Below are 144,179 nucleotides of genomic sequence, written 5' to 3' on the forward strand. Positions count from 1 at the left end.
GCTACCCTTATAACATTCTCTTACTTTATCCAACCTTCCACTAAACTCATGTTTTGTAATTATGTATGAGTGAGCAGACATATGTGATTATATGGGCACTTTTCCTAATAATGATGACTCAATCAGGCATGTAGCAACTCATAATGTAATAACGGCTCATAATATAATAACGGCTCGCATACACTTCCCCTTCTTGAGATTTTCTGTAGAGTTTCTTGACCTCCGACTTCCCAGTAACTGACAACATTGACGCATCATCACCAGATAATTATTGCACTGTTCCATGGAAGAAAATATTCACTTTCACTTCCTACATTACTAAATGCATGGTCAGGGGACCACGTGCAATACCTTCACGGACCACCAGTGGTCCACCTGTTGAAAACCCCTGGCCTAAAACATCTTAATACTGTAGCTTATATTACCCACATGGCTGGTACCCTGCCTTTTTATCCTTGAGATCTTTCTAAGCAATGGACAAAATTTCAATGTACCTATACTGTACTGTTCACAAACACAGCCAAGGATTTCCTTGTGACGTCACAGTCAACACGGAAGAGATACATACCGTGCACTGCCAACAACAGTCTGTACGTCACTCACATGCCTTTGGGGAACGTACTGTACAGCAATTGTTTTTAGAGCTCTATGACAGCAACAGGTCTGAAAAAGCTACATTTACCGCATTTGTTTCACTCAAACATGGTTCAATACATGACACAGCAAAGACATTAAAACATGGTTCCTATCCAGAGAGAGAGAGAACAAGGTTCCTATCGAGAGAGAGAGAGAGAGAGAGAGAGAGAGAGAGAGAGAGAGAAAAGAAAGAATAGTGACTATGATGAATAGGCCTACATAATGAATTGCATTTTTATAGCGCTTTTCCAAGTGCTCAAAGTGCTTACATAGACAGAGGAGGTGTTGCCACCAAGCCAGTCATGAACCAATACAGCCACCCTGTCACAGATCACAAACTTCAACATCGGCCACAACACAGCAGACACACTGTAGAATAGATCCACATCAGTCTTCTATTCCAAATGAATATTTGGAATTGATGGCTGTTATGTCAAAGGCCAAAACCTCTAGCTTGAACTTCAAAGGAAATAGCAAACTTCACACATAGGATAATTGAAGTGACCAAGAGCCACATTCTGTATAGACGAATCCACAGAGCGCTCCCCTGGTGCAATCATAACTGTGGTGTCAGAATGCACACCGCAGCAGGAGTCTGACACCACAGCGCTCTGTGGATTTGTCTATACTGTTCCGTTACAACTCACTACCTTCAACAGCAGACACAACACAACATACAAACTTTCAATTCCAGAGCCAGAAACTGTCAAAAAAATAAGGTCCCAAAATGACAGCAATAGTACAACAGCTTGAATCCCATTAGAATACACACAGAATACAACACAAGCAGCAGCAAAAAAGAAAAAAAGGTTCCTACCTTGAGCCGTCTTCTTCTTGACTTCATCAGTTGTGTAAGTGATGGCCGGGGTCAAACTTTGGAACCCATGGATAGAGAAATAAAGCCGCCCTCTCTCTAGTTCATCCCCGGATGAGCCCTCCAGCAGCGTCTCCAGTCCAGTCCCCTTGCTAGTACAAGGGTAGAGCCTCTTGTCGGTGGCCGGCCGGGGGAATTTCCGCTATAGGACTGGTACAGTAGCTGGAACACAGGGGTGGACTTCAGGCAACCATTTATGCCCTTAACAACGGAGAGCGTTGTTAAGGGCAGTATCAACCTTTTTGGCATGTGGGCTTCTACACCGTGCTGGGGCACAGCATTTGGCTGCAGTGAAGACCAGGGCTTGCGTGGAGATTCATAGTAACCACTACTTGCTCTTGTACCTTGTGGGTATGGCTCCTAGGGTCCGGACGGAGTAAGTTCGGAGAAGTGTCTGTCTGTCTGTCTGTCTGAATGAAAGAAAGAAAGAAAGAAAGAAAGAAAGATTGTTTACAAATAGGCCTAATCGCAGAGATCCAAGTTGTATCAATCATTAAAATTTCTCAGCATCAAACAAAACTCACTATAGAATAGGCCCCACTCCTTGGGGTGCTTTTTATATATATATATATATATATATATATATATATATTCACATATGTGAAATTTGTCCTCTGCATTACCCATCATACAACAACTATTCATTCTTTTCTAACTTCTTCTGAATTCTCGGCTATATATATATATATATATATATATATATATATATATATATATATATATTCACATATGTGAAATTTGTCCTCTGCATTTACCCATCCTACAACAACTAAGAGCAGTGAGCAGCATTTTATGGCACTCTGGGGTTAAGAGTCTTGCTCCGAGACACACATCGGCACATTGCTGGCCTGGCCTGGCCTGGCCTGGAATCGTACCTGGGACAACCAGGGCTTCTGTCTTCCCATGCAGGCTCACTAACCACTCCAGCTATGGCCGCCCATAAAGCAAAAAGAGCCTGCGGTCAAAAGACTATAATGTTCCCCCCTATCTCATCTTGTCACCCATCAACCATTAAGCACAAGTGGTCATTACTGTCCTGCAGATTACTCAATGACAGCAGGAGGAGTGGATCTCAAAACAAGCAAATTACCAAATAAATATGCATTCCTACTGAGCAATTAGATCAATAGAAAAAGAGAAAGAGTTTACAATCAAGGCATTTACAGTAGCAAATACTTGGGACTGGAGCGAATGGAACCATGCATATTCAGCAGCACCGGGTAATATAGTTCTGTAGTTCAGCAGCGGGCACAGATAGACAATTAATCATTTCCCTATCCTTTGTAATTGTGTACATGAGAGAACATTATGCAATAAAGTAGATAGTAGATAGATACAGTGGCCTACAACATTACAAGTAACGATAAAGTTGACATGACATGAGTACAGCGAGGGGATATCATTAGATGCAGCTGTGCTTAATTGATGAATTAAAGCAACAAGCTCAGATGATTCCAGGAGGACAGGGAAGAGGAGAGAGAGAGAAGGTACCAGAATGCTTTTTTCTCACGTGTGTTGACCCAACCCCCGATAATTGCATCTAAATCTTAACCTGGTACCACCCATCCTACCACAGGTCAGCCCGCGCATCACTTATACGTAGGTATATGACTTGTGCTTCAATTGTCAAGTGACTGGGTTGTAAAATCAAGTTTCTTCCAGCTCAGAAACATTGCTAAAAAAAATGTTGTCATCATTTGCAGACCTTGAAAAAGTCATTCAGAATTTCTTGCGTTCATCAAACAAATAAATAGTATAATAGTACAAGTTTCTCTTCCCTACACAATATTTATTTATTTTGTCCTCACTATCTGGTGGTATTTTTAAACATGCACACATTATAAAAGAGCTACACATAGAAATTATGACTATAGGGTCTGCCTTGAAATACATTTAGATAGAAATCTAGATGTGCTATTCAGGTTGTAACACTTCATGTTCACAATTGTCATTGATAAACAGTTATGATGTTTCATACAAGGATATTTGGTGCTGTGACAACCCAACATAACATTGCGTAGGCCTATTTATTTAGGCAATGCAAGTATAGGACCCATCATGCACACACAGCACCTTCAAGCAACTTAATGCAGTGGTTCCTAAAGTAGGGTCCGGGGACCTCAAGGGGTCCTTGGAGGGGTTCCAGGGGGTCCCCAGCAAAACGTGTTACCTTAGTTATTTAAAAATAGCAGATGTACAAGCTCACAATGCCGCGCTGCGAGCTTGTACATCTGCTATTTTTGAACATTTTTGTTTTCTGGGGGTTCCCTGGCACAAAACATTTTCAGATGGGAGTCTGCAGCCAAATCTATATAATTGTGGGGGTCCTTAACATGAAAAAGTTTGAGAACCACTGCCTTAATGGTCTGTTCATTTCACTTTCAAATCTCAAAGTTATTGAAAGGACTGTATGGCTATATGACTAGGCTTTACTGACTCTCGACAGTGACAGTATAACAGTATGGTTTATCAGGAATGACATAAACAGCACAGAGGTCTTTACTGGAGGCAAACTAAACTAAAATGACACACTAGGACGGTCATATCAAAAAGACAAACTATGAGCGCTGTGGGCGGGCTTCAATATCTATCTGTCCAATAAGGCCCTTCAGCCTGTTAAGGATTGGTATGCTATACAATTAACTGGAAAGTAAAAACACCTGGGTAATCATCATTGACAACACCTTTGTAATCATTGCCACGCGCGCGCACACGCACACACACACACACACACACACACACACACGTCGACTCACCTTGAGAATAAACACAGTTGGACAGAGAACGACCAAGCAGTTGTTTGTCTCAACAACCCTTTCAACTGTCTGTAACAGCTGATGTGACTCAGCAATTTTTACTCCCTGTCAACACCGGTAACTCTACTCAGCTCCCATGAGGTGAAACGTTAGATTAAAAGATGTTTATTTCACTCTTTTTCACTTCCAAACAGAACGCAGCTCATAATGGAGACTCTCTGCCTGATTACAGCAGGTGTGGATGCTGGAGGGAAGGGGGCGGGGCAACCGGGGGGTTTTAAACAGCCCGCGTGCAATCTGCTTAGTGAGTGTAGCAGTAACCTGCGTTCACACAGAGCGTCTACTTTCTAGGGAGGATCTGACAACAACACATGTTTATAAATTATAGGCTATATATTTTTGCCCTTCTATTGGATTTTGCCACCAGATGTTAAGCAAGCACACTTTAGATGAATGAATAACAACTAACAGAAACACTTTAATATTGTTTGAATTGTATAATTGCCAAACAAAGAGAATACAGTCAAATAAGACAAAATAAGAAATCACACTAGTGGCAAGTCAATGGACCAGCAGGTCTACTGTTGAATTTTATGCAATCAAGAGAGACAACTTATGTATGAGCTTCAATTTTATAGTGTTCCAGTTCTAATTTTGTCATATTCTAGCCCAAACAAATGCTCAATAGTCTATAAGTCAGCTGGTTTCCAGCTTTGAAATAGCCTACAGTTGTTTGTCCTATTATATCATTATTGAATGATCTCTCTAAAGATCACAGAAAGCACATAATGTGCCGTCCTTTTTCCTTTAACATACTGCAGCCCATTTCTGTCATACTAATAAGTCATAATGGCATTTACTTCCATGCCAGACATCCTTTTTGGAAGCAGCAGGCCTCTGTCACTTCATTCAAATGGTGGATATCAAGTTTTGGAACAAAAAGAATTATTAAGCGCTTTTATGCTGATGTGATGGAAACAAATGACACTATAATTGTGAATGTGTGCATGTGTAGGGGGAAAAAATAAAGAATGTTGTCCAGATCCAGTAAATGGCCGTGTGTGTGTGTGTGTGTGTGTGTGGGGGGGTGTGTGTGCGTGTCTTACTCATGGGACTTGGTTTGTTTTAGTGTATCTGGTTTATAGGCTATACTCAGACCAGGCAAGTTGGGCACCATAAAGCTATGGCTCTTATTTTATTTGCCTCGGTTTTGTTTTTGCTGTGTTCGCTGCTAAGCGTCTCCCCTTTTTTTTAAAGGATTCAAGTGCATTCAAGTCGCCGACCGCTCCTTTTGTTTGACGTGTCATCGAGCAAAGACTTACCAGCACTCCAGCAGGAGAATGGTGGTGCAGTGTGTGTCCCCACGGCAACCAGACTAACAATGTTGGGTTTGTGTGTGTGAGAGATTGTAACGGTAATGGGAGGGGCGGGTGAAGACATTAAGGGCTCCTGTCAGTGTGGAGTTGTGATCCTCTTTAGGGGGTGGGGGGCTCCCACACAAAAGAATGAGTTGTTGAATTCTCAGAAAACACTCACGAAAAAAGGGGTCCTGTAAATCACGTGTGGAGGGTCTGATTAATGCATCTGCAGGCCCAATGCAGGAGCTGCAGCCAGGAATCAGGATCAATTGTTGTTCGGCTATGAAAAACAGCATGCTCTCCATCTTGTCTCCTGACACAGTGGTTGTCAACCTGTTGGTCGGGACCCACAGGGGGGTCCCCACATGATTTTGGAGGGGGTCCCTAGATGACAGTAAAGTGACAATTTAAGGACTTTTAAGACATTTTTAATACTGTTACTGCATCAAAAGTAAGCAACAAACTATACTATAACAAATGGCCAAACATTGGCCAAATTGTCAAATATAAGAAACAGGCAAAACTAAATTAAATATCCGATATACAAAGCTCACTGTGAGCTTGTAGATCGGCTATTTTCACAGTATTTATCTTTCAAACCGAGTCAAACTAAATGTGATGCCTCAACTCCTACAATTCCAAGTGCTTGTCAGTTAAAATAATTAATTTGGGGGGTCCCCAGTTCAAATATGATTATTTTGGGGAGTCCCCAGTTCAAATATGATTAATTTGGGGGGTCCCCAGTTCAAATATGATTATTTTGGGGGGTCCCCAGTTCAAATATGATTGAGAACCACTGCTGTAAATCACGTGTCGAAGGTCTGATTAATGCATCTGCAGGCTCAATGTAGCTTCAGCCAGGAATCAGGATCACTTGTTGTCCGGCTATAAAAAAAAACAGCATGCTCTCCATCTTGTCTCCTGACACAGACAGCCCTCCTGTGCCAGCCGTTGTTGATCTGCATGTCCACTGCTTGATGTGACAGAGAAGCCAGGCAAAAGAGGCACACCACCAGTGTTGCCAGATTTTGTGAGAGAAATAAGAAGAGACTATAGGCCACATGAGCACTTTAAACCTATAAACTGTATAAATCGGCAAACATTCTAACAACACAAAACTGGTACGGGGCTCCCTGGCACAAAACATTTTCAGATGAGGGATAAGGGACAAATACATATTAATTTGGGCGTCCATGACATGACAAAATTTGAGAACCATGCACTGGTTTAAACAACATTAGGAAACAAGCCCAAATAAGCAACTACACTTATAGGAACAAGCCAAAAAAAAAACGCAACCCTCAACTACCAATACATTTACAAGCAACTTTACAGAAAAACAAGCCCACAGTCGCTTCTAACAAGCGGACATGGCAACCCTGCTGCTTGATGGAACAGAGAAGCCGGGCAAAAGAGGCACAGCACCGACCACGCCAAGGTAATCACTTCAACCGGCCCGCTCCCCATATGTTCAGCTTGGCAGGTGACATGTTAGGCTATACAACATGTGTTCAGCGCTCTGCTGCAGAGGGCCCTTTTTTTGGACAGGATTTATACTGGGATTTGTTTGATCGTTATGAAATCATGGCACACTTTGAGTTCCTTCAGCAGCTTTTGAGCATTATAAGGAGAAAGGAAAAGTCTGCTAAGCTGTCAAATGCTGTTACTCATTTCTGGGTTTAAAATAATACACAGGCCATTATTCTATATCTATCTAATCTAATATATCTATCTATCTATCTATCTATCTATCTATCTATCTATCTATCTATCTATCTATCTATCTCTACATATCTATCTATCTATCTACATATCTCTTTGGGTTCCTTTAGGGGGGTCTAAATTGACCCTTACAAGTCTGTAACTCTACAGACACAAATGGAACCATATGGACTCTAAACGGGTCCATTTGGTTCCATTTGTACACTGTCAGAGTTAATGGGAGACCTTGAATCGTAAAAGTTTGAGAACCATTGATCTGTCTGTCTGTCTGTCTGTCTGTCTGTCTGTCTGTCTACACATTGTGAACTACTGCAGAAGAGCCTCTATATTTCAGAGATATAGAGGATCGAAACATCAAAATATCAAAACAACTTTTCTTTGGTTCAAATTAATAACACTTCCAGTGCAACCCCATACAATGGACAGGCAGTGCAACGCAACACACAACACAACACAACCCATCCACTTGTTAACATAATTCACTGTTCAAGGCGAGAGGGGGAATACCCGATCGGACACAACGTCACCCGGTCTCTGATATGATGATAACATAACACTGTGTCGTACGTTTGTCCCCAAATCAGTCTCTGCTGACACTCATTGTTTTCTCCTATAATCTGCTTCTTCTGGCAATCTGAGCGGGATTGAGATGTGGTGGTGGAGTGGAGATGTCACGGTGTTTTGAGGGGGGGGGCGGGTTAGTAGATGTGGGGGTTTTGACGGGGGGATCGAGGGTTGGGGATTTGGGGGTGGCAGCGGCGGGGGGGTTGTATCGTCTTTCACTCCCCCCCCCCCCCTCCCCAAGGGAAGACCACATGACCCAGCAGAACAGAGCGGAGAAGGGGGGGGGGGCACACGGTCTGAGCTTTCAATGAGAACCACATGTAGGACAGAGGGAGGAGGAGGAGAAGGAGGAGGAGGAGGAATGGAAGGGAAGGGAGGGAGGAGGTGTGTGTGAGGGCAGTGACTAAAACCCCAGTCTCCAGCAGAGTAGAGGAGGGGATAGAGAGAGACAGAGAGAGAGAGAGAGAGAGAGAGAGAGAGAGAGAGAGTCATTTGCGAGCTCTGCTGACATTTTCAACCAGACCAGTTTAGGAGGGAAGTGTGTGTGCATGTGTGTGTGGTGAGAGAGAGAGAGAGAGAGAGAGAGAGAGAGAGAGAGAGAGGCGTGCTGTTTACCTCAGTCAGTGTGTGTATGAGAGAGGAGAGGAGAGGAGCTCTTTAACTTTGTTCCTGAACCCCTCACACTGACTGCCCTTTGAGAGGCTACAGGACCACAGACAGACAGACAGACAGACAGACAGACAGACAGAGAGTCTCTGTAGTAGTAGAGCTACAGAGGAGGAGAAGACGAGTAAGAGGAAGAATTAACGACAGTGTGATATATTTCCATTCCGCTTGAGAGGGAGAGAAGGGGAGAGCTGAGGGAGCCAACATGTCAAAAGCCATCTTGAGACGAAACTCCAGCAAGGCGGGCTTGCAGAACCTCTTGACGTAAGTGGCTTGTCATTGATTGATTGATTGATTGATTGAATACTTTATTTGTCAGAAATTTAAACAGCACGAGGTAGCCTACAGTCAGACATTAAAGCTAAAAGGATAACACTTAAAAACATTGTGGTCCTACTGTATGTATTCAATTCATCAACATTTGACAATTTTTAACAACATTTGACCAACATTTTTTTACACAATAATACATGTCATCAACAAATACAAAACTCTGTATACAAAGGAGAAAAAGGATGCATCAAGTGTGCAGGTATACGAGTGGAGAGAGGTGTGACCGGTTTATCTTTTGTTTCACCACACACACACACACACACACACACACACACGTAGCACTCAGGTACCTGGAAAGCACATTATTTTAACCTTATCTCACTACTAGGTCTCTTTGTTGCGATATTTGGAGGATGATTCATTTTGGCCCAGAAATGATTCATGTGAAATAATCAGTAACATCGACCATGGAGATTTCATAAAGACTGGGGAAAAAATCATAGCTTAAAAAGAATATCTTTATAATGCGGGTGTACTGACGGAAAGTGTGTGTGTATTCATATGTGTGTACATGTACACATACAGTAAGCATGTGTGTGTGTATAGTATGGTAGTAAGTATGTGTAGGTGTGTATGGTAGCATGTACACATTATTAGTATTATCAGTTAGTGGCTCTGAGACGAGAGAGTACAAATGTAACCAAATTGACCCATTTGGTTCCAATTGTAGCCTATACTCTCTCAGAGAGAGTGAAATGGATTGGACTTGTTTATACACAGCTGAATCTGACCTCTGTTCTGTCAACATGTCGGCCTGATTAGGGACAGAGGGGGGATTACTGCGTGTGTGTGTGTGTGTGTGTGTGTGTGTGTGTGTGTGTGTGTGTGTGTGTGTGTGTGTGTGTGTGTGTGTGTGTGTGTGTGTGTGTGTGTGTGTGTGTGAGGGGTTCCCGTTACATTCGGGGGGGTTTCAAAAGAGCAGCGCCGCGGGTCCATCGCCGATGACAGGACCTGGGCACCGGGCGTGAACACATGAGACTGATGTGTCACCTTAACGGGCGTGAAGTGAAGTGAACACAGGACACTAGTGTCACCTGAAGGTGACCCTGGCTTTCACTTCACTCACCTGAAACGGGTTGATTCAGTTTCCACCACTATCTGTGTGTCTTTGGGTCGCTCTGTGTTTTTGGTGTGACCACTGAGACTGTGTGTGTGTGTGTGTGTGTGTGTGTGTGTGTGTGTGTGTGTGTGTGTGTGTGTGTGTGTGTGTGTGCGTGTGCGTGTGTGTGGATTGATAAGAGAGAATGCACTGTCGCTAGCCATTTTGGGTTGTGGAACTGTTTTAATATTCAGTTGTTGTTGTTTACCCCCAAAAATAGTTTTTTCTATTATTTTTCATTTTCATAGTTTTTCATTTTCCAAAACCCTTTATGAACTTGAAAAAAATATAAATAGGGCTTAAGCCAGCGGTTCTCAAAGTGGATTCCAGGGACTCTCGGGGTTCCTTTTGGGGGGTCTAAATGTACCCTTACAAGTCTGTAACTCTGACAGTATACAAATGGAACCAAATGGACCTGTTAGGGTCCATTTGGTTCCATTTGTATACTGTCAGAGCTAAAGGGAGACCTTGACATGTAAAAGTTTGAGAACCATTGGCTTAAGCTATTAATTCATACTGTACTTTTGTAAGTTTTGGATTCCGGGGATACACCAACTGTATCTTTTGGTTCATGGAGCTGAAACAGTCTGGGAACCCCTGGAGGCTATACTGGAGACCTGAGGAGCTGAGAGGTTGGAAAACGAGGAAATGTGGAAAGACAGGGTGGACCCGTCGCCCCACCCACCCAGGAAGAGCATAGCAGTTACTACTAAAGGCATCAGCTAATGGGGGTCCAAACACAACAATAAAACAATAAAACTATAAAGACAGAGGGAGGCCCTACAGTATACGTAGAGATAAGAGACCACAACAAAGAGACAGGCCAGACATACAGGTTAAAAGGAGTGTGTAGTAGACAGGCCCTGAGGCCAGAGAGTCTTTAGTGGCCCAAAGGCTCCTCTGATTGAAACAGAGGGAAATTGAACCAGTGACCTGTGTGACCCGTGTCAGAGGTGACGTGGGTCCCTCCTTTGTTCTCATGGCTGCTTACGGGTGTCGGCATGTTCCTTCAACTAACCCCGCTTTATCCAGGATTTGTGTCTGTGTGCGTGTGTGTGTGTGTGTGTGTGTGTGTGTGTGTGTGTGTGTGTGTGTGTGTGTGTGTTCATGGGAGAGTTGCTCCTCAGATCACTGGAGGTGTGCGGTAAACCGATATTCTCCGCTGTAGAGAAAGATTCCAAGTTGAGAAGTAGGACAAACACAAGGAAAACGCAGGCAGCCAGGCCCGTTACACTAATCATGTTTCATGTTTTATGCAAGCACACACTCTACGGCTGTAGTTCTCAAACCTTTACGTGCCAAGGACCCCCAAATTGATTTGGCCGCGGACCCCCCACCTGAAAATGTTTTGTGCCAGGGACCCCCAGAAGAGAAGATTTATGTAATTTGTTTCCGAAATTATCCATTTTCGATTTCTTTCAAAACAAATAAAAACATTGCAGATGTACAAGCTTGTAGATCTGCTATTTTTGAATAGCCAACATATAAATGGATAAAGTGGTTAAAATGATTGTGGACCCCACTTTGAGAACCAGAATGTACTGTATATACTCACACATTTGTAGCATTCCTGTCTGAGTGTTTTCAGCCACAGGAAACACTTCAGGAATATAACGTGTTCAAATTCAAACAGCTGTTACATATTTTCATTAAAGTTCTCATATCGTTGGAGAGGACATGGCGTTAGAGTGGGGGGAGGGGGCTTATGGTTGATGGGGTACGGTATGGGGGTTGTTTTGAGTCTGGGGGAGTCCTGAGTGTGTCAGGTCAGGGGTCAAGGAGGAGGACCCCCACAAATAGTTTCTGAAGAGACGACCGTGTTGTGTTGAAGAGGCAATAAACCGTAATTGGGAGCAGTTTAATTTGACAGAGTGCAGACTTTATTTTATGACTTTGTTTTAAACTGTGATGACCAGTTTAGTGCGTTCTGCACCTGAATCATAGTGCAGCGGTTCTCAAATTGAGGTTCTGAGGAGGGACCCCTAGGGGTTCTTGAGGGGGTTCCAGGTTCCAGGGGGTCCTCAGCAAAAATGAGTTATAGCATCAAAATCAGTTTATACACTTTAACCCTATATACCTGTACATCGGCTATTTGAAATAGCTCACAACACTATAGTAGCCAAACATTTTAAAGATCTGAAACATGTTAACAACATGATTAGAACACAACACAAATACATAACATTTATTTGGTCCTTGACATGAAAAAAGTTTGCAAACCACTATTGGATATGTGAGCTCTTTCTCTTTTAAAAGGACCCCCTAATAGCGATATCCTCTGGATGCGGTCCCGCCCAAATATGCACTGGCATGCATATTTGTGAAAAACTTTTTTTTTGGTATGTATACAGATTAATTCATTCATTTTTAATGATTTTTCTTTATCCTTTCCTTCCTAATTGGCCCCCCTGCCGTGGCCCCCACTTTGAAAAGCACAGTTTCAGGTGAAGCAGGTGTAGTGAACAGTTGAACAGTGTTGTGTGGAGGGTGTGGTGTATAGTGGTGTCCAGGTGGATCAGCCTCTGAGCCTCTCTCTCTGTCTCTCTCTGTCCTGCCAAATCTCCTCTTTCTCTCACTCAACAGCTAGGTACATCTTTACAACTCAATGCCCTGCATTCATCTCAGGGACCTTCTCTCTCTCTCTCTCTCTCTCTCTCTCTCTCTCTCTCTCTCTCTCTCTCTCTCTCTCTCTCTCTCTCTCTCTCTCTCTCTCTCTCTCTCTCTCTCTCTCTCTCTCTCTCTCTCTCTCTCTCTCTCTCTCTGGACTTGAACCAAATGCAAAATGTTTAGAAGCAGTGTTGTAAAAAACAGCAACTGCAGAGCTGAGTAGAATAGTGTAGAATAGATTTTCAACAAGAACAACAAAAAACAGCAACACTTTTTTACACTGTACCCTTATGACCGTTCTCAGCCAGCTTTGCTCAGTCAGGACCTATACCTTCTCTATAAAGTTACACCGTCCTCTACATAAACTACCAGTTAAAACAATGAAGTGATTATTTTCAGAATGTTTGCTTTAAAGCAGCACTATGTAACTTTTTTTAAATTAATACATTTTAATTTTGTCCAATCTGTACGGTAGTGTATGTTAATATAATATAACTTATACAATCGGGGTGGTTATATTTTGTCTCCCTGCTCTTCTATTGAGACATTTAGATCGTGTCAATGTCTCACCTAGACACAGGATCTGACACAAATTTGGACCTGATGGTCAAGATTCAATTTATCCCCTAAGCAAGCATACAGGCTCTATTAGCTCAATGGTAAATATTTCAGCACTTGTGCGGGAAACCAGGTTCAAATCTGGGGTAGAAGAGGAAAGTTACATAGTGCTGCTTTAAAGTGACAGTGAGAGAGAGAGACACTAAAGCCGGAGGAGAGAGAGGAGGGGAAGACATAAAGCAGGGTCAGATTCGAACCCGCTATAGCTGCGGAAAGAACTTTATCGACTTTACTATTACTATTATTCCGCTCCGTGAACCTTTACCTTCCTGATACCACCTTGATAAGACAGTGCATTCCACATGAACATTATCCTTATTTATGAGGTATGCATGCACTCTTATCCTGAGCTACTGGGGTGCACTCTTATCCTGAGCTACTGCCCCCCACCCAACCCCCCCCCCCCCACCCCCCCCCCCCCCCCCCACTTGCAATGATTCTTTAAAATGTGCTGAACTTGACTCAGCTTATCACATTTGTATGTAAACTTTGTGACATGATGTACGGTAGCTTAGCTAAGCAGTGAGCTTTGAGGATCTGTTAATGCACGTTAGCGCAGATAACCGCCGGTGAAGTGGCGACCCGCGTTAGTGGTATTAAGAGGTACTTTAATCCACTGCACTTACAGCAGATGGCATCGCTCTGGTGGAGTGAAGATGGATGAATGACATCACCTTCCCACAGATCATACTCCTCCTCCATCCCTAAAGTGTTGGATCACTCGCAATACGTCAGCGTCTGTCTAACATTATTTCAGATTTATCATCCTGTGAGTCAGACTAAAGACTCACTGGAGACAGACTAACTTTAGTCATGTTGGCGGATGTTGCAGGAGGAGGAGGAGGAGGAGGAGGCTGATGATGAAAGGCAAACCGTGGTGAAAGCACAGCGCTGATGATACCTGGCTGTTTAACCACTTGAACCTCATATACTTTGTAGTACGTCATGGTGAAAATAGCTGATGTACGTATAAGCTCGTTAACGTGTTGCAACAGGAGGCGTTTATGAGCCTTGATTGTTGCGTAATGTTCAAACATTTGTTGTGGAAAAGTTTTCTGAGAGTTCATTTTTGCTGAATGTTCATGCATTTTTGCCTAATGTTCATACACTTTTGCCCAATGTTCGAGGGATATTTCACTTTAAAAAAAAATTGGGTCATTTAATCATCTACTCTGGCTTTTGTGAACACCCCAGACAGTTTTTAAGTTGCTTGATTTAGTATTTAGATATTTGATATTTATTTTATCAGACGCGCCCCCTTCCTATACAAACTCATTATAACTTCAAACTCCATTTTAACCATGATAGATTCATCAAGAACACCCGTCCTTGGTTCTGGTGATTCATCCTGCCCTCCTAATACGTGAGGGGGCCGTGTTTTTTAAATTACTTTTTTCATTTATTTAAAAAAAAAAAAAAGATTTGGAAAATACAAAATTGAATACAATAACAATTTAAAAAAATTACAAAAGTAATCGAAAAAAACACGGCCCCACTCTCGTGTTAGGAGGACGGTATGAGTCACCAGAACCAAGGACGGGTGTTCTTGATGAATCTATTATGGTTAAAATAGAGTTTGAAGTTACAATGGGGTTGGTATAGGAAGGGGGCGTGTCTGATAAAATAAATATACTGAATCGAGCAACTTAAAAACTGTCTTGGGTGTTCATCTGAGTAGATGATAAAATGACCCACATTTCTTTTTAACGTGAAATAATCCACTTTTGCCTAATGTTCACTCCTATTGTGACATGTCCAGAATATTAGGGATGCTAGGGTTTATGGTAAAAAAAAACTAACTCCTAACAGTGTTGCGTCTCATTGTCTCTATAGCGACAAAAAAAAAAAACTGGATATGTTGTTATAGATAGTATGCATGACAGTTCCTCCAGTGTAAGGAGATATTCCAAAGTGACAAATGGCAAACTCAGGCTCCCAACGGATACATAGCGACACAAAGGCACGGTCGGAGCACAATTACAAACTCTCACCCGAATGTCTGTCTCTCTGGGCAGAATCCAACGTCAGGCTGAGGCCAAAAAACATGTTTTTGATCCGATGCCTCTGCCATTCATGTGAGCGGCTTAAAGCCAGGCAGGCATGCAGAGCTGCTGGCCTGCTTTTAATCAGCCAAGTGAGAGAAAGCTCTTACCCTGCACTGACACCGCCTCTGATCTCAGGATGGTTCTGAAACCGCCTGCGATGGTGATGTCACTCAGGAAGCATCCAGGTAGAGGGAGGTAGAGAGAGAGAGAGTGTGTTGCCAGATTTTGCGAGAGAAACAAGAGACCAGGTCTATGAAAACAAGCCCAAAAGAAGAAGAAGAAGCGACTAGGCCACATGAGCATTAGATATTTGAAAATAGACGATCTACAAGCTCACAACGTGCAACACGTTGAGTAGATCTGATATTTTCCAAATAGACATCTTGAATATTTTTTGGAAACATTTTAACAACACAAATCTGGTACACAAAATACTTTTAGATGGAGGGTCCGTGGACAAATACCTATTAATTTGGGGGGGTCCTTGACATGAAAATCCCTGGTTTAAACAACATTTAGGAAGCAAGCACAAAATAAGCAACTACACTTTAGAAACAAGCCCAACGCGCCACTAACCAAACAAGCGACTTTACAGAAAAACAGGCCCAAAGTCGCTTCTAATAAGCATTACAGTCATTTAGCAGACATTACATTACATTACAGTCATTTAGCAGACATTACATTACATTACATTACATAACATTACATTACAGTCATTTAGCAGACGCTTTTATCCAAAGCGACTCACAATAAGTGCATTCAACGTAGGTAGGCAAGGAAACTACTAATCACCAGAAGTCTTAAGTGCATTCTCTTCTAAATCAAGAGTATACCTATAGCGCTTAGGTAAAAGTGCAATATATCAGCTACCTACTTTCTTAAACAGATGAGACAAATAGGAAAATCAAATGAGCAAGAGCTAAAGCAAATAAGTGTATCGAATAAACAGGATCCAATAAAACAAGAGCTCGTACAACTAATTGACAACAAGTAGGCAAGGCAAAGAGGAAGGGTAGTGTTTCATGAAGAGGTGTTTTTTTAAGCAGACATGGCAACTGAGAGAGTAGTAGTGTGGGAGAGCAGTGCGTTCTCCTCTGCTAAACCTGCATCAGAAACACATTGGCTGTAATAATCCCCCTCCTCTCCTCTCCTGAGCACCCCGACCCCTAAATCCACCATGCCAGAGTGGGTGTACTCTCTGTGTTTATGATACGGGGAGATAAGGTACTCACTCTGGAATGTGGGGGGGGGATCTGGGGGAGTGTGTGTGTGTGTGTGTGTGTGTGTGTGTGTGTGTGTGTGTGTGTGTGTGTGCGTGTGCGTGTGCGTGTGCGTGTGTGTGTGTGTGTGTGTGTGTGTGTGTGTGTGTGTGTTGGGGGGGGGGGGGGGGCTTGACTGTTGAGTGAAGGGGGCACTGAACTCTGCCTTTCTCTCCCTCCCTCCCTTATGGGCTTTAGCGAAGGTTGTCAGGCTTAGGACAGGGGGAAATAAAGTAAACAACACGGGGTTTCCTGTTTCCAGGGGTCATGTCACTCTGATTACAGAGCAGCGGTGGGCAGGGGGGGGGGGAGAGCGAGAGAGAGAGAGAGAGAGAGAGAGAGAGAGTGAGAGAGAGAGAGAGAGAGAGCTGTACTGTCCCTTATCTGTCCCACCTTGGTCAGTAAAGATTAGCAGTAGATTGAGGTGTTTTTTGTCGTCACTCCAGAAATGCTTGGAATTTCAGACCGATCAGCAGGTAGCACAGCTCTGTTCCAATCTAACCCGATAACCTCCCACTTTGTTTAATAACGTTAAAACGTTGCACAGCCGTCAGTCAGTCAGTCCACCAAGATAACCTCCCACTGTTCAATGAGGTTTCAATATTTGCTCTTTCAATGAATGATTTATTGAGTCATTTCGAACCAAAAGTGATTCTTTAATCCTCATTTGGGCCACATTACTGAGACATAGATGCACGTCTGTCGGGACATTCCATCCTCAGTCTCACTGGGTGAAACAAAGTGACATTTCACATAAACCCCCTCTGAGCCAGACCCAGACTTTGCACCATGTGTGCTCAGCATGAGGAGAGGGGATGGGTTTTAGATATTTGCTCTTTCAATTAACGATTTGTTGAGTCATTTTGAACCAATAAATCCTCATTTGGACCACATTACTGACACATTAATCTCTCAAGACAGATTCAGCAGCAGCCAGCAACTGAAATTCAAAAGCAAATTCAAAGGATTTGTTTTGACGATGGGTTCCCAAATTGCTGACACGTAGATACATGGATGTCTGTCATGTCAGGACATTCCACCATCAGTCTCACTGGGTGAGACAAAGTGACATTTCACATAACCCCCTGTGAGTCTGACCCAGACGTGTGGTTCTATAGGAAATGAGCTGTGCACCATTTGTGCTCAACATGAGGAGAGGGGGTGGGGGGGTACAGACTACAGACACCCAGCCATAACCCCAGAACATGGTGATTATTACTGTCTGCCAGCTTTTAGAGAGACAGAGAGGGACCCCCAGCAGAGGGGGACGGACGGACCCCCAGCCTAGCCTAGCACCACTCACTGCTGGTCCCTTTCCTGGCTACTGTGACAGCCCTGTCACTTGGTTAAGCATATAATACTGCTATTTATTATGTCTGGACCGCATGGATGTTGTCACCTCTGGGTCCACTCTGTGTGTCTGCAGTGACAACACAAAAAAAAACACGAAACGCTAAAAGCTGCTTTTTGAACGAAAATGTCAAGAAAGTGACATAATGAATAGCAGTATTATATGCTTATAACCAAGTAAATCCTGGCATCCCTCGCCTGGCATTGCCAAGACTGATCACGGGGTAGAAGTAGAAGTAGGCCTGTGTTAAAAATGTTACTTGAGTAAAAGTACAAAAGTACTGGCATCAAAATATACTTAAAGTACCAAAAGTAAAAGTACTAAAATGTTTGAAAATAGCAGATCTACAAGCTCACAACGCGTCGCGGTGCGACGCGTTGTGAGCTTGTAGATCGGCTATTTTCAAATAGCTTATGTATAAAATAGGGCTGAAGTGGTTAATGTATGTTTTATAATATAATAATGTATATCTGCAACATGTAACTAACTGAAGTTTTCAAATAATTGTAGTGGAGTAAAAGTACAATATTTTCCTCACAGATTTAGTGGAGTAGAAGTAAAAGTATTGAAAATGGGAAATGCTCTGGTAAAGTAAAAGTACCTCAAAATTGTCCTTAAGTACAGTACTTGAGTAAATTTACTTAGTTACTTTACACCACTGGTGAAGAGATTCACCAAAACCAAGTGGTTAATGTACAGTACATTGTGTTGTACTCAGAACATTGCTACAAATAGTACGAGGCCGTAGACTCTCAAAGGAGGCACGTTGCAGTCAAACAAGTCGAACGGGGCAAGATAAATCAGGTTTTAACTTTATAAGCTTGTGTTTAAATTTCAATGACAGTGCAAGCAACTGAATTATAATGCAAAAGGCTCCTCTAAGAGCTTGTTGTTGGGTGACATGTGTGCCTCTTTTTCTGGGAATTCTTCTCTTTATTTTTCTGTACTGTCAACACGCTGTTGTGTCTGAGTGATTCAGTACCCTCTGCTGTTGTAACTTGTTTCAAGACAACAATGACATCATCTCACAAGCGTTTCCCAACCATCTCCTCCTCCTCCTCCTCCTCCTCCTCCTCCTCCTCGGTGTCTTAACCCCCCCAGAACTCTGCAGCCTTTGCAACAAACACAAACACACAAAGAAAAGCGAACATGCTTTGTTTTTTGGTCATTCAACTAGTTTTAACTTTTAACCCATTCAATCCGGGGAACGCATCTGTGTCATCTTTAGATTTGAACTATAACCATTATTTTATACTTTGGCTATATATTCAAAAATAGCAGATCTACAAGCTCATAGCGCTCATATGAGCTTGTAGATCTGCTATTTTGGGGTCCCTGGAACAACATATTTTGCTGGGGATCGGCGGCCAAAAACATATCATTTTGGGGGTCCTTGAGTCCTTGACAAGAAAAGGTTTGAGAACCAATGATATAGCAACAATATTTTTTCAGAAAACTATTAGGATTTAGAAAACATTTGTCAAATGTTTGACTTAATGAACATTTGACAAAATGACAAATGTTCGCTTTAAAAAATGAACTTTTTCACAAATGTTCACGATAAAAAAAAAGGAGATCTACAAAGCTCATAGCACTCTGTGCCACGCGATGAGCTTGTAGATCTGCTATTTTTGAATATCCCAAATAAATCTAAAAGGACACAGACGCGTTCCAGTGTTGAATGGGTTAAGTCCATGCCATAATAACAGCATGTGTTCTTACAGTACATAAAAAGGTGCCATTAAGTGCTTATTGCTTATTTCCCCCCTTTCTTTTCCTGAGAGTGAAGATTCATAGTCTTTTGTTTCGCTCTCTTTCCGGTGACACATTTTGTTGACAAAACAATAAAGAGATATCTTGATGACAAGCTTAGATACAGAGTGTATAGATTACAGACATAGTGATAAGGGAGAGAGAAAGCGGATGTTATTTGCTGAGTGTTACTGTATCTATACACAGTATGTGTGTGTGTTTGGCACTGGTGGAAAGTAACTAAGTACATTTACTTAAGTACTGTACTTAAGTACACTTTTGAGGTATTTGTCAACTCACCTTTCTTTACTTGAGTATTTCCAATTTCCAATACTTTTACTTCTACTCCACTACATCTCGGATCCAAATACTGTACTTTTACTCCACTACATTTATTGGAAACCTTTAGTTTACTTTGTAGATTTTGATTGTTATTACAAACATACATTAACCACTTCACACCCCTATACTTTTCGGCCATTTGAAAGTAGCCGATCTACAAGCTCACGATGCGATGCGACGCATTGTGAGCTTGTAGATCTGCTATTTTCAAAAGATTTGTATACATTTGAAAACTTGAAATGGGACATTCTGCATAATGACTACTTTTACTGTTGGTACTTTAAGTACATTTTGATGCCAATACCTTTGTACTTTTATTCAAGTAAATTTTGAATGCCGGACTTTTATTTGTAACAGAGTGTTTCTACATTGCTGTATTGATACTTTTACTTAAGTAAAAAAAAATAGTATTTTTTCCACCACCGGTGTTTGGTGTGCAGGGTATTTCCTGGCTCACATAACAATGGGCCTTTGGACAATGAACAACAACTAATTAAGGCAGTGTGTCTCTGTGTTAACTTTATTTTCCTGTTATTTTGGACCATTTTGATCAACAACAAAAAATCTATCCTAAATGACACCCCAATTCAAATATTGTTCAAAAACAGAACATCGAAAACCAGCCGATCTTTCAATCCGATCTACAGAATAACAATCTACAAGCTGATCTACAAGCTCACAGAGCTTGTAGATCGGCTTAGGATCAGCATTTTTAACAAAGTGGAGTGGAATGCCATTAGATGGGGCAGTAGGGGCAATCCTAGTGATTGATTTGTTAGGCAAACAACAAATAACAGCTTATCGTCTCTGTCGGGTGGAAATGTCCTGCAGAACTGTTGCTTTTCAGGATTCAAATTCATAATAATAGCAAAAGTATCAAAAATAGCTGTAGTATGATCAAGTAGGGCAGTGGTTTTCAACCTTTTTCATGCCAAGGACCTCTAAATTGATATACATTTGGCCGCGGACCATGTTTTGTGCCAGGGACCCCCAGAAGCAAAGATTTGAGTTAAAAATATATAATATTCAAAGATTTGCACACCTTTTTTTTTTTTTTTTTGAAAATAGCAGATCTACAAGCTCATAGCGCGGCACTCGGTGCCGCGCTATGAGCTTGTATATCTGCTATTTTTGAATAGCCAAAGCTAAGTGGTTTAAAATGGTTGTGACGCTATGTTAACTAATTTAGCTGGGGACCCCGTGGTACCCCCCCCCAAGGACCACTGGTGGTCCCCGGACCACTGGTTGAGAACCACTGAAGTAGGGCGTTAATTTACAAAAAAAACACCAAAGGTTAGAGTATGGAGATAAGAGGTTTCTGACCGACGGCAACGTTATCTTACGTTGGGCCCGGATTCCTCTATGCAGAGGAACAACCCTGGTGTGTCTGTGAGCTTGTGAGTTGGATTCTGGGCAGGTTACAGGAAACCTCTGCCGTGTGGCGGGGCTGGAGGTCATCATGTGTTTTCCTGTCCTGCCATGAACCCTGGCTGGGTGTGCAGTATGCAGTGATGGGAAAAAGTACTCACATTTTTTACTTAAGTAAAAGTATCAATACTACAATGTAGAAACACACTGTTACAAGTAAAAGTCTGGAATTCAAAATTTACATGACTAAATGTACAAAAGTATTGGTATCAAAATGTACTTAAAGTACCAAAAGTAGAAAGTACTCATTATGCAGAATGTTTTTTTTTTTGGTATAAAAATCTTTTGAAAATAGCAGATCTACAAGCTCACAATGCGTCACATCACAACACATTGTGAGCTTTGTAGATCGGCTATTTCCAAATGGCCGAAATGTATATACATGTAGGGTTGAAGTGGTTAATGTATGTTTTATAATGATAATCAGAATCTACAAAGTAACTACTAACTAATAATTGTAGTGGAGTAAAAGTACAATATTTGCCTCTGATATGTAGTGGAGTAGAAGAACAGAACATTGGAAATGCTCCAGTAAAGTAAATATATCTCAAAATTGTACTTAAGTACAGTACTTCAGGACATGTACTTAGTTACTTTAGACCGCTGGTGTGCAGTATGTCTCTGTCTTCACCATCCAGGTGCTTCACATAACAAGGAGGGTCAGTGAGTGCCATGATGGAATACCAAAAATAAATGAGTCATCATTGGTGGAGTAACTAACGTTCAACACTTTGGGACGTTTGGGAGTCGTAACCTAGACCTGGTTTTCCACTGTAAAAGTGTGATGACTGTCGATAATAGCTAGTGATGCATGAGGACCCTTCATGGTGACATTCATTACAAACTGTGTGTTTATTATTGGCAGACCTGTGTCTGGAAGTCTGGATGGAACATTTTTACACACCACATTTCAACAAAACACACAATGATGGGGTAAGGACAGGGTACACTGTCCAAATCCACAGTGTTTTTCTCTTTTTTTTCCAAATATATATTTTTCGTCCTTTTCTGCCTTTATTGATAGATACAGTAAACTGACAGGACATGGTGTGAGAGATGGGGAGTGACACGTAGCAAAGGTCGTCGGGATCGGGATCCGAACCCGCGCCACGGTGCCCGGACCGCTACGCCAGCCGCCCGGGCCCACAGTGTTCATTTAACCCTGAGAGTGTAAAGAATTGATCGGTAAAAGGGTCACACACAGCAGCACAAGCATTCTGATTTCATAGCTCACACAAGGAAGCACTGAATATGACCTTTTCCACCACAATAGCCTCATTGTGGGACGTACACAATATGGATGAAAAGCACACTCACTGAGATACAGTTATATCGTTGCTGTCGGGCAGAAACCTCATATCTTCATTTCTTCTAACTTTTTGTGTTTTTTTTTCGTAAATTACGAAAGATACAAAAATGAGTCGCTTCGCACCGCGTTTTGAGCTTGCAGATCTGCTACTTTTGCTGGTTTTTGAACAGTTTTGGAAATATGAGGTTTCCACCCGACCCCGACAGAGACAACATTGTATCCGTTGCTACCAAACAGATGTCTGGCGCACAGCTGCGGTGTAGAGGTCACGTTATCAGTCTGATGATGAGCCAAAAAAACCTCTGGCAACTTCCTGAAATCACACTCACCTGTGTGACACCTAACACCAAACCCCCTCCGGGGCGCCTGTTTGTCTTTAATAAGCCGTTCAATCCGGGAAACGCATCTCAGTCATTTTTTAGATGTCTTTTTGGCTATTCAAAAAATAGCAGATATACAAGCTCATAACGCGAATACATATCATGTTGTGGGTCCTTGACATGAAAAAAGTTTGAGAACCACTGATATTATAGCAACTTAAAAAAAAAAAACTGTTAGGATTTTGAAGACATTTGTAGAATCGCCAGAAGCAAAGATTTGAGTTTAAAAAAAATTGCGGTAGCACTTGCTATGCATCCTATGTGTATAACGCATCATGAACATACTTATAAGGCATTATAATCTGCTCATAACCCTGCATAATCAGATTTATAAGAGCTCATAAATAATCAGAATGCTTTATAACCATAACCATAACACATTATAAGGCATTTTATAATGACTTATAAGTATCAAGTGTTATAATACTTCATAATTGCTGCCAAATATGCTTTAAAAAACATACAGGCCTATATTCAAAGATTTGCACACATTTGCAAAAAAACACTACAAAAAAAACACTATTGCAGATCTACAAGCTCGTAGCACGGCACTCGGCGCCGCGCTACGAGCTTGTAGATCTGCTCTTTTTGAATAGCCAAAAGTATAAAATAATGGTTATAGCTCAAATCTAAAATGACACAGATGCGTTTCCCGGATTGAATGGGTTAAAAGCTCGCCTCGGAAGCACTCGGCAGAGGAAGGCAGCACGCTCAGACATGCTTCAGCCGTGAAGTTTTACAAGCAGTAAAAAGATAAAGTCAGTCAGTCAAAAAGACAGAACGCATTCCCATTCATAGCGTTCACGATTTGGCACACAATGCAAAAAAGAAAATATCCCCCACCCCTTAAATCCTATATACTTAATTGACCAGTGACCCTCAGGGGTCTATATACTTCTTTACTTGGCCCCCTCCTTTTTCCCACAAAAATAGCCGATCTATCTAGTATCTACAAGCTGACAGCACGTTGCAGTTTGTGAGATGGATCGTACACATAGTGATGTTATTTTCTGTCCTAGTGCAAAAACTATGGTTAAGTATTGTAGTGCAGGGACCTGCAACATGAAAAATGTACACAGGTCGTCCAAATATTCATTTTTCAAGCTCCCGAGACAGAAAAAAAGTAGGCAATTAATCCCAGCAAGAAGCACCGCCAACAAGCTCACTTGACGTCAATTTCCTAGATCAGATTCATCCGCATCATGTGCAGAAGGGCATGACGCTAAAATAATTTTCGCTGAACATTCGTCTATTCGAATAGGAATGCCATAGGGTTTATGTGGTTAATTTTAGGTATTTTCTTCCTGCTGCCTTTGCAGCTTCATCATTGAGATGAAGCTGTTGCATCTCTCTGCCAGGAGAGACAACATCAGTCCAATTCAAACCAGACTCTTGGCACGTCTTATCTCACTACTGTGAAGGACTTGAGCGAGGAAGAGGTTTCTCTCTCTCTCTCTCTCTCTCTCCCCCGCTGTGAGTGTGACCCAAGATGACGAAGAGGAGAGAAAATAATTTTAGTTGATTTGTGTCAGTGAGGCACCAAGGAACCAAATGAGAGAGCAGAAACAAAGACATTATTAATCATTGCACATGTCTCCGTTAGCAGAATAATCGCTTAATCTGGCTACAATTTACAATTTAGGCATTTACTGTAGCAGACACTCTTAATCCAGAGTGACTTACTGTAAGCAAGGTAAACACGAGGTAATAGATCAAAGTGATGACCTCATGCAACATGCATAGAGATAGTAATCTAGGATCATAGGTAAACCAAGAACCAATCATTAGTCTAACGCTAAACAGTAGGCTAAAATATCAAAAAATAAATAATCTGTACATTGAAACTGAAAACGAAAAATGAACCTGGCATCTGTCTACATAACATGCTGTCTAAATGACATTTTAACCTTTGCATAAGACTGCAAGGTCGTCAAGGCTAGGGCAAATGGTACGGCAGGTGCTATGGTCTAAAGTGGAGTCTGAAGAGGAGAGTCTTCAGACTACGTCAGAAGATTGGGAGTGATTCTGCAGTTGTAACTGCAATGGGGAGCTAATTTCACAGTTTGGGAGCCAGAAGGGAGAAGAGTCTGGGACGCATGGAGCGCTTGTCCCGGATGTTTTATCGAAGGTTCCGACAGCTTCCCTGTGTCAGCCGGTCTGAGCGAGTGGGAAGGGTTGGATCAGGCTTTGAAGATATTAGAATTGTGCCAAACATGAGATAATCCCACAATGTTGATTATAGGGTAAAAACATAATGAGCAGGCACATACTGTAGGTCTGGTTAAATAGCCTTGGTCTTTTTTTAAGATCCCCTCCCCTTTATAAATCAGGATGGTTGTCCCAGTCAGTCGCCCGGCTGGTTACAGTATGTCCCAACATGATGTGTCAAAATGCCAAAACAAACTAGTAAACTGGATACAGCTGCAAACTGAAATCGACGTAGAATTAATATATTTACAGCGTGGCGCCTATGAGGCGATCCGTCTAGAACATTGGTTCTCAAATGTTCAAGGACTCTCCTTGACTCTGACAGTATACGAATGGAACCAAATGGACCCGTTACGGTTCCATTCGTATACTGTCAGAGTTACAGACTTGTAAGGGTCAATTTAGAACCCCCTCGAGGAACACTGAGTTTCCCTGGACCGCACTTTGAGAACCAGAAGAGCGTTCGCCATACATTTACCCCAACAGCTATAATCTCGTCAAATCTCGTCAAATCTCCTAAATCGGCGCCACATTTCTTGTGCATGCTGCCAGTAGGCCAAGAAAGTTAATCCATGAATATTTTCACATTTTCTGAACTTTTTTTTCTGAATATCTTTCACATTTCATGAATTCATAAATAATCTCAGATCCACCGTCACACCATCTCTCCATATTTGGGCAAGACTGGTGTCATCTTATCTCTATGATGTCAGAGATCCACAGGGATACAATAGTGCTAAATTGACTTTCGTTTGAGGATTATGGCTTTTATGCCTGTATTTGGTACAGTAGAGAGACAGGAAACACGGAGAGGAGTAGGGGAGTAACATGCAGCAAATGGTCTGGTCAGCCCTCTAAAACTTGACTTTCAAATACTTCTCTGCAGCTGACTAACTTTTCTGCAGTGGTGGAAGAAGCACTTAAATGTTTTACTTAAAGGAGCACTTCACCCCTGGAAGAAGTTCCAGGGGTGACCACAGGGGGGACCACAGGGGGACCACAGCGTATCACTGCCTATAACTTCAACTCCCAGAATGCTTTGGTGCCTTGTGGCAGGGGAGGTTCCATGTGGGTGTGATCTCCAACAATAACATACAAACAGCATGCCAGTGTCGCCATGTCTGCTTATTATAAGCGGCTTCTTTCTAAAATGTAGTTGATATTTGGGCTTGTTTCCAAATGTTTTGATTGCTGTTTAAACCAGTGGTTCTCAAACATGTTCATGTATTTTTCCACAGACCCCCATCTGAAATTATAATTTGTGTCAGGGAGCCCCTAACAAATATGTGTCAAAAATATTCCACATTTTGAAAAGCAAATAAAAATATTTTGCAAAAAAAAAAAAAAAATCCACATTTTGGACTTTTTCCCCCTCAAGATTTTTTTGTAAATAGCAGATCTACAAGCTCACAATGGGTTGCGAAGCGTTGTGAGCTTGTAGATCAGCAATTTTCAAATATATAATATCCCATGTCTAGGTAAAGTGCTCTTGGCATAGTTATTTTTCTTTTGGGCTTGTTTTCATAGACCTGGCTGCTTATTTCTCTCACAATATCTGGCAACACTGGCTGTCCTCGCAAACGTTCAGCTAGTTACATATATGTCCAAGGATTCGTTAGTGATGTCATATCACTGGGACATCCTCAGTATCTTCATGCAGTTTCACTTCCGTGTCGCATAGTATTGACATCACTGTCACATCCTTGGTATTATGATCCTAGCCTTTCGTGACGGTGTTTGTTTACCAGCGCTGCTACTCCACGCTGTATTTTTTTTTTCAAGCTTGCGCTTATGAAACACTACACAGGATTATTATTTCATGTCAACATTCAAGTACAACTATCAGAAGATAACTCAGGTAAAGTAATGCCTCACTCTGCAAGGGCCGCTGGCCGCAGCTAATGGGAGTGGCCGAGTGGCGAAAGAAGGTTGAACAAAGTGTTACGGACACCCCATTGGGGCTGTCTTTTGAGATGGTCTGACTGAGACACGCCGAGACATGTAGTGCGGAAAGGAATGAGACCAATCTCTCATGATGCAAATAACGTCACGAATATTGCGAACATTACTAGATATCTAAAAACACAGATTATTAAAAAAAAAAACCCAGGATCTTGTTTCTTCACTCCTAAACTTCATTAAAAGACCGAAAACTTCTTCCAGGGGTGAAGTGCTCCTTTAAGTAGTATCAATACTGCAATATAGAAATGCTCTGTTACAAGTAAAAGTCAGGAATTCAAAATGTACTTGAGTAAAAGTACAAAAGTATTGGCATCAAAATGTACTTAAAGTACCAAAAGTAAAAGTACTCATTATACAGACCGTCCCATTTCAAGTTTTCAATTGTATTGTAACAATCTTTTGAAAATAGCAGATCTATAAGCTCACAATGCGTCGCATCGCGACGCATTGTGAGCTTGTAGATCGACTATTTTCAAATGGCTGAAATGTATATAAGGCTGAAGTTAATGTATGTTTTGTAATAATAATCCAAATCTACAAAGTAACCAGTAACTAAAATGTCAAAATAATTATAGTGGAGTAAAAGTACAATACTTGCCTCTGAGATGTGGTAGAAGTAAAAGTATTGGAAATTGGAAATACTCAAGTGAAGTACAAATACCTCAAAATTTTACAATTGTACTGTACAAACAGTACTTAAGTAAATGTACTTACAGTAGTTACTTTCCACCACTGCTTTTCTGGCGATCATTGTGTGTACTGTAGCAACAACCTCTCCTACTCTGCCAAGAAGTTTAAAACAAACCCCTACAAATGATCTTTGAGTGTGATCCATGTTCTGCACCGACCTTTGACCCTCCGTGATGCCACAGAATCATGAGGTCACACAAACCTATTGTCCAGAGAGAACCCATGAGTAACGTGCGGTACTACACACCGATGATGACCTCCACCCAGCTGCACCGTGACCTCTGTACCTCTGTCCTTTCCCTTATTTCCTCTTCTCTCTCTCTAACTGCTCACACCGTGACGGCAAACTGACGACGTAACTGCAACGAGAACACAGGAAACACTCTATGAAAGGGTTGCAACCACTGGTGGAAAAAAGTACTCACATGTTTTACTTAAGTAAAAGTATCAATACTGCAATGTAGAAATACTCAAGTTTTCCCAGCAGGGGGGTACGTGATCCATGCCTCTGCTTTTGATATGTTTCATCCCTGCTTCTGGCCAGACTGATTTCAATGCCTGCATATGATATGTTTGATATTTATGTTGTGATAATATCACAGCTTAACAATTTAATTAACAATGGATGTTAGCCAGGTTTAATGTAGTTCACATACATTTTTAATTAGTGTGGTTGTTAAATTTATGTTATCATAGGAGAGAGCTCACAATTATATGTCATAGAAAGTTCAAAACGCATTGCACCACCACACGTTATGAGCTCATAGAGTGGCTATTTTCGCTATTTGTCAAGTATATAGGGTGGTTAAGTGGTTAAGAAAATGTCCCCCCCCTATGATTTTCTTTCTTTCCTTTTAATCAAACCTTGTGTAGAGGTGTAGGGCAGATAGGGGAGGAGAAGTTGCAACTTTGTAACGGAATATAAGGTTGTTGTCGCTGACGTTCAGGGTGAGAGGTTATGGGCCGTCCATCCCACCTACGTTGATTCCTTTTAAACTATGCTGTAAAAAAAAAAGGGGGGAAAAAAGGGGGGCAGTGTTTGCAACAGATGGAGTCTCAGGTGGTACCGCTTGGCCTGGGCTCCATTAGGGATCTATTAGTGACCTGGGCTGCTTTAATTGGCCCAGAAGCCAAATGTGAGTGTAGCAACCCGACACCACGTACATACGAGCTACCCAGCTGGAACCTATTGACCAGTTAATCCTCTTGTGCCTCTCTCTCTCTCTCTCTCTCCAAGTCTAAAATGCTACTTTATATTAGCATGAGAGTAATCGAATTGTTACATTTATTTATCTTGGCATTTAGACAACACCACACATAGTTGTCACAGAATATTATTCTGCAACACTGCTATAGGCTACTACACCTGCTATTACTACACTCTTTTTTTGGCTGAAATGTGTTTTGATATCAGTGGTGTAAAGTGACTAAGTACATGTGCTCAAGTACTATACTTAAGTACAATTTTGAGTATTTCCAATTGTCTATACTTTTACTTCTACTCCACTATTCTACACTACTCCAAATAATTGTAGTGGAGTAAAAGTACAATATTTGCATCTGAGATATTATCTCAGAGGCAAATATTGTACTTTTACTCCACTACAACTATTTGAAAACTTTAGTTACTAGTTACTTTGCAGATATGAATTATTATTTTATAAGACATACATTAACCACTTTAGCCCCATTTTATACCTAGGCTATTTGAAAATAGCAGATCTACAAGCTCGATGCAACGCGTTGTGAGCTTGTAGATCTGCTATTTTCAAAAAAAATTGTACTTTTACTTTTGGTACTTTAAGTACATTTTGATACCAATACTTGTACTTTTACTCAAGTAAATTTTGAATTCCTGACTTTTACTTATAACGGAGTACTTCTACATTGCAGTATTGACACTTTTACTTAAGAGTACTTTTCCCACCACTGTTTGATATATTGAATTTGTGAATGACTATATTAAATTTGTGAATTTGTGAATATGCTCGTTCAATTCATGAATTAACAATGTCTGAAAAGTTGAATTTGTCAAAACCAGTGAAAGAGCCACGTAGCAGTCAAAACGTCCCTCCAAAGTTCAGACGGCTCTATCAGTAGAGATGTTTTTAATGCTGTTAGATAATGCAAACAATCACGCGGTGTGACTACATATTATGTGTGTTACGTACAGTATATGCTTATGGTAGACATAAACAACATAAGGGAGGATGCTGCAGTCAGTGTCTGCAGATGTTCTCCTGGGATGTCACATGGCTCATCCCGCGGTGAGCATCGTTTTCCCAAAGCCAGATGTTCCATTGGCCCACCACTGTCTCTCAGCATCTTCAGGAATTAACGGCGCCCATTGTTTAGAAAGATCTTCTTGGGAGGGAGAGCAGCCAAAGAAGAGGCCGGTGTGTTATTGGACGATGACTCAGGAGAATATCCGTGTCATCCTTTGAAAGATGGTTCTTGTTCAAAAACAAGTTTCTCATCTTTTTTTTTGTTGGGGCGAGGGTTGGTGGTTTTAACCCATTCAATCCGGGCACACATACTGTGTCATTTTAGATTTCTTTGGCTATTCAAAAACAGCAGATCCACAAGCTCATAGCGCGCTATGAGCTTGTAGATCTGCTATTTTTTAGGGAAAAAGTCGTGAAAATGTGTCCAAATCTTTGAATATATACAGTATACTGTTAACTCTAATCTTTGCTTCTGGCGGTCCTTGGAACAAAATATTTTGAGATGGGGGTCCTTGGCTAAATACATATCATTTTGGGTGGTCCTTGACATGAAAAAGTCTGAGAACCACCGATATATATAGCAACATACGTTTTTACTGTAAACGTATGTTCCAAATCAGTTTTTAAACTGATTTGGAAGATATTTGTAGAATCCTCAGAAGCAAAGATTTGAGTTATAAATGTTCGCTTTAAAAAAATATTGAAAGATTAAAGATTACAAAAAAAAAAAAATGCTGATCTACAAGCTCGTAGCCGCGCTACAAGCTTGTATATCTTGTATATCTGCTTGTATATCTGCTATCTAAAACAACAGTTAAAGTGGTTACACAGACGCGTTCCCGGTTCTAATGGGTTAAACAATGTCTTGTCTCTCCTCCCGGTTTCCCCCTTTGTAGGGTCACGGCCCAGAGGAGCATCGAGGATGCAGAGGAGGTGGAGAGGGAGCGCAGACGGAGGGCCCGAGAGTCCTTCCGCCGGACCAGCTCAGGAGGCCACGGAGGAGAGTGTTCGCTGGACAACGGCACCCCGGCCGAGGAAGAAGACCACGACAGCACGTAGGTTAAATCCCATCGTTTACAGCAGTGGAAAAAAAGACCATTATTGCATCAAAAGTAATCAACAAACTACACTATAAAAACAAATTGTCAAATAATATAAGAAATAGGCAAACATTTTGAAAATAGCTGATCTACAAGCTCACAACGCCTCGCTTTTGTGAGCTTGTAGATCTGCTATTTTCACAATATCTATCTGTGGAACCGAAAATGTATCGCCTCCACTCCTACAATTCCAAGTGCTTATCAGGGTGGGAGGGGGGGGGTCCCCAGTTCAAATCTGATTATTTTGGGGGGTCGTCGTGGCCTGAAAAGGTTGAGAACCACTGCGTTACAGCTCGACATAATGGGATCGAAGGGATTGAACTCGGTCGGGACCGATTATTCATACTGTCTCGTGTCCATCATTGGTTGAGCCCCCCCCAATAACTTTATTACAGGATGTTTTGTCTTGTGATAATGCTGTTTCTTGTCACGGTTCCCAAGCTGTGGATGTCAAATCAAGCACTGAGCCTGTGCGCTGCGGTCGTGCACTATGCTGTGATATATTCTCCCTGATCATTCGCTTAATGATTTGTTAATCCCTTAGCTCATGGACGCACAGTTACATAAAATAGAAGTAAATGTTTCCATTGGGAACTAACCCCCTTATACCACCCCCCCTCCCCACACACACGTGCACGCACGCACGCACACGCACACGCACACACACACACACACACACACACACACACACACACACACACACACACACACACACACACACACACACACACACGCACACACACACCATCCCCCCTATCCTATCTCCATCTGACGTGAAGAAGAAGAAGGCCGCTCCGCACAGCTGCCTTCTCATTACACAATCTCTGAAGAATGTTTACTACAAAGTGTCTTGGGAAAACCACCGCTATGTCATCTCCCCCCGGGTTCGGCTGCCACTTTTAATCTCAGATGCCTAATTATGGACTGCCTCTCTCTTTCTCTCTCCAACACCTTCTCCTTGGTGTTGTATAGGGGGGCGTACGATAAGTAGCACATCATATAGCAGAGACCCTGTGTTTCCCAATCTGTATAGTATACGCTTGACGTGACGCAGTCATCACTATACTGTAGTCTGTAATTGTGGTATGAACATGAAAGAGAGGCTTGGGGAAGAAATCCACCAAAAACCTCTTTGGAACGTTCACACTGTTTCCCCCCGGGGAGTGAATGCTACAGTCGATTAGGAGTTTTGGGGGATGCAAAAAGTCAACCGGTTGTCATCGCCCAGATCGGTGGCATGTTTGCTGACATCCACGCTCTGTCGACAACGTCTCAACGGGTCAAAATCAAACCCCGGCCGCAAAACAGCTTCTCTGTGTTGTTTAGAACCGCAATAGACTCAAAGCATTCCACTCTACCAGGTGCAGTGATAGAGGCAGTACAAAAAATGTTTACTTAAGTAAAAGTATCAATATCATAATGTAAAGATACTATAAAAAAAAAAAAAAAGGTAAAAGTTCGTTATTCAAAATTGACTTGAGTAAAAGTACAAAAGTATCGGTATCTTAAGTGTACTTAAAGTACTAAAAGTAAAAGTACTCATTGTGCAGAAGGTCTCATTTCAGGTTTTCTAAATGTATAAAAGTATTTTTAAAATAGCAGATCTACAAGCTCACAACGGGTCGCACCGTTGTATGGCATACATGAGGTTGAAGTGGTTACTTTATGTTTTGTAATAATAATCAAAAGTAACTAGTAACTAAAGTTTTCAAATCATTGTAGTGGAGTAAGAAGTACAATATTTTCCTCTGATATGTAGTGGTAAGTAGAAGTAAAGGTAGAAGTATTGAAAATAAGAAATACTCCACTAAATAAAAAAACTCAAAAAACTCAAAATTGAACTAAAGTGCAGTACTTGAGTACATGTACTTAGTTACTTTACACCACTGCACTGCGACCAGGTGTGATTTTGTTCCTGCCAGAAAGCAGCAGCAGCCGCAGTGTGTAAACATCATGTTTCATGACATAACATCTCAAACACGAAACACTTGCCGGAATCACTGTTCATTATCGCTAATTAGCCATTGAGAGATTAGAACGCCTGCAGCCCCTGCAGCCATCTGGAGGAAGACGTACAGTTTATTCTAGACGACTAGCCCAATCTGCTTAATCATCTTTGGAATGCCTGGCTTGAATTCCTTCCAGGCAGCTCCTGGGAAGAACTTTTATTATTATGACTTCACTTTTTAATGAATGGGGGGCAAATGTGAGGTGCACTGCTAATGATTAAAAAAAGAACGTTGCATTATCCCGGTTTGATGGAGCTGCATGTAGCATATAGCCCTGATGGTATCCTATCCCAGCCTGTAGGTGCAGATGTTTAGGCTCTAAAGTCTCATTATTTACACCTTGTCATATGACGGCGTTGTTAGTCTAAAAGAACATATGGTCAACGTTGAAAATCAGTTTTTTATGGCCAAACATAAATGAGTCCTAAGCACTTAAGCCCTGTTTTATACTTCAGCCTGGGTTGCCAGAGAAAACCTTGGCACGATGTGTCTGTAAATCCAGTGGTGGACAAAGTACTAAAGCAGGGGTCTTCAACGTTTTTCCAGTCCAAGGACCCCCTAGCTGAGAGAGAGATGAAGCAGGGACCCACACTACATAGGCTATTGGTATACAATTGTGTAAGTCTAAGTACAGAGCCAACGGTCAGCATTAACATGAATTAATAGAGAAGCTAATGTGTAAGAAATAAACAAAAGACATTAATTTAAACAACATTGATGATGTCAAACAAGTCTATGAAGCTATCTATGGAATCTATGAAAAAGTTTAATCTGCAACACAATTTTATACAATATGTAGTGGGGGGTCCCTGCTTCATCTCTCTCTCAGCTATAAGGGGTCCTTAACCTGAAAATGTTGAAGACCCCTGGTTTCAACGCTGTCTCAAAAAAGTCATATTTTGACTTTTTGGGGCAATTTGACTAAACGTCAACGTGTCACATGGCGGGACAAGAAAGTCACAATATGACTTTTGGGGAATAGATGATTCACAATTCTGTGCCTATCGTGACATAACACGGATGGCGCTGAGTCCGCTCAAAGCGGACTTCACAACGCTCGGCACGGCGACTCGCTCGCTTTAGCTCGCTCGGCGGTGCCTCCCGTGGCTCAAGTCGGCTTGAGACGGAGCGCCTCCGACTTTTTAAGCGTTTTTTTTGGTCGGATCGTCAAAAACGCTGAGAACTGAGCTGTAAATGCAGTCCCGAAAAGTCAACATGTGCCTTCTTTGCCCCCCCCTTCACGTCACATGTTGATGTTTGGTCACAAAGTCACAATATGCCTTTTGGGGAGTGAGACAGAGTTGCTGGTGTACACTGTGAGGATAAAGAAGAGGGCAGTCAGGTCAGGGATGTGAGCACTGTAGCCTACTGGAGAACTGGTGAAGGAGGGGTGACGACCTAAATGCTTTAACTATGATCGATGGTCCTTCCACATGGTTCTCTGTGTGGAACGTAGCAGGGTCAATATTGACTGACCCGAATTAAAAACAGCTCTCTCTCTCACTGGCACTTTCAGACATTTACCATGCAATACTGTGTAAAAGTTTCCTACTTTATGTCAACGGAGAAAAAAAACATTATTGGGTGATGATATACAAGCTCAACGCGTCGCATAGCTCTTATATGGGCTATTTCCGGTGTGTGATACCATCGTATAAGTATATATACCGGTCTTACGGCTCCAGAGAGTTTTGCTATCGCTGTGTAATGCTATATACAGTAGGTTTCTGGAAACCTGTGTATTATTATGCTGTACTTTGCCCTGTTTAAAATATCACTTGTAATGATTGTGTTGACTTGGTGCCAGCTGATTGCAGACGGCGCAAAAGCAAACACATTTTAAACCCAGCAGTGTGTATGTGTAAAACATTCCTGGCCAAACTCCAAATAATGATGTTATGTTTTTCCAGCCACTTCCACTTTCTATTTTGTCTGCTAGCTGTGACCACATCCATATATATATATATACCAGCAGTAACTCATTTGTCAGCCGTGCCCTGCATGCTGCTAATAGCATTCTGATTGCACACTGTAATCAAGAGAGAGACCGATTGCCTTTGCTGTTTACTCGGCGGAAGCTTTTTCCCTACTTTTCCCCACTCGTGACATGTTTGGATTCCACTAAAATGTCCCCCCTGTGTGTGTGTGTCACGGCCGCTGGCTTAACCCATTTAGACCGGGAAAGTATCTGTGGTATTTTTTAGATTTCTTTGGGCTATTCAAAAATAGCAGATCTACAAGTTCATAGCGCGGCACCGAGTGCCGCACTATGAACTTGTAGATCTGCTATTTTTGAAAAATGATTTTTGTAAGCGGACATTTGTAACTCAAATCTTTGCTTCTGGGGTGGGGTCCCTGGAACAACATATTTTTAGATGGGGGGGGGGGAGGGGTCCGCATCTGTGTCTCAAGGTCCCCCAAAATGTTATGTTTTTGGCCGCCGGCCCCCATCTCAAAAGGTTTTGTTCCAGGGACCCCCCAGAAGCAAAGATTTGAGTTAAAAATGTTCGCTTAAAAATATATTGACATATTAGCAAAAAATTCAATATATTCAAAGTTCAAGATTTTTCAAAAATAGCAGATCTACAAGCTCATTGCGCAGCACTCGGTGCCGCGCGATGAGCTTGTATATCTGCTATTTTTTAATAGCCAAAGTATAAAATCATTGATAAAGTGGTTACACGGTCTTAATGTCTTAAAACAGGACATGCAGGATAAGACCTGCCTCGTCCTGGGTTCACTAGACCAGTGGGCACCTCTCTGCTGTTAGTCTCTAAGCCCTGGGCTTACCGTGCTCAGGGCACTAAGGGCCGCGTTAATGCAAAGATCACTTAATACCAGTTTGACAGAAACAGGACGTTCTCCCAGGTGCTGGTGGATCTTTTGTCCAGCTGTGAGGTCCCCATAGACGGGACGGGGCCTGTTGTTTGTCCAAACTGCACGTCTGTCTGTCTGTCTGTCGTCCAGGGAAGCCAGTAAGATTATGGCTAAAAAGGGATTTAGTAAACACTCTCCCCCCTGCTCACATACACTCAAATGCACGCACACATGCAGGTGTCCATTCTGACACACGCCCAGCTGCAGTGCACCCCCCCCCCCCCACACACACATAGAGGCCACATAGATGCACTTGTGTGCACGCACGTACGCACGCACGCGTGCACACACACACACACTCACACACTCACACACACACAGAGGCCACATAAACGCACGCGCACGCGCACGCGCACGCACACACACACACACACACACACACACACACACACACACACACACACACACACACACACAGGCCACATAGATACACTTGTGTGTGCGAGCGCGCACACACACACACACACACACACACACACACACACACACACACACACACACACACACAGAGGCCACATAGATACACTTGTGTGTGCGCACACACACACAGGCCACATAAACGCGTGCACGCACGCACGCGCACGCACGCGTGCGCACACACACACACACACACACACACACACACACACACACACACACACACACACACACACACACACACACACACACACACACACACACACACACACACACACACACCTGCACAGACCAAACCTCCGCCACAGCCACCCACACTGTGTGCTACGTGCAGCAGATGTCAGCTCTGCATTCCAATTTTCACACCTTCTCCTCCGCTCCATGTGTGAGGTTCACTAGCCTCTGCTCCGCTCTGCCCAGCAGCTACAGAGGAAATGCTTTAACAACAACAACAACACACACACCAGCTGTTTCCTCATAGTGTGTTTGTAGTGTAGGTGCCCCTGGGTGCTGACCAGTGGTGTAAAGTAACTAAGTACATTTACTCAAGTACTGTACTTAAGTATAGTTTTGAGGTATTTGCACTTTACTTGAGTATTTCCAATTTCCAATACTTTTACTTCTACTCCACTGCATCTCAGAGGCAAATTTTGTACTTTTACTCCACTACAATTATTTGAAAACTTTAGTTACTAGTTACTAGTTACTTTATAGATTTTGATTATTATTACAAAACGTACATTAACCACTTCAGCCCTATATACATTTCGGCCATTTGAAAATAGACGATCTACAAGCTCACAATGCGTCACGATGCGACGCATTGTGAGCTTGTAGATCTGCTATTTTCAAATTTTTTAAACTTGAAATGGGACATTCTGCATAGTGAGTACTTCTACTTTTACATTTTGCTTCTACTTTTACAGTACATTTTGATACCAATACTTTTGTACTTACTCAGTAAATTTTGAACACCACCAGACTTTTACTTGTAACGGAGTACTTCTACATTGCTGTATTGATACTTTTACTTAAGTAAAACATTTGAGTACTTTTTCCACCACTGCCCTGGGTGCTGACAGACAGATGAGCACAGGTCCAGTATTATTCTAGCAGCGCTCATCCTGTTATCCTCCTCCACTCCCACCACAGAGCCGCCAATTGGAGATTAAAAATAGACTCAACTATTTATCACAGCCTTGCGATACAATAACGCGTGGTGCTTACTTGGGATGCACTCTCGGCCCCTGTTATCAGATAATGGATTTCCCGGTGAAAATACCATCTTCAATCCTAATAAATCACAACGTAAACAAAGGCAGCGGAGGTCCAACCAGTGACTCAGCAGCACCGGTATCTGTACATAATCTCATAACTATACTTATTCACTCATAAGCTGTGTAAGCATATAGATAACTATACACTTGATCGCTCTTAAGCATGTGTAATCATGTGTTTCTGAAGCCATGTGCTCTGAATACAGGATGTCACTGTAGAAGGACAGTATAACTGTCCTCTGCTTGTTAGAACGGCATGTTTTCTAACTACCGTATTCCTGTTCATATCCTGTCTTCCATATCAGTCATGATGACTCACATATCTTCCAGTCACTTAATCTGGCTTGTGCAAGTGTATACATATACATGTATATCGCTGCTGTCGGGCAGAAACCTCTTATCTCCATATTCTAACTTTTTGTGTTTTATTCGTAACTCCCTACTTGATCATCGTCACAAAAAAGCATCAAAAGTAGCAGATATGGGCCCGGACACCTGACATAGGCTGCATGCTGGTTCGAGTCCCGTTCCCGACGACAGAAAAGGCCAAAAAAATATTGTAAAAAAAAAGAAAGTTGCAGATATTCAAGCTCGAAACGTGGCTCGAAACGTGGCTCGAAACGTGGCTCGAAACGTTTTGAGCTTGTATAGATCTGCTAGTTTTGCTGTTTTCGATTTTTTGACATTTTTTTTGTTTCCACCCGGCGGAGACAATATGCCATGCGTGTGTTTAATAAACTTCAGAAACATGCCGTGTGACACTAGCTGCCTTATGATGTCATCTTGTTACTCAGTGCTCTGCTGCTTGTTTACGGATCACTGATTCAAATGAATGAAGTCACCGCGTTTTAACAGAGAAGATCTCTGAGGATCACAACAAGAGGATTTGTACATCACAGCGCAAAACCGTGGTGTTGTTAAACTAGTGTGTGTGGGCTGACTGTCTGTTGCTGTGCTCACGAAGAATAGAGACTATAGAGGCTTACTGTAATGTTTATCACACAGGAACATCCCTGCCAAAAACCAAACTCCCTCAGTGGGTTTTCGAGGGCTTTGTTTTTTCCAAGCCTAGGGTTCAAGAGGATCACACAAGTAATCCCGTCACTGATGACTTGTATTATATACATGTGATCAAAGCTTTCCGCACGGATTGCACAATTATTGAATACTTTTTTTTTGTTAAGGTCATCAGAAGTGTCTTTGTGCACCTGCAATAGAGCTCTTCTGGCACGGGATGTTTGTATAGTTCCGTCTTCCAACATGGCTGCCCGTAGCAACCGTTGTTTTGTATACGGCAAAGGAAGGAACAGTTGCTATGTGTTTATCAAAAAACAATAATTTCGTGCCTTGTCACCATAAGCACCCCAAGGTACTGTATACAGTAACATGGCTGAAAGACTGGACCTGTCAGCCTCACCTCAATTGGAAGTAAATGCTTTGAGAGGTTGGTGAGAGACATATTTTTGTCCATTGGCTGATTCCCATACTAGACCCATGGTCATTTGCATATCGTCAAACCAGATCTGATGATTACAATTTACAATTTAGGCATTTTAGCAGACGCTGTCAATCCAGAGCGATTTACAGTAAGCAAGGTTAACACGAGGTAATACATCAAATGCATAGAAATAGTCATCTAGGATCATAGGTAAACCAAAGAGCCTGTCATCAGTCTAAACGGTATATCAGAAAATAAATAATGCAATAATGCAATTGCTATGGCTCTTCACACCGCCTTCTCAACCTGAGGAGGAGTAGCTGTTGTGTGTGAATGCTGCCTGTGGCCTAACGGTATAGCACAGCTCACCATTCAACACAATAGTTCCTGCCAAGATCCGACACAAAGCTCAGGGATCTGCTGGGCTTGCATCCGACCATGTGCAGCTGGACACCGTACTTCCTGTCAGGCCGTCGCCAGGTGCTGGGAATGGGCAGCACACACACACACACACACATTAACCTTACACAGGAGCCCCTCAGGGCTTCGTGTTGAGCCCTCTCCTCTACTCCCTGTACACACACACACACACACACACACACACACACACACACACACACACACACACACACACACACACACACACACACACACACACACACGCACACTTTAACACAGGAGCCCCTCAGGGCTTCGTGTTGAGCCCTCTCCTCTACTCCCTGTACACACACACACACACACACACACACACACACACACACACACACACAACTGTGGCCAGCCACCCACAGCTCCAACGTTGTCATCACATGTTTTGATGACATGACGACGAGTCAGCCCACAGGCATGAGGTTAGATCACTGACACAGTGGAGTCATGAGAACAGCGTCGAGAAGGAGCTTATCATGGGCTACAGGAAGCAGCGGAGGGAGCGTGACCTGCGTGGGTGAACAATTGGAACCAAAATGGAACCCCATTGTTTTATATTTATTTGTACTCTATGATAAAACCCCAAAAGAGACAAAAGTCACCCAACTCAAAATCAATCTCAAAGTGAAGAGGAAAAGGCTTTGGTAATAAATTAACTGTAGCAGCCACTATGCATATATGTCAGCTCCACATCCTTCGTCAGCAACTATCTATAAAAGTACGAAACCTCTGCATACGTGCGTGGGTGTGTGCGTGTGAGAGTGTGTGTATCTCGAGAACCGCACGACCGAACAACTTCAAACTCGCCATTCGTGTCACCGAGCCGAGGACCTGGGGGAATGCGGTGCCCGGCGAAGTCGGTCAGATAGGCAGTTGTCCAGAACTGCCAATCCGACCGATATGCCCATACTGTATATGGTTGCACTGATGAAATCAGCGATCGCCGAGCATAAAAGGGACAAGGACAGAGAGATACGGAGACCTCCATATATGGGCATAAAAGGACACAGGCAGACAGACCGATTGCATCGTTCGTTCCCAACTTGCATCGTTGTGAAATTGCATCGCTCATTCCCAACTTGCATCGTTCCCAACTTGCTTCATCGTTCCCAACTTGCATCCTTCCCAACTTGCATCCTTCCCAACTTGCATCGTTCCCAGCTTGTATCGTTCCCAACTTGCATTGTTCCCAACTTGTATCGTTCCCAACTTGCATCGTTCCCAACTTGCATCGTTCCCAACTTGCATCCTTCCCAACTTGTATCGTTCCCAACTTGCATCCTTCCCAACTTGCATCCTTCCCAACTTGCATCGTTCCCAACTTGCATCCTTCCCAACTTGCATCGTTCCCAACTTGTATCGTTCCCAACTTGTATCGTTCCCAACTTGCATCCTTCCCAACTTGCATCCTTCCCAACTTGCATCCTTCCCAACTTGCATCGTTCCCAACTTGCATCGTTCCCAACTTGCATCGTTCCCAACTTGCATCGTTCCCAACTTGCATCGTTCCCAACTTGTATCGTTCCCAACTTGCATCCTTCCCAACTTGCATCCTTCCCAACTTGCATCCTTCCCAACTTGCATCGTTCCCAACTTGCATCGTTCCCAACTTGCATCGTTCCCAACTTGCATCGTTCCCAACTTGCATCGTTCCCAACTTGCATCCTTCCCAACTTGCATCGTTCCCAACTTGCATCGTTCCCAACTTGCATCGTTCCCAACTTGCATCGTTCCCAACTTGCATCCTTCCCAACTTGCATCGTTCCCAACTTGTATCGTTCCCAACTTGCATCGTTCCCAACTTGCATCCTTCCCAACTTGCATCCTTCCCAACTTGCATCCTTCCCAACTTGCATCCTTCCCAACTTGCATCGTTCCCAACTTGCATCGTTCCCAACTTGCATCCTTCCCAACTTGCATCGTTCCCAACTTGCATCGTTCCCAACTTGCATCGTTCCCAACTTGCATCGTTCCCAACTTGCATCGTTCCCAACTTGCATCGTTCCCAAATTGCATCGTTCCCAACTTGCATCGTTCCCAACTTGCATCGTTCCCAACTTGTATTGTTCCCAACTTGCATCCTTCCCAACTTGCATCCTTCCCAACTTGCATTGTTCCCAACTTGCATTGGTTCCCCAGTAGGCCAGTGCCGGCCCAGAATGTCCAATGATAATGTAACATCTCCTTGTGTTCCCTCTACAGGTACGACGGCAGCCTGAAGCCCAGCAGCTCCCCGTCTCTGGAGGAGGACGAGGGCTTCAGCGACTGGACCCAGCGCAGGGAGAAACGCCGGCAGCAGCGCATGCAGGAGCTCAGCCAGGAGCCAGAGGAGGAGAAACGCAGGCAGCAGCGCATGCAGGAGCTCAGCCAGGAGCCAGAGGAGGAGAAACGCAGGCAGCAGCGCATGCAGGAGCTCAGCCAGGAGCCAGAGGAGGAGAAACGCAGGCAGCAGCGCATGCAGGAGCTCAGCCAGGAGCCAGGGGAGGACGAGGAGAAGGCGCTGCCCAACGGAGAGCAAACAACAAGCTCCACGAGAGGAGGAGGAGGTCTCCAGGACCTTAAGACCCCGACGGCCACGCTGACCACGTCCTCGTCCAAGCGTTTACACAGACAGCACAGAGAGCAGGAGGAAGAGGAGAAGACGAGGACGTCGAGCTCCAGGAGGAAGGAGCTCCAGGAGGAGGAGGAGGCGGCGTTCAGAGCGGATCAGGCCAGGAGGGAGAAGAAGGAGAGAGAGGCAGGAGAGCAGAGAACGAGGGAGGAACAGAGAAGCGCGGCCAAAAAGATGGAGGAGCTTCAGAAGTCACAAGCAGAGGTAATGGTCTCTCTGAACAAAAGCATGTCTGTGAGACCCAGAGTGTTTCTTTCAACCTGGTGTCTCTATTTACGGTATAGGTCATGTCATTATTGTCAATTTTTTTGTTCTTAAAGAAAAATAAAGCCTATATCTACAACTTCTCAACGCACCACATCGTGATGCATTTTGAGCTTGTAGATCTGCTATTTTTTAGTGGTTAACTATGAGAATGCACAAACATTTGTACATACAGTACTTAGACTTTAATGAACACTGAGTACTGTGTAGACTGTGTACTTCAATTCCAAACATCCTACAATTGTAGACCTTCGAAAGTACTAGTGTTTTTTTTGCCGTACTCATTTTGATTAACTTTGTCAGATGCCAGTTTCCAAAACACGTTTTGACGCTTTGTGTGGTCCCGTTAATTAAGCACTAACTTGTCAGTATATTTTAAAAGGTTTTATGATTATGAGATGATGAGGAGAGGCTGTGTTGACTTTAATTTGACAGTTATTATGAAGAGGTATAGGTTTCATTTAACATTCTGTATCTCTGCTGTCGGGCAGAAACCAATTATCTCCAAAATATAAACTTTTCACTTTTTTAAACAACACAATACTACCCCATCAAAGTTGGTATAGTGACTTTATACATCGTCAGATACTTGAATGTGTCCTTATATTATCATCACTTTACCCAAATACAGCTTAAGTGGCTTTAGGAGGTTTTTGACCATTAATGTGGAGATAGTTGATTAGAATGACAAAGTCAGATGGGAAAAAAAGTTGGAGTTAGGGGGTTTGACTGACAGTTTGAGGATCCAATGGAGTTAGGAGGTTTAGTCAGAAGTGCTATTTAATACTTTAAATCAGTTAAATATTTGTTAAACCCCCACAAAACTTAAAGGGTTTTCAATAGCACTGATTTATAAAAAAAAAAATGTAAGCTATGAAACACAGGTTTTAAGTTTCATATACAGTACAATGCATTATGGTTTGTCAGACAGGTTTTATGGGGGTAATTAACATACTGCCCTAAAGGGCCCCTGCGTTCTAATGACATACACACACACACACACACACACACACACACACACACACACACACACACACACACACACACACACACACACACACAGGACAACAGGTTTCTGTGGTATCTGATGATTCAGTCACTTTACGATGACAGTGACGCGACTCATGAATGATCCAGTGATCCAGTCAGTGTGAGTTGTTTCACTGGCCTTATTGCCTTGTTGAAACTGGTGATGCACACCGAAAACACACACTGAATACATGTACACTCACATGCACTAACATGGACTCCGACACACATAGAGTTACTCTGGGAGGAGCTCAAAACTTTTAGGGTATACTATGTGGTATGAAAGTCTCTTTAATTGAATTTCTGACATAGTAATTCCCTGGTACAAGACTATATAGTTGTACTGCACAGAAGATTTCTCAGTAAATATTTCATTGAAGAATCAGTATTGTGTTTTACCTTTTCCAAATTAACTAATCCACTGAATCCACTTTTTGGTAAGACAAAATGATTTTACAGAAGGCATTATTTTTCCTCTAAAGGCACAATTTATTGTGTTTTTTTGACACTCTGAGGGCACGGTCACACCAAAATATGGTCGCCCGCTGATAAACTCAGGTTGTGTGCGGCCGACAGATTTTTGCAGCCAGTATGGCATGTACCAGCAGGCTTATAGAGCGCATAAACGCAAGGTGTGTGCGACGCGCATCTTTCCGCTGTAGAGGGAAAATAATGCCTTCTGTGAAATCATGTTGTCTTACCAAAAAAGTGATTTCAGTGGATTAGTTAATTGGAATCACGCTATTTCACATTTTCTTATGGTTTATTTTTCATACCCACAGTGTGTAAAAGGCCTTCAGAGTAAAATTAACACCCAGGATTTTACTGTGAAAAAAGTAAAATTACCGGTATTGAATGTGAAATAGATTAGTGCTTTTGAAGCTAATCTAACATTTCCACAACTGTCATCACTATGCAGGTTGAAAAGAGGAAAGAGGTGAAAGTCTCGTACACATCCAAGGTCTTCCTTCACCAGGAAGCAAAGCCCAGCAGCATCGCCGGCCACAGAGACACAGCCAGGGAGGACGTGACATCATCCTGCAATAACAATAAATCCAAAAGACCTTCCGGGTAGGTGGTATCCGTGACCGTGACGGCTAATGAGGTCAACTCCACTACAGTGCGATATCATGACTATAGTCTTGTGTAGCAGCCAGGCAATAGGGCGACATACTAAAGCCGATTGTGCTAAAACCACGGCCCGCTTCTGTGACCAACGCAGAAGTGCCTCTCACCTAGAACAATTGCGGGCTATTTTTGGGGGCCGATAAAATATAGTTTTGGACCACCGAGCGAGCTAAAGCGAGCGAGTTGCCGTGCCAAACGTTGCGAAGTTCGCGGTCCAAAACTATATTGTTATGTACCGATAGGCACAGAATCATAAATCATGTTTTGGCGAGAGCTGCCACTCAAAGTGGCTACTGGCCAATCACAGCGCGTCCTTGCACAAGCGGTATAGGTTTTGGGATCACGCGGCAATATAGAATCTATGCACAGTAGCCATATTGGAAAGAAATTGGGCCTCTTCCTTACTTCCTTCACATGTGTTGCCAATTATACTAATTAAGGCTCTGTTCCATTTAGTGTAGCACAGTGGTTCTCAAACTTTTTAATTTCAAGGACCCCCATAACTAAATGGTGGGGGGGGCTTCCAGGGGGTCCCCAGCAAAAGTAGTTAATATAGCATCACAATCATGTGTGATGTATCACAAATGTTTAAAAAATTGATTCAAAATTAGATTTGTTTTAAACATAAATCTTATCTTCTGGAGGTCCCTGGCACAAAACCTTTTCGGATGGAGGTCCTGCGGCTAAAAACACCTAAATTTGGGGGTCCTTGACATGAAAACAGTTTGAGAAACACTGGTCTATAGCATGTTTTGATTCCTGAGAAGTCATCTGTATGTTCTCGGTTGTTGTCTTAGTAACAGAGTGGTGGTTGTTGTCTTAGTAACGGAGTGGTGGTTGTTGTCATAGTAACAGAGCGGTGGTTGTCGTCATAGTAACAGAGTGGCGGTTCAGGCGGCGGTGCCGGACCATCCGGAGGTGGTGGTCCCGGAGACGGAGCAGCGTCTGGAGAAGATCCGCCGGAGCCACCAGGAGAAGGAGAGCCAGGAGCTGGAGCAGCTCAGACACAGGCAGGTGGAGGCGGAGCAGGAGCTGGAGGAGCTGAAGAAGAGGAGAGGGGAGAGACGCAGGGTCCGGGAGGACGAGGAGCGCCGGAGAGAGGAGGATGACCAGCACCGCTTGGCCAAAGAGGAGGTGACAGATGATGACTCACTGGTTCACTAGCATGACGCTCGTCTGTCACAAGCGTCATGGAACCACTTGTTCCTGGTTTGCGTTTTTTTTACATTTTACCCGTGCGCCTCAACTTGTTACATCCGTGGCTTGGGGGTCAGCACTTTATATTTGAAATCTGAACGTTTATGTAGATGTAGAAGTTGTAAATGTAAAAAAATCGCAAACCAGGAACAAGTGGTTCCATTTCTCTGGGCTAGCCCACACCCCAGGTCGGACTGGGCTTAACATTGCGGAAAGAATCTTGGGATGGTCATTCAGGTCAAATTCCAGGCCACGTCCATATACAATAATATTAATAATACATACAATTCATATAGCGCTTTTCTAAGTACCCAAAGTCGCTTTACAGAAAGTAAAAACAACTTACAGTAATTAGGAAAAACAATAGTTAAAAGGCTAAACACTATAAATGAAAGGTAGAAAAGGGGGGTTGGGATTAGGTAGGGAATGCGAGTCTAAGGGAATGCGAGTCTAAAAAGCCACGGCACCCTAAAACGCAATGTGTGCCCCCCCACCCCAAATAGTATGCCAAGCCCATGCCCAAACCCAGGCCATGCTCCCTAAAACACCATGTCATGTCACGCCATGTCAGGACAGCCCAAACAGCAGCGTGCCATGAATGACTTTTCTATGAACATCCCTATATATATATACACCAAGCATCACTATTCTACAGCAATCATTAGGCTACATTTTTCAACCCATAGAAATATTCTACCCATAGTCTGTCCTCAACCTCCAGCCACCCTGTGTCAGTGATGGTCAGCTGTGTTTTGGTGTTTCTTTGAGACACAGATACAGGTATTTGCGGATTGTATACACACAAGACAAGACATCCAAATATTAGTTTTTGAAGCTCCTGAGCCATAAACAGGAGCCAAATCCATGCAAGAACCACCTTTGTTTCCCTCTCCAACACACTCACGTGACATCAATTCCTCTCCCCTATCCGGACGTACTAGTCTAGGATGTGACGTAACCGTAGCTAAAGAGAATGGTAACAATCTGCTCTCTCCAGATGGCCAAACCACCAGCCTTTTCTACCCAGAAGCTTTAAGTAAATAACTTCATTTTGGTATTTCTTTGGTAACATCTGTAAGCCAGTAAGTCTTGCGTCTTCACTTTACCCACAATGCAAACTGCTTCCTTCACATACATACATGTGGTTGCCAGCCGCGACAGCGTGGCTCGTATTGTTTTCACCTTGTGAGTCTGTGTGTGGTGTTTATGTGCAGTGGTGGAAAGTAGGCTAACTGTACTTAAGTAAAGTGTCTAGGTACTTTACTTGAGTATTTCCAATTCCAAAACTTTTACTTCTACTCCACTACATCTCGGATCCAAATATTGTACTTTTACAACACTATATTTATTTGAAAACTTTAGTTACTAGTTACTTTGTAGATTTTGATTATTATTACAAAACATACATTAACCACTATATACATTTCGGCCATTTGAAAATAGCAGATCTACAAGCTCACAATGCGACGCATTGTGAGCTTGTAGATCTGCTATTTTCAAAAGATTTTTATACATTTTATACATTTGAAAACTTGTAAAATGGGACATTCTGCATAATGAGTGCTTCCTACTTTTGATAATTTAAGTACATTTGACAACGATACTTTTGTACTTTTACTCAAGTACATTTTTAATTCCGGACTTTTACTTGTAACAGAATATTTCTATATCGCAGTATTGATACTTTAACTTAAGTAAGAAATGTGAGTACTTTTTCCACCACTGTTGACACCTGTTGGTGTGTGTGTGTGTGTGTGTGTGTGTGTGTGTGTGTGTGTGTGTGTGTGTGTGTGTGTGTGTGTGTGTGTGTGTGTGTGTGTGTAGGAGGAAAAGAGGAGGATGAAGGGGGACATGGAGAAGAGACGGCACGAGGCTGCAGAGAGGATGAAGGTCTTCAGCAGCACCAGTGTGGACGGAGATGAGATGATGCTCAGTCCTTTCAGTCCAAAGAGTCCCATCCTCAAGGTAAGGCTTCTAAACCACACCCTTCTGAACCGTTTTAGTTCATTTGCACCATTAAAAACAAATATAGTTAAAGGTAGGGTAAGCTCTTTATTAAGCAGAAAATGCATTTTCAGTGCCCTCTCCTGATTGGCTTAAATTTTGTCACCTACCTGAAAATGTACTATATTCTGTTTACTAAAGAGCTGGAGAGACCCCTGTGACCGAACAAACGCTCTGTAGCAATGATTACTATCAGAATATAGTACTTTAACCTTTTAACAAATAAAAAAATAAAAAATAAAAGAATATCACTACCCTACCTTTAAGTAAATTCTTAATTTATGTAATAATTATTCAATATAAATCTAATAATAATAATTAGAGCATCCATGCAGCTTAAATACAATCATCTCACCTCAAAACAAAAGAATTGAAGAAAGGAATGATGAAGACAAATCAAGATGACCACAAACTCTTACTCTGTAAAATTACAGGCTCTACCCAGCAATGTTAACAATATTAAAAACAACAATATTAAAAAATGTAGAATGATAACATAATTTTATATTATCTTTACAGCCAATGTGTTCAGTTTCAACTTGTAAGTCGCATGTGTGTGTGTATTTGTGTGTGTGTGTGTCTCAGAGTGTGTCTCCACCACAGTGAGTGCATGTTAGTGTGATCAAGGAACGCATAATGGATGGATTTATTGTGTTGTGTTTGTTCAGCACAGTCTGCTGTGTGAGACCTGCCTAAAGACAATGGTTTGCTTTGGGTTCACCCAGTGTGTTCATCACTCATTTCAATGCAACCTCACCGCCTTGAGACATTTGAGTGGTTTTAAGCATGCCTGTACAGTGTGTACCGTTTAAAAAGTTCCACTCCACTGGAGAGCAAAGGTTTGTAAAGTTAACCACATGAACCCTAGCGGCCCTATTTTTTTGTTATGTCATACTAGGTGAACAACAGCAGATCTATATAAGCTCACAACGCACCGTAAACACAACACGTTGCGAGCTTGTAGATCGGCCATTTTGGGTGGAGAGATTTTGCTGTCGAGGGGGAAAAAGGAGGCGATCAAGTATAGACCGGTCAACAAAGTAAATAGGATTTTAATTGGTTGAAATGTTCCACTCATTGGAGAGTGTAAAGATAAATGACTGCAAAACAAACATTTTGTGCTGTATTATCCAAAACAGTAGTTCCCAAACGTTATTGAAAATAGCCGATCTACAAGCTCACAATGCGTCACGATGTGACGCATTGTGAGCTTGTAGATCTGATATTTTCACTACACCTTGAAAACGTTCTTTGTTCTGAACAATCTCTTTTATTTTGGTAGAAAACGAAAGGACAAAAAAAGGATATTTACTTACGACCCATATGGGTCTATGCAGTGGCGGAAAAAGTACTCAGATATTTTACTTAAGTAAAAGTATCAATACTGCAATGTAGAAGTACTCTGTTAAAAGTAAAAGTCCGGAATAAAAAATTCACTGAGTAAAAGTACAAAAGTATTGGTATCAAAATGTACTTAAAGAACCAAAAGTAAAAGTACTAAATGTTTGAAAATAGCAGATCTACAAGCTCACAACGCGTCGCATCGCGACGCGTTGTGAGCTTGTAGATCGGCTATTTTCAAATAGCCTAGGTATAAAATAAGGCTAAAGTGGTTAATGTATGTTTTATAATGTTATCATTTATATCTGCAAAGTAACTAGTAACTAAGTTTTCAAATAATTGTAGTGGCGTAAAAGTACAATATTTGCCTCTGAGATGTAGTAGAAGTAAAAGTATTGGAAATTGGAAATACTCAAGTAAAGTACAAATACCTCAAAATTGTACTTAAAGGTAGTGTAAGTGATTTGCAAAGTTTCAAATAATTGCAAAATGGGTCTATGTTCTGATAGTGCTCGTTACTATAGAGTGTCCTGTCCATATAAAGAGTCTCCATGTCTCTCCAGCTCTTTATAAAACAGAAAATGTATTTTGTAGTTTTTTGTTTTTTTTTTGTAGTTTCATTTCCAATTTTATCCAACCAGGACAGAGAACTCAATCAGGATACAGATTAAACAAGTGAAATTGGAAGTGATGACACTAAGAAATGAGCATGCAAAATTGGAACTGAAAACTATACAAATTAAGCTTAAAAATGGGTACTTTCTCCTGATTGGCTGAGATTTTGACACCTACCGAAAAATGTATTTTCTGTTTATTAAAGAGCTGGAGAGACGGGGAGACTCCTGTTACTGAACAAACACTCTATAGCAATGATTACGATCAGAATATAGTATTTTAACCTTTAAAAAAAATACTTTTTGTTTTAACCAAAAAATATCACTTACCCTACCTTTAAGTACAGTACTTAAGTAAATGTACTTAGTTACTTTCGACCACTGGGTCTATGACCCAAAAACGGGTCCCTGAACTGAGACATGTCCAAGTTTTGTGTTGTTGTTTGACCTAGTAATGAAGCAGTGAGACAGTGACACAGCTTGACTCTGGCACAGCACTGCATGTCCCACACAGCACCCATTGTGCATTACATTCTATTCAAAATAGAACAGCTTTTTACAAGGTAACCACCACATCTAATCTAAACGGATTAATACTCCCCATTTGTGCAAAAATAATCTCATAAAAAGAAAGGCTTTATTTGTCCCCAATGGAATTCCAAACCAAATAAACGCAGAGGTGGACAGATTAATGAATCACTGCTCACAAGTACTCACTTCATACAATTAAGTAAAAAAAAGTCAAAAGTAGCAGATCTACAAGCTCGAAACGCGTCGCGAAAGCGACACAGTTTTGAACATATGAGGTTTCCACCCGACAGAGACGATGTACTGTTATCCCTCTGTAACCGGAACACGCTCTTTGACCAGAGGCTAATTCCATGCTTCAATCATAACGTAACTGAATCCACTCAAACTATAAGACCATTGCAAAGCCGGTCTACTTCTTTATCTGAGCAAACTGACGATATCAATTCCTGCCTCTATTAAAACATTCTTCTCTTTATGAAAGCTATAGTTCAAACTGATGATGGGGGGGGGGTGTTGTGGTGTTTTTTGTGTGTTTTTTGTGTGTTTTGAAGGCTATGTCCTTGGTGCTGTCATGAGCCTGTCCTTCTGCTTGTGTCTGTAATTTCAGAAAGGGAATGAAGACGTTCTGACAGCAGAAAGCACTTGCTCGGTGAGTGTGTGTGTGTGTGTGTGTGTGTGTGTGTGTGTGTGTGTGTGGGGTTCGGGTTTGAGCCACGGCATAAGGGATTCTTTTGTGTGGGCGAAATCAGAACCTGAGAACCTTGATGTTTTACCACTTTCAACTGGCAATTCGTAATTAGGCAACATTTTCAAAACAATTTAAGAAACAAAACATCAAGAACAATTAAAATGTTTTCAAAGTTTTCAAAATAGCACTTCGTGTCACATCACATTGTGATGGTACGTGCTTGGCAAATCTGCTATTTTCACTATTTGTCGTATGACCAAGTAGATACAGTATACATAGGGCCTAGGTGGTTAACCGATATGGAAATGTGAATGTGAAAGTGTCAAATTAAGACTAGTTTATTTATTTAAAAAAAATAAGCTGCACTATGTAACTTTCCTGTTCTACCCTGGATTTGAACCCGGGTCTCCTTTTTTTTTTACCTAATAGAGCCTGCTTGCTTGCTGTAGGGAGAAATAGAATTCTGACCTTCAGGTCAAACTTTTTGTCAAACCAGAAACAGGATGGTGTCAAAGGTCATGTCCAACCTAGACACAGGATCTCAATGTCTCAATAGAAGAGCAGGGAGACCAAATACAACCACCCCAATTGTATAAGTTATATTGTATTAACATACTCTACCATACAGATTGGACAAAATATCATTTTATTCACACAAAAAAAAAAAATCATATCCCCCATCATACAAAGGTCACCTAGAGTTTTGCATTACAAGTGTTCGTTTCACACATATAAGTGTGACATTAAGACTTTTTTTGTTTGACTGCGGGACAGCAATCATGACCATCTTGTCCACCTTCTAAGTGGGCTCCGGGAACCCCCAAGGATCCTTTATTTTGGTTTTAATTATTATTATTTTTTTTTTTTAATGCCTTTATTTTAGAGAGGGAAAGTAGGCTGACAGGAAATGGGGAGAGAGATGGGGGGGGGGGGGGGTAACACGCAGCAAAGGTCGTCGGGAATGGGAGTCGAACCCCCGCGACATGCTTTCAGGCTGGCATTGCAGCCTAGGGTGCCTGGACCGTCATGCTACGGCCCAGGCCACCCCTAGGGATCCTTGAGGGGGTTCCAGGGGTCCCCAACTAAATTGATAATAGTTATGAACCAAATGGATCCCTTACAGGTCTGTAACTCAGAGAGTGTACAAATGGAACTAATTTGGTTCCATTTGTACACGCTCTGCGATATGGGAGGTCCGTGGACTAATGCATATACCAAACCTTGAAATTAAACTGTAGTTTTGCTCTCCTGATATTGGGAAGTCACGGTAATCATGCGTAAATAGCCTTGCACTGTACAGGGGCTGCTTGAACACACTGAAGTCATATGAGAGCAGACAGTTGCAGTCAAAGGGAGCTCGTTTGATGGAGACCAGTAGAGGCTAGCTTTGTTTGAATTGGAAGGAAAATCTCGAAATCTGGAGCCAAATGCAGAAGTGTAATTAACAACACTATCTCGATCGGCGACTGAATCTATGCAGAAATGTGGAAGTCATCTATCTTCCAGTCCAAGAAATAACGTCAGACGTTGTTTTCTCTTTCAGATCACAGAGAGAACACAATCCCTCAACCGATCGCTGAAGAAAAGGTGAGTTCCCACATTTCAAACATTTTGCAGCAAACAGCATCCGTCCAACATGTTATTTGTCACATACAGACAGACTCTGGCCAGACTGTGCTATGTGCCATGTTGCACTAATACATGGAGTCTTGGAGCTCAGCTCCCAGGGTCAGCATTTAAAAAGACAGAAAATACAGACAGACAGAAAGAACACACATCCTACAAAACTTCATATATCCTACAATACTCTTTAAAAAGACACATTTTTAAACATTTGTTGTATGACAGTGCCATGCAAAATGAATGGAAGTAGCCTATCTACAAGCTCACAGCGCGTTGTGAGCCTGGATCTTGTGACTAAATAATAAGTACATTGCATCCATTGGGAAAAATGCTTCCCCCCCCCCAAAATGTACAGTTTTGGACATAATAGGCTCTTAAGGCTACAAGGTTTTCACCCAACAGCGACGATACAACGAAACATAATAAGTAGTAGGTACACTAATGTAGGTAATAAAATAAATAAAAAGTTATAAACAACGAGCAAGGAACCAGTACTTCCCGTACCAGTGCCAGTTGTGATAACATAGGCCTAATCAGTGGTGGAAAGAGTACTCAAATTCTTTACTTAAGTAAAAGTATCAATACTGCAATGTAGAAGTACTCTGTTAGAAGTAAAAGTTCGGAATAAAACATTTACTAGAGTAAAAGTACAAAAGTATTGGCATCAAAATATACTTGAAGTACAGTACCAAAAATGAAAGTACTCATTATGCAGAATGTCCTATTTCAAGTTTTCAAATGTATACAAATCTTTTGAAAATAGCAGATCTACAAGCTTACAATGCGTACTTACTTACTTTCCACCACTGGGCCTAATACAGTATTCTAAGGAAGTAATAAAGTGTAAAAAAAAAAAAAGCCTCCAAATCCAAATCCCTGGCTCTGATTGGGTGAGAGCCCCCTGAAGGCCTATAGTCTTTAGACAGCACAACCCCTTGAAGGCACTCAAGGCAGTTATGCTGGTTAAACGGCCGGTGGTGTCTGAAAGTAAACACAGACACAAGAGGGTTAGAGGCGACCTCTCCACCTCTCTCCGTGCATCACCTTTTGTCAGCCGTTGATTTATGGCTGTGGTTAACTCCAACCAGATGCAGGGGGAGGGGGTGGGGGCTGGGCTGGGCTGGGTTTTCTCTGGTGGCCCACCGGGCCGGTGAAGTATGGCTGTGAACGAACCACATGGCTCCAGGCAGTCTACTGGTAGTAAGTTATCAAGTGTTAAAAAGCCCAGATCTGTGTTGCCAGATTTTTTTTGCGAGATCACGTCTTAGGAAAACAAGCCCAAAAGAAGCGACTATAGGCCACATGAGCACTTTAAACCTTTATACCTGAATATCGGCTATTTGAAAATATCAGATCTACAAACTAACACAAATATTGTATGCACAAAATATTTTCAGATAGGATTCTGCGGACAAATACATAATAATTTGGGGGTCCTTGACATGAAAAATGTCCGACAACCATTGGTTTAAAGATGAATATTTTTTTTCATTTAGAGTAGCCAATTTTTTTTGCCCCCTTTTTCTCCCGAATTTAGTCGTTATTCCAATTAATTCCTCCCCAAACACACATTTCTGTGTTGTCAGTCCTGTTGCATCCTACTGACTTCCCTGCCAGTGAGGAGCCCCCACCGGGAGGACGTAGGGCCTTCGTCCTACTCCTCCTCCTCCTCATTCGAAACAATGGTGGTTTAAACAATTGTTGAACATTTCTTGAATAAGCAACTACACTTTAAAAACAAGCCCAAAAACCCGCAAGCTCATAACACGCCGCATGTGAGCTCATAGCTCCGCTAGTTTCCGTCTGTCTGTTGAACGACGGAGGATAAATTAGGCCTAAAGAAGCTCCCAGTAGCTTCATGCTGAAGTAGTGAGTTCTTGATCCCAGAGTGAGAACAGTGAATAGCCTAATAGCACATCATTCCATCCAGATGAACCCTTTTTTTGACGTCCCAATTAATCATGACATCATTAGACGTAAATGTCCTTTGATGTGTGAGTTTTTTCCTCCAGTTGTGGCCGTGGGTGTTTGGAAGGAATTGAGCAATTCTTAACCCTTTAAGACCGGGAACGCATCAGTGCCATTTTAAGATTTATTTTATTCAAAAATAGCAGATCTACAAGCTCATAGAACTTGTAGATCTGCTATTTTTGAAAAATCATGAAAATGTCTGCAAATATTTGAATATATATATTTCTGAAAGCGAACATTTTTAACCCAAATCTTTGCAACTTCTGGGGGTCCCTGGAACAAAATATTTTGAGATGGAGGGTCCACGGCCAAATACATATCATTTTGGGCGTCCTTGACATGAAAAAGTTTGAGAACCACTGATATAGAAACATGTAGTGATTTAGAAGACATTTGTAGAATCCCCTAGAAGCAAAGATTTGAGTTACTAATGTTCGCTTAAAAATATATATATATATTCAAAGATTTGCACAAAATGTCCACGATTTTTCCAAAAAATTGCAGATCTACAAGCTCATAGCGTGGCTATGAGCTTGTAGATCTGCTATTTTTGAATAGCCCCAAAAAATCTAAAAATTACACAGATGCGTTCGAATGGGTTAAATGCCAAGTGAAGGATGCATTTTGTCCTACGTTAAAAACGTCCTGCCTTCGTGCAGAAACCATGACGTCATTCAGCTGGCTCTCAGTATCTCTACAGCAGTAGAACAATGAATCCAGACATGGCAAATAAAGCAGCCATGTTAATCTGCCAGGACTTTAATTCTAATGATTCAGGCATGCAAGCCTGGCTTTCTCCACAAAAAAACACTCCAACTAATGTACAAAGTGAGCCGCAGTGTCATAATAACACAAGATTTCGGGGTCAGTCTGTCTGTCTAACCAGACAGGATGTGGTTTGTCTTTGTGTTTAAAGTAAAAAGGCAAGAGATTAGCCGAGATTAGGCTGCTATGGGTTTGGTTTGGACATCAGGAGGTGGGTCGGTCTGAGACCTTAATTGGCTCATTCTGAGGCCAGTATAAGATTACAGATATTACTGTAAGACTGAAGGTATTTTTGCACTGTATGCCAAAATTCACACTGAACCATGCCAAGAATCCTATCCGTGTTGCCATGTCTGCTTATTATAAGCGACTGTGGGCTTGTTTTTCTGTAAAGGTGCATGTGGGCTTGTTTCTGAAGTGTAGTTGCTTATTTGGGCCTTGCTTCCAATGTTTTTATTATGGTTGAAACCAGCGGTTCTCATACATTTTCATGTCAAGGATTAATATGTATTTGTCCGTGGACCCCCCGTCTGAAAATAATTTGTTCCAGGGACCCCCGTGCAGATTTGTGTTTTTTTTCTTCACATTTTGCACTTTTTTCACGATTTAAGACCCCTGTTCTACACAAATGTCATGACAAATATGACTCTATTAGCACGTCTACTGGGCCAGGGGGACACGTTTGTCCTTGACAATGAATGACAGGGGACACATTTGTCCTGAGGGACGATAAGTCTTATAACATATGAACTTGCTGTGACTCCCTGGAGCTGTGACCTGACGCAGCACCACTGAGCCAGACTTAAATGATTACTCACATCTTATAAATGGGACCCAGTGTGTGAAATGGATATTTCCCATTGGTGCAGGTCTGACCTCTTATCCCACATGTGCTGCTTCTTGCCTAAATTGAAAAGCATTCTCTCTCTCTCTCTCTCTCTCTCCCTCTCTTTTCTACTCTCTCTTCTCTTTGAATGTGATGATGCGTTTAATTTTCACTGACAATGAATGTCTTTATGTTTTTGGGGGATAAAGCAACAGTTTCAAGAAGACCCATCCCCCCGTCCTGCTGACGAAGATCGATGACAAGCGAGAGCAGTACACACACGCTGTGGAGGTGAGCTCAGCCACCTGGTCTGAGTGTGTGTGCGTGTGCGTGTGCGTGTGCGTGTGTGTGTGTGTGTGTGTGTGTGTGTGTGTGTGTGTGTGTGTCATTGACACACACAGGGCCCCGTTGATGAGACGATGATCAACGCCTTCATCACGGTGGTTATACAATATTCTGCCTGACTTCACCAGTCCCCTCCTCCTCCTCCCCACCACCAATACTGCACACTGGAACCAAAACTGGTTCTTCAGAGTGATTGATGCCATAGAAGAACCATTTTTGGTTCCAGAAAGAACCCTTCAGACCATTTATTTGAATGGCTCTATAAAGAACCCAAACCCCTTAAACCGTATAAACTTCATTTACCGGCTGAACTGTGTTTCTCGAAAAATAGCAGATCTACAAGCTCACAACACGTTGCAACCGCGACACGATGTGAGATTGTAGATCTGCTATTTTCGATGAATGTCTGCCTATTAAGACATGGTTTAAGAGTTCAAAGGTTCCTCAAAGAACTATGACAAAAAAAGGTTCTCTAGAACTAGATGAGGAACATGAAGAACCATCCACTAGATCAAATGGTTCTTTGGTAGGTAGTTGTTGGTTCTTTGTGGAATCATATAGCCTTTTAAAGAACCATTATTTCTCTGTGTGTGTAGCCTACAGCAGGTGACACAATGTGTTACTCTGTGTTGCCCATGCTCCATATGACAGACTGAAGTATATAAATCAGGCTGATACGTCTCACTTGTTATGTAGAAGGTGTCTCATGTCTCATCACAGCTCTCTGACTCACATCAAAGTCTAACCACCTGGCCCTTATAAGTCAGCCCCATCCAAACACCTGCCTGCTCTGTCATTTAGAGAGAGGATTTACAGCCCGTCTGAGGCAGAGCCAAGCCTGCTTTCTCATCCCTGTGTCGTACCTGAGTCATACCTGCCATTAAAACATGATGAGGGAGCCGGCCGGGGGGCCCCCGAGGCCCCATGGTTGTTGCAAAACTCTCCCCCAGTGCCAACAGTATGTTGTCATCATCACAGCATGGTTGGTTTGAATACGTACTGTGTTGTTCAGAAGAAACAGTGTATAGTTCCTGCAATTACATGACGCTGCTGGACTCATTCTATTCACTTTCCATTCACTTTGGTTCTTGTTGGGATTAGTAAATCCTAAAAGTGGGATTTATAATTCCACAAATCTGTGGAAAACATGATGTTTTAACAAGCAGAGGACAATTACACTTCTATAGTGACATCCTATATACTTGGGCATGCAGTATTGTTGGTTGATAAAGGAGAGCACATGGTGTCAGAAACACATGATTACATTATTTCTGGGCAAAGGTCAAAGTAGGCGAACATTCTGAGAAAATGGCAAATCTACAAGCTCGCAAAGTGTCACAACACGACACATTATGAGCTTGTAGATAAATGGAGGGGGCCTAGTATCAAGCCCTGGGGGACCCTGATCGATTAAGTATTATGTATAGGGGTTAAGAGTGATTAAGTATATAGTTAAAACATAATGTACACATACTGTAATGTACATCAAGACTTGTGCATATTACAACAGTTTTTGATTAATGATACATCTTCGGTCATGTAGAACAATGTTTATATGACTAAAAGAGGATTTATGGAATGTAAAAAAACAAAACAAAAGAAAAACACAAAAAAAAAACATGTTCCTGATCGGAATTTATGATCATGCTGTTTCATCTTTGTGATGAATGTTGTGTTTTTCTCGTAAAAACCACAAATATATTCAGCCTCTGCACTTATGCAACGATAAAATATCTTCAAAAGTGAACATTAAAACCGTCAAGTGTCAAAGTTCACCTGGCAGTGTGTTTGCTCTTGCAACAGGGGGTTTGCAAGCAGGGGTCTCTTTGTTTTGTTGAAGGTCCCAACGAGCCAAAAAGGCTTGAGAACCTCTCCTGTACTGTAACTCAGTGTTTCTTAAAGGGATAGTTCACCCACAAATTTACTTTTTTTCTATCAATTAGTCACCCCATGGAGACTTGAATTCATGGATATTTTTTTTGTTTGTGTCGCATTCCTAAGCCAATAATTTGATGACCAGCGGACCGGTAGGCAACGGTTCCGGTAGGAGACACAAAGGAGACTCTTTGTGTCTCCTACAGGAACCACTGCCGGTCATCAAATTATTGGCTTAGGAATGCGACAAATACAAAACAATATCTATGAATTCAAGTCTCCATGGGGTGACTAATCGAAAGAAAAAAAGTCATTTTGGGGGTTAACTATCCCTTTAACACTGGGTAAATACTATTTTTTTTCTCTGTTTCCAATTTGTTTTTAAATTATTTAAAAAATGTTCAGAAATAAAAACAAATTCAATTATTTTTCAAAGTAACAATTACTATAACTACTATTATTATTAAATACTTTAATCAAAGGAATTCCATAAATACATTTTTAGTAGTGAAAATAGCACAACACGTCGCAATGCGACGTGTTGTGTGCTTGTAGATCTGCTATTTTCACTATAGTTTGGGTCTCAGGGAGACATATATCATTTCTCTTTTTTGGGTCGCGAGGCTAAAAGGTTTGGGAACCACTGCCTGTAACTAACACACAGGGTTTATGTTCAACCAGAACTCCCAGGAGGCCAAGGCAGTCAAACAAGGTGTGATGGACATCAACAGTCCTCCTGAAGCCGTCTCCGCCAAGAAGAACCTCTTTGAGGGAGGGGAGGTATGGATCCAGAGTCCTACCAAGGGGACATCATGCAAGGTAAATACTGAAACACAGCCATGGTTATGTTATATAGTACATTGATCCTCAAAAAAAAAAAAAAAAAAAAAAAGGTAACCCTATGTAGAGTGGGCAATGGCTGATTTATGCAGTCAGATCTAGAGTTCTCAAATTCTGCCCGAACTCAGCTTCTAGATCAGGGGTATTCAACTAGATTAGACAGGGGGCCAAAATTGTTAAATGAATTGAGGTCGGGGGCCACAAGCCTATGTAAACAAAAATGTTCCAGGTTAACCGTTTAACCGGTAACGGTTAAGAAATTTGTAACCAGTTAATACCAACGGTTAAAATAGATTGTCTGTTTCTTCTGGCGTGTGACACCAGCAACAACGCACAAAGTATAAATCAGTCCTAAATTAGGCTCTGTTGTTCTCAACACACACAAAGAGAAAAAACATGGCATGGGAAAAAAAACGCCATGGAAATATTTTTAAAATAACCAGATCATTTTGTTGATGTTGTGTTAATAAAACACAAAACAGGCCCTGGTGCTCCAATGGAAGAATGTATTTGTCCATCCAGACATTGTGCTCTTTGCTATGACCTCACAGCCCTACTGTGTAAAATCCTCCAGGCCTTGGCAGAGTATAGAGACCCCTCACTCCCCTTCCACCCCCAATGTTTAATTACTTAAATGTATTTTATTGTGTGCAGCAGCCTTTCTTTGAGGTACCCAAAAAGGTATGAGGCTGACTGGGGCACAAGCAGCGTTGCCAGATTCTGCGAGAGAAATAAGCAACCCAGGTCTATGAAAACAAGCCCAAAAGAAGTATGTAACTGGGCCACATGAGCACTTTAAACCTATGTATAGGCTACTTTGGCTATTTGAGAATAGCCGATCTACAAGCTCACAACGCGTTGCGATGCGACGCGTTGTGAGCTTGTAGATCGGCTATTTTCAAAAACATCTTAACGATGTGGACAAATACATTTTTATTTGAGGGGTCCTTGACATGAAAATGAACAATAATCAATCAATACATTTGGAAGCAAGCCCAAATAAGCAACTACACTTGACTTGAAACAAAACCCCCCCCAAAAAATACCAATATTTACAAGCGACTTTACAGGAAAAACAAGCCCAAAGTCACTTATAATAAGCAGACATGGCAACACCGGGGCACAAGCCGTAATAATGAGACCACGAGCCGCACTGCTGAAGAGATCTGAGGCTCTTTCCTGGCTCCGTTTATTTTCATATGCTCCCACAAAATGTGTGGTTTTCCCCTCTGCAGAGTCTCAGATGAATCCCTGGTGTGTCCGCACGCTAACCTGTCCTCCAAAAAACCAAGATTCACACTTCCAGGCTGAAGTGCAAAATGTCTGGAATGATGAGGCGGCCATATGAGAGCCCTCAGTCAAATAGAGGAGGAATTTGTGTCAAATAATTAAAGCAGCACTACGCACAATGTAACTTTCCTCTTCTACCCCGGATTTGAACCTGTTTTTTTTACTGCTTAATTCATTTAGACCGGGAAAGCATCTGTGTCATTTTAAGATGTCTTTGGCTATTCAAAAAATAGTAGATCTACAAGCTGGGCTTGTATATCTGCTATTTTTTGGGGAAAAAATCGTGAAAATCTGTGCAAATTTTGAATATATATATTTTAACTCAAATCTTTGCTTCTGGGGGTCCCTGGAACTAAGCATTCACAAGAGTTCACAGCACCAACTGTAAAAGAAATACATTGGTGAACGATATAGTTATCGTTATAGTTATGGTGCTCAGTGTGTGAACGGCCCTCAAGTGCAGACATGCTGACCATTGAGCTAATAGAGCCGGCCTGCTTGCTCAGGGGATAAATTGAATCTTGACCATGTAGGTCAACATTCGTGTCGGATCCCGTGTCTATAGGTGAGACATGACCTTTGACACGATCTAAATGTCTCAATAGAAGAGCAGGGAGACAAAATACAACCGCCCCAATTTTATAAGTTATATTGTGTTTACATACTCTGTCTACCATATAGATTGGACAAAATTATGTTATTCACTTAAAAATAAGTTACATGGTGAGGCTACAATCAGGGACTTATTTTAATTAATTAAATGATATTTGTTAGCCTACGTTAACACACAATACAACTAGTATATCGTCTCTGTCGGGTGGAAACCTCACATGTCCAAAACTTACGGAGTTGTTGGCGCACTGAGAGAAAACTATGCGCAAAAAGGCTGCGCTTCTTTCCTATTGGTTGACACCCAGTCAAATTTCACCAATGTTGAACTCCAAGCTTCAAACACGTTGGACTTCACACGGTTCAATGCCGCCGACACACTACAACGGACGCACCACCCATAAAATGGAAGTGAGCGTGCAGAAGCAGACGCTTCTGACACGTCTGAAGTGCATGAGTGGCCGTGTCTGTAGACCGGTTGTACTGGGCGGCGAAAGTAGAAACAAAAAACGACCACACTCAGTCTGTATAATGCTATTTGCCGGGTGCACGGCTCACGAAGATTCACAATAAGAAAATAACAGCCAGCACTCCGAAGTCCTTCTGGTACTTTTCATTCATAAGAGGCACGGACAGCGTACACGGGCGCGTTTCGGCATCAAGCCTTCCTCAGCGTGTACTTCGGAGTGCTGGCTATTATTTTCTTATTGTCCTGGGCGGCTCTCAGGCTCAAGAAAGCCTTTGTCTAGGACTAGGTGGTATAAACACTTATTAAAAGTGTTGTGCTGTCTTTCATCTCAGGACACTGAGGACCTGAAAGTGGGCGTGGCAGACCTGATCACTCAGTGGGTGAAGGGGAACCCAGACGGCTCCGGCAAACAGTCGCCGTCCAGGCCAGCTGTAAGTCCAACGTCCTGTAGAACCCATGAAATCCAGTCCACATGGTTTTAAGTTCTCAGTTGCCACGACTGATTTCAGTCATTTGGATTCAATAGAAGTCAGCATGTCTTCTATGAAAGCATGCCATGCACCGAAAATAGACGTTTTGTTTTAAAAATACAAAATAACTATTGTCCGGGCTGGTATGGATGACTTAAGCATCAATTTGCAATCTCTTCTATTCTCTATTCTGTTGTTTATGAAACACAGTGCTAGTGTGTGTGTGGGCTCCTTTCACACTGTTTCAGAAATCGCATATTAGGCCTAAAAACTGTCGTGAGATTTTTAGGCCTGTAGTGGTGAAGGCAGCTGATTCCTTGGGTATATCTACACAGGAAATATCCTAACCACTTAAACTCTCTATACTTAGTAAACTTGACCTGAGTTGGGCTCTGTCCTTGGTCTGGTCTCCCCCCCCCCCCTATATACACCAGCTTTGACGAAAATAGCTGATCTACAAGCTCACAACGCGTCGACGAGCTTGTGGATCGGCTATTTTCGGCAAATTTCCCCCCCAGAACAGTGATACTATATAGGGTTCAAGTGGTTAAATTAACAACAAGTACACTATTCTTTTACATGAGTGATTTTGCTTTCAGCTAAAGCATACGTCAACGGTACTCCACAGAGAAAGAAAGAAACGAGACTTTCTTTTTTTTTTTACTTGAGTCGAGGGGCCATAATTTAAACCTGTTGTTTTTATCATTCTCTGGCCGTTGCATGTCAGCTGTATTTCTGTCAACCCTTTCTAAAGCACTTCTTTATTTATTCCTCCCCGGGGTCACATTCATCACAGATTCTAATGTACAAATTGTAGGCTGCTTATGGCTGAGATATACATGCCTAAGTGCCGTATGAACAAAACATATGTTGCTGTCAAAACTAAAGGGATGTACAGATTGTCTTTATTACATCAAAAGCTATTCATATTTAAGTTTACCTAAAACCTTTTTTTTCAATCTATAGGATTATATCATATGAAATAACTCATGGAGTTGCAACAGATATAGACAGTGATCTTGATATTGTCAATGCATTGTGCCTCTTATCTGAGATCGCCCCCTTGTGGTCGTTGTACAGTACGACTATTGAAACAATACAGTTTACTGTAGATTAAAACTTCGGCAGAAATCATGTTTTTTGCAAAGTTTCCACATACTCAGTGATTGTTATTCCTTTTCCAGGATGTTAAACCAGGTGATGTAATGAACAAAAAGAACATGTGGGAGATAATTTCAGATACATCTGGAAGAACAGGGCAAAAGACTAGTGTGAGTATCCACACACACACACACACACACACACACACACACACACACACACACACACACACACACACACACACACACACACACACACACACACACACACACACACACACACACACACACACACACACACACACACACACACACACACACATAGTAATACACACAGTAGGTGAGTATTTAACATGTCTTTAATCTCTGTTTTAGGGTACACCCACTGGTAAAAAGTACAAATTTGTGGTAACCGGTCACGGAAAATATGAGAAGAAACCTGACGACAATGGAGAGGAATACCCTAACGGAAAATCTGGTAAGTATAGTGTGATGTGTTGTTGTTATTCATTAAACATCTGTTTATTGTTGACAGATGTATGAAAACGTGAATTTTTGAATGTGTGGGACTTAATTCTATTGCGTATGGTTTTATGCTCAACTTATCCACAAGAAATCATTATAAAACAGTTCATGTTTATTAGTGGCGCACTCCAATAAATTCTCACTAAGTCATTTCATATGGGCAAGTGCTGATTTCTATCCGGTTGTTGTATTAACATAAGTATGACTAAGACTTTTTTTTCTCGGAATTACCATTGAATGGCATTTAAATTAAATGCCCAGATTTATTATTTTCCATCAATTTGGCAACGATCAAAGACTTCTCCAATTCATTGTTTTGTACAACGCTGAAAAATTATTTGAGTAAAATTACCAGTCCTCTATTATAGTCTTAGTTTATATAAAAAATAGAAAATATGCTTAGTTCGTTTATTGCAGCATTTAACTAGACAAAAGCATTTTAAAGACAAAAACCTGGAAAACATGCAAGAAATGTTAAAGCACAAGGAGAAGTGAACAGTCCTGAAATGCTAAAAGCAGTGGTGGAAGAAGTACTCAGATATTTTACTAAAACAGTAGCAATACCACAATATAAAAATACTCTGTTACAAGTAAAAGGCCTGTTTTCAAAATGTTACTTGAGTAAAAGTACAAAAGTATTGGCATCAAAATATACCAAAAGGCACCAAAAGTAAAAGTACTAATGTTTGAAAATAGCCGATCTACAAGCTTGTAGATTGGCTATTTTCAAATAGCCGATGTATAAAATAGGGCTAAAGTGGTTAATGTATGTTTTATAATATAGTCATTTATGTCTGCAAAGTAACTAGTAACAGTAAAAGTAAAAGTTTTCAAATAATTGTAGTGGAGTAAAAGTACAATATTTGCCTCTGAGATGTAGTGGAGTAAAAGTAAAAGCAAATTGGAAATACTCTAGTAAAGTAAAAAGTAACTCAAAATTGTACTTAAGTACAGCACTTAAGTAAATGTACTTAGTTACTTTCCACCACTGGAAATGCTACAAGTATAGTATACCAAAATGTCCAAGACCGCTGTCAGTGTTTGAACCGTTTGAGTCCCTTAGTGCGATGTTTTTTTATTTATTTCAAGGACCCCCATAATAACTCTCAGAGTTACACACCCGTAAGGGGCCATTCATTTGGAACTCCCTCAAGGAAAAAAGCGGGGCTCGCAACTCACTTGTTGAATGCTCCAAAGGTTTTTTATTTGTGACAAACAGCAGACACGACGTTTCGACCCTTTCGGTCTTTTTCAAAGGAACCATGAGGGTACCTGGACCACACTTTGAGACCCCCACTGCCTTTAGTGGACAGCTGCCTGTTTGCAATAAGCTGCTTCACATGGTACAAAGCTCAACCTCAAGAACGTTATTAATCAACACCTATCATTTGACAGCCTGAAGTCCGTTCCGCGTAGCTACATGTAGCTCTTACTTCAAGGGTTCCCAAAATAATCATAATTGAACTGGGGAGCCAGGTCATTACATTTAGTTTGACTCGGTTCCACAGATGAATATTGTGAAAATAGCCGAACTACAAGCTCACAACGCCTCACACTGTGAGTGTGGGAACCACTGTCTTACTTTACCCTTGAGTAAACGACACATATCTGAAACTTCCTTTCCGTCCTACAACTCCAATGTCCTTCACTTGCTTCTTTCACTACTAGCGCCACTATACAACCTACTCATCTATGACATGTCATGTATTGTTACACCCCTTCATGAGCTTTTATCCCCAAAAAATCATTGCCAAAACCCTTAAGCTGCTCAAACATTTCAAGACAACCAGACGCAACAAAGTAACCTGCCAGCGCGTCGCAGTTTAGAGTCCCGACGGCCTTTTCTGCATGTCATTCTCCATCTCTCTCCCCATTTCCTGTCAAACTACTATCCTATCAATAAAAGCATTAAAAGCCCATAAATAAATCTAAAAAAAAAGAAAACCTGTCACTATACCTACAGTATGGATTGAATGTATTGCATCAAAAAGTAGCACCATCGTGAATATGGGAAATGTTGTTAAATGTATTGAAATAAAATCAAAACAGAGAAGAAAGATACTGTATATATATATTCAATTTTAGGTTTAAAACATCTATAGTATCTATAGTATTTATTTAAGCATTTCTGCATACCCCAAGCCAATTATAAAGCATTTACTGCATGTACTGATCTTACAGAATAACACATAATCTTTACTTTGAGCTTTGTTGCAGCGAGTATATCTGAATATAATCTATGTATCACAAAGGTTGAGTGCCATATAGTACAACACAGGAGTGCCAATGTTGTGCTATATAGTAGAACCTTGAATATATTATTGAAGAAAATTACATTTTGGTAATTGTTTTTTGCAAACAGCTGGCCTTTTGTTAGACTGCAGGTTAGGTTTTGTAAATAAAGTGGATGCATTCGGAGTGCTGATATCAGGGGATATTGGCACACATGAGAATGCCTCTCAGCCAGTCACAATGCAAGGTCATAGCTAGCTGTGGTATCAAATCAATGATCATCAAGAACACATAGCATAATGGCCTGGATTCATAATTGTCAGTATACCTATAATCATTATGACCAAAAATGTTCCACACTTGACAAAAGAGAAGCTCTGAAATTACTTAAAACATACGCTTTAATCTCATATACGGTGCCTAAATGACTTTAAGACAAATGTATCTTTCTATGAAGGTAATCCATAGAAACAAATTTGTGACAGCCAGACAACCAATCAATCATACAATCAGCACCCCAAATGCAACACAATGCATTTGTCAAGTATATAAATGTAATACCCAACTCCCTCTACGATACTGCCACAAATGTCATCCCTTTACACCAGACAAAAACACCAGACCTGTACATTGTGTTTTCACTATAGTATTTCTACACCTGTACATAAAACATTTAACTGAGTAAGCAATTTTCAATATTTTCAGCTCGTATACAAATGTCACATTTGACCTGGTTTAAGAAACGGTGAACCCTCTTGCTGTTTTGTTAAAGTCCTTAGGTTCCTCCTCCTTGTTTTTACGCCCAATCATACTCATCTCAAACACTGTGCTCATTTTCGTGAGTGGTCTCGACGATGCCTCTCTCAGCCTCTTGGCATCGAACCTCGGACTGAAAAGGAGCACGGGCAGACGATGAGCAAATGTCGGGATTTCTGTGTCTTTTGCCTCGTCTGGTTTCTCGGCTGGTTTCTCCTCCTTTGCATCTTTAGTTAATTCAATCTGGTGCATGATCTTTTCTTTGCTGGAAAACATCCCGAAGAGGACAGCCTCCCACATCTGTGGTGCCTTAGCGCCATCTGTGCTCAGTGTCTGATCCTTATCGGCAGATTTCTCACTTGGCTTCTGTTCATCCTTTTGACCTTTGCTCTGAACCGATTGGGCAGGCCCAGTCGGTTCTTTCGGAGGCTCTGCTTCTGGAAACATGGGTTCCTCTTGCTCCACAACCATGTGTTTCTTGAGGCGACCCCAGCCACTGAGTTTAGATTTAGCTCCCTTTGGCTTTAGAAGTGCTTTAAGAAGAGGCGCAGCTGCCAGGGGCGAGTCGTCCCCTTCCTTCTTTGCTGGTGCAGGCACGGCTGCCGGGGCTGAAGCATCTTTTTCATCTTTGACTATGTCTTTGTTGACTGTTGACTTGGCAAGTGCTTTAACAGGAGTTGAACCCTGAGCTGGTAGGGTTGGCGTTATTGGCTTTGAGTCTTCTGCCTTAGCACTGGTTACAAACGTAGGTTTTACTGACTCTTTTTGTTGAGAGGCACTAGTTTGTGTCTCTGTTTTAGCTACAGATTCTGCAGTCAGGGCTGTATCTTTGATTACAGGTTTTGATTTTACCATCAGAGGCACTTTGATGTCACTTTTGCTTACTGGAGCGGGCACAGGTTGCTTTGCTTCAGGTGTGGTCATCTTTGGTTTTAGGACTTGCTGAGTTGGTGTTGTAATCCTCTCTTCCTCAGGAGGTTTGATGTCCGGTTTCTCTGCTGTGGGAGATTTAACGCTTGGCATTTCTTGTAACATAGCTTGTTTTTCGGGTGTTTTTGCAACATGACTTGTTACTGGTCCTGCGGTTTTGGGGATATCTGAAGCTTGTGAAACAACAATGGTTGGAATCACCCCTGGGGTATCATCTACAGCTATTTCTTCGATTGTAAATACCTCAACCAAAGAATGTGCTTTCACAGGTTCTTTCTCGGTTTCATCCTCTTCTTGAGTTGGTGTCTTAGCCCTGGATATACCAAATGCTGGCGTAAAACTTTGGATTCCACCAAAAGCAACATATTCAGCTGGTGTCAAACCACGATATGCTGATTTTGAGGTTGGCGTTTTAGGTCTTTGAAAAGCTACAGGCGATGCCCCAGAGGGTAATGTTCCATAATATGGCGTCCTTGGTCTGTATCCTGTTGGTACCGCCATTGCAGGTTTTGGTGTGACATTTGTTGGAGTCTTAGGTCTTTGATATCCTGTTGGTACCACCACTGCAGGTTTTGGTGTTGGTACCACCACTGCAGGTTTTGGTGTGGCATTTGTTGGAGTCTTAGGTCTTTGATAAGCAGCCTGCAAGGGTGGGGTCTTTTCTTTTGTGAAATCGGTCACTTGAGCTTGCTGTTGAGCCGATTCTGGCTTGGAAATACTTCCTTGAGTTGATTCAACTGCAGACGGCGTGTCTGGTGCTATGTCTAAATGAATATCACCATTTACAGTAATTTTAGAATTTAATGTTGTTTTTGACTCTGTGCTTTTCACACTTTGGGAAGTTGATAAACCGGCGTGAGTGTAAACAGGCGTTGATGCTGTAGGTTGCTCTTTTTCTACCGTCACTGGTGACACTGCGAATAAAAGAGGGTTGGGTCTTGACACTTCAAAGACCGGTGTTGGAGCTCGGCTCCCAAAGGAAGGTGTCTTAGGCCGCCCGACTGGAGTTCTTGCTCTACCGTAGTCGTACGTAGGTGTTGTAGCCCTCTTCACATCAGATGTCACGGTCAAGGCTCTTTTGACTTCTGATGTAGGTGTTCTATTCCTGGGATCTGTGGCTGAGCTAGCAGTTTGACCTGTCAGCATCACACCTCTTTGGACGTCTGACGTCGTGATCACAATTTTTACTTCAGCTGTCGGAGTTATGGCTCTTATTACTTCCGATGTAGGCGTCTTACTTTGAGGTAAGGTACTTCCAATAGAGGTTAATCCAGTCATATCGTACACCTGTGGGGTGCCAGATGGCTCGTAATATGATGTGTTTGCAGTGTATATCCTAATCTGAGGAACGTCAAACATCGGTCTGGGCGATCTTGAAGTTTCAGTTGCTATAAACGTTGGACGAGGACTTTTAGGTTTCACAAGTGGCACTAACACCGTAAGAGGTTTCAGAAAAGTCTCACTGCCTGATGCAATGAAAGGACGGGGAAGTGGGCTTTTAGGTGCCATTTGTGAGGCAGGAGCCGGGGCTACTATTGTCACCTTAACAGCTGGCCTCGGTGCCGCCTCAAGCACAGATGTTGTGCTTGTAGCTGACCCTGGAAACGATGGGACTCCAATCACGTATGATTGCTGTACATGAGAGGACAGCGGGGTTACATGCTGGGGGAAAGCGGACGCCGGAGCAGGCACCGGCACCGGCGAGAACCTGGCGAATCCGGCACGTTGTGGATACGGTGATTGCACGTGTTGATACAGGGGCCTGACGGTGAAGCGTGGGGCCTGAGGATGTGTCCCTCCATAATATGGCGTCTCAGGAGTTCTGGGCGGGGTGGAGTGGTCACTGTGTTCCAGGTCAGGGCTTGCTTCGTTTACAGGGGAGAGACTTATGCGGAACGGGGCGGGAACGTGCGTTATCTGAGGGGCGGCTTTTTTCTTGGCGGATTTCTTGAGGAGTTTCTGAAGCCGGACATTGTCCTTGCCAGGCTTGGGCAGCAGAGGCGGAGGACGATACTGAGGGTATAGCAGGCTGGGCAGGGTGATGCTACTATAACTGACAGCCATGACCACTTCAGCCCCCCTGGAAGAGAAAAAAAAGCAAAATAAAAAACTGTAAGCCAGATGTTAGAAGATCTTACATTATATATCTTATGTTGTTCAGTTATTTCTGACCCAAGCTATCCGTCTAAAACGTTATAACTGTCACAGTAAACAGAAAAGCTGAATATTGACCTGACCATTAGTTAGATTAGATAACAGGTACTTTTTCATTTCAAGGGCCCTCAGTTTGATATGCATATGGACCGCCATTTTTATCAAATGTTTATCTCTGCAAAGTCACTCCTACAATTACAGATCATCACGGGTCAATTTGGTTCCTAAATATCAATCATTTTGCTTTGGGACCCCATGGAACCCAGTCAAGAGCACCTGGGGGTCCGCGGACGCCACGTTGAGAACCATTGAGTTAGAATCAGATCATAACAGTAAAGTGGTCATAACAGTAAATCTTTTAACATTTTTCTTTTTCTTTCCCTTTCAGACCTTTGCGAAGACGATTATTGAAGAGTTGCCTTCACGTCAGATGGTTTGAAGATGTGGCCCACCACCCAAATAAACCACATTTAGCCTATCATGACGTCTACAGTACCAGAAGCACCTCTTATGAAATGTTACATGGCTAAATCATTATTTCTGACACTTTCAGTGCAATGCTTAAAAAAAGAAGTTTTTTTTAGTTCTCTATAAACACACATCATTTTAAATAAACCATTTTCCAATTTCTTCAACAGTTTTCCAAACATATTTTGCTCCAAATGGTTTGTGCTGTGTGTGTGTGTATATATATATGACTGTGACTGTGACTGTGCTTCTTTTTTCACGGATTTTAAGTTGTTGTTTGTTTTTTGTTGTTGTGTGTGTTTTTTTTTACACCATTAACTGAAATGTCTGTTCATGCTGGTGTGTTACAAAGTGTCAAAAAGCAAAACAATCATTCTTTTACCAGTTGCCAATCGTGGAGGATTCATTCGTTGCTGTCGGGCAGAAACCTCTTATCTCCATATTTTATCTCCATTTGTATTTTTCGTAAATTAACGTATTAACTTGATCATACTACAGCGTCACACAAAAGTGGCAAAAGCAGCAGATCCACAAGCTGGAAAGGCGGCGCGAAGCGACGCGTTTTGAGCTTGTAGATCTGCTACTTTTGACATACGGTAGCAGATACTACTTCTGATCTTTGACATCTGCTAGATTTGGACATATGAGGTTTCCACCCTGACAGAGACAAAGTACCTTAAGTGCCATGTTCAAATATCATGCAAATGCCACTATTTTTTTCCCGCCTGTACAAATACATTCTGCCATTACTGCAGTTATGAGTGTTAAATTGATCTATCTTTTTTTACTATTTGTATTCATGCAACACAGACCTTCAAAACAATTATGGGTATTAGCAACAAAAGCCTAAGTAGAGAATATTACTTAGATTTCTGTTATTCTGCATAATCAATACACAAGCATGTAAACTTAATCTACACACACTGTATTTTGACTATCAAGTGTTGTTGTTTTCAGTGATGTGATCTGGTGCCTTCCAGCTATATTTATGCTACTAATACCTTAAATACCCAATTATTATTTCTGCTTTTATGTGTTTATAACTCCCCTTTCTTAAATAAATTAAAAGCATTTTCTACTTTCTGCATTGCTGTGTCATCTATGATGTTGTGCTTTGTTGATTTGTTTGTGTTTGCTCCTTAAAGGGCAAGAACACTTTAGTAGAGGTTTGTAGTTACCTTGCCATGATGTAACTCCAAAGACAAGTAATAACCAATAATTGCTTCATTGATTAGAAATTGATCATTCAAAATATGCTCCTCAATGACTTACATTGTACGGCAAAACAGCTCTCAAAGTCACTCTTTTAGCACATAAACGAACGCAAACAAAGCTGATTCAGACAATATAGTTTGTCTTTTAAATCAAAATGTCATCTTCCTGTTGATTTTACTATTTGAATATCCGGATCCGTAGATCCAGTCTGATGGAAGTTGACATTTTCATGTATATATATATATACATACACATTTGATGTTCTATATTGTCTGAATCAGCTGTTTGCGTTCGTTTACATGCTAAAAGAGTGACTTTGAGAGCTGTTTCACCGGCGTACATTTAAGTCAATGAGGAGCATATTTTGAATGATCAATTTCTAATCAATGGAGCAATTATGTTTGATTTCTTGCCCACCCCAGTTACATCATGGCAAAGGTAACTACACAACCCAAACCTCTACCAAAGTGCTCCTGCCCTTTAACTGAAAATTGGCACGCACGTATTACAACAAACAAAACTGCAAACAAAGCGGAAATATATACGTGCGCACACACACACACACACACACACACAGTGACCTAGCTGACCCTGGGTTCCTTGGCCCTAATTATAGGCTGATAGCCTGGAGATAAGGCTTGCCAGCCAGCCAGCCAATCACTTTGCTTGGTTTTTATTGAGGCCGCTTCATTACAAGCTGCAACACTTTTTCACGCAACAATAAATCAATTGCCCTACGATGTACAGTACGTCATAAATACTCCTTGGATAACAAATATTACATTTTTAGAGCTTTGCAGCTGTTTTACTGGTATCAGTTGGTAACTGGACCACCCGGCGGGTCAAGTTTCAGGGTTAAGCCTGATTTACACTTTGTCCGTACAACAGGGTTGCTTGCTGGAAATAGACGATCTGCAAGCTCACGACGCGTCACGGATGTGACGCGTCGTGAGCTTGCAGATCGGCTATTTCTGGCATTGCGACTCCGATGTACGACAACGTATAAATCGGGCATTACAGTTTAAATCATAGCGTGACAAGATCTATAGCCAGGCCTCCCTGACTGCTGAAGACCTGATCTAGAATGGACAGAACATGTGACCTTGTGGCAGTGGTGGAAGAAGTACTTATATTTTTCACTTGAGTAAAAGTATCAATACTGCAATGTAGAAATTACGAAGTAAAAGTCTGGAATTCAAAATGTACTTGAGTAAAAGTACAAAAGTATTGGCATCAAAATGTACTTAAAAGTACCAAAAGTAAAAGTACTCATTATGCAGAATGTCCCATTTCAAGTTTTCAAATGTATACTAATCTTTTGAAAATAGCCGATCTACAAGCTCACAACGCATTGTGAGCTTGTAGATCTGCTGTTTTCAAATGGCCGAAATGTAAATAGGGCTGAAGTGATTAATGTATGTTATGTAATAATAATCAAAATCTACAAAGTAACTAGTAACTAAAGTTTTCAAATAAATGCATTGGAGTAAAAGTACAATATTTGGATCCGAGATGTAGTGGAGTAGAAGTAAAAGCATTGGAAGTTGGAATCACTCAAGTAAAGTACAAATACCTCAAAAAGTAGAGTACTTAAGTAAAAGTACTAGTTACTTTCCACCACTGCCTTGTGGTATCACATCATTCTTTTAAAATAATCTGCTGTATCACAGGAAGGATAAGGATAAGGATAAACCATAATAGAAGAACCATAATAGTATAATATTAGCCATAATAGTATAATATTAGCAGTAATATGATATATAGCGCAATATTTTTTCTGAGGTCCATGTTCTGAGTTTAATATCTGTGTCACAGAAATATAGGCCAGCGTAGGGTCGTGTTTTAAAGGGCCCTTCACTTCCACATAGTAAGAAGACTGAAGGCTGAAGTGAACTCGCAGCCTGTGACACATGAGAAGAGCTCCTCCATTTAAGGCCGCGGTGGTAGGTTAGGTATTTGGAGCACCTCCAAGATGTGCAAGTTCAAAAGAGGAAAGGGTAATAATAGCCCCGGTAATAAGATGACTCAGGGCAACAATGGCCTCGGGTGTCACACCTTTGAGCAAATGGAATCCTCCACACAAAAAAAAAAAACATTCACATGCCGTGGATGCTGTAAGAAAGACAACATCCCTCCCTGATGACCTTCCATTCAATATCACAGGACTTACCAGGTAAAGCTTATTGCAGGATGGTACAAAACACTCCGGAGAGGGAGGGTCCCCTTGAGGCGGCAGGAGAGAAAACGTATTGAAAATAAAACACTTAAAATCAAATAAAAATATAAATATCAAGTCTTGTCTGTGGTATTTTTTGCTCTAATTTCTTTTCATTGTCTCTGGTATTTTTTGCTCTAATTTCTTTTCATTATTGTAAAATAATATCTAATAATAAGCAAACCAAACACAATGGATTCTTAATCAAGTCATAATTTATGTGCAGTTTTATTCAAACGTGTTTTTTTAATCAACGGCAACAGAACGTAACGTGGAATGTAAAGCTCATAAAGTGATGGTTTTATGTTGCACTGAATCTCTCCTATATAGCTTTCCAAAGACATGACAAATAGCTATAGAGGTTCAATGGGGCGGGCTGCATGCGGGGCTCTGCCGTTCCACACCTGTCGCTTCCCTGCCAATCGCATAAACACACGACCTCACACGGCTAATATACATAAAGACAAAACAGTGAATTTGTGCTGTGTTTACCTGTGTGATTTGCTGCTTTGTGGGGGGGTCGGCTGGCCGGCTGCTTGCCTGCTAGTCCCAGCCCGGAGTGTGTCAGAGCGGGAGGCTCATGTTGAGCTCCAACTATACTGTACCCCCTTCCTGCAAATGGAAGGAACGGTCTCCATGGCAAGGTCCAAAAATAAAGTCTGAGCCCTTTGCTCAGAATTGCTCCCGTCGTGTGACAGCAGCACAGCGACCCCTCGGTTCGAGGCAGGGGGTGGCCACCACCACCATGACACCCTCAGATATCATCAGCTCACCCTGGGGTGGGTGGGTGGCCTGTGTCTCGCTGGCGCCCCCTGGAGACAAGTATGAGCCCGTTCAAGATTCTTTGAGACTGTCAGGAGCAGTCGTGGAAGAAGTACTCCGATATTTTTACTCAAGTAAAAGTAGCAATACCACAATGTAGAAATACGCTGTTTGTGTAAAAGGCCTGTGTTCAAAATGTTACTTGAGTAAAAGTACAAAAGTATTCATATCAAAATATGCTTAAAAGTACCAAAAGTAAAAGTACTAAAATGTTTGAAAATAGCAGATCTACAAGCTCGTTGTGAGCTTGTAGATCGGCTATTTTCAAATAGCCTATGAATAAAATAGGGCTAAAGTGGTTAATGTATGTTTTATAGTATAATAATTCATATCTGCAAAGTAACTACTGTAGTAACTAAAGTTTTCAAATAATTGTACTGTAGTGTAGGCAAAAGATATTTGCCTCTGAGATGTAGTGGAGTAGAAGTAAAAGTACTGAAAATTGGAAATACACCACTAAAGTAAAAAAAAATACCTCACAGTACTTGAGTACATGTACTTAGTTGCTTTCCACCACTGGTCAGGAGGACCCCAAGCGTTGGTTCACCGCAGCTGCAGAACGTATGAACAGAGCCTGTGGATAAATTGGTCCCACCCAACCCCCTCTCTCTGGAAACTGTCCCATGTAAATTAGTAACGCCGGAGCAGACTTAGAATACCACTGCAAGAAGCAAGAAGAGAGAGACATTGGTAACACAGAAGAGCCTCTAGTCTAGTAGCACAGAGGTTTTTTGATTGATTGAATACTTTACTAGTCAGAAATGTAAACAGCGCGTGGCAGAGAAGACATTATAAGGCTAAAAGAATAAGTCCTGGGGACTTGTTTCCAGTGGTGGAAAAAGTACTCAAATGTTTTATTTTAAGTAAAAGTATCAATACTACAATGTAGAAATACTCTGTTACAAGTGGCCTAAAAGTCAGGAATTCAAAATGTACTCGAGTAAAAGTACAAAATTATTGGTATCAAAATGTACCTAAAGTACCAAAAGTGGAAAGTACTCATTATGCAGAGGGTCCCATTTCCCAAGTTTTCAAATGTATAAAATGTATAAATAGCAGATCTACAAGCTCACAATGCGTCGCATTGTGATGCATTGTGAGCTTGTAGATCGTCTATTTTCAAATGGCCGAAGTGTATAGGGCCGAAGTGGGTAATGTATGTTTTGTAATAATAATGAAAATCTACAAAGTAACTAGTAACTAAAGTTGTCAAATAATTGTAGTGGCGTACAAGTATAATATTTGCCTCTGAGATGTAGTGGAGTAGAAGTAAAATAAATAAAATAGGAAATACTGCAGTAAAGTAAAAAACTTGAGTACTTGAGTAAATGTACTTAATTACTTTACACCACTGGTTGTTTCGATTGTGGTCCTATGTATTCAATTCTTCAACATATCATAATAACACAATAATACATGTCAACACTGTACAAAATAGATGGGAAAATTACATTGACCTCCCCTTGCGGTTCTCCTGATGATGTTTTTTTCCAGGCCCATTTGGAAAGAAACCAGTGTTACGCATCCTTTAATGCAGTGGTTCTCAAACTTTTTCATGTCAAGGACCCCCAAATTGACACTTCTTAGCCCGCAGACCCCCATTTGAAAAGATGTGCCATGCAGGGACCCCCATAAGAGAAGATTTTTTACGGCTCTAGCAGTGATTCTCAACCATTCTAATTTCAAGGACCCCCAGTTTGACATGCATTAGGCTGCGGACCCCCATTTAATGCCATTTCTATCTCTGGGACCCCAATTTATATTGTGAAATCAATGTTAATGTAACTCTGAGAGTGTACAAATGGAATTGGTTTCTAACCATCCACCATTTAGCTGAGGACCCCCTGGAACTCCCTCAAGGACCCCTGGGGTCCCCGGACCCCACTTTGAGAACCAATGCTTTAATGGATTGGTGTCAAGGCATTCCACACTTTGGTGGCAGAGCAGTAGAATGAGAATTGCACCATGTTTGTTCTAAATTTGGGTGGTGCCAGATCATGGTTGTTGCTCCCTCTAGTGTTGTGGCTGTGGGTGTCACTCACTAAATGGAGAAGTAGTCCGTAGGTTATTAGAGGCAAAGAGATGTTCTGATCCCAAAAGTTCTTTGAATGAAAACATAAAGCATAGTCTTTTATTTACAAACGTGCAAAAAGTCACATGGTGAAAATAAAGTGACACAGAGAGTGGACGTTTCGGTCCTCGGACCATCATCAACACAGTTGTCAGTGTGTGAGCCTGTTTTGTTGTTTATGGTCTTTCATGCTGGCCTCTCACACCTGTCTTCAGCCCTTTAGTAAGCCTTGAGTTTATTTATAGAGTGCAAGCTTTTCTATCTTTTTGACCAATTATATTAAAAACATGCACCGTAATTTAAAACTGCTCAGACCAATGTTGCATACTGTGTAAACACGCACATGCACACGCACACTCTCACACACACACACACAGACACACAGACACACACACACACACACACAGACAGACACACAGACAGACAGACAGACAGGCAGACACAAACAGTTTAAACGATGACTCCTGTGAAAACACAAGATGACTCATCAGTACACAAACATTTGGGGCAAAGATACAACTCAGGTTCCTGTCCTGCTTTGACCGTGGCATACATTATGTTTCTGCATCTCCTACACCTCTATGACGTTGCAAAGATAACAACTCAGGTTTCTGTCCTCCTATGACCGTCACCATACATTATGTTTATGAATCTCCTACACCTTCTATGATGGCTTCCCTGATGTTTGTGTCTCGCAGCTCTAAGACCCTTGGGAAAATTTTGCTGGCCTAATGCAGTGGCAAAAATAGCAAAGGCTCCCAACTTGAGCCTCCGACCATACCACAGGGTCTATCCATCTCCTTATTGAGCTGCCAAGGGCTAAGACGCTAGACGTCCCCCCCTACAGGCCACGCCTCCCAGCAGCTCCTTGGCCAATAGGGAGCCTGGCTGGATTGGGTTTCAGTATAACAGATAGGACATAATCAGAGCGGTAAGTTTACAGAACCCAACAGTCCTCAGACCTCAGTCTCGGCCATCAGGGAGCTCACGTCTTTTCACCCTTTTTCTGAGGTAAGAGTAATTGAGAGAGAGTGCGACTGAGAATGAATGAGTGAGAGAGAATGGCTAAGGCAAAACAACTAAGCTCAAGTACAATGTTAAGAGCCCCTGCCCGGCCCAGCAGCTGAATTCCACGTGTGTAAAAAAAACATTGCCACGGCCTTGGATCATTCTGCTTAAAAGCAGAAGCTGCTCCACTATTGTTTTAAGGTGAAGGGGTATGATGGACCCAGCATGGGAACACGGTTGTTGAATTATCGAAAGGAACAGCCTTGTTGCAGTCAAATCGTGCTCATTGATAAGGACTTTTGGTTGAATATGAGCGTGTGTGTGTGTGTGTGTGTGTGTGTGTGTGTGTGTGTGTGTGTGTGTGTGTGTGTGTGTGTGTGTGTGTGTGTGTGCGGTTTTGTGCTGGTTATGACACCTTTGACATTGCTGTCAAAAAAGATGAAAGTGATCTTGTTTTGTACTTTGATAAATTGGACGTGGCATCAGATTTCAATCACCCCGCTGTGTGTCATAAGTGTGGGATTTACAGATAAGTGAGGTTTACAGCTATGCAGCGGAGACAAGATGTTGTTTAATTTAATTATGTGACAGCTAAGAACAGTAGTAGTGCTACAGCATGCATTTGGATATTGCGTTTTCCTTTCAATTTGTTTCCTGGTTAATTGGTTAATTGATAATTGGCTGTATGGTTATTAAATTAACCTGAGGATGGGTGTGGCATGGTTGGCATGCCGTTGGGATAAACAAATATACACATAGGCTCAGCATCTGATATACAGTCAACACACTGTAGCCTCTTATTCACAGCCACCATTCATAGCCACATGATACAATGAGGACATTTGACTGATATTTGAAAGATTTTGAAAAACAATTTAAAGGAGCACGATTTCAAAAAGAAAAAAAAACTTTTATTTTCTAAATAATTCTTTAAATTACTGCTTTTCATTGTTTTGTTTACATTTGGTTTTTTTTTACCTTGAAAGGAAGTCAATAGTATCATATTAGTATCATCATACCATCATGGGGGTCTGAAAAAGAACATGATTGAAAGGCCCAAGTGAGAGAGAGATGCCCAGATAAGGACAGCCAGGACACTTGGAATTATGGAAACTATTCCAAGAGAAAGAACCTGATCTGCATCATCTGTGCATCTATTGAAACTGGATCCTGGGCCCCGTCCTGGAGACATCTGCAGCTGTCATGTTTGGAAATAGTTCTGATGTGAGAAGTCTTCGTCAGGCTCTCACACTAATGAGGCTAATGGGTTACCCATGCAAGCCTCTCACCCTTTATAAATATACATTCTGGTGATGAACATTTCAATAGCAATTACATTTTTAAATTCGAATGATTTTAAACACTATACCATTCATTTTCAAAGACATCCAAATTAAAAAATAAATAAAACATCTAAAATGTAATGCAACCGGGGACCTGCTATAGAAGAAAGCAGGTAAATGCTGTTAAAGAACCTATACTAGAGAACGCCATGTCCTCAAAGCTAAACCTCTTTAACACCCTTCATTAACAAATGGAAACATGGGGTGGGTTGGGAGCACGACCTTTCCAATGACCCCTGCTTTTTTATGTACAGCTAAATGAATCTCACGCCCTGGTGGCAGAGAGAGAGAGAGAGGCCTTTGGCACAAAACTATGTTTGGTCGTCTTCTCACTTAACAGCTGACAAGCGGATTCGGGTTCAGGGTTCAAATTTCTGTCGAATACTTGAATCTAATTCTAATTATAAAGTCAGATGTTTCTTTCATCTCTTTAATGCGTGAGCATCATCATTGCCGATGACAGCAACACTTCAAATTAAAACTCTCTGAACTTAAATATATGTACTTTAAAAAATGGTTTAGACCACCGGGTGGGGTTAAGGGGGCACTTGGGGAGTGTGGGGGGCATTTTAGATGTTTGCAACTTAATCCTGTGCTATAAATAGTGTGACTTAAAGTGTCTCCTCTCTTTTGCCCTCTCTTGTGTGCAGGTTTAAATCGTTGTCATCATGTCTGACGCAGAAGATGTGTAAGTATATAATATATACATGTATTTTTAATCCAAAAAGAATGCTGAAATGTGTCCTTTCACAATTCATTATTGGCGAGTAGTTTTGACTGTTTTCTAAATATCTCTTTCTTTCTTTCTTTCTTTCTTTTTGTCTTACAGTGGGGGTAAGTACATTATTTGATATTATTACTGACCTTCAAAGAGGTAGTGCAGATACATTCTCAATGTACCAAAAACAAAACAAAAAAAAGAGTTGTGACATCAAAATGTTAACCAAAATGTTGCCTTAACTGATTTCCCGATCCCCCGTATAGAATTAAGTGGCACTGGATAAATAATTGTTCCAGGTTTGGCTTGACTCCCCTGAGATTCAAGACGTGCCAAATACTGCACTGTTGCTGCAGCACATATCCAATACACGCTGGATGTGAGACAGCCTTCACACTCTATTTGCATGGATGCAGGCACCGACATTGACAACAGCACGGTGGCATTTTGCCGCCTGAGGCAAAAACATCACAAGTGACAGCTGGTCAGGCATAAATTAAGATGCGCTGGTCTGTTGGCAACACGGTCCTGCTTATCTGTGGCACTGCAACTGCACAGGTCTCCTTAGCTGAACTTTTATATGAGAAGGAATTGCACTAAAGCTATCCTACGATACTTTAGTCAATTCACAATTATACTACTTACAGAAATACTTACAGAAATGTGAACTCAGTGAATCAGTTGAGGAGGACTGTATTATGAATGCTTAGCATGGATGCCAGCTGCACCCACATTTTTGCAGTATTATTCTGCATCAAAATTGGGTACAGATGAGATCTTTTGATCATTGCTGTTTTGCTCCTTTCTCTTTCTGACCAAAATGAAGAGTTCGATGGTAAGAAACAACATGCAAACTTCAGATGATAACGCTCATGTCGTCTATAATAACTAATTTTTTCGGTCATTATCCTTCATCGTGATTGTTAGATACGTAGTCGTCTTTGTGGCATGCCGGTCAACACTAACTCAAGAAAATAAGAATTAAGGAAAGAAGAAAAAACTACAGACTATAGGCCTACTGTATGTCTCTCTATTTCCTTTATGTGTTGATGTGCCACTGCGTATGGCCAGTTGATGTAGCAGTCCTGCCATCTTTAAAGACAAATCTGGAGTTTTCCTCATTGTCATACCAACCCTCAGCATAGCCATTTCAGTCAAAACAGTCCATCATAAATGTCCATCACTCATTTGACCTTTTCCTCCCTTTTTAACCTGCTTGCTCTCTCATTCGCTTTAGCGCCGCCTGGTGGCCATTTCTGTGAAACAACTTGCTCTCTTAGCAACAAAAAAAACACCACCTCATCTCTTCTTAAAAAACACCACCTCATCTCTTCTTCCTTATCAGTTCTTCCAACTTACCACCCCTTCCTTCCTCCCCCACTATCCTCTCCCACCTCTTCTTCTTCACTTCATCTTCTTTATCCCCATGCTTCCATTAACCCTTTCATCGCCCTTCCTCTCCCTGGTTACTCGCTGCATGTCGCGGTGCAGCCGTGGAGGAGGTAGTAGAGGAAGTTGAGGTGGCCCCTGAGGCGGCCCCAGAGCCTGAGCCTGAGGCAGCCCCAGAGCCTGAGCCTGAGCCAGAGGCTGAGCCTGAGCCTGAGCCTGAGCCAGAGCCTGCGCCAGCGCCCGCCCCAGTGGTAGTGGCAGCGCCAGAGCCAGAGGCAGAAGAAGGTATGTGGCATGATGGGGGTATTCTCTCATCTCATCACCCTCCAGCAGCAGCAGCACCATTTAAACGTTGGCTATTCAGAAATAGCAGATATACAAGTTCGCGACCACATCTGCTAGGAGCCATTTGTAGAATCGGCCTCAGGTGGGTCTTACCTGAGGCCGATTCTACAAATGCCTTCTAAATCAGTAGAATCACTTTCAAGATGTTTCAAATGTGTTCCAAAATAGCAGATGTACAAGCGAGTGTGAGCTTGTATATCTGCTATTTTTGAATAGCCAACAATCTAAAACACAGACACAGATGCTTTCCTGGTTTTAATGGGTTAACCAACCACACCTCCACTCTTCTGTACCCACATCTACAACTAAGCTGTACCTTCCCTTCACTGCTGGCCAGATTAAAGATGGCTGACGATAGTGTTTCTCTCTCGACAACAAAAACAACAAAGCGCCAATTTGCCTCACTTTAGTTTTGCACGTCTTTTTTTTTTTCTATCTTCAGATGCACTGCTAACCTGAAAGTTTGTGTCTCTTAAGTTTGTGACTTAAGAGACACAAATCGTGATGAATGTATATATCGAGTTCCCAATCTGACATTTTGAGTAGCAAATGCAGTTGTTTAATGCAATTTCTAGCATTTCAGAACTGAACTCAAAATGCATGTCTGCCAACATTTGCCAAAAATACAAAAATAAGTAACTCATTTGCTGTTAAAGTTTGTGTGCAGCTGTCACACACTGTAACTAAAGAAAATTGTGATTGGGCTTCCATTTTATTGGGCCAAAATTAAAGATGCTAACAAAAGTGATGCTAAAGGCACTCGTTGGATGCACATTTAATTTCTCACTTTTGATATCTGATGTTAGTCATTCAGTGTTAATGATGATATGTCAGCGTATCAAAGGCTTGCTAATGTTATCATTTCATGTCTCCTTAAAGGAGACATGAAAACTGCTATGCTCCAAGGATCATTTTGTTAGCAAAGAAATTAAGCTTTTGGAATGTGATCTTTTGTTTGTTTCTTCTCAATGGGCATAACTGTTCCATAATAGAAGAATGATACTTTGATGAGCCATTGAATATTTTAAGTATATTACAGTCTCAAAATTTAAATATCCTATTATCTACTCATTACTATTTAATAATTACATTTTCTCTATTATTACTTTACAATCCTTATTTCATCAAAGTATCATTGATCAAACACTGAAGAGGGACTAGCACTAAAGCCATAGTGTGCGCTAGAGAAGAAACCATAGCGAACATGCAGCTCTCGCTGCCATGCTAATGCTGTTCATTCTGCTCTTATTTTCGATGCTTGCTGCATGCAGAGGCCATTGAAGAGGAAGGTATGTTGATTGAAACTTTGATGAATTTGGTGTGTTCATTCTGGTTTGGACAGACTCTGTTGTGTCTGTTGTTTCTGGTCTGTACTGTGGTGAGGAGAGAATATCTGCTCTGCTGGGCACAAAATGTCTGTCCAAGATTATATACTGTCTGTTATTTGGCTACACTTTGAGGTCAAATTACCACAATAGGATATCAATACATTTATTTATTTATTTAGTAGTTTCCAATGGAAGTTAGTTTGACAAAAGCGGAGAAGAAGGGTGAAAGAATAATGCTAACAATTCCTGCGTCTCGCGCCTATGCCGTAGTAGCGCTGCCGCGCCAATAACCACAAGAAAGCTCTCCCTCTCATGACTTATTGCTTAACTATAAAACTTTTGCATGGCATGGTGTCACCAAAACATTTTCCAAAAATAGAAATATGTTACCTTGCCTGTGAAGCAGGCTTTGGGGTCAAGCCAAAAACATGATACATTTTTTCTTCTTTTTTTTTTACCCATTTTTTTGTTTTACGTTTTAACCACTTTCAACACACAAACATTTTCAAACCTTTTCTAAATTATTTCAAAAAAATTGCCGCGATGATGAAGCGCATTGTGAGCTTTTAGATCTTAGATCTAGTATTTTTGGGAAAAGTTTGGAAAATCTTTGAAAATGTGCACCTATAATGACATGCTCCAAATACTGCCCCCAGTTACAATAGCGGCCAAGACACCACAGTTTTAATTTACTGTGTCAGCAAGATGTTTTTCTAAATGTCATATTTGTTTGTGTTTAACTGTGAAGTTTTGATCATGTTTGATTATTTTTCTGACCCTAAACTTTCAATTGAAAGCCAGGCAACAATTTGTATTATCTAATTTTAACATCTCGTGTTTAACTTATAGTAGTAACAGAAATCTGGATTTTAATTCACATCATGCCTGAGACATATTTGCCTAGAAATTAAGTGATTTTCTTCAAACAATCGAGTGTGCATCTCTAACCCAGTAACGTGTACTTGTTCCCCTTCTTCATTTCTTAATGAACAGACGAGAAGCCCAAGTTCAAGTAAGTTACCTTCTCATGTAACCACGAATTGAAATGATTTCCCCCACACATTTCAATCTGATGTCATTTTCCATTACCGCTGCTTTCGTCAATGTATTCATGGTGAAACATCGATATATTTCATTTCCCATAGGGCCCCTAAGCTTCCCGAAGGTGACGCAGTGAACTTTGATGTGAGTAGACCTCAGAGGGCTATTCACCTTATTCTTGGCCCTTCTCCAGGGCAGTGCCAGGACAGTTTTTCTCTGTGTGCTATTCAATATCTGTTCACGTCCTCCCTAGTAGGCTACTGTAGGCATAATGATGGTAATACGCAGTGTTGCCAGATTTTGCAAGACTTTGTAGATCTGCTATTTTCAAAACAATATTGTAAAAAAAAAGTTAAATATGAATTGAATATGTTTTAAACATTTTAACAACACAAATCTTTAGAAGAACAAGAGACCAAAGTCGCTTATAATAAACAGATATGGCAACAGTGGTAAACACAAAACCACTTTGATATGAGGCTCCGCACCCCCCCCCTACTCCCCTATGTTAGAGCGGAAACGGTGGGCATGGCCAGGAATAAGGTGAATATTAGTGAAACCTGTGTTTTGCAACTGGATTGTCTGGGATCTCCCGGGCCTTGGTGATGGTGGTGATGGTGTGTGTGTGTCTTTGTGGTTAAAATGCTCCTCTGCCTCTGGTCTGTGGCCCTACAGGACATCCAGAAGAAGCGCATGGGAAAGGACCTGCAGGAGCTGCAGGGCCTGATCGATGCTCACTTTGAGTGCAGGAAGAAGGAGGAGGAGGAGCTGATCGCTCTCAAGGACAGAATCGTGAGTTTCAGTTTGTTGTGTCACTCTGGGAGTGTGGATTAAAGGAGTCAAATTCAAAAAATAGAAAAAGAAGCTCTTTCGAGCTTGTACATCTGCTACTTTTGAGGCTTTTGTGTGACGCTGTAGTATGATCAAGTAGGGCGTTAGTTTATAGAAAAACAATTAAAGAATTCAGATTTGTTTATGGTTGGTTGACTATTTTCTGCGAATGTTTTCGCAGATAAAAAGATTACGGATACTAGGGTTTAAGTGGTTAACAAACTATTCTGCAACACTTTTCTCTGTCTGTCTGCAGGAGAAGCGTAGGGCAGAGAGAGCCGAGCAGCAGAGAATCCGCTCCGAGAAGGACAAGGAGCGCCAGGCCAGACGTGAGGTTCGTATCGTTCTGTGCGGCTGTGTGCTTCTTGAATACAGGAGTGTACAGAATACAGGAGGTGTACTTGTTCTTCAGACTGATGTTGTGCTGACCAAGTTATGTTCCTGTTGTGCTTCCTGAATACAGGACGAGAGGCGCGCGAGGGAGGAGGCTGATTCCCAGAAGAAGGCTAATGAGGATGCCAAGAAGAAGTCCGCCCTGACCAGCATGGGCAGTGCCAGCAGCCATCTCCAGAGGGTCAGTATCTATCTATCTGTGCAGCCATGCTGGAGACATGCTGGAGACATGCTGGAGACATGCTGGAGACATGTTGACACTCCGAGGCTCCTACCGGAGCCGCCGCCGGTCATCAAATTATTGTCTTAGGAATGCGACAAAAACAAAGAAAATCTCCACAAATTCAAGTCTCCACAGGGTGTGTAATCGATAGGGAAAAGAAGTCATTTGAATTATCCCTTTAAGTTTAATTATGACACCACATAAAAAAAAAATTGTGTGAAATATTTTCTTTCACATCAGGATATAATGATCATTAGAGCAACAACCCCACCTATCTCCCAAACTCCCTCCCCCAGAGTTAGGAGTTAGAAAGAATGTAGAATTACGTGCAGGATGTAATCTGTATATAGATGTGAGGGGGACTTAATTTAACTGACTAAACTGTATTTGAATATTTACATTTTAAAATAAAATAAAACTCTCTCTCACACTTATGTCAGTGTGAAAGGTTGCCTATACCCCTGCCGTAAAGACTCTAAAGTGTAGAGGCGTTCCATGCAATAGAACGTTGCTTTAACATAATCACCCCTCTTTCCACAGGCCGACCAGAAGAGAGGTGGAAAGAAAGAGACTGAGAGAGAGAAGAAGAAGAAGATCTTGGCAGCCAGACGCAAGGCGGTCAACATTGACCATCTCAATGAGGATAAGCTGAAGTAAGTGTGGTGTGAATATTGGTCACTTATACCAATAATTACTGCTGGTTCACATTATGGTTATGTTATTTATATTAGTTTTTTAGCATGAGTTCAAATGCTAATAATGTTATTTAGATAGCACGCTGTTTAGACGGATGCTATAGGTTTGAAGTTTACCCGATATTCTAGTTACTTTAAGCATATATTTGCATTGAGACATTTTTAACTTACATGATGGCATTTCCTCCTCCAGGGAGAAGATCAAGGAGCTGCATGACTGGATGGTCACCCTGGAATCTGAGAAGTTCGACCACATGGAGAGGCAGAAGAGGCAGAAGTATGAGGTGGGTGTTCCATCCAAGGTGCTGCACAGAAGATAAAACATAGTATTATATATATATGTTATATGATATCCATGATCACATTCTGTGCCCTTTGTATAATCTTACTGTGTTTTTTTTTTCAATTTCATGAGCCGAGCCAATATGGCTGCATGGCTCTGTAAAACCATCCTCCTATTCATAGAAGTTTGAGGTGTTTCCTGAGGTTTTTTTCCAAGTGGACTTTGACCAGCAGGTGGCGATGATGAGGATGGTAATGGGTTGCCATAGTGACAGGATGGGACAATGGAGGACCTCCACCCAGATCTAAATGCTAAACGTTCCACCAGAGATTGATAGACTATACATTTCTTTCTTTCTTTGTTTCTTTCTTTCTTTCTTTCTGAGTCTTTTTTCTCTTATCGTGGGGGAAAGCTTTCGCTGAAAATAGCCGATCGACAAGCTCACAACGCTTCACAGCTTGACGTGTTGTGAGCTTGTCAATCGACTATTTTCCGCAAATGTTTTCCCCAGAATACGGATGCTCGGGTTTAAATGGAAAACAAACCATTACACATTTTTTTTAAATAACATTCACATTCACCCGTATAGATGAACGTATAGATATGAACATAGACATAATGCTTTTACAATGTCCTTCAGGTGACAACCCTGCGTAAGAGAGTGGAGGAGCTCAGTAAATAGTAAGTAAAAGATGGAGCAAATGTGGTTCAAAACAGCACAGCTCCGTCCGGAACGTCTCGCTCTCTCTCTCTCTCTCTCGCTGCAGTGCATGATGCTCTGCCGCCCCGTAGCATGACCAAGAATGGAGCAAAAAAAAAAACACAGAAGACCCAGGAAGGAGCAAAGCTCTGCTGCATCTAAACTGTTCTTGCACCCTTTCCACTGGCACTCTGGGAAATCAAGTTTGGCCACATAACTAAGACAATATAGAATGACCTCAACATTGGGCAGGCAGTCCACCAAATTTCAGTAGGTTTTCACCCATTAAAACCGGGAACGCAACGACTTGAACCATTATTTTATACTTTTGGCCATTCAAAAATAGCAGATATACAAGCTCATAGCGCGGCACCGAGTGCCACGCTATGAGCTTGTAGATCTGCTACTTTTGAGAAATCATGAACATTTGTGCAAATCTTTGAATATATATATATTTTAAAGCAAACATTTTTAACTTAAATCTTTGCTTCTGGGGGTCCCTGGAACAAAACATTTTCAGATGGGGGTCGACGGGCAAATACATATATTGTTGGAGGTCCCTGACATGAAAGGATTTGAGAACCACTGATATTAAAGCAACATAAGTGTTTCAGAAAACTGTTAGGATTTAGAAGACATTTGACAGGACCTAATTCAGGAAATCTCTATATTACTGTATATTATGTCCACACTTGGTTTCCCATGATGCCTTTTTAGCTAATAGCCACCGCTAGCACAAGGAGCTGCTTCCACCCCCAGAAAGGAGAGCCGGGCTCCTGCAACAAGGTAAAGCTTCAGCTTGGCGCTGTGTTTAAAAACGCTGCTGTGTTGTTTCCAGGTCATCACAACGAGGAAACGCATCGATGAGATGGCGAAGCAGTAAGTATTGTATAGCCTCTAAAGCTGTCAGGTATCTATCATACTAGGGCTGGACAATATGGACAATATCAAATATCACAATATTTTTTTCATCAAATGCTGTAGGCCTATACCTCGATGTTGATATTGTGACGACTATATCGTATTGTGATGTGTTGTGATTGTGATTTTATTTGTTTAATCTTTCAAATATTCTCAAAAATACTGGAAATGGAGCATCTACAAGCAGCTTGGAGATCAGCTGTTTTCAGTATTGTTTGAAAGTATAAATAAGGTTTTGAGTGATTAAAATCATGAAAAGACAACACTTATTTCATATTATGATAAGAAAATCATCAATATCAATATATGGATATGATATTGATATATTGCCCAGTCCTTGTATCACCCCCCCCCCATTCGCCCACACAGATAGCAGCATGGAAATGCAGTTGTATTTAATGTCATTACCTTGCAGTTAGTTAAAGCACCTTTAACTACTACATGTCTAATGATCATTACAGTATATCCCACATCCATAACCAGGCAACCAGCCAGGACATAACTGTCAAAGTCACTCAGGACAGTTCATGTCAGTTTATATCAGTTTCATGTCCGTTTTATGGCATGAAATGACATAACACTCCCCTATAGGTGTTGACTCATTCTGACAGGCTGCACACTCAAGCAATCTGGAGGAATGAGTCAAAAGTGTAATTTAAGACCCAACAAAGCACACAAACAGCATTTGTAATGAACCACCGTCATGTACTGTAGGCCCACTGTAGTCCACATAGCAAAGGGTTTACTCACAGCGTCAAAGCCATAACATCCACTTTAGACCATATAGACTATAACTTTCCCATACATACACTAACACCACCACCAGAAGGGATTTATAGGCCTATATAGTCTGACTCAAGATGGATGAGACTTTGGAATATCTGGATGACAACAAAGAGGTACAGTACTTCAACTGTCCTCGGTCCTGTCCTTTTCGCATCACAATCGTGATCGGTGATGTGAACGAGACCTAGTCTACATAATGTATGTTGTATTGTGTTGTGTGTCATCTGTTCATGAGCAAAGTAAACACATGAAAAGAGCTTGATCTTAATTTGCAATGCAGTCATTGCTGTATCAATATCACACCCTGTCATGTGTTTCTTTGCTCTCTATATGTCGCTTTTTCCTAATATCTCTGTTGTTTGTGTGTCATGATGACGTGTCACAAAAGAAGAATTGGGTTTTCTCCACTATCTGAGCAAATATTACATGAATCTTTCAAATTAATGTTGATAATGAACAATTTGACTATGCATTCCACTGGGAATTGCTTATACAGACTCATGTATATTGTTATAATCATGAAAAATATTATTATTGAATATGAAACCATTATTTGGCCCAGCATCAATAGCATAGTGCTAGTAGGCCTACACCGTCCCCTTCTTTACACCTGTGGACTGCAGGAAGGAGAAGGGCTAATATTAGACTGGTATTAGATCCATTTCAGGCCAAATACCAGCTAACACTAGAAGGCTCTGAACTCTGAACCATGCAGGGTTCATAATGGGCGATATGATTCATGGAATAAATGGTCTCCTCTTATCCCTTCATGGTTACTCTGTTTCCATCTTAAAAGGTAAGTCAGGTAAGTGATGCATGTCGAACGCAGAAGTTCATCTGCCTCCATAATCTCTTTTTTTGAGTGGTTTTGTGTGATTTGATTGGTTGACATATTCTAAACTGTGGCGACAACAACTCTGACAACGATCTCTTCAGATATTCATTCATAAATAATACAACGATGAAGTCTGTCTGCAACAGATCTCACCCGTTTCTTCTTCTTTTCTCCTCTTTTTTAACGCATTGTAGCTCCAAGAAGGGAGCTGCCACCCGCCGCAGGAAGTAAACGCCGGTCCCGTCGTAACTGCTTGGAAGCCCCACATTACCATCGTAACTGTTACCCCGGACACACGACGCCTAAAAAGATGCAACGCACGCTTTATGGCAAAGGTGTTGGATCAGACATTAGTACCACTGAGCCGAGCCTTTTGTATCACTCATTGTTTGTGTTACATCCCCTAAGGAGCCATTAAGCATGCTGTTGTAGGAATTTCCGCCCTTCCCCCGCTTCGCCTTGGGCTGTTGTTGGTTCTCAAATATTTTTGTAAATAAACAAAGTGTGACACTTCAAGCCACTGTCTGTAGATCTGTTATTATTATTACAACCCTTAATAAAGATCGATATTTCTGGCCATGTAATTTTAAAGTCCTTTTGTTCAACACTTGTTTGCAATTTTTAAAGGTGGTTGTAAGTTATAATGTTTTGGTTAAGAAAAAAGGTTAAAAGTAGCCATTTATAAGCTTCAAAATAGTGGAGATAGTGGAAAAGTGGAAAAGTGGAAATAGTGGAAATAGTGGAAATAGTGGAAATAGTGGAAAAGTGGAAATAGTGGAAATAATGGAAATAGTGGAAAAGTGGAACATTTGGAAATAATGAGATAAGTGGAAATAGTGGAAAAGTGGAGATAGTGGAAAAATGGAAATAGTTTTCCACTTTCAATTTTGTCTACTCATTTCTTTTTGTCATCACAATTTCACTTGTTTATCCTGTATTCTGTATGAGTTCTGTCTCCTTTTAAAACCGATGGATTAATAATGGCTAAATAAAATCTCATGACTGAAAATGTTTGTATGACCAAGTCCTAATGTGCGATTTGTGAAACATTATGAAAGGAGCCTCCCACACACACTTGCACTGATTACTAAACAATTAACACAAAATACAACATTATGACGTTTCAGTGATATTGTTCCTGCTGTTCTACAAACTGCCAACCAGGTGAAGAAATCAAAGATTAAAATGAGGTTTTAACCTTTGCTTTTATATGAAATAATATTAAGATTTTATGGAAGATGCTTCTGAACATATTGCGATTTTGACCATCAATTCAAATGCTCTAATCTTAAAATAATAACCAAAAATAATCCAAATGACTGAAATCAGTCGTGGCGACTGAGCACTTTATTCCATGTGAATATGGTCTCAAGCGCGCGTACGCACGCACGCACGCACACACACACACACACACACACACGTACTCACGCCACATCGATCTTGCCATCGGGCCTCTTGGTGGCTCCCATGACCTTTGTGCCGAGCTTGAACTTCATGCCCTGCTTCTGGAGGATGCGCTGGAAGTTCTTGGAGATCTCCATGTCGATGCCCATGCCGCCATGCACGTGGCCCAGGAACTCCACGGCCGTCACTGTGGCGCCCAGACGCTGCCACACTGATATAGATGTTTAAACAGGGTTCAAATCTGGGGTTGAAGAGGAAAGTTACATAGTGCAGCTTTAAAGCCTGTTGTTCATCAGTGGTACTTTGGGTTGAGGTGCTACTAGCACATAATTAACCTGTTAAAGCCCCTTGGTTCTCTAGAAGTTCTCTACATGGTTCCTTCTCAGCTTAGTTTAAGCACTTCTAATTGTTCTAAATAGCACCAACAAAGCTGACATAATAGCAGTGGTGGGAAAAGTACTCAAATGTTTTACTTAAGTAAAAGTATCAATACTGCAATGTAGAAGTACTCTGTTATAAGTAAAAGTCCGGAATTCAAAATTTACTTGAGTAAAAGTACAAAAGTATTGGTATCAAAATTAACTTAAAGTACCAAAAGTAAAAGTACAAAAAATGTTTGAAAATAGCAGGTCTACAAGCTCACAACGCGTCGCGATGTGACGCGTTGTGAGCTTGCAGATCTGCTATTTTCAAATAGCCTATACATAAAACAGGGCTAAAGTGGTTAATGTATGTTTTATAATATATTAGTTTATATCTGCAAAGTAACTAGTAACTAAAGTTTTCAAGTAATTGTAGCGGAGTAAAAGTACAATATTTGCCTCTGAGATGTGGTGGAGTAGAGATAAAAGTATTGAACATTGGAAATACTCCAGTAAAGTAAAAGTACCTCAAAATTGTACTTAAGTACAGTACTTGAGCATATGTACTTAGTTACTTTACACCACTGGCTGTCATAATAGGAGCACCAAAGGTTCAAGGTTCAAGCTACATGTTCACCAAAAGAGGCTCCTACAAGCTAAAGAACAACTTTTAGAGCTATTTAGTACCATTTTTATTTAATTAGATAAATGCCTCAATCCTATTATTATATATTTTTTAATCTAGTCAAGTCATGAAAAATGAACGACAAGAAATAAACCTATAAGCATATATTCGCAATAGGCTCTATGCACAGCAGCTAGGCCTATATTGGACAGAAATTAATTGGGCCTCTTCCTTACTTCCTTCACAGGTCTTACCAATGATAGCCTACTAATGAAGGCTCTGTTCCATTTAGTGTAGCACAGCGGTTCTAAAACCTTTTAATTTCAAGGACCCCCATAACTCTGAGAGGGTACAAATTGACCCATAAGGGTCCATATGGTTCCATTTGTACACTCTGCGTTACAGGCAAGGACACTTTTTGACACCCACTGGTGTATCAGAGTGTTTCCAGTGAGACAACATGCACAACATCAGCACCCTGACTTTGTTTGACCAGAATGGAACAGATTGATTGATTGATTGAATACTGAACAGTTTGCAATAGAAGGCATGGTGGCACAGTTGTATACACAAGAATGCTAAAAGGATAACCCAAATAAGCCCTCAGGGCCTTCATTAGTATAATTATTGAGGACATGTAAAGGAAGTCCAATTTCTTTCCAATATGACTGCTGTGCAAGTGTGCATATGAATTATGAGCCTATTCAAATGTTCGACAGTCATGTTTCAGGGCTAGGCCTTCGTGTGCCTGTACAGACCTATAACTTATCTACAGAGCTGTTGTTGGCATGTCCAGACATAGCCTTGATCAAGATTATCATAGGTTATTTGATCGATTTTGACACCGTCTAAGATAGTCTTGGTCTTTACCCCCCAATTGTCATTGGACATCCGCCCGTAAAGTCCGTATTTCTTCGAACACGTACAAATGCAAAATATAGGAGCTTACCCGATAGCCAGGGACGTTAACTCAACATTCGGAATCTTTGTTCAGTGTATTAGTCCGTATTTTACAATAAATATGTGTTTTAATCCCGTCTACGGCCGGACGCAATTTTTCCTCCTCCTTAACGTCCTGTTTACATTGAGTGTAATACCGGCTTTCACCTGATGCGCCCCGTCACTACTGCCCATTGAGGAATACAGGGAACTTCCGACAGACTGCGACACAGAACGGGATTAAAACTTAACACATGTATTGAAATAGACACGAAAGTAAAAGTCAGACTCGATCAAATACATCTATCATTCATAGTCTTGATCCAAGGCTAGTCCGGAGTCCGGACTAGCCTTGGATCAAGACTATGAATGATGTACTATGAATGATGAAGGCCTACTATAATGTTTCCCACACAAATTATATAAAGAGACTAGAGTCTAGACGTCACCTAAACACAACACCACTTTATGTGTTTAACCCATAGAGTTAAAGGTTTAACCACTGTATGTATGGTGACTTATATCTTACCTCTCAATAAGGCACTAAAGACAGGAATGTTTCCGTCAGTCCTGTGAAGGTGTGTAAACAAATACTCCATGTGACACCCTGGAGTAGCCATACCTGTAATCTCTGAAGAACAGATTCTGCTAGTCAGCAGAGGGCGCTGTTTTTCCTTTTCATTTGGCGCTGGGTTCCCAGATTGCCATACCAGTGGTTCTCAAAGAGGGGGTTCCGGCTTAGGGTGGGGGGGGGTCGTTTTAAATGTACAAGTTTGTTTGAGAACCAGCTAAAAATGGGCTAAACCAGTGGTTTTCAACCAGTGGTCCGGGGACCACCAGTGGTCCTTGAGGGGGTTCCAGGGGGTCCCCAGACAAATTAATAGTTAGTAACCAAATTGAGCCTTGTGGCTCTGTAACTCTGAGAGTGTACAAATGGACCCTAACGGGTCCATTTGGTTCCATTTGAACACTCTCAGAGTTACATGAACACTGATTATGATACCATACTGCTGTGTAGATTGGGACCCCCAAGGAATAAAAAATGGTTGATTCCTTGGCATATCTTTTCAAATGGGGGGTCCCTGGGCTAATATGTGTCAATTTGGGGGTCCTGGATGCGAAAAAGTTGAAAACCACTGGGCTAAACGATTTGGTCTTGGGCCTAGCTAGTGAACTGTTATTTACATTTAGACCACTGGATGGCGCCACTCCCTCGATTCTGTCTTCATACTAGATGACCCTAAAGGTCATATACTACATGTGTTGCTGTTACTTTAGAAAATTGAAATAATCTTTCCTTTTGCACCTTAGAATGATTATCACTCAGACTCTGGACTTTTCAACAAGCGGGGAAATTATCTTCAAACTAAAATGTATATGCCGATATCTCATTTGGCTGAGCAGCTGAATTACTTTTAATACCCATTTTCAGTGATTCCCCCCCGTAATTACTGCACTTTGACTTGGCCGGGCAGTATGGGTTTCTTAAGTTTGATATTATTATTATTATTATTATTATAGATTATTTGTAACATGGTCGCTAACTTGTATGTTTATTACAGTGTTTTACTGTTTAATTTATCGCTGTATTCTATTCTATTGATGGTGCTAGCTTTCTTACTATATCTATCTACCTATAACACTTCACTGTTGTGTTGTTTTACCTATCGCACCTTGTAAACCTTGTTTTTGAAATACACTAAAATAAAGTGCATTACTTTATTAATTTAATATTACCCTATATTATTATTAGGCCTATTATTATTATTAAAATGTTTTTAGAGCATTTAAGACATTATACACAGAACAAGTGTCTTGTTGCGCAAATACAATATGCAACAAGGTAAGAAGATTAAAGTATAATGTGACTAATTAACTTGAACATCAGCAGGTGAAGCCCTGTGAGCTCAAAACACGATTTGTAGATAGTGTGACGCTGTAGTATGATCATTAGGGCATTCATTTACGAAAAAACACACAAAGTTAAAATATGGAGATAAGAGGTTTCAGCCCGACAGCAGCAATATAATATAATACAATACAATACAAGATAATATAATATATAAAACATAATTGTACAATTTAATTCTGTTTTTATTCCCCTTCTGTAACTAACGCAGACATCTGCCCATGAGAATATTAGCCTATAACTCAGTGGTTCTCAAAGCTTTTCATGTCAATGAGCCGCAATTGGCCCAAAATGATATGTATTTGGCAGCGGACCCCCATCGTAAGATATTTTGTGCCAAGGACCTCCAGAAGCAAAGATTTGACTTAAAAATGTTTTTTTTATAAAGGTATATATAAAATATCCCCCCCCTTCCTCCTCGGGGGGGAGGGGGGGGGGATATTTTATACTTTGAGAACCAATGCTATAACTATTTGTCCAGCATTTTGAATGATGCCTCAATAATAGGCCTATAATATGACAGTATTCCGCCATATGTGATGATCACCGTTGTTCAGAAATGATTATGACAGCCTGGTTATGTTTTTAACATAGAACGAACAGAGGCTATATAGCCTATAATTTATAACATTTTCACATGCAAAGACAATAATAAAACTAATATTGCAGCATGCAATAATTAATTAATAATGTTTCAAAATATGATATGATCAAGGCCATATTGTTGTATCAACATTGCAGGTTATTAGGCCTATATGATTTAAGAATTAAAAGCGCTGGCTATAACTAACAATGCAATGACATGCAATTATAGTTGCTCATGATAGAATTTTGGGGTTGGAAAATGTTGACAATACGTTGTTTACTGTAAAGTCAACGTGTTCGTTAATTAACCCAAAGGCCCTAAATTCACTAATTTTCACCAATTATTATATTCAAAACAAATCTATTGACTGTACTTTCATGAAAAACATCATGAATACAAAATATATAGCCTATAGAAAAAATATATACAATTTAGATGGTTCTATAAAATCTCAGCTGCTACAAAAACAGCCTTATATACAATATGATAATAATAATAATAATAATAATAATAATAATAATAATAATAATAATAATACAAAATGAGGCATGTATTTGTATAAATAGCCAAGTTCATTTATTTTTTTATAATAACATCGACTTTCACTCATTTTCAGATGTATAAATATAAAGTTTACCATTTCTCACAACAAACACACAGTATAGACAAGGGAAACATTAAATACAAATATTAATACTTTCATCGTTGCGCGTCGTAACAAATCAGCTCTTATTTACAACATGTACAAAAACAATAAATGGTCCTTATTATATGAAAAATGAGAATGAAATAGTAGTAATGATAACTCGTTTTTACACTACAGAAATCAAACAAAGTGGTCTTTTTTTCTCTACGTTTACATAGCATGTCTATTTGGAGAATTAAAACAAAAAGAACGTGACTTCTTCGTTCGTATGACATAATTATGTAGCTATAGGCCTCGTAGCAGTGGTGGGAAAAGTACTCAAATGTTTTACTTAAGTAAAAGTATCAATACTGCATTGCAGAAATACTCTGTTACAAGTACAAGTCCAGAATTCTAAATTGACTTGAGGCAAAGTACAAAAGTATTATTGGTATCAAAATGTACTTAAAGTACCAAAAGTAGAAAGTACTCATTATGCAGAATGTCCCATTTCACAAGTTTTCAAATGTATAAAATGTATCAAAAATCTTAGCAGATCTAGGCTGTTTTCAAGGCCGAAATGTATATAGGGCTGAAGTGGTTACTGTATGTTTTGTAATAATAATCAAAATCTACAAAGTAACAAGTAACTAAAGATGTCAAATAATTGTAGCGGAGTAAAAAGTACAATATTTGCCTCTGAGATGTAGTGGAGTAGAAGTAAAAGTACTGAAAATTGGAAATACTCCAGTAAAGTAAAAAAAACACCTCAAAAGTGTACTTAAGTACAGTACTTGAGTACATGTACTTAGTTACTTTACACCCACTGCCTCGTAGTTGTTGGAGGAATGTGGCGATTTCATTTGGCCAAAATTAACCCTCCTTTTCTCAGTAAAAAAAAACATGCCGTGAACCTCGATCCGTTTCGGGCAACGTTTCTTTCGATCGACTGGATCACTGGATCCTCTGCAGAAGAATAGTAGAAAAATAATAGTTGTCCATTTTTAATAAGTGTCCTTTCAGTTCAGCTCAGAGAACTAGCCATGCATCATACGACGGTCCGTCATGGATGAACTTCAGCCTGGTGTTTGCCTTTTCTACATTTATATAAAGGGCTTATGTCATGGCTACGGATGTTAAAATTATGTACGGGATCTCAGAAGTACCCGTATCCTCCGTATTGTTCAATAAAAAGCATTTTAATCCGATTGGTGGCCATTTTCTCCTAGAGTAATAATGTATCAGAGTGCAGTATACCTCCCAACCAATAGGGTCGCGTAGTTGAAAGCAGTTTGAGGAAATACGGAAACAATGGCCACCAATCGGATTAAAATGGTTTGTATTGAACAATACGGAATATACAGGTAGCTTTGAGGAACCGGACATAATTCTAACATCCGTGGTCATAAGGCAAGCACTTTATATTTGAAATCTGAACGTTTATGTAGATGTACCGACCGTAAATAAAGAAAGTGCAAACACCAGGTTGAAGTTCATCCATGACTGTCGTGATATGACAGTCATGTTTCAGGGCTATCAGAGCACTTGGTAGATGAGGTTCGGGTCGCGGAGCGCCGCGGCCGCCTGGGGACAGTTGGTCGTCGAGGGCACGGAGGGCCCGCTGTCTCCCAGGACGGAGCCTTCCTGCGGAGAGCAGGGGTCACTGCCGGTCCCCTCCGACCCACCGGACCCACTGGACCCCGCGGACCCCTCCTGGGGGGCCTTCAGCAGCGTGTCCGTGGAAATCCTCTCCACGATGCTCGATAGACAGTCCAGACTGGAGATCACAGAGCTCTTGTTGTCGCTTTTGGCACCTGCTGTTAAAACACAAGAGAGTGTTAGAGAAAAGCACCCTTTTTAAAGGATCTTATGGTGTTGAAGAAGCCATCAGTGGTGGAAAGTACATTAATCAAGTACTGTACTTAAGTACAATTTTGAGGTATATTTTACTTCACTTGGATATTTGCAATTTTCAGTAGGCCTACTTTTACTTCTACTCCACAACATCTCAGAGGCAAATATTATATTTTTACTCCCCACTATTTGAAAACTTGCAAGGTGTTGTGAGATTGTAGATCTGCTATTTTCAAAAGATTTTAATACATTTTATACAAATGATAGCTTGTTAAACGCGACATTCTGCATGATAGTAGCCTAGTTTTACATATATATATATATATATATATATTTGTTGATGCCAATACTTTTGTACTTTTACTCAAGTACATTTTGATTACCGGACTTTTACTTGTAACCGAGTATAGTATTTCTACTTTGCGGTATTGATACTTTTTTTGTTTTTTGTTTTTCCACCACTGAAAATGAATGGAGGAATGGAGTGAGAGTCTTTCTTACCATTTGTCGTCTCAGAGAAATATGAGCTGTCATAACTGCTTCTTCTGGCTGACGTGCATGTTGGGCCATTAAAATCCATCTGGAGAGAGAGAGAGAAATATGATTAACTTTAGATACATTTTTTTTGTTTGTGCATTTAACCCGACATTCTGAATCCATATTGATAAATAGGCCTGATGCAATTAGACCCAGTAGGTCTGTGTAAAGAGTGTCAAGTAGTAGCCTAATGTGAATTAAAAAAACAACGACTAGACATCTGCTGCTATAGCATAACTTGGGTTGGTTAACTTGGTTCCAATTAGTAAAAATGAATGAACAGATGCTTAATAAATTATAAAAAATGAATGAACAAATGCTTAATAAATTATAAAAAATGAATGAACAAATGCTTAATACATTGCAAAAATGAATGAACAAATGCTTAATACATTCATATTCATAAAATGAATGAACTGAATAAATTGCTGAATAAATTGTTTATAAAAAAAAAACAATGAATGAACGCATGCCTTAATAAATTGTAGCCCCTATAATAAAGAGCAAGTTCATAATAGCAACAACAACTCACCATTCCATCCGAGCAGTTGGACCGGGGGCTGGACGCGTCCGAGTCCCCGCTGTAGTGCTCCAGCACCGGGTAGATGTAGCTGTCGTCCCCGCCCTGCCCCCCGCGCAGCAGGCTCTGCAGGGACTCGATGTAGCTGATGGCGTTCCGCAGGATCTCCACCTTGGGCAGCCTCTGGTTGGGGTTGGTGCTGGTGCACCGCTTCAGGGTCTCGAACGCGTCGTTGACCTTGCTCAGGCGGCGCCTCTCCCGCATGGTGGCCGCCTTCCTGCGGTCGGCGTTGGTGGTCTTGCGCTTGCACGCCTTGCAGGCCCACAGCAGGCACCGGCCGGCCTGGTGGTGGCCGCTGGGCGCGCGGACGTGCTCGTCCTCGGTGTGGTGGTGGTGGTGGTGACCACCGTGGTGGTGGCTGCTGTGGGTGTGGATGTCACCGGTGTCACCGCCACCGCCACCCCCGCCGCCGCCCCCAGCCTTCAGGAGGCCCACATGCACCAGCCTGGGGTCCAGGTCCTCGAAGAAGTGCATGTCGCTGGTGTTGAAGCACGGGTCATCGTAGAGGTCATCGGCCGAGGTGATGGGGAAGGAAATATCCGACAACTCCATGTTTTCACTGATTAAAACAAAAAAAATCCCCCACTTGCAACTTTTTTTTTTGCAACAAAGTAGCCTAATAAGTTGTCAAATGGAAACAACTTTTCCCAGGAAAAAAAGAAAGAAAGCTTTGGGGGCTAAAAAATATATTATATTAAGATCCTTTGGGCAGCTAAAACTACTCACACAAACTACAATAATGATGGGTAGTTTGTTAGTAAGAGGAATGTAGTTGTTTTTTAGTGCTGCTGCTGCACCCCTGTCACTATAGGTACCTGTTGCTGCTGATGAGACCCAGCCATGGCTTATATGAATGGGCTGAGAAGCAGGGGGCGTTGCCCTGGGTTCTGACAGCTCTTAGCTCTGGCCAATGGGCTGCGTGGTGGGCGCACAGGGAGGGGCTTTTACAACTTCACGGTAATTAGTGTACAATTACCCTGTAACTGTCTGTGGGCAATAATATAATGTAAAGAGAGAGGGCTGCCTCGAATTAGAACAACACAACATAAATAGAACAATGTTGTGAGTCATGATTCACTATGCACATATCTACTGCATTAGAATTATAGCCTCTAAAAGGAGAAATAAATGGTATATTCTACAAATTCAATCATAGCTTGTGTGGCGTGGGAAGATATAGGTCTAGACGAGGTTAGTTTGTCTTGAAATAATTGTTAAGGTAGGAGTGTTTGTTTGTTTTCTTGTTTGTTTTTTAACAATAGCAGCTGTATGACAGAAGCCTGCTGGTAGGTGTGGGCCTGTTGTCCATCTACAGTGTGAAAACAGGGGCCTGCAGCTGAAAATACAGGAATTAAACAATGATGGTTTTGGATTATTATTTGTGCACAGATCTTACATCATTTATTTTCGCTTACTTTGAAACACTTACACTTTTGTCTGTTTTATCTAATCTTCAGCTCTAGACAGCTGTTGTTTGTAGTAGTCTTGAAGTTCTGATGTCGCTAGATGGCGGTAGTGAGTTGATCTTTAGGACCTAGAAGCTTGGTGCAGTTTTGTGGAACAGAATCTAGTCAACTTCACCTTAAGGCTACATAAAGTAATTAAATGATCAGATAAAAAAATATATATCTAATGATAAAAAGTTTGTTTTCAAAAAGTGGTCCAAAGTAAAGAAAGCAGAAGACTTGGTGCAATAATGATCAAAACTTTAATTCATAAGTAGACACACAACATGTCACGATACAAAACAAAAGGGAAAATGAATGGTAACACATTCAAATATATTACTTGATTTAAAACACAAAGAAAGCAAATCCATTTACCATTATTTTGGAAAAACAAAAAGCCCATCACATCAAGCAATAAAAACAAAAACAAAAACATATTTCAAGAGGAGGACATTTTGAAAAAGGTTTATGTTGTAATAAGATAAATGACAAGTACGTTTATGATAAATAAATAAGGTTATGATAAATAGATGGAGTGTGTTTTTCAATCAGTAGGTTGAGACACCAAAGTGTCGCAGCATGATGTTCTGCCTGGGCCAAAGACGGTAAGAACATAACACATTTGAAAACAGAATATACCGTATTATCAAATAGATTAGATAGCTTTATAAGTAAGTACCATGTGTGGCCCATAGGGCAGGAGCCTATCTCCTGTTACTGTAGCCTTGATGTACAAGTCCACCCCGTGGACATGACGCTAGTATGTCACAGGGATGATCACTGATCATGGCTTTATAGTCAACACAACATGTGAGTCCAAGAGAGAGACACCAACTGAGAAGCACTGATCTAAGTAGAGTGGCAGTAAAATATATTTGTAGGTTATCAAAAGACAGATATTATATGACAGACAGATGACAGTCTGCCATAAAATATAAATGTGCACAGTAAAATGTGTAAAGATAGATGCAAATGAACCCGTAGTAAGGGTCCAAGTTAAATTAACACAGAGGACTTTACTGCATGTAACTGATCCTTATAATATCATACCAGAAACAACACCGATTTTATGAGGATAATGTCGTAAGAATATGAGATGCATCATCATAGAGCTAATCTTTGCCCTTTCGAAGGACCTTAGTGCAATTATACTTTGGTATACGCTGTTTCAAAGGTGCACGGTGCTTTGATTTGAAAGAAACCCCAACACAAAGACCTTTATAATGTACCTATTAATTATGCCATATACAGCCAAAACTCAAGACAAACTTCCAAACATATCAAACTGCAAGAACTGCAAGGAGAAAATGGATTTGTTCTATATATTTCCACTTTTTAAAAAACTTGTATGTACTGTAAAACTCTGTGGGAGATACAGGTGCTGTTTGTGTGTGAGGTCCAAATGCTACCGTAACCACGTCACAGATGCCTTGTACAAACACAAACCGTAAAAGGCCTGGTGTGAATCTAAATCACAACTAACTAGCAACAACCACGACATTCAATCTCTTAAAGCGATCAAAGTATTCCAAATGTATCACCTTGTCCAAAATGGACAGCAACATTGAAGACATTCCTCCTCAGTCTATTGGCACATTTTTCATCACCAATGCAGAATTTTTTTTCCTGTCATCTATCAGAGACAAGTAAATGTAATGAATGAGATTTTAATCGCTTGATGGTAATATCATTCTAAATCTCTATGGATCACCATTGTCTTTTAACACTTCAAAATATGCAAGTGATCTACTCACAGAACTACATTATTGCATTGGTTCTCAAAGTGGGGTCCGGGGACCCCCAGAGATCCTTGGGGGGGTTCCAGGGGGTCCCCAGCAAAAGTAGTTAATATAGCACCACAATCATTTTAATCACTTTATCCATTTATATGTTGGCTATTCAAAAATAGAAGATTTCAGTCAACCTTGCTGATGCTACATTAGTGCTATTCAATCAGTGGGTCGTGACTCAGAAGTGGGTTCCAAGTGTTCTTCTGACACAGTTGCAGCTGAAGAACAACTTTGATAAAATAAAAATATCTTAGCCGGGGCAGCCAGAGGCCCCGGTTGTTGGAGGGTCGATTCCAGGCCAGTAATGTGTCGATGTGTGTCACTGAGCAAGACTCTTAACACCTTTACCGCCGGGCCCGTAGTTCTACGGGCCGTTAAATCCAACGGTTAAGCGCCGAGCCCGTAGTCCTACGGGCTGCGGTCTTTTCGCGCATGCGCGGTCCGGGTGCACTTTCGGATTTTTTTTGATCCACTTCCGTTTCCGGTTTGATGACAGGAAATAGAATTATTTGGGATCCGGTTTCGACGATCACGCCCGCTCCCATTCTACAGACGAAACTGAAACTCAATTCTCTTCCTGTAGTTTTTTCTCCTCGCATTTCACTGTTTAACGTAATCCGCTCTAACTCAAACATGGATGCCCCGTTTGACACGCGATCTTCACTGGGAGATACAGGGAGATCTCGCGGATGTAAACAGACCGTTCACGGCTCAATCTTAAGGATTTTAACAAGATCTATGGCGACATGAAAAAAACAAAAAAACAACAAAAACACCTTGGCACTGGTGAGTACATTATGAGATTAACCTCTGGCGGTGGATGTGTTAACCCCTTATTGCTCCCTGAGTGCTGTAGAATGGCTGCTCACTGCTCCTAGTAGTTATATACATAGGACAATCTGGGAACCCATCGTCAAATAAAAAGGAAAAACAGCACCCCCAGCGTTTTTCACCTTTGCATTTGACTCTGGGGGGGGGGGTGATTAAATAGACCGACGATGACTGGAAACCGGCGTTTTGGTCTGCCCTCAGCCCTCCACTTCCGGTGGTGCGCCTATGTTTTCATTCCCACTAACAATATTTCTCCACGGAACACTAACACCATTTCTCCAAAAGAACATGGATCGTTTTGGTCATAAGCCCACTTGTTTCTATGATGAAAGAACAAGTTAAAATGTCACCAACTTTCCGTGGTTTTGTCGGCTCCGAGGACGCTATTGTTAAATGAGTTTGGGTTTGTTTCCAGTGGGAAGCGAACGCACAGATATAAATCCCGCCCACTACATTTGATTGGGTAAAGCGCAGCCTGCTTCCTGATCTGAAGGCACGCCCACTTGTAGGCCAACGCTCACAAGTTCTGAACGGGGCTCCCGACAGATTCAGTAGCGCAGCTCTGAATCTGTTCTTGAGAGATTATATATAGGATGGCCAGATAGACAAATTTCACGCATGTGCAAATATACAGTGACAAAAAAACACCCCAAGGAGCGGGGACTAAATTATTATTATTATAGTCTCATACACTGGTAAGCTCTTCCTGAAGTTCATTGACGAGGTACTCCCCAAAGCCCCCCGAGCGGTCGCTGGCACAGCCCACCCTGCGGGCGTTGGTGACGAGGTCGCCCGCCAGCTTGACGCGGGAGACCAGCGGCGCCAAGAAGCGGTTCTTGACCACGCTGGCCGTGTGCGGGTCGCCGTGGTCGCGGGCCAGCCGGCTCACCGCCTCCAGGACGGCCATCTCCTCCTTCCACTGGGCCAGGGTCAGCTCCAGAGCCGGCAGCACCGCGCACACCGTCTCACTGCCTGGCCTCTGTGACAGACAGACAGACAGACAGACAGACAGACAGACAGACAGACAGACAGACAGACAGACAGACAGACAGACAGACAGACAGACAGACAGACAGACAGAGACAGGCAAATACTCGTGAAATTAATTATTGTTGTGTCATGAGCAACAGTCACACAGGAAGTTTATATATAATGCACAAAGGCATCAACCCTGTATGAATGAGTCATAGTTATGATGCTAAACATTCACCGGTGACTGTTTTGCATTTATGTATATTTGTCATGGCCGCTGTGTGTAAAGGCATTAACCACTTAAAATGTACAAGGTCTCAAGACGTCACAACTCTTTGCGACTGCGTTGTGAGCTTGTAGATCTGCTATTTTCACCAAAAGTTCGGGCTATTAACACAGATTGATTGTCTATTATGACATGCCCAGGATAGGGGTGCAGGGGTTCATGTGGTTAAGAAAGGCACATACAGCAGCCATGCACACATAGTGACCAAACCCCACACACACGCACACGCTCAGTCGCACACACACACACACACACACACACACACACACACACACACACACACACACACACACACACACACACACACACACACACACACACACACACACACACACACACACACACACACACACACACACACACACACACACACACACACACACAGAAACATGGACTCCCCTAAAAACACACAGAAAGTGGCGATGTTGTCACAAGATGGACGCCGCGTTCGCCCCCCACTATAAGATCATTCGGGATAACAAGGTGTCCCAAATCGCCGATGATGGAGCCTTAGTGGTCTCACTCAGGACCGATTTTGCATGAGTCATAAAACCTGAGGAGACAGAAAGAGGACACGCATCCGAGTGGCAACACCACCCTTCTCCCTCCCCCCCACCCCCCCCCCCCCACACACACACACACACACGTACATCTGGAAACACAATTAATACACGTCCCTCTGCCTTCACATTAATCTCGCCGATTTTCCGGAACTCAGGGGAAATGTACACCCCTGGCAGGCGCATTAGAACCGGGCCAAGGGTAAAACCCCGGGGGGTACAGCCCTCTACCCCTCTCACCAGCCAGCTTGTATCTCAAACACCATCTCATTTTTAAGCCCAACCCCAACACCAACCCCCCACCCGTTGAGTACTGCCTTTCTGCACTGCAATGCCCTGTGCTATGTCTACACAGTGTATGCTCCTACTAACTATCGCTACACTGTGTGACTTTACAATACTTTATTATTCCATTCACTGTACTGACCGAGAAGCAACATTGTGTTCATTTAACTGGTCTAATAGGATTTAAACAACTAGCATCCCTATCTCACATGTGTGTGTGTGTGTGTGACTTACAGGAGAGCAACGGGTAACATCGTTGTTGTCGGGCAGAAACCTCTTATCTCCATATTCTAACTTTTTGTGTTTTTTTGTAAATTAATGTCCTACTTGATCATACTACAGCGTCACTCATAAGTATCAAAAGTAGCAGATCTACAAGCTTGTAATGCGGCGCGAAGCGACGCGTTTGGAGCTTGCCGATCTAATTTTGCTACTTTTTAATTTGAATCCTGAAAAGAAACAGTTTTGGACATGAGGTTTCCACCCGACAGAGACGACATACAGTATTGCACTTACTGTATATGTTGTGGTGTGTATACATAGCCTAAGCCCTATATATTACGGATATACCAGTAGATCACGTTGGCCCAGATCATAATGCAGACGCCATGCGTTTCACGCGTGTATTTTGAGAGAGTTATGCAGCGTATTTAAATACAGGAAGTACAGTATATTTTGGCTTTGGGATGATGGTGCCAGCTGAAATATTTAGAGCAGACTCTCAAGTGCCAACGTTTATCTCATGCCAACGTTGGAATGGGGACTTTCCACACTGGCATGGGCGATGCATGTGTGGTGACTTCGCAGAACCTCGACTGACGCAAGATTTTTGGGTCTTATACCGATTTTGGAGAATCCTACACTCTAATCGATCCACACTTCTAATCGATTTATAAAACTCAAAGCAAGATGTGCAGCTGAGAGCTTGTAGTTCTGCTATTTTGGGAAAATTCTCAAAAACCTTTGAAAAAGTCCCCTATAATGACATGCCCAAAATCGGGACGACCAGGTTGCAAGTAGTTAAAATCAGACCACATCTGCCAATGTATGGATTTATGGGTCTGGCACTATAGTGACTTGTTGTGCTTCATACAACCAGATTTTTACATCATCATACAACGCAGCCTAAATTTTGAGTATAGGATTCAGACGGGTAACAGGAAAGGAAGACACCAAAACATTCTGGGCACTAGGGAAAACTGGGCACCTTGGAAGAGTGGGCACTTTGGGGGGGAGAAGAGTGGGTACCAGGAAGAGTGGGCATTTTGGGGGGAGAAGAGTGGGTACCAGGAAGAGTGGGCACTTCGGGGGGAGAAGAGTGGGCAGTTGCTGAAGTGTATTGGGCAGAAGTACCGGTATGTCTTTGTTGCAGTACTGTCCTCCCCGCTCTGCCAGGTAGTCCAGCATGGCAGCAGCCTGAGTCTGCTCTTCCACAGACTGCTGACGGAAGAATGCAGCAACTCTTGGCAACGCTATGTCGTCCTGCTCAAATGTACTTGCCTGTAGTAAACATATGAAAACATAAGCAAACATTTGGCTATTGACTTACATTTAGAGCCCCTCCCCCCATCAGAAATGTCACAAAATTCAAGTTTGACCGTTTCTCTCTCATGCTGATGCTGAACCATATGCATATTAATGCATGGTTTTATTTCTAGCAGGCTAGGTTGATGTGTTTTGTTTATCAATCGACCGATCGATTAAAAACAAGATATATGCTACTGGGTCAAACAAACGTGCATGGTGGTAACATTGTTTAATGATTAAAACAAATGAATCCGTACAAATGTTGAGGTTTTATTCACATGTTTCAGAAGAGACACACACAACATCATTTGATTGATTGATTGATTGATTGATTGATTAATTGATTGAATACTTTATTAGTCAGAAATGTCTGTACCCCCCCTCCTCACACTCAGAGATCTTACCATCTCCTCCAGTCTGCACGCCCCGCCCCCTCATAGAGATCTTACCAGAGCCTCCAGTCTGCACGCCCCGCCCCCTCATAGAGATCTTACCAGAGCCTCCAGTCTGCACGCCCCGCCCCCTCATAGAGATCTTACCAGAGCCTCCAGTCTGCAAGCCCCGCCCCCCATATAGATCCTACCATCTCCTCCAGTCTGTATCCCCCCCTCATAGATCTTACCATCTCCTCAAGTCTGTACCCCCCCCTCATAGATCTTACCAGAGCCTCCAGTCTGCACGCCCCCCATATAGATCTTCATCTTACCATCTCCTCCAGTCTGTACTCCCCTCACAGTAGATCTTACCATCTCCTCCAGTCTGTAACCCCCCCCCCATAGTAGATCTTACCATCTCCTCCAGTCTGTACCCCCCTCACAGTAGATCTTACCATCTCCTCCAGTCTGTAACCCCCCCCCATAGTAGATCTTACCATCTCCTCCAGTCTGTAACCCCCCCCCCCCCCCCCCATAGTAGATCTCACCATGTCCTCCAGTCTGTACTCCTCCTCCATGAACAACGTGGTCAGGGCGCACAGCGTCTCTTCCACCACAGCGGGGAGGTTCTGTTTGACTCTGCTGCCCAGAACCGCCGCTCCGTGACATTTAGATTTACACATCGGTGGTACGTTGCTTTTAAATCTCTTGCCACTTGGTTCAGCTTCTTCAGCCATTCTGTTGTTGCGCAGCCAGTCGTTAACCTACAGCTTATTGCAGCCTTTCAACCAACAGGTGTCTGATTCTGAACTGTAAAAAAGTAATACAGAGCTTTGAGGATTGAATGGTAAAAATGAACAATGTGAGCGTCGGTTACAATCTTTTGCTTTTGCCAGAGAGCTGTGTGGTCAGAAATAGGACGGTCAGTCCCAGCAGGGATTACATGACGCGGAACAACATGTTTCCCGTTGAGCCGGTTCAGCTTCCCAAGTTCATCCGGTGTGCGTCATGATCCGTGGTAGCCCTGATACATGACTGTCATATCATGACAGTCCTGGATGAACTTCAACCTGGTGTTTGCACTTTCACCATTTACGGCCCGCACATCTACATAAACGTTCAGATTTGTAATATAAAGTGCTTACCTCATGGCCACGGATGTTACAATTGTGTACGGCTTCTCAGAAGGACCTGCATCTTCCGTATTGTTAAATTAAAAGCATTTTAATCTGATCGGTGGCCATTTCCTCCGTATTTTCTCCGTATGCTTTAAACTACGTCACCCTATCGGTTGGGAGGTGTATTGCACTCTGATACAGTATAGCTCTATGAGGAAATGACCACTAATCGGATTAAAATGCTCTATATTAAACAATACGGAAGATACGGGCATTTCTAAGCACCCGTACATAATTTTAACATCCGTGGCCATGAGGTCAGTACTTTATATTTGACATTTGAACGTTTATGTAGATGTACGGGCCGTAAATGGAGAAAGTGCAAACACCAGGTTGAAGTTCATCCGTGACGGTCGTGACAGACCACCGTCTTGTGATCCATGGCTCCGTCAACAGAAAGCCTTCAGTTCACGGTTCAGACGCGTGTCTACAGTTAGTTATGGGTGCGTTCGGAAATACAGCACTGAGCGCACTGGCCAATACAAACTAATAGGCGAGTGCGCTCCGGTGTGCAATATCCGAACGCACCCTAAGTTGAGTTGAGTTAACTGATTTCACAAATATGACAATATGATAATAGCTAATTCAAGCTGTCTGAATGTTGTAGATAGTTTTAGCCTCATTAATAATAATAATAATAATAATAATAATAATAATAAAAATAATAATAATTATGATATAATAGGTTGGTAACACTTCCTCATAAGGGGCAAATAATAATCATCATCATCATCATAATCATTGTTTATTTTGTATTAATTTAAGATTCATGTTGGCTGCCTGCCAGCCCATAGGAACACGTTACACTGAAGACCTATGACATTAACAGGCGTGTCTTCTCATCCTCATACCCTGGACACTAGCCAGAGAGTGTCAGCATACAAACCACATAGCTACTTAACTATTTTACATGATACATGTATGTAAATGTGTTTCATGTAGGCTGCATTCACATGTCCATGCTAAATAGATGTAATGTTACCCCCCCTCCATGTCCTTCTCCTATTCTCCTGAGGGTTCCTCTCATGTTTCCCCACCAGTGGCCCGTGCCACCACCAGCAACCAGTGGTGGAAAAAGTAATCACATTTTTTACTTAAGTAAAGGTATCAATACTGCAATGTAGAAATACTCTGTTACAAGTCAAAGTCGGGAAATCAAAATTGACTTGAGTAAAAGTACAAAAGTATTGGTATCAAAATGTACTTAAAGTAAAAAAGTAAAAAAGTACTCATTATGCAGAATGTCCCGTTTCACAAGTTTTCAAATGTATAAAATGTATAACATTATTTTGAAAATAGCCAAAGTTTAAATAAGGGTAACTATGTTTTGTAATAATAATCAAAATCTACAAATCTAGTAACTAAAGTTTTCAAATAAATATAGTGGAGTAAAAGCACAATATTTGGATCCAAGATGTAGTGGAGTAGAAGTAAAAGTACTGCAATTTGGAAACACTCCAGTAAAGTAAAAGTACCTCAAAATTGTACTTAAGTACAGTACTTGAGTAAATGTACTTTACACCACTGCCGCCACCAACCCCTCGGGTGCAGATGAGTGACGCGTGGGGCTGGGCGCACCTCGGGGGTCCGCTCCATGCTCGGCCAGTATAGGGCCTCTCCTCTCTCTCAGCCCCCTTCATTCAGCCCCCTCAGCCCTGCAGGGCCGGCCAGGGGTCAACGGGGACCTGCACCCTTGACATGACCCCCTGTGACCCGCAGACACCTACACAATCACCCCGGCTGGACTTAAGTGTAACAAATGATGTCATGTCCACCACCACGCTTCTTCCCTGGAAGCCTGAGCAGAGAGAGAGAGGTTCCACCAAATATAATGTTCAGTCAGTCAGAGAGACGGAGACTGATGCTGCTGTACTGAAAGAAAACGCAAACACGAGTCCAGTGTGTGTGTGTGTGTGTGTTCTGCATTATTTATTAACAACTTTCTTGCTACATTAAAAAAAAAAAAAATCACCCCACCCCCCCAAAACTTCTAAAACTATTTCAAACAATTAAAAAAAAAATTTCGAACATGGCAAAAATAGCACATCTACAAGCTTGCGAGAGTGGCTATTTTAGCTATGCTTTTAAAATGGGGATGAAGTGGTTAATCCATGCGTTGCAGACTATAGCACAACTATTGTTACAAACCCCTCAAAGCTCCACAGGATCTCCTTCCAAGGTACCCCCCCCCTCAATAAGGTATACCCCTACCCCCCCAATCCATCCATCCATCCTCAGTGTCTGCTGGTCTGCACTGTGTCTTGGTGTCTTGGTCGGCCCAGCTGTCGACAGACACTCAAAGCCACTAGTTGGACACTTGTGTCGCTGGTGTCCAGCTGCTTATGCAAAGCGGGGTGTCAGACTTTAACAGATCAACACCCCCCCCTCTCTGTACTCTACCTAATGGATGTAGTTAGTGACCGGTGGAGTGGAAAAACTATTTGTTTTCACTCCTTTAATGCTATTCACTGACTTTATCAGTCTTTTGTTTGTTTGTTTGTCTTTTAAACGAGAGGGGACGATCCACTTCCGCCTTCCGAGTCATTTCTCAGGGAGCCAGCAAGGAAATATTGAGAATGACCGCCGCCATGCATGGGCTTGACTTGTAAAAAAAAAAATTAAGAAAAAAGACACTTTTTCTTTTTTAATAAAAAAAATTCACAAATCAGGGACACCAGGGTTTATGTGGTTTGCATAAATATTTAATTACATTTTTAAATTGTGATATTATCAAACAATAATATCAATATCAAACATATCAGACAGTCTACATGTCCCAAACGGAAATGCATCTATTTAATTATTTTAGACCAGAAGCAGGTATCGTAAAACCTATCCCCACCTCTGATTTAAAAAAAAAAGAAATAAAAAGAATGAACAGAGGGGGGTGGGGATATCAAAAGCAGAGGTATGGATGCCCCCCCCCCCCCCAGGAAATGGAACCCCTTTCACCACCAGTCCAGTAGCATCACAAACATGCGTGCCTGCACGCTTATACAAAATACTTAATAATGCCTGCATGGGCGGGTGTTTGGCTTTGACTGACAGGTTAAGGTGCCATTGCTCACACCTGCTGCCTGCTGTAAAGACCACGGGCGCCCCCCCCCCGCCCCCTAATGACCCATCAAACCTACAAGAGCACCATTGTACTAGGGGGTTGCCCTGGAACGAAGATTACTTTACACACACACACACACACACACACACACACACACACACACACACACACACACACACACACACACACACACACACACACACACACACACACACACACACACACACACACACACATTACAGTGGTGGAAAGTAACTAAGTAGGCTACATTTACTCAAGTACTGTACCTAAGTACAATTTTGAGGTATTTGTATTTTACTTGAGTATTTCCAATTTCCAATATTTTTTACTTCTACTCCACTACATCTCAGAGGCAAATATTGTCCTTCCTTGTCACTAGTTACTTTGAAAATATGGTTATTATTACAAAACATATGTTATCCACTTCAGCCCTATATATATTTTTAGCATTTTGAAAATAGCTGATGTACAAGCTCACAATGCGCCGCGATGCGACGCATTGTGAGCTTGTAGATCTGCTATTTTCAAAAGATATTTATACCTTTTGAAAACTTGAAATGGGACATTCTGCATAATGAGTACTTTTACTTTTGGTATATTTTGATGCCAATACTTTTGTACTTTTACTCAAGTTCATTTAGAATCCCGGACTTTTACTAGTCACACAGTATTTCTATATTGCAGTACTTTTACTTAAGTAAAAAATTTGAGTACTTTTTCCACCACTGATTACAGTTCAGACAACCACCCCCCTCAGCCCGCCACCCCACCCCCAGTGTTCGTAACCCTGGGGGCTACAGGCAGGAGTGTAGTGGACATGAGGGGTCCTTGTCTGTTGGGGCAGCACAGGGATTACCCCGTAAAGCCCCTAGATTTATGGCTGTGCCCCCATCCTCATCCAGGAGCTAGTTCTAGGTAGTGTTTGTATTGTCTGACTCTAACCCCCCCCCTTGTCCATGTCTCTGGTACTGGAGACGGTCCAGGAGGATCTTGTACGGGACCCATGGGACCTGCAGGATTGATAGCGATGGGGAAGGCTTAGTGGCTCTTCAATCCCTCCTCATTAAGTTATCCAAACAGCCCCGATGCTGGACTGCCTGGTCACTGGCAGGGTTCGATTTGCTGGGGGGCGGGGGGGGGGGGGCTATCTTTGAGGGATCCATGCATCTGCTTTTTATTGGCTAATTTATTGGGGATTGGGGATATGTTTTATCCCTGCTTCTGGTCAGCCTGAATTTAGATGCATTTATTTTAGTAAATGTACAAATTATCCAAATTAATATGACATATCTTCCAAACTGCCATGTAACATGAGTCTGTCGTTAGTGTCAACGGTCTGCATGCATTGGTAGGGGTCCGAGGATTAGTGTGGATCTGTGTATAAAGACTGGATCCAATGGGAGGCATGGGGGTCTTCATCGTGTCATCATCTTCAGTGGTGGAAAAAGTAAAGTAAGTAAAAGTAAAAGTATCAATACTGCAATGTAGAAACACTGTTACAAGTAAAAGTCCGGAATCAAAAATGTATCCATGCATCTGCTTTTTATTGGCTAATTTATTGGGGATTGGGGATATGTTTTATCCCTGCTTCTGGTCAGCCTGAATTTAGATGCATTTATTTTAGTAAATGTAGATTGTAATTGTCTGATGTGTTTCATATTCATGTTTGATGATTCAATTTAACAATTTAATAAAAACATTAATTAAAAAAAAGCTAACCCCATTAACCATGGCATTCCTATTTTGGGGGAAAATTCGGAAGTTGAACTTGCGTGGTTTCCTCTGCCAACGGTGTGTGTGAATGTAAAGCACTTTGGATAGACAGACAGACCTTTATTCATCCCATGGAGGTACCATAGTTAGAAACACAGGACAGATACAGAAAAGGTGGATAAAAGTGTGCTATATAAATGTACCATTTATAATTTACTCTGAGGATTTTTGGACATTATTTGTCAGCAAACTAGAAAGATACTTGAAATGGATGACAAGAGGATGACATGTGGCGTATAGGCCTGGAGACAGAATAGACCATATTCACACGGCGGCCATGTTTCTATGAATTCAATGAAAGTAGCCACCCCGGGTGGCGGCACTTTCAATGTTAAATTCCAATAAGGCCGCCGTGTGAATATGGTCTATTGAACCCTGTGACATTGCCAATAGGATGCATGATGGTACTCTGAGCCATTTTGGGGGACCCTCCAAAATAATCGTATTTGAACTGGGGACCCCCATCCCTGACAAGCACTTGGAATTGTAAGAGGTGAGGCATTACATTTAGTTTGACTCGGTTTCACAGATAAATATTGTGAAAATAGCCGATCTACAAGCTCACAATGCCCTGCAACGTGAGGCGTTGTGCGCTTGTAGATCGGCTGTTGTCAAAATTCTTGCCTCTTTCTCATATTATTTGACAATGTGGCCAATGTTTGACCAGTTTTTATAGTATAGTGTATTGATTACTTTTGTTGCAGTAATGGTCTTTTTTCTTTTCTTTTCTTTTTCTTTTATCTTTAGGTATTAAAAAGGCCTTAAAAGTCCTTATGTCCTTACAAGGGGGCACGGTGGCGCAGTCGGTAGCGCTGTCGCCTCACAGCTGGAAGGTCCTGGGTTTGTCCTCTCCTCTGTGTCATCAGTGCCCATACCCTAGGTGGGCTTGGCGAAAGGGCCTTTCTGTGTGGAGTTTGCATGTTCTCCTAGGGTAGGTACCGTCACAGGCTGGGAGAGTAGCTGGGAGAGTAGCGCCCAGGATTACAATCTTAGGCCATTGGCACTGGGTGAAAAAAGGGTTACAAAATTGTGGGATAAAAATTATAATAAGAAAAAAAAAAGTTACTGTCATTTCAGTCAGACAACTCTTGGATTGGATTAGAATATATATTTATTGAGCAAGCTTGAGCATGGATATAGAAAGCATAAGGAAGCATAGTTTGGCGTCAGGCCTCTGAATCCATTCACTCCCTGTAAGAATAACATTTTAATAAATGTTACATGCCAAATAGCATTTACAGGGAATGAATAAAGACCCCCACGGGGATCTAGAAACAGAACCTACAGGTGGATGCCGGGGAGGCGGTGGGATGAGACTATTCATGGTCAGCAGCATACGTAGGCAAGCAAGGGCAGCAGATCCGGCAGGATCTCGGCAGCAGAGCAGCAGCAGCGTCGCACGTCAGAGCAGCAGAAGAGCGCAACCAGACTGAACAGGTAGGCAGAGCATTACTTATAACCCACCGACCAGGAGAAGAGTGCATGTGACTTAGTCACCTGATCGGTTAGCCCAATCCCTTGAGTTGCCTGGCCTGAACTAGCTCCGTAAACTGCGCCTCATTTGGGGACCCCCCAAAATCGCGTGGGGACCCCCTTGGGCGACCCGAACCACATGTTGAGAACGACATGAACTCATATGCATAGAATGAATAGAGAGAACTCATACAAGATACAGGATAAACAAGTGACATCGGAAGTGATGACACACTAAAGAGCTGGAGAGACAGGGAGACCCCTGTTACTGAACAAACACTCAGCAGCGGTTCCCAAATGTTTTAGCCCAGTGACCCAAAAGAGAAATTAGAAGTTTGTCCGGGACCCAAACTCTGGTGAAAATAGACAAGCTCCCGTCACGTCGCGTTGTGAGCTTGTAGATTGGCTATTCTCACTACCTCTTAAACTTAAAAAAGAAAAAAAAAAATCTGGAAATTATTAGATTTTTTTCATTTTATTTATGAAATGCTTTTGAAAAATGTTGGAATTGTTTTTAATTGATGAAAAGTTGTGATTTATTTTGTTTAAACTCTAACTTAAATCTTAAAAATAGGTTCGCGACCCAAAAGAGAGGTCCCGACCCACTGTTTGGGAGACAGTGGCCCACAGGCGTGTTGTTGACTCAGACTTAACACCGTGAATTGAGGCTACGGGTGTTGGGTGTTGGGTGTTGGGGGGTGGTGGGGGGCTCCCCAGGACCTCAGGTTAAAGGGTTAAGAGACCACACAGGGAGCCCACTCACTTTGTGTGACCACACACTAAAATACACACACACGTATACAAATTAATATGACATATCTTCCAAACTGCCATGTAACATGAGTCTCTCGTTAGTGTCAACGGTCTGCATGCATTGGTAGGGGTCCGAGGATTAGTGTGGATCTGTGTATAAAGACTGGATCCAATGGGAGGCATGGGGGTCTTCATCGTGTCATCATCTCCAGTGGTGGAAAAAGTACTCACATTTTTTACTTAAGTAAAAGTATCAATACTGCAATGTAGAAACACTTACAAGTAAAAGTCCGGAATCAAAAATGTACTTGAGTAAAAGTACCAAAGTATTGGTATCAAAATGCACTTAAAGTACCAAAAGTAGAAAGTACTCATTATGCAGAATGTCCCAGTTCACAGGTTTTCAAATGTAGGAAAATATTTTGAAAATAGCAGATCTACAAGCTCACAATGCTTTTAGATTGGCTATTTTTTTTTAAATTTTTAAACATGAAAAATCTTGAAAAAACTTTGAGGGAAATTGTGAACAATGTTAAACAAAATGTGTGAAATTTTTTGAAAAATGGCACCTATAATGACATGCCCCAAGTAAGGACTCATTATGGCTGACTGGGTATAGAGGCCCGCCTGGGAAGCAGAAGGTCCCAGGTTCAATTCCCAGCCCTGGCAATGTGTCGAGGTGTCCCTGAGCAAGACACGACGCCCCCCCACCGCATGCTCCTCTGTGGGCATCAGCACTCTGGTGGGTAAAGCTGGGTAAAGCTGAAAACTGAATTTCCCCCACGGTATGTCTGGTCAAAGTGTGGACAGTTTATTAAATGGAATAATGTGTGTGTGTACATTGTACACAAACACACACACACACACACACACGCACGCACGCACGCGCGCGTGCACGCACACAGTGAGTAAGACGGTGAGTAAGAAGTCATGACAGGGCCATGTATATCTGGGTGGGCCCCTGGTCGTGGCCCCCTACAGAAGGTGTGCTCTCTCTCGTAACATCTTGTTTTTAAAGAGCTCCTCTTCAAAGAAGGTGTTTACAGGGAGGACGGCACGAGACACCCCAGGCAGGGCCTCACACACACACACACTCACACACACACACACACACACACACACACACACACACACACACACACACACACACACACACACACACACACACACACACACACACACACACACACGCACAAGCACACACACACGTGCACTCATGCTGGGGGTCCCCGTGCAGCGTCCAGTGGGACAGCCGGTCCGCTGTGCTGCTGAGAGAGGGGCTCTTTACGCAGGCTTTGGTTTCAGCGTGGTTATCTCATAGAGTTACATTGCCCTTTAAATGGATGGATGCTTCATCTCCTGACACCCACCATGCACCCAACACAACACCCCTTGTATCCCCAACAGAGTGCACTGTAAAGCAGAGGTTCTCAAACCTTTTCATACCAAGTAGGACCCCCAAATTGATATATATATATTTGGCCGCGGACCCCCCCCCCCCCCCCCCCCCCATCTGAAAAGGGGTTTGTGCCAGGGACCCCCAAAAGAGAAGATTTGTGTTAAAAAAAATCTAAAATGATCAGAAATAGCAGATGTAACAAGCTCGTAGTAAGGCACGAAGTGACGCGCTGTCAGCTTGTATATCTGCTATTTTTGGATAGCCAATGTGATAAAGTGTTTAAAATGACTGTGGTGCTGTATTAACTAACAAATAAAGACATCACACGTTTAGCACTCACAATAGCAAATGACACCGATCGTCACCTATAGCCTACATCGTCACTTTAACCTCATACCATCTATGATACGGAACTATACACTACTACAAGGGTTCCCAATGTTCAGGCCACCAAATAAAACACATTTTAACTGGGGACCCCCCACCCTGACAAGCACATGGAATTGTAGGCATTACATTTAGTTTGACTCGGTTTTGTGAGATTGTAGTTCGGCTATTCTCACAATGTTTGCCTCTTTCTTACGTAATATTTGACAATTTGGTATCGAAAAGGTCTTAAAAGTCATTAAATTGTCACTGTAGACACTTATACTGTATGTAGGTTTGTACCCCACCCCAAAATCATTTGGGGACACCCCTGGGGGTCCTGACCCACAGGTTGAGAACCACTGCACTACTGGACATGTAAAGATTTTGTCCATAAATCACAAGACATTTATGGTGGTGCAGTATTGGTGTTTATTTGTCAAGCAGAGAATCACACTTATTGCCGAGACACCATGGTCCATGTGTGCATAAGCTTATTCCCTACCTCCCTCCCTCCCCTCCCCCACCCACAACATTAATATATATCAAAAATCTAAATGAAGTGTATTTGGTGCATTTGTAGTGTTTCTTTCTCCACAGTGTTTTACAATACACACACACACACACACACACACACACACACACACACACACACACACACACACACACACACACACACACACACACACACACACACACACACACACACACACACACACACACACACACACAATTCTGTTTAAATATATGTGTACTATATATATATATATATATATATATATATATATATACATGCATGCATGCATACATACATACATACATACATACACATACATACATACATACATACATACATACATACATACATACATACATACATACATACATACATACATACATACATACATACATACATACATACATGTAACTACATGGCCTCCATAAAGTACCTGCTGAGACAAAGTCCTGATCACTATGATATATTACATCACTGAAATAGATTTAACACACTTGTTGATATATTATCTTTTCCAGGCAGCTATAAATATTTTCGTGTAAGACTACCTTGATTAATGGCTGATGTCATGAAAGGGCAGAGAGTGATACATTTGGAACGGCAGAACATTATTTCATATGATATGACTCCAGTCCTGGGTTCATCATCACTATTCCTAGAGTGTGTGTGTTGGAAAGATAAAACGTCAAACTGTAGACTGCTGTATGGATTACCACGGCTATCGAGTTCATTTTTGTTTCTTAAATCATCCACTTAAATCCGGGGGGCGTATTGTTTTATGCACCATGACCACCGTATACACCAGAGAATATGATACACAGTATAAATAATCTCACACAAACATTTATTTCCACAGTTATATTACAGATATTCACAAAGATACACTATACGGGGCAGATCCGTAGCTAATTAGATGTCTCCATTCTTAGATACATTTCTGATTGATTGATTGATTGATTGATTGATTGATTGATTGATTGATTGAAAAAATGCCTATACTGTACATAGTCATATTTGTACATATCTGGCAGAAGGACAAAAAAAATTAAACCACACAATAAAGCTTGAGAACTTCCAGTGTGGTCCTCTGAGTGAAAATGTGTGTGTGTGTGTGTGTGTGTGTGTGTGTGTGTGTGTGTGTGTGTGTGTGTGTGTGTGTGTGTGTGTGTGTGTGTAAACTGAGAGCCACGTGTTGGCACTCAAGAGTTGTTGTTGTTTTTTGCTGTGGTGGAAAAAGTACTCAAATGTTTTACTTATGTTTTCTAATGTAATAATTTATATCTGCAAAGTAACTAGTAACTAGTAAAATAATTGTAGTGGAGTAAAAGTAATAGTACCTCAACATTGTATTTAAGTACAGTACTTGAGTAAATGTACTTGTTACTTTAAACCACTGTTGTTTTGTCTTTTTTTATTTTGAGAGAGAGAGGGAGAAAGAGAGAAGAGAGAGAGAGAGAGAGAGAGAATTATTTAAAAATATATATATAATACATTCATACAATTTCCAAATTAAAAGACTAGATTAAAATATAAAAATATGGACACTGTAAATGAAACCTGCTACAACTGAACTACAGTAAGTTATTAATTGTAATTATGTCCAGGTGCTGCTATTCAGCCAGCTCTTTATAGAGGACTTAAAGTTAACCATAAAGCTAATGGACTTATTAAGGCGTGTATAGGTAACCCTTTCCACATAATAACTGTTACACTGGTGAACTTTAAAATTTTACTCTGTTACAAGTTCCAATCCATTATTTTAATTCAGATTATAGTGCAGAAAAGGAAATACAGCTTTGTTTTAAAGTCAGGTGATATAATCAAGATAAAAAGGTACACCTGTAACTTTCAACACTTCAGGGTTTGATTTATTAAAAAGGAGGGGAAAAAACAACGGAGGATGGGACATTTTCTTAACTACTTAAGCCATACATTATATCCCTTACATTGTGTTAGGGTAATTTTTTACCCGTTTTCAAGTTTAAATAGGTAAAAAGTACCCTTTACGTTTCTTTACTGGAACAAATATGACCCGGCAGAGAAGTGTGGCTCAATTCCCCCCAATTTGTCAATATTCAACGTTTAAATGTTTGAGAGTGAGAGAAACTTGTCCTCAATTTGCATTTGCTATTAGGAGTAAAATAAAGTTTGGGTTTATGAAAAAAAAAATGCTTTTACCTTCTATGGTATATGGGTACATTTTGACCCTTAACACCACAGATGTCACTATTTTTAATAATATTTAAAAAAAAATTAAGTAAAAAAACTAAAACAAGTACTTTATTTTTGGAAGTGTGTTCTAATATTAGTCTATTATAGCGAGATAACATCATTATCCATTGTCTTCATTATAGGAAATGTAATGAGTGGTTTTTTACATTTTTATAATTGAAAACGAGCTATATTGAAAGATGAAACCCTAACCCTAACCCAAAATAATACAATGTTTACATGGATATGAATGCATAACAAGTCAGCTTTGAGGTGGGGGGAAATCACAGGTCAAATTTGACCCGCTAACACCAAAAGTGTCAGGAGGTTTCTAACACAATGCAAGGGATATACGAACTTCTTCTATATAACAAATAGCGAAAATAGCCAAACTGTGAGCTTGCACATCGGCTATTTTAGCTTGTTTTTTTATATCCGAGACATGGATCCCCCCATCCCCCCCAGCAAATTGAACCATACGTATTCCCATAAATCACACAACAAACTGAACTAGGACCTTTCCTTAACCAAGAGCTACCATGGTGGTCTTTCCTAGGAAGCATCAACAGTGAGAGTGAGAGTTTTCACGCTTTGCTCTCACTGGGATCCCTCCCTGGCTCTATAGCGGTCTTCCTTCCCCAGTCCTGCCCCACCCACCCACCCACCCACCCCCTGTGTAAATCACCATCATCATTCATCATTGTTTAATTTTTGTCACATAATGCAAGAGGCATCCATTACACCCCGACCAAGATTTTTGACTGGACCACGCCGGGCTATATTTGTCTCTTTAATGAGGAGAGGGGCATTCCAGGGGCTTTCTGGGTAATCACGGTGTCTGGCACAAAGGCATCCGGGACCCGGGGTCTCAGTGGCCCTCAACACCAGCGCCGGATCTACTTACCCCCACAGCGGGCAACAACATTTTTCAAAAGATCTGAGTGCTATAGGGATTGGCTGACATGTTTTTTTTTTTTTTTAACAACTCAGCCAAAGTACAAGTGCAAAAAAAAAACTCATGAAAGTTAGAGAAGTACCCTCTCCGATGAAGTTACCAGCGCAAAAGTAACAAGGCCCTGTTTCGGGGCAGACACTGGTGTATCGGGTACCGGCCAATGAAACAGGGCACCGACCGAAGGCTCCGATGTCTGGACGTTATGATCATTAATTGTATTTACCTTGTCTCTGTCTCCCCTCCATTAAGGTTTGTAATTAGCAGAGTTGTGAGCTGAGGAGTGGGCCCGCCTGATGATGACGATCTCAAAGTATTCTTAATAGACAGCTGTTGGCTCCGGGTTAAAGAGAAGGCCTTTAGTGATCTCTTTCACAGCTGTGGACCGACCGGTGGAGTCAAAGTGCACTAAAAAAACTAGTACAGACCTTTCTGCGGTCTATACAGAACACAGAACATGATATGGCTCCCTAACACTTATTATAAACCAGCTGAAAGGGAAGAAAAATAATAATAATTGAGCTCCACAGGAAAATTATGAAGAGGAAAGAATGAATTCACGTTTGTTACAATGTGAGAGGTGTTCTGTAACAGAATGTTCAATCTTAAAACCTTATCTATGCCTGAGATACATACAATTGTATTTTGTATTCTTTGATTGCTTGACTAAATCACCTCTAAGGCTGTAGACTGACTATAGTGTAATTCCACTGTCCTGCAACAAGGCTGTGTGCAAAGGTATAGTTCACCCAAAAATGTATTTTCTTCCTATTGATTAGTCACCCCATGGAGACTTGAATTCATGGATATGTTTTTGTTTTTGTCACATTCCTAAGACAATAATTTAATGACCAGCGGACCGGTAGGCAGTGGTTCTGGTAGGAGACACAAAGGAGACTCTTTGTGTCTCCTACCGGAACCCCGGCCAGTCATCAAATTATTGGCTTAAACAAAAAAATATGCATGAATTCAAGTCTCCATGGGGTAACTAATCAATAGAAAAAAGTCATTTTGGGGGTGAACTATCCTGCGTACCAGGGTCGCACATCAAAAATAGCTGATCTACAAGCTCACAATGCTATTTCTGGTGGTGCGTGACACGATGCACAACCAAGTATATATCAGGCAGAATAGTTTGAATGAATAGTTTATTTCGGTGCTTTACCATAACATGAATAGATAATACAGTTTGGTTTACAAATACAGAGGTGGCACTGAAAAGGTGTAGGGGGAAGCCTATGGCTACCCTGTTGAAGTTGAAGTTCAGTGTTTGTGCTGTCATTATTTTTATTTGTAATGCTTGGTACAGTATAGCATATGACTGTGTGCAATAGATGAGGAAAAGTGAAAGCAAATCAAGAGATAATACATTCCAGAGAAAAAGAAGAGCCAATTTACACATTTGCACTGTTTGTGTTTATCCTTTTGACAGATTATGTACACATATATGTTCATGTACAGTACATACATTTTTGTCAATGAAAAACTCCAAACACCAAGGAGATAACATAGCATACTAGTTGAGAGAGCTGTTGTATACAGTAAAATGTGCATATGTGCAAAGTCATGTACAATTAATAAAAATGCAGTGATGATCTGTACAGATGTGTGATACGTATGAAATGTACACGTGCAAATACTGTACAAGTACTTACTAATGTACTACATGACACATTAACCGTACAACATGATAATGAAATATACAAAAATAACATCAAAGAGAGAGAGAAGGGGGACAAATGCAGGAGTTGTCCTCAGCTCTTTATAAGTGGCGCACATTTCAGAGATGCACAATTTATCCATGACGTGGGTCTGGTCTGTTTTCCTCCTCTACCAACCAGCTGTTGCATTGCATGCCAGTGATGTGAAGTAACTGAGTACATTTACTGAAGTATTGTACTTAAGTCCAATTTTGAGGTATTTTTTTTACTTTACTGGAGCATTTCCAATTTGCAATACTTTTACTTCTACTCCACTACATCTCAGAGGCAAATATTGTACTTTTACTCCACTACAATTATTTGAAAACGTTTAGTTACTAGTTACTTTGTAGATTTTGATTATTATTACAAAACATACATTAACCACTTCAGCCCTATATACATTTCTTCCATTTGAAAATAGCCGATCTACAAGCGCACAATGCGTCGCATTGTGAGCTTGTAGATCTGCTATTTTCAAAAGATTTTTTTGCATTTGAAAACTTGAGGTGAAACGTGAAATGGGACATTCTGCATAATGAGTACTTTTACTTCTGTACTTTAAGTACATTTTTATACCAATACTTTTGTACTTTTACCCAAGCAAATTTTGAATTCCGGACTATTACTTGTAACAGAGTATTTCTACATGGCAGTAGTGATACTTTTACTTAAGTAAAACATTGGAGTACTTTTTCCACCACTGTTGCATGCTGGACTTTGTCTGAGGCGTGAGGAAGTCTGGTACATGACGCATGGACATCGAGGTATTTACATTTTTAGTCATGTGATGAGAGATTGGAATTCAAATTGAAAGGCAGCAGTGGGGTCTAGCGTGTGCTATTAGGCCCGCATTCTCCATGCAACTTAGATCAACAACTTCTAAAATAACTGCCCCGCTGACGAGGCAGCTCTATAGGAACTAATGAGTCCTCCAGGGACAGTCCAGTACAGTAAACATACGTGGTGGAGTCTAAAGCTGGCTCTGGTGCCCCGTGTGTACAGTAATACATGTCAGTAATACATGTGGTACAGCACATTTATAAGTGATTTGATCTAAAGCTATAATAACTTCACTCTTCATTTCATTGCTAATACATTGTGGTCAACTTATTTATTCAGATAGTAGACTAGTCATTGCTATTAGAGAGCACTGTTTCCCAAACAAATGGGTCGGGACTCATTTGTGGGTTGCGGACCCATTTTCATGGGTCACAAGTAAATATCCCTATATTTTTTTGTTTCCTACATTTTGCTTTTAGTTATTGTCGACCATGAAGAGTATGGCGGCTGCTGGAGAGACAGCCGACAACTTCAAAGACAGTAACCAGGGCAGCGAGGGCCAGCAACTCAAACTGCAGCTACCGTGAGGGAGCACCCACAAACAAGCTACGGAAAACCCTACTGAGTGAGGTCTGTACATGTGGCAAAGTCTGCAAGAACCAGCATGGCCTGAAGATCCACCAGGCCAAATGAAATGTTTGACGGGGAAGCAGGTGGTGCAACGCACAGGTCCAGTACCTGCATGGTGAGACGCAGGAGGAGCCTGGCCCGGAGTCACCCCACAGTGCCCAGACCCTCCATGCTCCACAAGCCCCACCCTATGTCAGGCATTCAGAACATCACCGGATCATGTGGCCTACTGCCAACAAGAAGAGACTGCACAATCACCGACGCTGCAAAGGCGTCAAGATGGCTGTGCATCCGTGGACCACACAAGCTACTTAGACACAAGCCGGGGCCTGATCAACCCCGTCTGGGTCGCCTGGGCGAGGGTGTCTGATGTTGCGGGACCCGAAACACCCAGTGAAACCAGGATACATCACTGATGAAGTGTCTAAGTTGCACCAAAACTGTTTATTAGAACTATTGTTATTACAAAAGATTTTCAAAACATTTCCCAAAAGATTTATTAAAAACTAATTCAAACATTTTTCAAAAGAATTGCATACATTAAAAAAAAAATCAAAGAGAGTCCATTTTAAAAAAAAGAAGTACTTTGGTTCCTAGAGAGACATCGAATTTCTCTTTTGGGTCTCAAGCTAAAAGGTTTGGGAGCCACTGACCTATGACCTGCAGCCTGGCGCCCCCCACCACCCCCCCACACCCTTGGGCCTGTGGCCTTCAGTCTGACTGTCCCTCCCCAGCCCTGCAGTCTGGCTGTGGCCCTCGTCAGGCGGCGGGGGGCCAAGCAGTCCCACAACAAGTTAAGATCACAGCAAGACAATATTTACCTTTCGCACTGGTCTCTTGCCCTGCGTCACCTCTTATAGTCCCCAGCAGAGCTTCCACTCCAGGACAGAAGAACCACACACATAGGGGAGAGCCTGACTAATGTGTGGAGAGACTATACGGTTGTTCCCCCACCCCACCAGTGTGGTGCCAGAGTCTCCACAAGGCCCTGACAACCAGTGGTGGTAAAAGTACTAAAAATTTGTACTTAAATTAAAGTATCAATACTGCAATGTACAAATACTCTGTTACAAGTAAAAGTCAGGAAAAAAAAGAATCTTGAGTAAAAATATAAAATGATTTGCATAAAAATGTACTTAAAGTAATAAAAGTAAAAGTATACTCATTATGCAGAATGTCCTGTTTCACAAGTTATCATAATGTCTAAAATGTATATAAAAATCCTTTGAAAAAAGCAGATCTACAAGCTCACAACGCGTTGCATTGCGACGCGTTTTGAGCTTGTAGATCAGCTATTTTCAAATAACCAAAGTTTAAATAGGGCTGAAGTAGTTAATATGTTTTGTAATAATAATCCAAATCAATATCTACAAAGTAACTACAACTAAAGTTTTCAAATAATTGTAGTTGAGTAAAAAGTGCGATATTTGTCTCTGAGATGCACTGCAGCGGAGTAGAAGTAAAAGTATAGAAAATTGGAAAAACTCCAGTAAAGTAAAAGTACCTAAAATGTTTTACTTTAAGTACAGTACTTGAGTACATGTACTTAGTTACTTTCCACCACTGGTCCACCACCAGTGTGGTGCGGGAGTCTCCATAAGGCCTCTGACAACCCCCTCCAGCAGGTGAGAACAATATACTCAAGAGGTGAAACCAATGCAAAAACAAAACATTGAGCCACATTTAGCCTCCTCTGACACACAAAAGCTGTGGTTTAGCATCTCCTAACGACGTCTTGTAGTTCTAAAGGTGGCCGAGGTAGCACATCAATTCTGGCTCCTGCGTTTGCTTTTCCTCCAGTTCCTTCCTGGTGGTCCCCGGGCCACTTTGCTACATTTTAGTTGTTTGTCCAAATGGTGGAGCATATAACCATTAGGGTCCTGAAAATATCCACACCTGTACATGATGGCTGGCTCCCATTTGATGCAAACTGTAAGCGTTGTGTTTGGGTAAACGTTCCTGCCATTTGGTCACCATGACACATCGTTCAATTCAGTGTCGCCTGGTGTCAATGGGTGTTTTAATCCAGTAAGACCGGGAACGCATACGGTGTCATTTTAAGATTTCTTTGGCTATTCAAAAATAGCAGATATACAAGCTCATGAGCTTGCAGATCTGCTATTTTTGAAAAATCGTGAAAATGTGTGCACATCTTTGAATATATATATATTTTTAAAGCGAACATTTAACTAAAATCTTTGCTTCTGAGGGGTCCCTGGAACAAATTTTGGGGGTCCTTGACATGAAAAAGTTTGAGAACCACTGATATTATAGCAACCACTGATATAAGTGTTTCAGAAACCTGTTAGGATTTAGAAGACATTTGTAGATGTGTTCCCTGATTGAATGGGTTAATCCATCTGCTCCGAGTTACCTTCTATATATTGCTGTTATCTGCTCTTATCTCCATATTCTTAACTTTTTGCGTTTTTTTCATAAATTAATGCCCTACTTGATCATACTATAGCGTCAAACTAAAGCATCAAAAGTAGCAGATCTACAAGCTCCCAGCGTGGTGCGAAATGAGGCGTTTTGAGATGGTCGATCAGCCACTTTTGCTGTTTTTGAATTTGAATCCTGAAAAGTGACAGCTTTGGACAATGCTGGTGTACACAGAATTGAGTAGTTTTTTTGTCTATGTTGCAGTACAGTATATTTTAGTTAAAACGGTACAAATGAATCATCATTAAACCTTAAAGCCGAGGAACTAAACCCGCTTAAGCCCATACACTTAATCGACTGGGGTCCCCCAGCTGGTCTATAGGCTACTTGGTCCCTCCCCTTTTTTCCCCTCTACACACCAAATCTCTTTGCCAAAAATAGCCGATCTACAAGCTCACACAACACAGATCAGCTGTTTTTGACAAATGTTCACCTACTGTATAAAACGCCCAGAATAGGGACACTAGGGTTCACGTGGTTAATTTAACACGTGTCACTTGCCATTAGAACTCTCATGTGGTGACAAATCGGTCAACATATTTTCCGTTCACAATAAATGCTATGTCTGGTCAATCATTTTTATTTTCATTCAGAATGGATGGAAAATATGTTCAGAGAAGTTGGAGAAATGAGGAGAATCGTGACAGTGTTGCTGAAGTCTGAGGAAGAGCCTCAAACATTCATTACTAAGTAAACTTGCATTTGGGAGCAGCAATACTGGTGTGCCGATCTTTTTCTTACATAGTGTTGCTAAAGTCGTCACAGTTCATTAGAGGCCATGTTGGGGGATGATTGCTTATTTTTGTCCTTACTCTGATATTTCAAATATTACACTGTGAACTGTAGGTTTACTAAACGAATCGCAACTAAACTACATACTGTGCAGTGCAGTACTGTATATAAATTGCAACTGGGGAACTATGGGTACAAATCTGCAATTTGCAACTGGTCCTAGATAAGACTTCTAAGCTTGATCCCCCCCACACCCACACCCACCCACCCACCCACCCACCCACACACACACACACACACACACACACACACACACACACACACACACACACACACACACACACACACACACACACACACACACACACACACACACACACACACACACACACACACACACACACACAGTTTTCTGTACATATACTTTTATTGCTCCTAGTAGTGCTGATGCTTTCTTGTTTGTTATCGTATGTCTTTAAATGTCGTGATGAATTGAATACACAGGACCACAATGTAAACAAGCCCTCAGGGCATTTTGTGTTATCCTTTGAGCATCATTGTATAATCGTATCCACAGTACTTTTTGCAAACCGTTAATAAAGTATTCAATCAATCAATGTCTCCATCTAAATGTGTGTTATTTCGTTGTCATACACAGTCAGTCATCAACACCATACCTGCCCAGTTTGGACTAAACGTAGACGGGGAGTATTTGGGGTATTAGGAGATTACCAGAACATTGGCAGTGACAGGAAACACTCATTCATGTGCAATATTATTAGGTTACATAATTGGATACACATTTGTTATTCACATCACATGAACTGGAAGTCAGTCTCGACAGGAGTGTTCACGGTATTTTACGTGCAGAAAAAAAAGAATGCACACGCGCAGTCATGGAAACCCAAACCCCATAAGTCCAGTCAGTCCACCTCGACATTCCTCGACATCTTCCTGCTTTTGCCATCTTTTTTGGGCAAATATGGAAAAGCGTGGCTGTGACAAAAGCAAAGGAATGCACTTGCTTGTCGACTACCTTGGCGTAAAGCAGTGTAATTGTAGTGTGCTCTCTATAAACACTCAGCAGTGAGGGAGGCCCCATGGTGACTATATGGAGGATTGGGTTACCTGCATGGGCACGACGAATTCTACATCCTGTGCACCATGGCGAGGGCAGAGGGCCGCGCCGTCATTAACACGGGCTAAAAGCAGTCCAACAGAGGTGTGGAAAAAATGTATATAGCGCTTTTACCCAAAGTATCCAAAGGCGCTTTACATGAGGGGGGGGGGGGGGGGGAGAAAACAACAAAAGAAAAATCTATTTTATTAGGGAAAAGGCTAATACTATGGAAGGTGTGTGCAGTTAGCTGGGGAAAGCCATATTGAAGAGGTGCCATATTGAAGAGGTGTGTTTGGAGGGTGGGGGCTTCTCTGATAGTAATAATGGGGGGTGCATTTCACAGGGTTGGGGCAGCAAAAGCCCCATCGCCCGAGGTACGGTACTTGGTCCTGGGGACCTCAAGGAGGTTGGCATCACCAGACATGACGTTGGAGGAGGTTGAAGAGGTATAGGCAGAGTCATATTGTTCAGTGCCTTTTAAGTGATTAGTAATATTTTTAAGTGGACTCTTTCTTTGACTGGTTGTATTCATTTTCAGAGCATGTCACGCCAACATTTCACTGCACATTGTACCAAAAGCAGCCACCCAAAAGCAGACAAGCAGGAATGTTCAAAACAAAGTCCCCAAAAAGCAGGTAAACAGAAGCAGGTGGGAAGTATGTAACAAGGACTAACACACATGACATACGTCTATGGACTGACAACGATGACACAACGCAAACACAGGGTATAAATAGACAGGGATTAACAGGACACATGTGAACTCAACAGACAATCAACACTGGGATAGGCTGGGGGACTAAGAGGACGCAGGTGGAAACACTGACAAATCACAAGACTGGTAAGACAAGGCAGGTAACAGTAACTAGGCAGACAGGAAACGCTGGGAACAATACTACAAAATAAGATACACAGAACCAAGGCAACAACAGAGTGACAGAAACCACACCCAAACAGAACAGGATACATGACAATACAGAACAGAACAGAACAACTGAACTAAGGCCTAATAAGTCCAAAAACACAGTCAAAGTTCAAGGACTGAGGAGCGGAGCGTGACATAATGACACTCAAGTGGAAAGTTTGATCTTTAACCACACATAAACCCTTGCGTCCCCATACTGGGCATGTGTCACTTTCTGCGAAATATTCAACGAAAATGGGGGGCAGATCTATAAGTTCACAACGCATCACAACGGCAAAGAGATCTGGTGTAAAGAGGAGAAAGGAGGGAGCCAAGTACAGGCCCCACCCCCTGGGGGACCCCAGTCACCCAAAACAAATTGGTCCGGAACTGTTATCCTGTCTACAGGAAGTTTGCATGTACGGTATGATACATTGTGTATCAAATCACTGTACATAGAGAGACAGAGAGAGACATAGAGAGACAGAGAGAGAGCTAGAGAGAGAGAGAGAGGGAGAGAGAGGGAGAGAGAGAGATACTGTACGGAGAGAGAGAGGGAGAGAGAGACAGACAGAGAGAGAGAGACAGACAGACAGAGAGAGAGAGAGACAGAGACAGAGAGAGAGGAAAACACAGAATTATGAGCACAGTTGAGCTCATCATTCTTCCCAGAAACACATCATCCCCACAGATATGTTCCACACACACACACACACACACACACACACACACACACACACACACACACACACACACACACACACACACACACACACACACACACACACACACACACACACACACACACACACACACACACAAACACACTTTTTTCTTTTTTCTTCTCAAGTTAGCCATTAGCGCAGGGATTTGGCGTGCGTGTTCGACATTATGGAAAATGTCCCTATCACCACCTGACCGGCCTGCCAAATCTCCCCCACCGGCTAGCGGCAGCCAAACAAAGGTCTTTAAGTAGCGATAGCCTGAACCCAGGGCCTCATACATAAAAGTGGAACGCTGAACTTAAAAAGCACTGGTGCTACTCTGAGACGGGCAATATGAGACCTTGTTTTTACAAAACAAAATTATGGGAGGAAAAAAAAGAGAGTGGAAGTGATGTGATGTGATGGGATTAGGTTCTGTTGAGGGTTCTGTGAGTTTTTATGTGTGTGTGTGTGCTTTTGCACTGATGTGCACGTGTGGTGTGCATGAACGTGTATAGATTGCACGTTTGTGCACATAATGTGTATATGTGTTCGTAAATGCAAGCGTGATATGTGTACATCTGAGCCTATACACACATATTGTAAGTGTGTATACTATTATAGGCCTACGTGTGTGTGTGTGTGTGTGTGTGTGTGTGTGTGTGTGTGTGTGTGTGTGTGTGCATTTGAGTCCTTTTGTGCATGTACAGTATGTGTTATTGTGTACACGTGTCTGCTTGAGAGTATACATACACATGCATGTGTGATTGTGTGTGTGTGCGCAATGTACCCACATGTGCATGTCAGGGCATGTCTGGGCATGTTTGTCTCTTTTGAGTGTTTATGTGTGTGTGTACGTGTGTGTCCATGCGTGAGAGTGTGCTCGTGCACACGTGCGTGCCCGTGCTCCTGTACACGTGTGTGCTTGCTTGCACAGACGCGTGTGTATGTGCAATTGTGCGTGCATTTTGCGTGTGCCACCAGAAGAAGGGGAGGGAGGGAGGGAGGGAGGTAGGTACTAACTAATCCGGATCTGAGAGGAAGTGAAGCCTGTTTGGCTGAAGCTCTGGCTCTCCGTGACAGCCCCCATTTGGGCCGTGTCACGCTCTCTCCATTTCTCATTGAGGAACCATACGGAAGACCTCAGCAGAAGAGCTTCTCACAAAAGCCCTCTGAGGGTCCCAGTGGCTAGCCTTCATCTCCCCCCCTTTCACCCCACTCCCCCCGGCCCCTACACCCACCCAAAGCCCTAATTTAAACCCATTTATACCCTCTTATATGACTTGGATCAGATGTCCCGTGGTGTTGCAGAGAGGTGTATATGGCCAAGAATCTCCTCCTCCCCCTCTTTGCAACAGTCAGTGGTGGAAAAAAATACTAAAATGTTTTACTTAAGTAAAAGTATCAATACTGCAATGTAGAAATACTCTGTCACAAGTAAAAGTCCGGAATTCAAAATGTACTTGAGTAAAAGTACAAAAGTATTGGCATCAAAATGCACTAAAGGTACCAAAAGTAAAAGTACTCATTATGCAAAATGTCCCATTTCAAGTTTTCAAATGTATACAAATCTTTTGAAAATAGCCGATCTACTGCGACGCATTGTGTGCTTGTAGATCGGCTATTTTCAAATGCCGAAGGGGTCATAGGGCTGAGGTGGTTAATGTATGTTTTGTAATAATTATCAATCTACAAAGTAACTAGTAACTAAAGTTTTCAAATAGATGTAGTGCAGTAAAAGTACAAAATTTGGATCTGAGATGTAGTGGAGTAGAAGAAAAAGTATTGAAAATTGGAAATACTCAAGTCAAGTACAAATACCTCAAAATTGTTCTTAAGTACAGTAAACTATACTTAGTTACTTTCCACCACTGGCAACAGTCATCTGTGCGAGTAAAGCCTGGTTCATACCAAAGATTCACAACAAGACTATAATCTCTCAGCAAAATGTGTCAGCACCACTGCCCTAAACATGTAGTGTTGTTGTTAGTAGGAATAAACACAGAAGCACCCAGGAGGAAGTGGACTAAAAAAGGGGTGGAAAAGGAGGTAGCGCCTTTTTTCTTACCGAATGGGTTTCCAGATTGCAACAAGACTAAACCGTTATGAGGCCGATTTATAAACGTCATCACATGGCAGTGTCACGCACTGGAAATAGCAGATCTACAAGTGCATACCTGTGATGCATTATGCACTTGTAGATCTGCTATTTTACGCTGCTGTACGATGGAGCATTAATTAATCATTAGATGGGTCTAGGGGGCCCTAGGGGGTCGTCAGAGTTAATACAGGGGCAGCCGCCAAATCTTTGTGTGAAAGGATATATATTTTTTACCTTAAATGTCTGAAAATACACATTAACACGAATTCAACATAATAAAAAATGTTTTTTTTACACAACACCTGATGATAATGCTGTCAAATAAGTCTATGAACCTATCTGAGATATCTATGAAAAAGTTGCCTATGCAATATAATTTGTAGGTGGGGGTTGGCTGGGGGTAAATATGTAGTGGGGGTTACTGCTTCATCTCTCTCTCAGCTAAGGGGTCCTTGAAGACCCCTGCATTAGATCATTGCGTAGAAACACCCTAAGAGGTGTGACTGGGCATACTGGGCATAGCGGGTGACATGATGATGGTATGTTGTGGGTCTAGTATAGTGTATATTCCCACGTGTTTCAGCCTCATAATCGGACATCAACGATTCGGTTTCGGAAAAGCACTGGATTTGGAAGGACCCCCAGAACATAATCCCGCTTTTCCACACCGCGACGGAGCTGTGAACCGTTCAAATGTTGCCCCTAAGTACGAGAGGCGCCGTCCTGCCCCGGTCCGTCCTCCACAGAGGGCACTCTGCCAGTGTACAGGGTGGGGGGTCTCGGTTTGTACCACCGAGCACACTGTGGAACAAAAGCTACATGCCCAGTGCTTAAAGTCACACAGAGTCATAGAAGCTCTGTGTGTGTGTGTGTGTGTGTGTGTAGTGTGCGTGTGCGTGTGCGTGTGCGTGTGCGTGTGCGTGTGTGTGTAATGTGTGTGTGTGTGTGTGTGTGTGTGTGTGTGTGTGTGTGTGTGTGTGTGTGTGTGTGTGTGTAATGTGTGTGTGTGTGTGTGTGTGTGTGTGTGTGTGTGTGTGTGTGTGTGTGTGTGTGTGTGTGTGTGTGTGTGTGTGTGTGTGTGTGCGCGCGTGTGTAATGTGCGTGTGCGTGTGCGTGTGCGTGCGGGACAGAGACAGATGGACAGACAAACACACAGATAGAGAGAGAAAGAGAGAGTGAAAGTGGGAGACACAGAGAGAGACAGACAGACAGAGAGAGAGGGGGGGAGAGAGAGAGAGAGAGAGAGAGAGAGAGAGGGGGAGAGGGAGAGGGAAAGAGAGGGAGAGAGAGAGAGAGAGAGAGAGGGAGAGAGAGGTTGTAACGATGAAAGAGATGGTGAGGCTGTTCAGTTCAGTCTGACTGTAGGAACCTTTTAACCCCTCCTCCTTTTGTCCTTCACTCACCTCTACACAGTGTTAGTTTAACTGTGAGATCATACACAGGACTCTCAGGATTTTGAACCACCATTTCCCAAACACTGCGTCGAGACCTATTTGTGGGTTGCGGACCAATTTTTATGGGTTGCGGGTAAATATTCCTGTTTTAGTTTACTGCAATTTCAAAAGATTGTCAAAAACTAAAATCTAAATTGTTCATCAATAAAGAAATATCAAACATTTTTCAAAAATAATACCATTACTTTTCTCTGTGGACAGACAAGAGAGGAAACAAGTGTGCTATGCTTAGTAGCCATATTGTAAAGAAATTGGGCCTCTTCCTTACTTCCTTCACAGGTGTTACCAATGATTCTAACGAAGGCTCTGTTCCATTTAGTGTAGCACAGTGGTTGTCAAACTGTTTTAATTCCAAGGACCCTGGGCCATTTGGAACCCCCTCAAGGACCCATGAGGGTCCCTGAACCTCACTTTGAGACCCACTGGTGTAGCGGAGTGTTTCCAGTGAGCCAACATGCACAATATCAGCACCCTGACTCTGTTTGACCAGAATGGAACAGAGCCTTCATTAGCATCATTGGTAACAGTAACGCCTGAAGGAAGTAAGAAAGAGGCCCAATATTTCTGTCCAATATGGCTGCTGTGCATAGAGCCTATTGTGCTCATGTGGCCTAGTCGCTTCTTTTGGTCTAGTTTTCATAGACCTGGTTGCTTATTTCTCTCGCAAAATTCGGCAACACTGGCTGGAACGCCTGCCTGTCAGTGCCTAATTAAACTCACCCATGCCTATCACTTAATTAGCCACCATTTAATAGCCTACTGCCTTCTGGTGGCCACGTCAGAAATATAATACAGCACATTCTCTAAGTTATGATATGATGAACGTTAAAAATACAGAACTAGGCCAGCATGTTTCTCCATTGGTTATAATGGACTAACCTCCTCTTGCAGTTGGAGTTCATCACCTCTGCCTTGTCAATGTTCCAATCAGTGTTGCCATGACTGCTTATTATAAGCATAGTGGTAGTAGCGGGGTTGTGTTTTTTGGGGCTTGTATCCTAAAGTTGTTTAAACCAGTGTTCTCAAACATTTTCATGTCAAGGACACCCACATGTATTTGTCCGTGGACCCCCATCAGAACATATTTTGTTCCAGTGACCCTCTCGTAGGCTACTAGATTTGTGTTGTTAAAATGTTTCAAAAACATTTCACTTTTTTCCCCAATATTAAAAAAAAAATAGCAGATCTACAAGCTCGCAACACGTTATGAGCTTGTATATCGGCTATTTTCAAATAGCCGACGTATAGGCTACACTAGTATAGGTTTAAAGTGCTCATTGACCTATTATAGTCCCTTCTTTTGGGCTTGTTTTCCCACACCTGGTTGCTTATTTCTCTCGCAGAATCTGGCAACACTTGTTCCAATGAGGAAATAGCCTAATTGGCTAATATGATACAGCTGCATTAGTATTGCTCGATTTACGCCAGATATCAATCATCACAACATTTCAATCAGCCTTCAGACGATGTGCACAGACTACATAACGTTGAGAAGGGGGAAAAAACAAGAAGAAGATAAAAAAGAAGTGAGCAAAATACCAGGTAATGTGCCATTATTTATGTTTTCTACTCCGTTTTACAGGTTAAGTTGCTTGGCTGTATAATTGCAATTAGCTAGCAACATTATTTCAATTAGGAAATAGCCTATTAGCCACTGGGTTGAAATTACTTTGCTGACACAATATTCCATATTTCTATTTTAACCTGCAGTAATATGATGGACAACAACAACAACAACAACAACAACGAATTCGGCCACACCTTGGTAAGGTAGGTTATCAGTGGTGTGTGTGTGTGTGTGTGTGTGTGTGTCTGTGTGTGTGCCTGCCTGCGTGCATGTGTGTGTTTACGTGCGTGTGTGTGCATGTCAAAGCTATGATTGATAGCTTTGACAGCTGTTTTAAAGCTGCTATTTGGAATTTATTTTAAATAATTCTTATCCAACATTTTAACCAATCTAGAGTAAACCAGATGTTCTCAACTTTTTTTTTTGTTTCAAACGCTCAGTATTAATTGAACCCTCAGAGTTACACATCTGTAAGGGTCCATTTGGACCCCTGGTGGTCCCAGACCCAACATTGAGAACCAGTGGAGTAGATAATTGGCTACAATATTAGCTAATGAGCTCCTCTTCCTCTTCCATTGAGACATTACCTGGGTGTAGGGCAAGGGTCCTCAAACTTTTCAGGCCGTGACCCCCCTCCCCCCAAAATAACTAATCATATTTGAACTGGGGACCCTCCAAAATATTATTATTTGAACTGGGGACCCCCCACCCTGACAAGCACTTGCTTGGAATTGTATTAGTTGAGGCATTACATTTACATGACCCAGTTCCACAGATGAATATATAATTGTGAAAATAGCCGATCTACAAGCTCACAGCGAGGCGTTGTGAGCTTGTAAATCGGCTATTTTCACAACTTTGGCCTCTTTCATAGGTAATATTTGACAATTTGGTCAATGTTTGACCATTTTTTATAGTATAGTTTGTTGGTTACATTTGACCTAGCAATGGTCTTATTATTAGTTTATTTTTATTTTATTTCATTTTAGAGGTATTGAGAAGATCTTAAAAGTCCTTAAATTGTCACTTTAGAAATGTGCAGATACCATGTATACACTTATAGCCTACTGTATGTTGGTTTGTTTACTGTTGAGTGAGAAAACAAAGTTGCACATTAAGCTAATCATCTGGGGACCCCCTCAAAATCATTTGGGGGACCCCCCTTGGAGTCCCGAACCCCAGTTTGGGAACCATATTGCACTAGATCACTGGAAAGTCGCCCAAGTACTATAGTGTGTTGCCCTTTCGGGCAAACACACTAATTAGGCCAGTGGTCTGAAGCCACACAGTCCCACAGTGACAAACGAGCCATGCAGTAATGTAACTGTACTGAATGACAAGACCTGGAAGTCAGTCTCAATGTGGTAGAGCAATCCTACGGCTCTGTCTTCATGGGAACACGAGACAACAAGACGGAGATGGAAGTACAAGAGTAGTGTTTTTAAAGTAGTTAACCCATTCAATCTGGGAACGTATCTCTGTCACTTTAGATTTCTTTGGCTATTTTTGAAAAATCTTAAAAATTTGTGCAAATCTTTGAATATATATATTCTAAAAAATGTCTAGGATATATTCTAGGATTTTCTAAATCCTAACAGTATGTTGCTATATCAGTGGTGCTCCAACCTTTCCATATCAAGGACCCCCAAAATGTATTTGGCCGCGGACCCCCATCTCAAAATATGTTGTTCCAGGGACCCCCAGAAGCAAAGATTTGAGTTAAAACCGTTCGCTTTAAGAAATATATATATACTGTATATTCAATGATTTGCAAAAAAAATAAAACTATTTAAAACAAATTAGCAGATCTACAAGCTCATAGCGAGGCGCTCGGTGCCACGCTATTTGGAATAGCCAAATAAATCTTAAAACAACACACAGTGAATTCTAATCTATATATATACACATCTATCTATACAGTACGTAAATCTCTGTCATATAACTATCCTTCTGCTCTCTGATGATGAATGCTCCCTGAATCCTTCTGCCCCCTGAATGATTGTGACGCTATGTTAACTAACTTAATTTAGCTGGGGACCCCCTGGTACCCCCCCCCCCCCCCCCCCCATCCCCCCCAAGGACCACTGGTGGTCCGCGGACCACTGGTTGAAAACCGGTGTACAGTACCTAAATCTCTGTCATATAACTATCCTTCTGCTAAAAAGAAGAACATGGAACTAAAAAAGGAAGAGTCATGAAACATGACTAATGTCTTACGACTGACGGTCATGGCTCTGCCATAAAGTGGCATAATATAGGCTCCTCAGCTGGCCGATTTATTGCCCCGTCTGCCACCCAGTCTAAACACACCTGGGCGCTGGGGTCGATTCTCCACGCCCACTCGGGTTACCTCCGGGCCGGCCTGGCGCCCCGCCACCCTAAGCCCCCCTAGGTGCGCCGAACGTGCACTTCGGCAGGTTGATATTAAATCTGATACCCACCGGTCTGCCCTACACATCCCAGTGTTTACACAGCATGACAATGAAAACTAAAGGGTCTGCAAAACCCATCGTGTGTGAAACAACCCCGAACAGAGCGTTTTTTAGTTGTCGTCCCGTTTAGTTATACCACCTGTTTTACGCTGTTGACTGAAAACGAGTGTATTTGCCGCACAGCCTTAACCCATTCAATCCGGGAACGCATCTGTGTGTCATTTTAGCCACAGTATAACCATTATTTATATTTAACCATTATATATATATACTATATATACAAGCTCATAGCGTGGCACACTATGAGCTTGTAGATCTGCTATTTAAAAAAAATAAAAAAATAAAAAATATACTGTATGTATATTTTAAAAGCAAACATTTGTAAATCTTTGCTTCCGGGGGATTCTACAAATGTTGTCTAAAAGTTTTCTGAAAAAAACTGTTTCTACATCTGTGGTGCTCAAAACCATTTTCATGTCAAAGACCCCCAAAATGATATGTATTTGGCCGCGGACCCCCATCTCAAAATATTTAGTTCCAGGGGCCCCCAGAAGGAAAGATCTGAGTTACAAATGTTCGCTTTAAAAATATACATATTCAAAGATTTGCACAAATTTTCAATATCTTTCAAAAATAGCAGATCTACAAGCTCATAGCGTGGCACTTGGCGCCCCGCTATGAGCTTGTATATCTACTATTTTTTAATAGCCAAAGAAATCTAAAATGACACTCACAGATACTTTCCAAGTCTAAATGGGTTAAAGAGTGATTTTGTTTTCATGCTGTTGTAGAAATGTCCTTGGTGAGAGAATAAAGAATTGCCATTAAATGTGTTTTAGTAAGATTATACAATACAATGTAGATACAATGATTTAAGGCACATTAAGCTGAATGCCACTGCCACTGTCCGTTGGCCTCAGAAGGTTGCAGGAGACTGACGATGATCTGAAAGCAAGTTCCAAGATGTTACAACTCTTAACCCACTGGATGATGTAGATGTAACCAAATGGACCTGAAACTATCACATTTCTCACTCCCATGTAAACACTAGGCCAGGTGTCCATTCTATCAGCCTTTCTTCTGCTGCAAGGCTGTAATGTTTCCTGTCCCTGGGAGGGACATCATTCCATTCATCCAATTCAGAATGCAGTCAATACAAGAATAAAACAAATATGAAATGAATAATATAATACATCAAAAAGGGAATATAAATATAAATTGTATTGCCGTTATGCTTTCCTCCAGAATCACTTGTAAAGTTTGTGTAAGACGAATGAGACTGAATTTCTAGAACACCAATATTTAAAAGATCCAGGATCAAACAAGATTATTGCATTGTGTGAGAGGGGTGGGGGCGGCGGGATCTTTATGTGGATGTTAAAGATCAATAAACACAGCTAATACTGTCCTTGCATACTGGCTGGTAATCAAAATCTGAATGTATTAGCTGATATAAATCATGACTACATTTGGCACTATTGTAATAATCCCTGTCGGCAAACCAAATCTCCCTTACAGAACAGTGCTGACCTGATCTGAATTGAAATTAAACTTGGATTGAAAGTTAACTAATCAAATCAAAGTGGGTTGAAAAGGTTTTACCAGAACAACCCAGTAGGGCCAAAAAGAGAGAATAGATGCCCCGCCATAGGACCCCATCCACGGTTATTACAAAATGCTAATGATCCGTGGTGAAAACAGCGTGGATGATAGGATTGGGCACGGTGCCAAGGCCCTATGGAAGCGTCTGTCATCACCCTCACTACTCTTCTTCATAATACTGTATGTGGGACATACTGTACGCTCTAGTGGAGAAGTATAACGTGCTATGAAAAAAAGGAAATACCCAAAGTAAAAGTACCACAAATTTATACTTGATTACAATACTTGAGTAAATGTACTTAATTGCATCCCCCACCACTATACTGTTAATATTGGATATCGGGACGATAAAAATATGGTTACGGTCAACAATTTAATCACTGTTTTAAATCAATGCATATGATCATTCTGTGTGATTGAACTGCATGCAGCCATAACATAAGATCATAACTACAGGCCTTGTGTGGTTGTCACCGTAGAAAAGTAGCCACGCCTACCAGTGCCTAACCTCAATTACTGTAACTCAATTAATCCATATAGATAAAAGGTTAAAGATCTATATTCTGACAGTATCATTGCTATAGACCAGGGGTATTCAACAGGGGGTTCGTGACCCCTAGGGGGTCCTCAGAGTTACTACAGGGAAGTGATAGGGAACATTATAGCCAAAAATAGACGATCTACAAGCTCACAACGCGAGGCGTTGTGAGCTTGTAGATCGGCTATTTTCGGGGAGTTGGTGTAGAGGGAAAAAGAGCAGATCAAGTACAGAGCCAACAGTCAAGTTGACTAAATATTGAGGATTTAAAAGGTTAACTATCTGAAATTAGGCATTAACATGAATCGAACTATCTATGAAATAGTTTAATCTGCAACACGGTTTTATACAATTTGTAGTGGCGGGGAGATTTGGTGTACTTTTCTGGCCGCGACCCGACCCAAAATAATCATATTTGAACTGGGGACCCCCGACCCTGACAAGCATTTGGCATTGTAGGAGTTGAGGCATTAGATTTAGTTTGACTTGGTTCCACAGATAAATATTGTGAAAACAGCCGATATACAAGCTCACAACAAGGTTGTGAGCTTGTAGATCGGCTATTTTCTCAAAGTTTGCCTCTTTCTTATATTATTTGACAGTTTGGCCCACGTTTGACCAGTTTTTATAGTATCGTTTTGTGTTGATTACTTTGATGCAGTTGTGGCCTTTTTTCATTACATTTCATTTTTTTGGTATTTGTATTTATTTATATATTAGGTATTAAAAGTCCTTAAATTGTTACTTTACTGTCATCTGGGGACCCCCCTGGGAGTCCCGACCCACAGGTTGAGAACCACTGCCCTATAGCCTGGTAAACCCTCCCTCCGGAAATCTCTATTCTATTTGATTCCAGGAGTGAGTCTGGGCTGATCGCCCATTCTGCAATATTGGCTGCAGGCTGAGTTGGGCGGAAGTAATACCGTTGACTGACAACCCCTTCAGCCAATGATATTTTTTCCCCTTCAGCCAATCAGCAGTTCACCAGTCTAATGTGACGTCAACGGGACTTTTGAGACAGCCAAGCCCAAAATGGGTTGCCTTATTCGGGTACATGGGTGTCACTGCCCACCCCTACCGGTTCTCTAAATTTGTATTTTTAAATAGGCTTTGTCATGATTAATTGACCACATATATGAAGTTAAACAACTAAATTCTATCCAAACGATATATTATAAGTAAATTCCGTGCCTCAAAATAGAAGTTAGAGAGCTTTTTGAAGTCAAAAAATCGCGGAGATTATAGCGGACAGAAAAAGATGGCTGCCGTTCGTGTTTTGGGCTCACTCGAACTCGCCACCTGATTGGCCAACTGTCGCTGTCAATCACAGAACGATGTGCGACGACGCTGATAGGCTCGGTTAGCTGGTAATTCCACTAGAAACCCCCACAATGGGCTATCAGGCCAGACTCACTCCTGGAATCAAATAGAATAGAGATTTCCGGAGGGAGGGTTTACCAGGCTAACTGCCCTATAGACCCCTGGTCAACTAAGTATATAGTGTTTAAGTGGTTAACTTAAGTTTAAGTGGTTCAAAAACACAAACTTTCTCTCGTAGCTCCCCGGCGTCTCCTGTTCCCATGATGGAGACAGACAGACAGACAGACAGACAGACAGACAGACAGACAGAGAGCTGTAGGATGGCTCTACCACATTGAGACTGAACTGACTTCCAGGTCATGTCATCAGTCAGTACAGTAATAACGTGGCAGGCGGGGCTCGTTTGTGCCCGTGGGACCGCGACCAGTTGTCACTTCCCAATGGCCACTGCTAGCCACACAGTAGCCAAAGCAGAGGGGACATGCACAGACATGCTGTTCTTGTGTCGACGTCAATCACCTGCTAACTGTCCCCACCCTGGGCACTCCCAACAGGGGGTATATGAGGGGAGAGAGAGAGTGAGAGAGAGAGAGAGAGAGAGAGAGAGAGAGAGAGAGAGAGAGAGAGAGAGAGAGAGAGAGAGAGAGAGAGAGAGAGAGAGAGAGAGAGAGAGAGAGAGAGAGAGAGAGAGAGAGAGAGAGAGGTTTTAGAAGGTGGCAGTGGATGTAGATTCCAGATGATCTTGGGGCTTCTCTCTCCCCTTCCCCTTCCCCCCCCCCCCCCCCCCACACACACACACACACACACACACACACACACACACACACACACACACACACACACACACACACACACACACACACACACACACACACACACACACACACACACTCCTCTCTCTGTCTGTCATTACAACTGTGTTGTATTGCTGACACAGCAGTTGTTATGTTTCAGTTATCTCAATTCGAACTAGATTTGTTGGATGTTCAGAGACACCTGGTGCCGTTCCTATTTTGGGCACGTCCTTATAGGTAAGAAGGGGAGACATAAAAAAGATAACATTCAAAAAGTTAAGAAAAACAGCTTGTAGATCAGGTTTTTTTTATACATTTTTATTATAGGGCTATAGGCAAGGCAAGGGAAGGCAATGCAAGTACATTTGTTTAACACATTTCAACAACAAGACAATTTAATGTGCTTCACGCAAAACATGAAGTGGTTAAGCCCCACACACACACACACACACACACACACACACACACACACACACACACACACACACACACACACACACACACACACACACACACACACACACACACACACACACACACACACACACACACACACACACACACACACACACACACACACACACACAGAGAGAGAGAGTCACACACACACACATTTACTTTATTGTCGGTGCTTCTTCTAAAGTGGGCCCAGCATGTTTATTTACACCCCGTCACCCTTGACCCCGCTGACTGGGGGCCATTGTCTCAGGCTGGTTAGCCTAGCAGCAGCCGTCCCGTCCTGCAGGGCAGCAGGAACACAACAGGTGTCTGCAGCCTCAGTCCCAGACCCACAGACCCATCTGTGAAAGTCATACTGTAGGAGGAGAACCACCATGCACTGCAGCAGGGCACCCAGAAGGGCACCAAACAGGAAAACACTATTTAAGGGTTAACCTTTTTTCTTGCAGTGTCTGTTACATCAATGGTTCCCAAACTGTGGTTTGAGACCCCCAGGGGGGTCCCCAAATGATTTTTGGGGTAAGCTTAAGATGATAAGCTTAATGTGCAACGTCGTTTTCTCACTCAACAGTAAACAAACCAACATACAGTATAAGTGTGTACATGGTATCTGCACATTTCTAAAGTGACCTTTTTAATGCCTCTAAAAGGAAAAAAATAAACTAATAATAAGACCATTACTACGTCAAAAGTAACCAACGCACTATACTATAAAAAATCATATCAAACATTGGCCAAATTGTCAAATATTACCTACTGTAAGAAAGGAGCAAAACATTTGAAAATAGCCGATCTACAAGCTCACAACGCCTCGCATTGTGAGGCATTGTGAGCCCCCCACAAAAGATATAACACCTATTAATGACAGCATTCATGACTAGTCCAGTCTCTTTGAAAGTGAAGTCTGTTATTCATTCACACATTAATCTAAATTCTGTCATTTCCAAGAGAGACAAATTGATCATTATAAATCATATATTGGTTATGTTGTGTCTCTCCTTTTCGCCTCGCTAACAGCTGGGGGGGGTGAACTGAAGGGGTTCAGCCTGAAATCGGCACTTAAATTAAATGTGTTCTTCCTGACTGACTGTGCCCCTGAACCCATAGACCCCCACAGATCAGTGTTGCCATGTTTGCTTATTATAAGCGACTCTGGGCTTGTTTTTCTGTAAAGTTGCTTAATGTGAATATTGGTGGTTGTGTTTTTTTGGGGCTTGTTTCTAAACTGTGGTTGCTTATTTGGGCTTGCTCCCTAAATGTGACCAGTGGTCCTCAAACATTTTCATGTCATCATGGACCCCCAAATTAATATGTATTTGTCCCTTAATCTGAAAATGTTTTGTGCCAGGGAGCCCCGTACCAGATTTGTGTTGTTGTTGGAAAGTTTCCAAACTCTTCCAAATATTCCACATTTTATTTCAAAAAGCAGATCTACAGGCTCACAACGCGCCGTATCGCGATGCGTTGTGAGCGTCTAGATCGGCTAATTTCAAATAGAAGATGTACAGTATTCAGGTTTAAAGTGCTCATTTGGCCTGTAATAGTCGCTTCTTTTGGGCTTGTTTTCCTAGACCTGGTTGCCTGTTTCTCTCTCAAAATCTGGCAACGCTGCCACAGATCCCCCTGACTCACAACTGCAGTGTGTTTTCTGTGACTAACAGCTGTATTTGTCCAATTATCACGCTACACTGTCCAACTGCACCGTTTACCAAACTGCACTACATCATAGCAGATCTGCAAGGTCACAACATGTCACATCGCAATGCATTGTGAGATTATAGATCTGATATTTTCGCTATTCGTTGTCCAACAAATTATATAGGTCTCTTGTGGTTAAGGACTATCCTTAACAATAATAATAATAATACATGTCAAATATAAATCAAGTAAGTTTATAGAAGTGGGTTTTATGAAGTGATGTTACAGAATGCATTGCATGAGTGCCAAGCCATGTAATCCATTAATGTATGGATTTAGCAGGGCCGCTCTGGGTTGACGTTGATTAAATCGGTCTGAACACACAGGTCCCATCTGATCACTTGCAAATAACAGTGTGCAGGGACGTGCAGAAGGATTTGGAGAGGCAGGGGCTGGAATTTCTCAAGGGCACCTATTGGACTTTACGAACAATTACCATACTTTTAGGCCCAAAAA

General features: G+C 41.7%; 5 protein-coding genes across 7 annotated transcripts; 2 read left to right on the plus strand and 3 right to left on the minus strand.

Annotated features, from left to right (window-relative positions):
- The first annotated feature begins 8,401 nt into the window (after nt 1–8,401).
- lsp1a (lymphocyte specific protein 1 a) lies at nt 8,402–71,448 on the plus strand. Of its 2 annotated transcripts, XM_080438420.1 has the most exons (14): nt 8,402–8,840; nt 31,081–31,239; nt 41,934–42,546; nt 44,555–44,706; nt 45,639–45,897; nt 47,785–47,925; nt 51,058–51,099; nt 52,682–52,725; nt 56,533–56,614; nt 59,225–59,362; nt 62,084–62,182; nt 63,406–63,492; nt 63,697–63,799; nt 70,307–71,448. In XM_080438420.1, the coding sequence occupies exons 1-14, from the start codon at nt 8,782–8,784 to the stop codon at nt 70,327–70,329; spliced, it is 2,001 nt and encodes a 666-aa protein (XP_080294546.1). In that variant the 5' UTR covers nt 8,402–8,781; the 3' UTR covers nt 70,330–71,448. The 2 variants fall into 2 exon arrangements, with proteins under 2 accessions (XP_080294546.1, XP_080294547.1); XM_080438421.1 differs by lacking the exon at nt 62,084–62,182.
- Nucleotides 66,462–74,544, minus strand: prr33 (proline rich 33). Of its 2 annotated transcripts, XM_080438416.1 has the most exons (4): nt 74,309–74,542; nt 73,772–73,824; nt 72,183–72,306; nt 66,462–69,844 (listed from the first exon to the last, which is right to left on the minus strand). In XM_080438416.1, exon 4 carries the CDS (start codon nt 69,826–69,828, stop codon nt 66,814–66,816), a length of 3,015 nt encoding a protein of 1,004 aa, XP_080294542.1. In that variant the 5' UTR covers nt 69,829–69,844; nt 72,183–72,306; nt 73,772–73,824; nt 74,309–74,542; the 3' UTR covers nt 66,462–66,813. The 2 variants fall into 2 exon arrangements, with proteins under 2 accessions (XP_080294542.1, XP_080294541.1); XM_080438415.1 differs by lacking the exon at nt 72,183–72,306 and having other exon boundaries at nt 66,462–69,842; nt 73,771–73,824; nt 74,309–74,544.
- On the plus strand, nt 73,792–90,064 carry tnnt3a (troponin T type 3a (skeletal, fast); the record flags this gene model as incomplete). The annotated part of the gene is made up of 14 exons (XM_080437259.1): nt 73,792–73,847; nt 74,515–74,595; nt 79,711–79,748; nt 81,219–81,452; nt 82,784–82,801; nt 83,834–83,852; nt 83,986–84,025; nt 84,557–84,673; nt 84,969–85,046; nt 85,176–85,286; nt 85,869–85,981; nt 86,217–86,307; nt 86,947–86,987; nt 89,743–90,064. The coding sequence occupies 14 exons, from the start codon at nt 73,792–73,794 to the stop codon at nt 89,777–89,779; spliced, it is 1,074 nt and encodes a 357-aa protein (XP_080293385.1). The 3' UTR covers nt 89,780–90,064.
- A 5,880-nt stretch (nt 90,065–95,944) lies between these two features.
- LOC308091451 (myoblast determination protein 1 homolog 2-like) lies at nt 95,945–99,770 on the minus strand. Its single transcript, XM_080437077.1, has 3 exons — nt 98,922–99,770; nt 98,354–98,432; nt 95,945–97,815 (listed from the first exon to the last, which is right to left on the minus strand). The coding sequence occupies exons 1-3, from the start codon at nt 99,519–99,521 to the stop codon at nt 97,535–97,537; spliced, it is 960 nt and encodes a 319-aa protein (XP_080293203.1). The 5' UTR covers nt 99,522–99,770; the 3' UTR covers nt 95,945–97,534.
- Nucleotides 99,771–102,924: 3,154 nt separating this feature from the next.
- On the minus strand, nt 102,925–107,980 carry LOC308092504 (ferritin, heavy subunit). Its single transcript, XM_080438430.1, has 3 exons — nt 107,591–107,980; nt 106,495–106,641; nt 102,925–104,017 (listed from the first exon to the last, which is right to left on the minus strand). The coding sequence occupies exons 1-3, from the start codon at nt 107,777–107,779 to the stop codon at nt 103,724–103,726; spliced, it is 630 nt and encodes a 209-aa protein (XP_080294556.1). The 5' UTR covers nt 107,780–107,980; the 3' UTR covers nt 102,925–103,723.
- Between the last annotated feature and the right edge of the window lie 36,199 nt (nt 107,981–144,179).

This window comes from Gymnoscopelus braueri (genome assembly GCF_963280865.1).
Source record: "Gymnoscopelus braueri genome assembly, chromosome: 9".
Lineage (NCBI taxonomy): Eukaryota > Metazoa > Chordata > Actinopteri > Myctophiformes > Myctophidae > Gymnoscopelus > Gymnoscopelus braueri.

What these genes read in the sequence shown, in the direction of transcription:
- LOC308091451 (XM_080437077.1), bottom strand. Translation starts at nt 99,521, where the DNA reads ATGGAGTTGTCGGATATTTCCTTCCCCATCACCTCGGCCGATGACCTC. An exon ending in CCAACTGCTCGGATGGAATG is followed by an intron (nt 98,433 to 98,921) that starts GTGAGTTGTTGT and finishes CTCTCTCTCCAG; the next exon opens with ATGGATTTTAATGGCCCAAC. An exon ending in TTTCTCTGAGACGACAAATG is followed by an intron (nt 97,816 to 98,353) that starts GTAAGAAAGACT and finishes GTGTTTTAACAG; the next exon opens with CAGGTGCCAAAAGCGACAAC.
- LOC308092504 (XM_080438430.1), bottom strand. Translation starts at nt 107,779, where the DNA reads ATGGCTGAAGAAGCTGAACCAAGTGGCAAGAGATTTAAAAGCAACGTA. An exon ending in AGTACAGACTGGAGGACATG is followed by an intron (nt 106,642 to 107,590) that starts GTGAGATCTACT and finishes TGTTTACTACAG; the next exon opens with GCAAGTACATTTGAGCAGGA. An exon ending in ACTGCAACAAAGACATACCG is followed by an intron (nt 104,018 to 106,494) that starts GTACTTCTGCCC and finishes TGTCTGTCACAG; the next exon opens with AGGCCAGGCAGTGAGACGGT.
- prr33 (XM_080438415.1), bottom strand. Translation starts at nt 69,828, where the DNA reads ATGGCTGTCAGTTATAGTAGCATCACCCTGCCCAGCCTGCTATACCCT.
- lsp1a (XM_080438420.1), top strand. Translation starts at nt 8,782, where the DNA reads ATGTCAAAAGCCATCTTGAGACGAAACTCCAGCAAGGCGGGCTTGCAG. An exon ending in GGCTTGCAGAACCTCTTGAC is followed by an intron (nt 8,841 to 31,080) that starts GTAAGTGGCTTG and finishes CCCCCTTTGTAG; the next exon opens with GGTCACGGCCCAGAGGAGCA. An exon ending in AGTACACACACGCTGTGGAG is followed by an intron (nt 56,615 to 59,224) that starts GTGAGCTCAGCC and finishes ATGTTCAACCAG; the next exon opens with AACTCCCAGGAGGCCAAGGC.